This window comes from Hemibagrus wyckioides, linkage group LG17, assembly GCF_019097595.1.
Source record: "Hemibagrus wyckioides isolate EC202008001 linkage group LG17, SWU_Hwy_1.0, whole genome shotgun sequence".
NCBI lineage: Eukaryota > Metazoa > Chordata > Actinopteri > Siluriformes > Bagridae > Hemibagrus > Hemibagrus wyckioides.
This window is the reverse complement of record NC_080726.1, coordinates 10,314,849-10,451,083: the sequence shown is the minus strand read 5'-3', so window position 1 is coordinate 10,451,083 and position 136,235 is coordinate 10,314,849. Positions and strand designations below refer to the sequence as shown.

Below are 136,235 nucleotides of genomic sequence, written 5' to 3'. Positions count from 1 at the left end.
TAATTACATTTACAGTAAGATAAAGGAGACTACAGAGTAATGTTTTGTGAATAAAACAAACTATAATACAGTGTGTTCCATGTAAACAGAAACTATACTATGTGCAAAAAATTTTTCATATAGTGTCTCAAGAGTCCTTGCTCAGTAGTCGGTTTGCCTGGGGGTAGAAACTCCTCCTGAGTCTCTCTGTGTTGGTCCTCAGGATCCGGTAATGCTTCCCTGTTGGGAGCACTGAGAAGAGATTGATGATTCAATATTTGATGATACCACCAGCTGTATGTACTTTTTCTGATAATGATCAGTTCAAAATCAAATATAATCATTGTTTTATCATTGTTGCATCAATTAATTGCAAGCTATCTGATCAATACACCGCTAATATTTATACTCTAGACAGAAAAATATTCTGTATAACTATATTATATAAGTATTCTGTGTAGAACTTCTGCACTGCCTTGCTTATTGAGCTAAAATATCCATACTTATTTTAAAATGATTATACTAACATCAGCCCTTGTACATGGCCCATGTACTTCTTTGTTTGTTTTATCTTTATTTGTTTTAGTAATTGTTTTTTCTCTCTATTAAAACAGGTTTTACTGCTTAATCTTTGAACACGTTTTACAGTTTTGGTCTTAACAAAACAATAGTTTCGCCCACACTTAGCTCCAGACTCCACCTCCACCGTAGAGCCAGGTATTATTCTCACATACTTCTATTAATTCTTCTCCTCATGCTCCACCTACCTGCATGGGTGGCTTTTATTCACGAGCTCAGTCATGCAGTTGTGTCTTCCTGGTTCTTTCTGAGAGCGTGCTGTGTTTTCACTTGCTTATTTGGTGGATAGTTCACGGTGTAAAGAAAACGCTTAATCTGCAACCTTTCTGTCTCATTCATTCCTACAAGGTACTGTAAGTATACTGTAATTTGAGGTACACCTGAATCAAGCGCATACTAATTTCTGGGGCAAAAGGTGTGCGGTTTATAATGTTCAGCTCTCTATTTGTTGTAGGATTAAGGTTAAACTGGATGTATTGGTTGGTTAACCAGTTTTTTGGCTACTTGTATCAACATCAGTAAACTCAGCAGCAGTATGACACATCATATGCTGCGTGACAACCATATACAAAAACAAATATTCACAAAAACAAACATTTGCAACGTATCAAACAGATCAACTAAAACAGTTAAATTTATTCAAAGATTAATATGCTTAGAGAAAAGCAGCCCATCGCTTTTATATCCTTGCTATTATTATTATTATTATTATTATTATTATTATTATTATTATAACTACATCAATCAGATGGTTAATTTATTGTATTCATTGGCTGAATACTAAACAGACAATTAAATGAATGGTCAAATAACAAATGTGTAACATAATTCATATGAAATCATGTAAATTAAAATTTCTCTCATATTCACTATAAATATTGTTGCACAAGCAGATTTTGTACCATATACCGATTTACCCAAATACTCAAACAAGTCCATTTGGTGATGTTTTTAGGTTACTTACAGTAGTAGGTCTTAGCATTTATGGAAATGTCAACAAACATCGCTAACTGGACCATTTGAGGAGAGAACATGTAAATAATGGTGATGTGGAGAGAGGTTTCTGTTGCTCCACCCAGCTTAGACAGAGCAAACAATCAGCTCTATTGATGCAGTGACCATGCCCTTCTCAAAAAAGTTTATTAATGCTCAGGTTAACACACTCAAAACACTGTTCTGAAAGTGCAGGGAGAGGCAGCCTGTCTTCTTGTTACTGATTTTCTAGGTGAGTTGATAGTCCTGAGTCTCGTTCTGTATTTACATAGCATTTTAAATGACGCTAATATTCAGTACTGCATGGCATCTTGTATTACATTTGTTTAAATATGTAATCGGTCTTATTTCAGTTTAGATCATGGGCTGTCTAGTGATAGAACTACAATATGATTTTGATTTATAACAGTTCCAATAAATCTGCTGTGAAACTGTTTGATATTTATAGCTTCTGGTCAAAATGTGATCAACTTTATTGACATTCTGGGTTAGGAATACTGTTAATTCTTGAATGATGATGTAGAGAAAATTATTTACACATCACAAATATGTTTGTTTTCACACAAGTCCTTTTTATTAAATAATGACTGCTTTATGATTGTTGCATTGTTTAATTTTTAAGTTCAAATTGGCACATTGATCTAAATAGTTGTTAGACCCTTAGGGTTGATTGTGATCTGAAATACACTGTGATCATTTTTAGAGGTTTTTCTTTCTTTCTTTCAGCAGTAATACAACTCCAGAAGCCCTCCTCTTCATAAATTAACCATTCTCTGAAAAACAAATAAATAAATAACTGAAGCACAATGGAACGCGAATTTGACTACAGTGCCCTTATGAAAGGGATGTCAGAGCTTGATTTCCAAGGGAATGCAGTGCCAAGTGACCTTGTGCTAATAGGCAGCAATGCCTTTCCTCTATCCATGAATCCAAGAGGTCAGGTCCTAATGGCTGCATCTCGCTATGGCCAAGGACGTATAGTAGTGTTGGGACATGAGGAGTATTTAACACGTTTCCCAGTCCTGGTGGAGAATGCCCTGAATTGGCTTATGCCTCCTGAGTCTAAAAGCACAACTGTAGGCATTCAAAAGAGTCTCGTTTCCCTTGCACAGAATTTATCTTACTGCACTCTGAAAACCGAGCTAGGAGATTTCCAAAATGTCGGGTTAGCAGTCTATGTGGCCGATGCCTACAGTGTTGATTCATGTGCCAAGGAGTTAGTAACCTTCCTGAAATCTGGTGGAGGCTTGCTCATTGCTGGTCAGGCTTGGAGCTGGGCTCAGTCCCATCCAGGAGAAAATACATTACTCTGCTTCCCAGGCAACAAAGTGTGCAGTGTGGCAGGAATCTATTTCTCAGAGCTTCCAGCGGAACTCGGCAAATTTCCTGTGCCCATGCAAATTCCTTCCAGCTGGCTGGCAGTGTCGTAAGTAAAGCAAATGAAAATTTTCCTTTTATTAAAAAAAAGAGTTTCTTGCAGTTTTCTCAAATATCTCACTTGGTTTATGTCTGCTCATTCCTAGGATTGGAAAGGATTTCAAAGATGACCTACAGTTCCTACTAAAAGGTTTTTCGGAATTTGATGTTCGAGGTGGGGCTTTAGCATCCGAAGTGATGGCACATGGACCCTTAGCCTTTCCCATTGCACTTACCCCATGTGGTAGAGCATTCATTGCTGGGGCCTACTATGGACAGGGGAGAATAATTGTAACCACCCATGAAGGCTACCTTGGTCGTGATTCACTGTCTACCTTCTTGATCAACGCTATCAACTGGCTTGATGAAGGGCGCAAAGGAAAAATCGGAATCATGCCCCAACTTAAAGATGCCCATCGTATTCTGAGCAAGTCAGGGCTAAATTGTCAATTCACCAATTTTAGTGAAGATCTAAGTGTCTTTGTCTGTACCTCCTACAATGATTCCCAACGTCACCAGATCCAGGAGTTTGTTGCTGAGGGTGGAGGTCTCTTGATAGGAGGTCATGCTTGGTACTGGGCCCAGACCCACCCTGGGCAAAATGTGATGACAGCTTCCCCCGGAAACCGTATCCTCAATAAAATGGGACTGTGCATCATGGGTAATACCTTGCAAGGTGGCTTGTATAAAGCCCAGCAATTAACGGGAGATGGAGGCAGTGGTACACAGCCATACCATTTCCGTGATTTGCTGCAGCGCTTTGCTAGCCATGTCATTGAGGGCCAGGATCTTACCAAACATGAAGAGAACAGTCTGCAGAAGCTGAGAAATGATTGTACAAGTTATCTGCGCATGCAAGCTCATAAAAGCTCTTCCTATACATCAATGGTTTCACTGCTCACAGATATGGTGAAAGAGGCAAAAATTCCACAGGTGTGTGATAAATGTCCTGTTAAAAATACCAAAGATAAACTGCTGCTTCATGTGGGAAGTGAGGTGTACAGAGTGTGCAAGGATCCTGATGCACTTCTGCCATACATCATCTCCAATATACCCCATCTACCTACAGTGTCCAATGCCAGAGTCCGGATCAGCGCAAACACATCTGGTAGAGATTCTCTTTTCTTTAATAAAATGAATGATTTTTTTTATTGCATTTATTGAGTAAACAATTCCTAAGTTATACAACAGCTAGTTTAAGCAAACTTCTGCCAAACCTTGATAATTACACTATTAAACATCAACAATGTCTAAGGTGAAAAACATTACACAGATAAAATTTAATTGAATTATAAAATATCTGCCAGATAATCAGACTCATAACCATGATTAAAATTTCCACAATGCAGAAATTCATATTTCAGTCAGCTACATCATCTGCTAATTTTAAATCTTTGTTCTCTTTTCCTTTTGTTGTTACAGAAACTACTCTAAATCAAGTATTTTACTGAATGAAAAATCATCTAAATTAGCTAGCCTCTTCATGTCTAAAGTGCATTACTTGATACTTTGCCATCAGTACAAGAGCAAATAATTCACTCATGCTCAGTGTGTAATTAATTACTAATGTTACACAATATAACAAGTTAAAATTAAACTAAGATTAAATGTTTGTATATAGCCAGCTAATGAGGTTGTAGCTCAACCTGATGAGCTAATGTTACTGCAACTAGCAAGCTCATTTAACTCGCAAAGTTACAAGTATTGTAAAGAATAAAGGATATAAATAATATAAATGTAAATAGTGTCCTTTCTACAACAGTTTATAGTCAAGTGGAATCGTGCAAACAAGAGGTCCTGATGTGTATCATAGCCTATAATATATTTCTTTCAACATGAAGAAAGGTAGAGCTAAACATAGTGTATAATATTATTAAGTGTATGGAAAAACCCTTTCAGCTGCTCTGAGGTCAATGCTGATGATTAAATAGTCTTAAAGGTTAGCGTCATTGTGCACTAAACTACCTTATCATGATACCATCATCACTAGAGATTTGCTACATGAGAAGAAGAAAAAACTACCAAGGTCTGGACCTCTGTGTCCTTGTGTCTAGTTTTAAACACGATTGTACTTATACTCTGAATTTATGGTCTTTATTATCCAGATGAGATTGTATAACATTTGGTGATAATTGTTACAGATTGTGAAGAATGGATAAGTACAGGACTGTATCTTTCTCCTGGAATGAGGACTTACATTGCAGTACCTCCAGAAATCAAAGGCAAAGGTTGGAAGGTAAATACACTACTCAGTATGTAAGTATTCCTCACTATTCTTCAAGTAGAAAAAACACCAAAGTAAAGCTCATGTTTACACCGTATGTCCACAGCTGCAGACTGGATGTCAGACCGATTGCTTGAACGAAGCAGATGTTCTGAAACGTGCTCCTGTAGTGCACGAGCGATTTGCTTTAGACTCTGATATGGTGCAGGTCTGGAATTTGTGGGGAGGACTTTTATACCTGATCGCACCACCCAAGAGCAAAGTGGATGGAGCAGAGTTTGTTGTACAAACAGCCATAAAAGCACCATACTATAAGTCTGGTAAATCCCATTGTTACTGACTTCCTTAACACTAGCATGAATAAAACTAAAACAGTAGTTTGTTAATAATACTTTTAATTAGATGCTCTGATTAGTTGATGATGATCTGGAAAAAAAAAATTCTGAGATATCATATTTCTATATGTACACATACAGTATGTCTTCTCAGTTGACCTGTTTTCAGGCGGCACAGGCTTTGGGCAAAAAATGTCCTGCAAAGCTAAAGAAAATAATCAAATTTAATGGAAAGGCTTTTATTTTGGGACTGCTGGTCCACATTTTTTGGCATTTATAAACCTATAATGACCAGTACAATGCAGAATCGGGGGTGTAACAATCAGACAGATCGGATCGATGCATTGATTTAAAAGTCAGTGATTCAAAAAAATCGAGGCAACAATCATAAATTGATTATAATTGACTGTTAGAATTCATTAATATTGATTGCAATTAATTATAAAGTGAATGTTATGGGAATGGATAGGCAACCTGTTTGTAAAAAAATAATAAGTAAATATTTGTAAACTGATTTGTAAATAAGTTAGCAAGGTGATTTGTCACTCTTTTACTACCTAAATTGAATAAAATCTTGTTTTTTCATAGCAGATTTTGGTTCTGGCCAAAAATTATAACATATGATGTGATAACTTAAGGTTTACATCCTAGCATGGATATCCAGAAGAATTAACTCCCCTGTGTGTGTGTCTGTGTGTGTATATATATATATGTGTGTGTGTGTGTGTTACTCAGTGTGTGAAAATGCCACTTCTAGGCCGGTGTTCAAGCATAAAATGCGTACAGTTCAAAATAAGTGAATATAAGCCATTCTAGTGTAACCACATAAGTGAACTTAACATTTCCCCCAACTTCATCAGGACAAACCAGTGTAGCAGACTGGGTGAAGAAGATCCGTAATGCACCAGCTCCTTGGGCAGAGCTGGAGTTTGAGAATGTAATCATCACCTTACACTCTGACTTCATCCGTAAACTGGACCATCCTGACAAGGTGGCGGCTCTGTGGGATTCCATCATGAAGGGTGTGGCCGACTTAGCCTCAAAACCTGCCAAGTTTCCACGCAAGGAACGTTTTGTTGCTGATGTTCAGATCTCTTGTGGTGTGTACTGGAATCTGCCTGAAGCACCAACTTATAAACTCTTAGAAGCTATTGAGAAAGATCTAGAATGCTTGACTAACCAGACTTCTTAATCCACAATCCCTTGTCCTTTTCTAACAGGTTTCATGCATGCTGGCTACCCTGTAATGATTCACTCCACCTCTGCCGCAGAACTCATGAACATAGAGACAGCGCGTAAGAATGGTTTTTGGGGGGCTATTCATGAATTAGGCCATAATCAGCAGTGCTCTGTGTGGGAATTCCCTCCACATACCACTGAGTGCACCTGTAACCTGTGGTCAGTGTATGTGAATGAGGAGGTGCTGGGAGTGAACAGGACGAAAGCTCATCCGAACATGACACCAGAAAACAGAAAGACTCGAGCTAAGAATTATGTTAAGGAAGGCAGGAATCTGGAAAACTGGAGTGTCTGGACAGCCCTGGAGACGTACATGCAGGTAAACAACAGTACATTTTCTGATTGTGTTCATTTAATTGAATACAGTTTGCTAATATTGCTAAAGTATTTGGTGAGATAGTATTATTGTTGTTATGTTTCGATTCCTAATTACTAATTTTAGAAGATATAGTTTACAGTGACTGTTAAAAAAAAGGTTTGGACCCAAACTGCACCTCTAACAACATAATCATAACTTACATACACCGATCAGGCATAACATTATGAGCACTGACAGGTGAAGTGAGTAACACTGATTATCTCCTCATCATGGCACATGTTAGTGGGTGGGATATATTAGGCAGCAGGTGAACATTTTGTCCTCAAAGTTGATGTGTTAGAAGCAGGAAAATTGGGCAAGTGTAAGGATTTGAGCGAGTTTGACAAGGGCCAAATTGTGATGGCTAGATGACTGGATCAGAGAATTTCCAAAACTGCAGCTCTTGTGAGATCTGCAGTGGTCAGTATCTATCAAAAGTATCCTTTAAGTCCTGTAAGTTGCAAAGGGGGGCCTATGGAGACTATACTCCTGCACTTCACAAAGCTTCACAAAGCTTCATCTGACACTTTTTAAGTATGTTACTTTTTTTGCTGTCAGTACTGCTTCTAAATGATTACAGCTACACTACTCAATAGTTTACAGTCCATATTCTGAGTATTTATCGTTCTGCACATTCTGTACTATGTATTTATTGTCTGTTGCAGCTGCAAGAAAAATTTGGCTGGGATGCTTTCAAGAAAGTCTTTGCAGCCTATCACAGCATCAAAAACGCTCCAAATGACCGAGATGGAAAGATGAACTTGTACGCTGAAACCTTCTCAAAGGCAGTGAACATGAATCTGACTGCTTTCTTCAAAGCCTGGGGTTGGCCCATTCAGCACAACACTGAGGAAGCGCTCAGCAGTCTGCCTATGTGGAGTGACCATCCCATGGCCCAGTATGCTTAGCTCCCCAGTCTCAGTATGAGACTCCCAATAATCCCATCATACTTCCCATCATATAGCTAATTTCCTTTCAGACTTAAATACACACTGTATGTAACATGCTATCCTGTAATATCAGCCTTTAGATCTATTCATGCTGTTCGCAAATAAAACCATTTCTGAAATATAATGAATATACTGAGGTGAGTCTATTTGGTGTATATATTAATTATAGGATTATAGGATTATATATTATTATAGTATTGCATTCGATTTAATTACCCAACAATAAGTACATGCAAATGTAAAAATTGAAAATTTAACTGTATAGTTAACTGCGTAAAGAAAACGCTTCATCTGTGACCTTTCTCTCTTATTCATTCCTACAAGGTGAGTATACTGAGGTACACCTGAATCGAGCGCATACTAATTTGTGGTGTAAAAGGTGTGCAGTTTATAATGTTCAGCTCTCCATTTGTTGTAGGATTAAGGTTTATGTATTGATTTGTTAACCAGTTTTTTCACTACTTTTATCAGCATCAGTAAGCTCATCCTCAGTATGACACATCATCATGTCTTTAGTTGTCACACATACATTACTAGCACAGTGAAATTCTTTTCTCGCATATCCTATCCTTGGGGGTTGGGGTCCAAGCGCAGGGTCAGCTATGATGCACACCCCTGGAGCAGGGTGGGTTGGGGTCCTTGCTCAAGGGCCCAACAGTGACAGCTTGGCAGTGCTGGGGCTTGAACCCCTATCTTCCAGTCAACAACTCAACCACTCAACCTCAACCACTTGAGCTACCATATGCTGTGTGACAACCATTTACAAAAACAAACATTTGCAAAGTATCAAACAGATCAACTGAAACAGTTTAATTTATTCAAAGATTAATGTGCTTAGAGAAAAGCAGCCAATCCCTTTTATATCCTTGCTATTCTTCTTCCTCTTCTTCTTCTTCTTCTTCTTATAAAACTACATCATTCTGATGGTTAATTTATCGTATTCATTGACTGAATACTAAACAGACAATTAAATGAATTGTCAAATGGCAAATATATAACATGATTCATATGAAATCATGTGATTTAGAATTTCTCCCATATTCACTATAGATATGGTGTAAATATGGCACAAATAGCCTTTGTACCATATATCACATAACACCAAACAAGTCCATTTGGTGATTTTTAGATTACTTACAATAGAAGTTTTTATTCATGAAAATATCAACAAAAATCTCCAACTGGACCTTTGAAGACAGAAAGATGTTTCCGTTATTCCACCCACCATCTGGCAGAACAAATAGCTCTATTGTTGCAGTGACCATGCCCTTCCAATCATTCCATTGTCTGTACCACTTATCTGATCTATTCTCAGGTCACGGGGAGCCTATGCCTATCTCAGGCATCATCGGGCGTCAAGGCAGGATATACCCTGGACGAAGTGCCAACCCATGCCCTTCCTGAAAAACTTTATAACACTGTTTTGAAAGTGCAGGGAGAGGCAGCCTGTTTTGTTACTGATTTTCTAGGTGAGTTGATAGTCCTGAGTCTCTTTCTGTATTTACATAGCATTTTAAATGACATTACTTTTCAGTACTGCATGGCATCTTGTATTACATTTGTTTAAATATGTAATCGGTCTTATCTCAGTTTAGATCATTACCTGACTAGCGATAGAACTACAATATGATTTGATTTATAACAGTTCCAATAAATCTGCTGTGAAACTGTTTGATATTTGTAGCCTCTGGTCAAAATGTGATCAGCTTTATTGACAGTCTGGGTTAGGAATACTGTTAATTCTTGAATGATTTTTAACTCGCCATTTTAACTCATGGGAACTTTGCTTGTAACTTTGGGTGTAACTTTGGTTCGAGAAGTGGGGGGGACACAAAATGGGGGAAATTTTTTTTGATGTGAATCCCATTTCCTGCATTTACATGCATTTACGGACTATGGTGATACAAAATCCAGGAACTAATTAAGTTGATTATAATGATAAATTCTGTCAAAAAGAATTATAGGCTACTAAACTGTTTATATAGAAAAGATGTCTTACTTTCTTTATTGTTTAATAGTGGCCGATTGCCAAGAGAATAATTTTAGCAAGTCAAAAATGTTCACCATTAATGTTTTGTGTGTGAATACAATATAAATAATGTAATAATTACTCAAATTCCACTGCTAAAGAAACTTTTATTTTAAACTGTAGTACCTGAAAATGTAAAATAAATTATTTGTTGTACAGGATGTTTGTCAGAGACACATACAGCAAACCGCAGGGGTTTAGAATAGAAAAAGCAAAAAGCTTTTATGAACCGTGTGTGTTACAGCACTATTTTCGCTAAATTAATATGTAATATAATTTTATAATTTTTATAACAATTATATGAAAATGTTGAGCATTACTTTAATAATTGTCTCTCATGCATAAACAACCACTCTTAGTTAATGAACAAATTAAAATATTTACATTCCTGGTGCTAATTTTTTGTGCATCACAAATACCTAAAATAGATCATTTTTATGCCTCCAACACTGTATTATAGCAGGGTAGGAAGTAACAATCTGTAATCCTTACTTCTGTAATCCAAAAGGATGGGAAAATTGATAACACAACAGATACACTACTTATTTGGTACACATGATGCGAGATTGGCACACAATCTCACAAACAATAAAAATATATACTGTAAAGAACATTGTCCTCCATCTCTCCATTCAATCACATCTATCCTTCTATCCATCTAACCTCATCTGTCCTCTGATATGAAAACAACTGAGTCAGGGATGTTTCTAGGATTTGGAAACATCAGGGGCTGAGCCCAAAAGATCAGGGGCAAATTAGAGAGAATGGGAAAGCAAGAATAACACATTTTGAAAGAGCATTTTTATGTAATATTGTTTAATAATAAACACAGATAAACAGCAACTTAAAAAAAAAGGAGCTCATTAAATTGATTACATTTTCTCTCACACGGGTATGCAGTATTATATACCTGTTACAGCTTGTGTGTGAAGCAGTGTCTTGTAGATTATTATTATTATTATTATTATTATCATTATTATTATTATTATTATTATTATTATTATTATTATTATTATTATACAATAATCTATATGTGATGGGGAGAGAGTTGGTTGTGTTGCATGGTGTTTTGTTTTGTATATATATATATATATGTATTCTTTTTTGTGCACGAGCTTGTTTTGGGTTGTTTGCTGTTGTGTGGGTTGCTGTGTTTTCTTTTCCTGTTTGTGGGCAGTATTCCAAGCCACATGCTTATTTAGGTTAATTGGACTAGCGATGGGATGTTTGCGGGAGTCTCCTGCGGGTGCTGCGAGATGAGGGCGAACACTGACGGGATTCTTCTGCGCGTGACTACACCAGACTGGATAGCGGGGTTGATATCCGGTCACGCTGTGAGTACGATTGATTTCGATTTAGCGGTGGAACTGTTAACATTCCTGTTAATCACCCTCGGGAAGAGAACGCGTCCACAACCAGATCGGATGCTTTTATTAAATAAGTGGTTTTTTTAAATTATTTTTTTTAGGCTATACTAGTGTAGACTGAAATCCTGTGTGGATGTTAAGTGCTGTGAGACTATTACGTGGATGCTGGCAGTGTTTTCTTATTTTCCAGCATCACCACTCCCATGGCCTTTATTGGAGAATGGAGGGTAAAAGGACGGTGGCTGTGATTTCTGATGCCCAGCTGAGACTGTGTTAACTCCGGACTGTTACTGAGCGTGGACTTTGGACTCTGGTTCTTTGTTTTTATTCTTTCCTGTATCCCTTGATTGTAATAAAGAACTGTATATTTGAGTTGTCGGGTGATTTTTCCACTGTTCCATACCTTGAAAAGCGCACCTGTTTTGGTAGGGAGTTCCTGGGGTCTCCATTTCTACCCTAGGTGGCGTAGTCGGTTGTAATGAAGCTGTTGTCATTATCACCACCCGGCTGACATGTATTATACTTGCACCTCTTTTCATTCCTCATTTATACTGGCACTACTGTATGTATTTTTTTACAGCCTCTCTTTATTCTCTCCTCTTATTCTCTCTCCTGTCTTGCTGCTTGTATCTTGTCTACTTCATGCTCTTGGTGACTTTTCTATCCTATTTCTTTGAGGGTGGAATCATCAGAGAGTATCTCAGACTTGAGCAAAACGGTCAATGACCATACTAGTATTTATAGTGCTGAGAATTCCTTTTTCAACTGACAGAACAGCCGAATGATGGAGTCTGTTCTGGTCCATTGTTCACCTAAGCCATGTAATGTATTTTAACTTAAATACTGCATTAGTTGAATAATAGAAAGTCATGATCAGACTAATGTCTTAGATCTTAACAGTTTATATTTTATTTAGATCTATCTTTAGGCTTATTTAAGGCATATGCACAAACGGGATTTTGAACCCCCCCCCCCCCAACCCAGTGGAAATTACGCCCCAGGTGTTTTGATATCTTTTACTCTCTGCGCCCTGTCTTTTTGTGCCAGTGTGTTGGATCTTTCGTCGTTTTGCTTAGGATGGGTAGATTTTGATTTATTTCATCTTTACGGACATTCTGCACAGGAATATATTCTGTTCACTGCTAGAACTGGAGTTTTGTAAGTGAGTTTCCAACGCTGTGTCGTCTGGCTATTAGTTGTATTATCGGTCTTTCTCTTTCTTTGCGCATTTGTTGGTTATATTGTTTTCTGTAGTTGTGTGTGTTTGCTCGTATAATTATTTTTATTTCCTTTCTGTCTGGTGGTGCTTGCTCCACTGCTTGCTGTGTGGCTGTGTATGATCTCACTGGTGTACTGTGTGTGTAAGTGAGCTGTGTGTGTGTGTATTCGTCGAGGTGCCTTTGAGCAGTGGTGTAATGTAATGAAGTAAAATTACTTCGTTACAGTAGGCTACTTAAGTATTTTTTGAGAGTTTTTGTACTTGAGTTTTTATATTTCTGTCAACTTTTACTTCACTAGTTTTTTTTTAAAACAAATTCTATACTTTTACTCCGATACATTTTTCTGTTCGGCATTTTCGTTACTTGCTACAAAAAAACCTGCATCCAAATTTGTGGTAAAGGAAGTTTGAGGTTAGTGATGACTTTAGGCTATGTCCATACCATGGGCGTCGCTAGGCCATTTTTCTACTCAGCCCCCCTAAAAATTATGCGATTAAAATATATTTATTTACAGTGTTGTATAAAGTACCCAAAAGCCATACCTGAGTAAAAGTACAGGTATTCTGTTAGAAAATGACTCAAGTAAAAGTTAGTCAACCATTATAATTCTACTTGAGTAAAAGTCTTAAAGTATCTGAAATAAACTTAAGTTTCAAAAGTATTTTTTATGAATGTACTCAAGTATGGAAAGTAGAAGTAAATTAATAAAAAAGCAAGACTGTAATAATTTAGAGAATTACGAATTTTTTTCTTTCTTTCTTAAACTTCTCATTAAGAGCACGAACCAAAATATAAGACTTGCATGAAAGAAAGAAGAGGCCTTTAGAACTGTATTGTAATGAAGTGTACAGTATCAGTATTTCCATACATGTGCACTTGTAACTAAGGCCATGTCCACTCGTAGCTGGGGATTTTTAAAAAGGGAGATTTTTTCCTGCGTTTTGACCTTTCGTCCACATGCTAATGCAGTTTGAGGTCATTGAAAACTTTTGGAAAACTCTTTCCAAAGTGAAGATTTTCCAAAACTCCGTTTTCAGTGGTGTTGTGTGGACAAGGGAAACAGAGATTTTGATGAATTGACATCATTGTCTGTGTGCCGGTCTCCGTGATTTGAAGTCAGCTTTGTTTATGAAGATATTTTGTGCAATAGCAGCAGGGGCGATTCTAGAATTTTCATTTAAGGGGGGGCTCAGCCCCCAATGAGGGTATAATAGTAAATAAATAAATAAATAAATAAATAAATAATAAAATAAATATTTGACTAACAAGGTAGGATGGTAAACTTTTTGCAGCATTCAATTGTATTGCATAGATGTGTATTACATTTGAGTACTGAACAAGCCAAATACGAGTCTTCCTGATCTCTCTCTCTCTCTCTCTCTCACACACACACACACACACACACACAGCGGATTGAAGAACGCGCTGAAAGACGGGGAGGAGCCGAAGTCTGCCGCTGTTTTCATATGAAATTTAAAGGGGACTGGGGAGATCCCCAGTTTGTGTACAGTTTATGGAGAATCGCAGAATTTTAGGGGGGCTGAGTAGAAGAACCCGCGCAGTTACTCCCACATTACGTTCATGAACAGAGGGGCCGGAATGTAACACGGAGCTCACTGCTGCTACATACAGAACTCCCACAACACACACAGCTGATGGCGGTTTTGGACGAGACCCGGTCGGACTTCTACATTCTACAGTACAATGTTTCCCGCGATGCGCCATTGTTGTTAAACTACCGGAACCGGTAATAAAGTTTTGTCTAGGCTTCTGATTGGCTAGGCTCCTGACAGCACTTAACAGGGTGTGTTTAACACGTAGGTCATATGGACAGAATAAAAAAAAACGAAGTAGAAAATCTCCGTGTTTAAAAATCCCCAGCTACGTGTGGACAGAGCCTAAAGTCATCACTGACCACAAACTTCATTTACCGCAAATTTGGACGCAGGTTTTTTTTTTTGTAGTAAGTAACGAAAATGTAGTGAGGTAATAGTTGACAGAAATATAAAAACTCAAGTAAAGTACAAAAACTCTCAAAAAATATTTAAGTACTGTAACGAAGTAATTTTACTTCGTTACTTTACGCCACTGTTTATTTATATATAAATATGTGGATAAACTGTACACAAATTGGGGATCTCCTCAGTCTCCTTTAAATTTCATATGTAAAAGGCGTCAGACTTCGGCTCCTCCCCGTCTTTCAGCGCGTTCTTCAATCCGCAGAGCGAGGATCGTTTATTTAAATTAATTAATTATTTTTTTTATTATTATACCCACATTGGGGGCTGAGCCCCCCTTAAATGAAAATCCTAGAATCGTTCCTGGTCCATACGTAGCTGGGTATTTAAAAAAAAAAAGATGAAAATGCAAAGCGCCCTGTTAAGTGCTGTCAGGAGCATGCTTAGCCAATCAGAAGCCTAGACAAAACGTTATTACCGGTTCCGATAGCTTAACAACAATGGCGCGTCACAGGAAAGCAATGCCCTTGACATGCGAAAATTTCATTTTAGAATGTAGAAGTCCGACCGAGTCTCGTCCAAAACCGCCATCGCTGTGTGCTTTGTTGGAGTTTTGTATGCAGTAGCAGTGAGCTTCGTATTGCATTCCGTCCCCTCTGTTCATGAACGTAATGTGGGAGTAACTGCGCGTGTATGTGCACGCATGTAAAAAGTCCAGTAAACAACTTTAACACAGTCAGAAAATATCTTCATAAACAAATCAAGGAGACCGGCACACAGACAATGATGTCAGTTCGTCAAAATCTCCGTTTCCCCTGTCCACACCACAAGTTTTGGAAAATCTTCACTTTGGCAGGAGTTTTCCAAAAGCTCCGTTTTCAACAACCTCAAACTGCATTAGCATGTGGACGAAAGATCAAAACGCGGAGAAAAATGTCCCTTCTTAAAATTACCCGGCTATTTGTGTTAATTGAGTAGACAATTAAGGAGGCTGAAGCTGCCTTGACTCTGGCTTCTGGGGCGCCGTCCCCTTAAAGGTAGCAGGGAAGACTGCTACATTAACACATTAACAATAATTATATATTTTAATAACGAAATAAAATCATTTTGTCGTACTATTCCACTGTTAGTCATTTTATCATTTATTTAAAATAAAAAATCAAAAGTGTGTGTGTGTGAACCCACCCACTTTTGTTGTTAGCGAATCAATATTGTTTTTATATATTTGGCCTCATGTGATTGGGCCATTCTCAACGAGTCTCACTACTGCTCAGCAGATCGTCAGTTAACGGAGAGGTACTGATAAATGTGGACGCAAGAGAAATATCTCGAGAGGAAAGAAAATTCGGAAATATCTTTACAAAAGAATTAAGACTTTTCTGAGAAATAGCATGACCCAGGAGAGGCTGACTGCATTGGCTATGCTGTCAATGGAAAAGAGACTGAGATGACTGACTTTAACCAGAAGCTCATTGAGAAATTTTCAAGCCAGATAGAAAGGAGAGCAAAATTTATTTTCAAATAGTGCCACTGGCCTGTGATTAGGCAATTTTCCTGTGTGTGTGTGTTTCTTTTTAATGATTACCTTCAGTACTTCATTACTGATAATAAACCCACATTGAACTCAGATTCACTGATTCATAATACTTTTATTGCATGCTTTAACAGTAACATCTTCAATATTTTATCCTGTTTACAGTCCTGCATTACTAACAGTGTGATTTTAAGTTTGATTTTAAATTTTCTAGGACCATTCGACACTGGATCTGAAATACACTGTGTGATCATTCTTAAGGTTTGTTTTTCTTTCTTTCAGCAGTATTACACCTCCAGCATCCCTAATCTTCATAGATTTCCTCCGGGCAGTACCAAAGTACCAAAGATTAACCATTCTCCAAAAAACAAATAAATAACTAACTGAAGCACAATGGAACGCGAATTTGACTACAATGCCCTTATGAAAGGGATTCCAGAGTTTGATTTCCAAGGGAATGCAGTGCCAAGTGACCTTGTGCTAATAGGCAGCAATGCCTTTCCCCTCTCTATGAATCCAAGAGGTCAGGTCCTAATGGCTGCATCTCGCTATGGCCAAGGACGTATAGTAGTGTTTGGACATGAGGAGTATTTAACACGTTTCCCAGTCCTGGTGGAGAATGCCCTGAATTGGCTTATGTCATCTGAGTCTAAAAGCACAACTGTAGGCATTCAAAAGAGTCTCGTTTCCCTTGCACAGAATTTATCTTACTGCACTCTGACAACCGAGCTAGGAGATTTCCAAAATGTCGGGTTAGCAGTCTATGTGGCCGATGCCTACAGTGTTGATTCATGTGCCAAGGAGTTAGTAACCTTCCTGAAATCTGGGGGAGGCTTGCTCATTGCTGGTCAGGCTTGGAGCTGGGCGCAAACCCATCCAGGAGAAAATCCATTACTCTGCTTCCCAGGCAACAAAGTGTGCAGTGTGGCAGGAATCTATTTCTCAGAGCTTCCAGCAGAACTCGGCAAATTTCCTGTGCCCATGCAAATTCCTTCCAGCTGGCTGGCAGTGTCGTAAGTAAAGCAAATGAAAATTTTTCTTTTATTAAAAAAAAGTTTCTTGCAGTTTTCTCAAATATCTCACTTGGTTTATGTCTGCTCATTCCTAGGATTGGAAAGGATTTCAAAGATGACCTACAGTTCCTACTAAAAGGTTTTTCGGAATTTGATGTTCGAGGTGGGGCTTTAGCATCCGAAGTGATGGCACATGGACCCTTAGCCTTTCCCACTGCACTTACCCCATGTGGTAGAGCATTCATTGCTGGGGCCTACTATGGACAGGGGAGAATAATTGTGACCACCCAAGAAGCTTACCTTGGTCGTGATTCACTGTCTACCTTCTTGATCAACGCTATCAACTGGCTTGATGATGGGCGCAAAGGAAAAATCGGAATCGTGCCCCAACTTAAAGATGCCCATCATATTCTGAGCAAGTCAGGGCTAAATTGTCAATTCACCAATTTTAGTGAAGATCTAAGTGTCTTTGTCTGTACCTCCTACAATGATTCCCAACGTCACCAGATCCAGGAGTTTGTTGCTGAGGGTGGAGGTCTCTTGATAGGAGGTCATGCTTGGTACTGGGCCCAGACCCACCCTGGGCAAAATGTGATGACAGATTCCCCCGGAAACCGTATCCTCAATAAAATGGGACTGTGCATCATGGGTAATACCTTGCAAGGTGGCTTGTATAAAGTCCAGCAATTAATGGGAGATGGAGGCAGTGGTACACAGCCATACCATTTCCGTGATTTGCTGCAGCGCTTTGCTAGCCATGTCATTGAGGGCCACAGTCTTACCAAACATGATGAGAACCATCTGCAGAAGCTGAGAAATGATTGTACAAGTTATCTGCGCATGCAAGCTCATAACAGCTCTTCCTATACATCAATGGTTTCACTGCTCACAGATATGGTGAAAGAGGCAAAAATTCCACAGGTGTGTGATACATGTCCTGTTAAAAATACCAAAGATAAATTGCTGCATCATGTGGGAAGTGAGGTGTACAGAGTGTGCAAGGATCCTGATGCACTTCTGCCATACATCATCTCCAATATACCCCATCTACCTACAGTGTCCAATGCCAGAGTCCGGATCAGTGCAGACACATCTGGTAGATATTCTCTTTTCTTAATAAAATGATTTGATAAAAAAATCATTTACCATTTATACAACAGCCAGTTTAAGCAAACTTCTGCAAAGCCTTGATAACTACACTATTGAATGTCTAAGGTGAAAAACTTTACACAGATAAAATTCAGATATTCATATTTCAGTCTGAACGTTTGCTACATCAGTTGCTAATTTTAAATCTTTGTACTATTTTCCTTTTGTTGTTATATTTTACTGAGTGAAATATATTCTACATTTCATCTTCATGTCTAAAGTGCATTACTTGATAACAATGGACATTGTCGCAAAGCAGCTTTTTACAGAAATATAGAAACAGAATTAAAATTATAAAGTTTAAAAAATTAAATTAATATTTATCCCTAATAAGCAAGTCTGGTGCAATGGTGGCAATGAAAAACTCCCTAAAATGATATGATGAGGAAACTTTGAGAGGTACCATACTCAACTGGGTGACATTGGACAGTAAATAATATAAATAAGGTCCTTTCTACAACAGTTTATAGTCAAGTGGAATTGTGAAACAAGAGCTCCTGATGTATATCATAGCAAGGAAGGTAGAGCTAAACATAGTGTGTAATATTATTAAGTATGGAAAAACCCTTTCAGTTGCTCTGAGGTCACTGCTGATGCCAAAATAGTCTTAAAGGTTAGCGTCATTGTGCACTGAACTACCTTATCATGATACCATCATCACTAGAGATATGCTACATGAGAAGAAGAAAAAACTACCAAGGTCTGGACCTCTGTGTTCTTGTGTCTAGTTTTAAACACGATTGTACTTATACTCTGAATTTATGGTCTTTATTATCCAGATGAGATTGTATAACATTTGGTGATAATTGTTACAGATTGTGAAGAATGGATAAGTACAGGACTGTATCTTTCTCCTGGAATGAGGACTTACATTGCAGTACCCCAGAAAAAAAGGCAAAGGTTGGCAGGTAAATACACTACTCAGTATGTAAGTATTCCTCACTATTCTTCAAGTAGAAAAAACACCAAAGTAAAGCTCATGTTTACACCGTATGTCCACAGCTGCAGACTGGATGTCAGACCGATTGCTTGGACGAAGCAGATGTTCTGAAACGTGCTCCTGTAGTGCACGAGCGATTTGCTTTAGACTCTGATAGGGTGCAGGTCTGGAGTTTGTGGGGAGGACTTTTATACCTGATCGCACCACCCAAGAGCAAAGTGGATGGAGTGGAGTTTGTTGTACAAACAGCCATAAAAGCACCATACTACAAGTCTGGTAAATCCCATTGTTACTGACCTCCTTAACACTAGCATGAATAAAACTAAAACAGTAGTTTGTTAATAATACTTTTTTTAGATGCTTTGATTAACTGATGATGATCTGGAAAAAAAATACTTGCTGGCATGCTGGCATATTTCTATATACAGACATACAGTATGTCTTCTCAAATGACCACTTTTCAGACTGCCTTTGAACAGAAATATTTTGCAAAATAATCAAATTTAATGGAAAAGCTTTCATTTCTGGACTGCTGGTCAGCATTTTTTGGCATTTAGAAACCTATAATGACCAGTACAATGCAGAATAAGGGGTGTAACAATCAGACGGATCGGATCGATGAACTGATTTAAAAGTCAGTGATTCAAAGAAATCGAAGCAACAATCATAAATTGATTATAACTGACTGTTGCTGAATTGATTGTAATTAATTATAAAGTGAATGGCTTATATATAAGGGAGTTTTATATATATATATATATGTGCACGTTACTCAGTGTGCTACTTCTAGGCCGGTGTTCAAGCATAAAATGCGTACAGTTCAAAATAAGTGAATACAAGCCATTCTAGTGTAACCAAATAAGTGAACTTAACATTTCCCCCCAAATTCATCAGGACAAACCAGTGTAGCAGACTGGGTGAAGGAGATCCGTAATGCACCAGCTCCTTGGGCAGAGCTGGAGTTTGAGAATGTAATCATCACCTTACACTCTGACTTCATCCGTAAACTGGACCATCCTGACAAGTTGGCGGCTTTGTGGGATTCCATCATGAAGGGTGTGGCCGACTTAGCCTCAATACCTGCCAGGTTTCCATGCAAGGAACATTTTGTTGCTGATGTTCAGATCTCTTGTGGTGTGTACTGGAATCTGCCTGAAGCACCAACTTATAAACTCTTATAAGCTATTGAGAAAGATCTAGAATGTTTGACTAACCAGACTTCTTAATCCCCAATCCCTTGTCCTTTTCTAACAGGTTTCATGCATGCTGGCTACCCTGTAATGATTCACTCCACCTCCGCCAAAGAACTCGTGAACCCAGAGCCAGCTTGTACACAGGGGGGGGATATTTGGGGGGCTATTCATGAATTAGGCCATAATCAGAAGTGCTCTGTATGGGAGTTCCCTCCACATACCACTGAGTGCACCTGTAACCTGTGGCCAGTGTATGTGCATGAGGAGGTGCTGGGGGTGAACAGGGCGAAAGCTCATCCGGACATGACACCAGAAAACAGAAAGACTCGAGCTAAGAATTATGTTAAGGAAGGCAGGAATCTGAAAAACTGGCGTCTCTGGACAGCCCTGGAGACGTACATGCAGGTAAACAACAGTACATTTTCTGATTGTATTCATTGAATTGAATACAGTTTGCTAATATTGTAACTGTAACCATAACCTACATAAAATTAAACATGAAAATACTTCCATATATGCAGGCATGAAACCATATCTTGACTAGTAAATGTTTAGTAAATGCACTCCTGCACTTCACAAAGCTTCATCAGACACTTTTTATGCATGTTACTTTTTTTTTTGCTGCCAATGCTGCTTCTAAATGATTACAGCTACACTACTCAATAGTTTACTCCATATTCTGAGTATTTATCGTTCTGCATGTACTGTACTGTGTATTTATTGTCTGTTGCAGCTGCAAGAAAAATTTGGCTGGGATGCTTTCAAGAAAGTCTTTGCAGCCTATCACAGCATCAGTAATGCTCCAAATGACCGAGATGGAAAGATGAACTTGTACGCTGAAACCTTCTCAAAGGCAGTGAACATGAATCTGGCTGCTTTCTTCAATGCCTGGGGTTGGCCCATTCAGCACAACACTGAGGAAGCGCTCAGCAGTCTGCCTATGTGGAGTGACCATCCCATGGCCCAGTATGCTTAGCTCCCCAATCTCATTATCAGTGGTGGCCGGTCAATAGGGGGCACTGGGGCGGCTGCCCCCTTAAAGTTAGCCAGAGAAGACTGCTACACATTAACAATAATTATATATTTTAATAACAAAATATAATCATTTAGTCGTACTATTCCACTGTTAGTCATTTTATCATTTATCGTGTGTTCGTGTGTGTGTGTGTATGTGTGTGGGGCGCCGGACAAATGAGTGTGTATGTTGGTCCGAGAACTTTTAAAAAGTATGTGACTTGAGGGTGAGCTCTGATTGGCTTGTTTCAAATTGTCCTTGAACCCGCACACTTTTGTTGTTAGCGAATCAATATTGTTTTTATATATTTGGCCTCATGTGATTGGGCCATTCTCAACGAGTCTGATTACCGCTCAGCAGATTGTCAGTTAAATATCTGGAGATGAAAGAAAATTCGGTTATATCTTTATAAAAATACCCTTTCACAAGGCGTTCAGATGAAGAAAAGAAAAGAATCAAGGAGCTTGTACCAGATTGACCCAATTTGCAAATTCAGCAGCAGTCAAGTGATCATGATCAAGCTTCCACTCGGTGCTTTTCCAGCACTTCTTATTGAATGCATTGGCCATGCTGTCAGTGGTAAAGAGACTGGTGACCGAGATGACTTACTTTAACCAGAAGCTCATTGAGGAATTGGCAAGCCAGAAAGAAAAGAGGCCTGTGACTTTCCTGTGTGTGTGTGTGTGTGTTTTAATGATAACCCTTTATTACTCAAATTCACTGATTCATGGTACATTTATTGCATGCTTTAACAGTTGACATTAACAGTAACATTTTCAATATTTTATCCTAGCAGTAATGATACATAATCACCTGAAAAATGGCTATTTACAGTCCTGCATTACTAACAGTTTGATTGTAAGTTTGTGTGCACCCCCCAAAAATGCTCAGTGTGCTATAGACTTTAATACACACTGTATGTAACATGCTATCCTGTAATATCAGCCTGTAGATCTATTCATGCTGTTAGCAAATAAAACCATCACTGAAATATAATGAATATACTGAGGTGTGTTTATTTGTGTGTATATTTATTCCAGAATTATTTTATTTTTATATCAGTCATTGACATAATTACCCAACAATAAGTACATGCAAATGTAAAAAAAAAAATATATATATTTTATTGAATTATTTTTAGGTTTATTTTATTTAGTGTGGGATCTGAGAAACAAGGAAACTTGGTAATTTAGAAATTAAATGGTGTTTTGAAGAAAATATGTACACCAATTAACTGTTTATGTTGTAAAAAAATACCCGTTTAAATGAAACCATATCTTGTCCTTCTTTGTTTTGAGCCCAAAATAGCGCTTATGTTGTTGTTTTAGTATATTAATGGTTGCATTTAGTCTGTGTTTAGAGGAGATCTAGATTGTCAATTACTAATAAAATTGTAACGGAAAAGATTAAACAAGGTAAAACTTGTTTAAAGATATAATAGAATTTGTAGCCTATACAATGTAACTGGGATTATTTAGGCACCACTATAAGAATGACAAAATTCTAAATAAAGTTTATGATTAAAAAGGATCTCAGAGTCCCTCCTCAGAGTGGACACATCATCAGGGTTTTCTCCAGTTACCTATTACTTACTATTTACTTTGTGAAACTAAACAACCTGATAAACAGTGAAGATTCTTCAGGCTTGGATGAGAAGGAGCAAAACTTGGTTTTATTGAAGTCAGACAAGTCTACAGAAGATATCTTCAGTTACCCAAAAGCAGTGGCGGACTGTCAGGGCCAGCAAGGTCTTCTCTGCTGGCCTAAACATCAGTGATCTGAATCACTGACTTGCATTTTAATATATTTAATATATTTTTCCATGAATGTGTATTAAATTATTCCCAATAGTCTATTCTCTACATTTCATTGCTTTTCTCTTGGTTGTGCTGCTTCCAGTAGTGTATATTTATGATAGGAGTATTTATCTTTTTATAGGAGTATTTATTTATTACTAAATAATATATATATATTAGGGCTGTCAAAATTAACGCGTTATTAATGCGTTAACGCAAATTCATTCTAATTGCACTAATTTTATTAACGCACGATTAACGCAGCACGCATTTTCTGTTTGACCCTCGGCCTTGCCTGTAGTTTGGGAAATGGGAGATGCAGTAGCAAGCCGAAATTGAGAAAGAAAAACGTCTTCTTTATATAGAAAACGATGTCTGATGGTTCTGTCGACAAGACAAAAGTCTGTATTTATTGTGGATGTGAATTATCACCGCAGCACGTCGAGTTTAAAATATCACTTGATGGCGAAGCATACAGCTGATGCAGAGAGCTCTCCTGCCCCTCTCCTGCCCCTCGCCAAAGGCAGACAACACTAGATTCTGTTCAGCGGAGACGTAATATGAACCTGTGTTATGTTCTTTTCTTCATGTGTTTAATTGTCATGAACAAGTTATTTGAAAAACATGTCTATGTTCTTTATGCGCTATATTTAAGGTGGTTTCAGTAATAAATGTACACTTTGCATGTTTAAAAGAAGTGATCTGAAAATGTTAACAGGCTTGTGTAAGTAAATAGCGCAGTGCAAAGAAAGAAGTAATTGTTTTCTATGTTCTTTTTTTCATAGGTTTAATAGACATGAACAAGAAAAATATCTATGACCTCTGAAACATGTCTAGTCTTCATGCTCTATATTGAATATGGTTTCACTAATAATAAACAACATACATTTCAATATTTGTCCATGCCCATGTTGATTAGAGTATTAAGGTACATTTAGAATGGATACAAATGTGCGATTAAGTTGCGATTAATCGTGAGTTAACTCATGACAATCATGCGATTAATCGCGATTAAATATTTGAATCGATTGAGAGCCCTAATATATATATATATAATATAATAATATAATAATATATATTTATGTGTAGCACCTCTGGTCTAGGAGGAACGTTGTTTCACTTCACTGTGTACTGCATCAGCTATATATGGTTGAAGTGACAATAAAGTTTCTTTGACTTTGACTTTGACTTGACCTCCTCCAACCTTCATGACCTTTCATGGAAATTTCTACTCCTCTGATTTCCCAATATTTTCGGCCTTTTTTTAAAAAATGACGTGCATGTATAAGCACCTTACTTCCTCAGTCTTTGCACATTCAGCTCTGAGCCTGCTTTGCAACAGATTATTCTTGAAGTTTTATTTTTATCTACTCTAACTTTCTACTCTTTAGCTTTAGCTCATGCTCTACTTTGCTGTGCCAGTATATTGCTTATTTTTGCATGGTGCTGTTGTCCTCTGGTGCTGTGGTGCTCTTCGCACCTCCTGCAGTGGTTAGTGCTCTTCTTACTTACACATCTGTTTGTCTAGTCCACATCTTCAATCAGACTGGATTCTAGCTTTTTGCAAAAACAGATGTGGTATTAGATGTGATATCCCTGGGTGTTCTCTCTGTGCAAAGTGCTGAGTCCTTATTGTTTGATAATAACTCATATCTGTTTTAGTTTTCTTAATAAACTACTTATTTTCCTATACTACTCTTCAAGCATGGTTATTTATTTTCATATTACTTTAATGCTTCTTGTAGTTAATATGGTTAAAATTGCCTTAATGCCATAACTTGTAACTGTTTTGCCAAACGTTTTGGGACACTCCCTCCAAATCATTGAATTCAGGTGTTGTTTTTCAGGGGTTGGGCTCGGCCCCTTAGTTCCAGTGAAAGGAACTCTTAATGCTTCAACATACCAAGACATTTTGGACAATTTCATGCTCCTAAGTTTGTGGGAACAGTTTGGGGATGACCCCCTTCCTGTTTCAACACGATGTAGCATCTCCAGCACCACCACACTAAACACTGGAGCTCCTCAGGGCTGTGTGCTCAGTCCACTGCTTTTCACTCTGCTGACTCATGACTGTGCAGCAATGCACAGCTCTAATTATATCATCAAGTTCGCCGATGACACGACCATGGTGGGTCTCATCAGCAAGAACGACGAGTCAGAGCATAGAGAGGAGGTGCAACAAATAGCAGCCTCTGAATGTTGACAAGACTAAAGAGATGGTTGTTGACTTCAGGAGAGCAAAGAATGACCATTCTCCACTGAACATCGATGGGTCCATCGTGGAGATTGTCAAGAGCACCAAATTCCTAGGTGTTCACCTGGCGGAGGACCTCACCTGGTCACTCAACACCAGCTCCATCACCAGATAAGCCCAGCAGTGTCTCTACTTCCTGCGAAGGATGAGGAAGGCTCATCTTCCACCTCACATCCTGACCACCTTCTACAGAGGGACCATTGAGAGCATCCTGAGCAGCTGCATCACTGCCTGGTTTGGGAATTGCACCGTCTCGGACCGCAAGACCCTTCAGCAGATAGTGAGGACAGCTGAGAAGATCATCAGAGTCTCTCTTCAGAGTCGTGTGCATTGTGGATGATCCCACACGAAGCATTTGGTCCCGCACAACCAGACTGTTAAACAGTTTCTTCCCTCAGGCAATCAGGTATCTCAACAGAGAACTGAGCTGAGCTGGACACACGCACACACACACACACACACGTACAACCAAGATCTGATCTCAAAGGAGAACTGAACTGTGCTGGACACGGACACACACACACATACATAACACACACGCACAAAAAGAGAACTGAACTGTGCTGGACATAGTCAGACACACACACACACACACACACACACTAAACAGTCTTGTTTGCACGCACATGTCACTTTACTTTTTTTTATATTAATCCTGTTTACATGTGTCACTTTAATATCTGCAATCACTGTATACACTGTTCTTTCATTGACTAACATTGTCTTGTTCATTGCATAAAGTCGGCCTATATGTCGTTTGTCTGCACTGTCTTGTCTTGTCTTGTCTTCCTGTGCACTTCTGTTGTATGTCTAGTTCTTAAAGACTGCACCTTAAGTATAGTTTAATTTTTTGGTTTAATTTTAATTTTTAAATTATAGTTTAATTTTTTTATCTCTATGTCATAGCTCTATGTTTGTCTGCGTCACTGTACTTTGTCGGTGTTATGTGTAGCACCTCTGGTATAGGAGGAACGTTGTTTCACTTCACTGTGTACTGCATCTGCTATATATGGTTGAAGTGACAATAAAGCTTCTTTGACTTTGACGACTGTACACCAGTGCACAAAGCAAGGTCCATAAAGACATGGATGGAGTCCTGACCTTAACCTGATAGAACACCTTTGGGATGAATTAGAGCAAAGACCGCGAGCCAGGCCTTCTCGTCCAACATCAGTGCCTGACCTCACAAAATGCGCTTTTAGAGAAATTGTCAAAAATTCCCATAAACACACTCCTAACCCTTGTGGAAAGCCTTCCCAGAAGAGCTGAAGCTATTATAGCTGCACAACTCCATATTAAATTCATGTGCATGTAAAGGCAGACGTCCCATAACGTTTGGCAGTACAGTGTATTATAATGTTTGAGCTTAAGTAAAACTTTCAGAAAAAATATCTACATAGCGCGATAGTCGGCGCTGTTCTGTTATATACACCAACATACCAACAAGAAGCTGCTGTTGCCACAAGGCGTCGCTATGCGCTTACATTGTCAAAATATGTTCACGCTGTAAAATACACGAAGAAGAAATCCATTTCCCCACGTGATCTCGGGTGGACTCCTAAACCTCTCGGTCCTGCCTATAGTAGTGCGCTTTACATGGCGTTTAAAATAGAGACTTATGTTCCCTATGAAGTGCACTTAATGTCTGACGACAAGCGTTTTGGGAGGTAGCCTGGAGGTCTTATGGGCTGGTTGGAATCCACATGAATAACCTTTAAGTTAGTAATGAGGTTATTAACGACAGAAGTAAGCGATGTTAGATTAAATGAGTGTTGAATGTTGATATTCAGCCGCTTGCAAAGCGATTAAATTAAGGAAAGGTTGTATAACGTGAAAGTTATACATGTTTCTATCCCACTAGCTATCAGGCTAGCCTCCCATGCATGTTAGTGTATTTTATAATATAAGTGTATAGCCATGTCCGCTTCTAAAGCGCTGTATTTGAGTGTGTTAAAGCACAGAGTTGCTCTAAAGCTATGGAGGAGAAATGTCACCACCTGGTCACCTGTTGGAGCTGCTTTCAACGCCAAAGCTGCCAGGAGACTGGACCTGTTTCAACAAAATGTGGTAATAAAAACGAGCTGCATTCACCAGCTACACAGCGTTCAAGTACATTCACTGACTCTTACACCAGGTCTCTCTTCAGTGGAGATCACTTTGCATGTTGTATGATAAATCACTCTTGACCAGTTTGTCAGCTCCCTCTGTCCTCTATCTCTTAGTGAAATTGGGCTTTTGTAGGAATTTTATTTATAAACACACAGTTGTATGTAACAGAACAAGGTGAGTATTCATTCATTCACTCACTCACACAGACACTCACTCATTCACTTGCTCGCTCACTCACTCAATCACCCACTCACTAATTCACTCACTCATTCACTCATTAATTCACTCATTCACTAATTTATTCACTTACTCATTCACTCATTTATTCACTCAGTCTCTCTCTCATTCACTCTCACTCACTCATTCACTCATTAATTCACTCACTCATTTATTCACTCAATCTCTCTCTCATTCACTCTCACGCACTCATTCACTCATTAATTCACTCACTCATTTATTCACTCAATCTCTCTCTCATTCACTCTCACTCACTCATTCACTCATTAATTCACTCACTCATTTATTCACTCAATCTCTCTCTCATTCACTCTCACGCACTCATTCACTCATTAATTCACTCACTCATTTATTCACTCAATCTCTCTCTCATTCACTCTCACGCACTCATTCACTCATTAATTCACTCACTCATTTATTCACTCAATCTCTCTCTCATTCACTCTCACGCACTCATTTATTCACTCACTCAATCTCTCTCTCTCACTCACTCATTAATTGACTCATTCACTCTCTCACTCACTCACTCACTCAGATTAGTGTGGATTTCACCTCTTAGAAACCATGAAGATGCCTTTGCACTGCAATTGATATGAACAGTTTCGCTACAGGGGCTTAAATCTACAATAGCCATGATAGCTTTCGGCCTGCAACTGTCACAACAGTTGATAAGTTCAACAAAATAGGCTTCATATTAAAATTAGAATGAATTTCCTGATTAAACTATAGCATTTTTTGATCATATAGTACACAGATATGGAAGACGATAATTTATAATCACACTATTTTTCCTTTTAAGCCTGGTTTCCTCAAGATTTCTTCCTAATATCCTTGCCATTGGTGCCTCTGACTTGCTCATTAGGAATAAACTGATAGATTTAAATATAAAAAAAAAGTGTCCTGAATTAATATATTCTGTAAATCTGCTTCATGACAATGTCTGTTGTTAAAAACAATATTTAAATAAAATTTAAATTGAAATATATTTATTCACTTTAATTCCAACTAGTCGTGTTTGGAAACGTGACCAGAAAGATAATGTAATGCCGTGTAAATGTGTGTGTATAGTAAAAGTAATGCAGATGAAGTGTTTGTTTTAAACCATTGAATATTGTTACAATAATTCTTCTCTACAGATTGTATGTGAGCCTGTAACTTTAAGTCCACTCTTAATTCTGCATGGATGTTTCATGCTGGTGTAGGGTCTGTTTGGTGTTCCTGAGCTGAGCTGCACAGAGGGATTTGAGGTGATCCAGGAGAAAGCTCTGCATGAGACCGAGCGCCTGGTGGAGAAAGCCTGCAGCACACCGCCAGGCCGTGTGACCGTGGAGACGTTCGATAAACTCTCAGACAGTTTGTGCAGAGTCGCTGATCTGGTAACACTGGCTCATATGTTCACTCATCCATTCATGTGTTTGTTTATACAGAAATCTCTGAGATCATACACATTAGAAATCTACGTTAAATGAAAGCATACAAAATAGAATACGATTATTATCAGTACTTGTATTTATACAGGACTTGAGTTTACATTTACATTTCTGGCATTTAGCAGACACTTTTATCCAGAGCGGTTTACATTTTATCTAATTTGATACTGAGCAATTGAGGGTTAAGGGCCTTGCTCAGGGGCCCAGCAGTGGCAGTTTGGTGGACCTGGGATTCAAACTCACAACCTTCTGCACCTTATCCACTAAGCTACTAAGCTCTGCATTAATAATTTACAGACAGAACAAGAAATTCATGATAAAGTGTGACCAATTTGTATCACAAATATGTAAAACTATACGAATTACTAATTTCTTTCTTTTCTTTTTTTTTTTTTTAATAGGCAGACTTTATCAAAGTGGCCCATCCTGATCCACAGTACCGAGATGCAGCAGAGAAAACCTGCATAAAGATCGGTACCACAGTGGAGAAGTATGTCTACTTTCAACACACTTCACTTATTCAGAGAAATCTAGGGCATGGTTATTTGTTGTGAATTTTCCACTGGTCTTTTTTTTTCCCCACAGGCTTAACACAAATGTTGAGTTGTGTAAGAGTTTAAAGAACCTGCTGGACAATGAAGAGGTGATGGCTAAACTGGATCCAGAAACAAGGTGCGGCTTTTCACAAAGTGTTTATGAAACTTTTCATCAAACTCTGGAAATATTGTCAGTGTAAAAAACGTGTTCTTGTTTAAATACTGTTGTGGGTTATCAGCCTTGTTTATTAGAATTTTAGAAAAGGGCGATGACATATTTTAACGTAATATTTTAAAATCGAAACAGTTCACACAGTTGTATCAGGTATTTTGTTTATGCATGGGTTGAGAAACAGAATTTTAACACTGTTTGTTCTATATAGGAGAGTAGCTGAGCTGTTCATGTTTGACTTTGATATAAGTGGAATTCACCTGGATGAAAAACAGGTCAGGTTCGTTTAACATGGTTTCATCTGAATCAGGAAATTTGTTTAATTTGCTATTGAATGAATAATCATCTACATCTAGGATTCATTTTCTAGCACTTTATGCCTCACCATTATTAAGATCTGATAACAGGAACTGGTTTCATGGACATTCTATAACATTAAATGTACACTATATTGGGAAATGTTTTGGGACACCCTTCCAAATCATTGAATTCAGGTGTTGATTTTCAGCGCTTGGGCTCAGCCCCTTATTTCTAGTGAAAGGAACTGTTAATGCTTCAGCATACCAAGACATTTTAGACAATTTCATGCTCCCAACTTTGTGGGACCAGTTTGGGGATGACCCCTTCCTGTTCCAACATGACTGCACACCAGTGCACAAAGCAAGGTCCATAAAGACATGGATAAGTGAGTTTGTTGTGTAGGAAAATGACTGGCCTGCACAGAGTCCTGACCTCAACCCGATAGAACACCTTTGGGATGAATTAGGGTGGAGATGGCCAAGCCCAACCCCTGAAAGAAAGAAAAAAAAAAAAAAAAAAAAAAAAAACACCACCACCTGAATTCAATGATTTGGAGGGGTGTCCCAAAACTTTTGACAATATAGTGTAGCTATGAACAAAATGGGGTGGTAACTGTAACACTGCTTTGTACTGGGCTCATTGCACCTCTAGTCACCGATTACTGTTTTATGACAGCATGACCTCTTGTGTTTTATTCTTTTCTCTCATGCACTAAATATGTTAGTAGCCTCTTTTCTTTTCATTTTGTTTTATTTCCCTCCTCCTTCTCTTCTGTTTGACAGAGGAAAGAAGCAGTCAAGTTAAATGTTCAGCTGTTGGATCTCAATAATCAGTTTCTTATGGGCTGCCACATGCCAAACCGAATAGACATGAGAGCTCTCCCTAAACACATCATCCAGCAGTTTACCAATGAAGGGAAATACGTCCAGATTGGGGGACTGCACGCTGATGCACCTGATGATCTGGTACAGTTTTACAATCAGTGGGTCTGTGGTTATCATAGTATCATAGATCCTATTTATAAGTCATATGGAAAAATTAAATAAATGGGGACACATTTTACAAGGTTAGGTTTTAGTAGTTCAGGCAAGAATGAAACTGAATTTAAAATATACCACCATGTGGGGTGATTTAAGAATGATTGAAGTGGCTGACCCTCATTAACATTTTCCCCAAAATGGATGTTATAAAGATTTTATTTAAATATTGCTTTTAATACTTGTGAAATAATATGTCCATTGCACATCATTTCTACAACTCACAGATGTCTCTTATAATCTGAAGGCAGAGCAATATGCTCTATAATCTGTACTGTTTATATATATTTTTATCAGTTCTATTGTAACACCAGTATAGATTTCTAGGTAGGTCTGGGTTTGAAACAAAAACATCTGGCATATAATATCTTGCAGTTATACACGACTATATCTTGTGTGTTTGTGATTTCAGGTTCGGGAAGTTGCCTACAGGATTTTCTTGTACCCAAATGAAGAAATGATGCACACCCTTGAGGAACTGCTGTCTTGTAGATATAAATTGGCTAAGCTGGTCGGCTATGAATCCTATGCACACAGGGCTTTAAAAGGGGCCATGGCTAAAAGCCCAGGTAGTTAAATTCTTTCTAAAGAGAATGTGCTTTTCCTACTTGTGAATGAATGTTTCATTGTGTTAATTATTTATATACTCTAAACGAACATTACTCCGAACAAGCTCAGTTTATTGTGCTTTGAAAGACTACTTTTTTCTGCATTTTAAAGTCTTTTATTCCCTCCCCATAGATACTGTGATGAACTTCCTGCAGCTTTTGACAGACAAACTCAAAGACAGGTAGAGTTTTCCACCTAAAATAGATGGTTAACATAATACTGCATAAGGCATACATTTCTAATGTCATTCAACTTCAGTTGATTTTATTTTATTAATAAAATGCAACCCAAAGCAGTTGTTTTATGCTGAACTGATTATACCTTGGGCTTAGTTAATGTAAAACCAAGGCAGTGTTTTCACACACAGCCTGGGAGTTAATTAGCAAATAATGTTTCAGCTTCGTCATTCTAACTTGTTAAACTATGTTTTATTGCTTTATTGGGTTGCTCACCTTCACAATTGCAATGAAAGTCTGGTTCCCAGGGTGTGATGTTTGAGTTTTTGTTATCTGCTTTCACCTCTGCAAATCTCTTTGGGAAATTGTGCAGGTGATTGTGCTCATTCAGAAATATGCCTGAAGTTTTTCCTCCCATTTTCCCTTAGCTGTGCTAATGTTTTAATTCCACTGCCTGAAAAATTCTCGGCATGTCATGGGATAAATATTCATCTAAACATCATTGTACTAAATAAGGCTTCTGCTCACACACAGGGCTTCTTGATAATTTCCCAGGAAATGTACCTGATCTCATTTTAATATACAGTAGTGAAAGTATTCCCAGAAATCTTTTATATCTTAAAAAAGCTCATTCATTAAAAATATTGCCAAAAGGTGCAAACATAAACATGACCTGTGGGAATGGTAACAACAGTTCCTATAAAATCTCAGCACACAAACACGTCTTTCTGTATTTTCCTCCATCGTGAACTGTGGAAATAGTCCACAAATTGATCAGTGTGCATTTAAAACGCATTTCTTGTGAGTCTGCTCTATCTCTATCTCTATCTAACTATCTCTTCAGTGCCAGTTTTCTCCACAAGGTGACAGTATGCACTAAATGTTAAATCAGCACTGCATATTTTCACAATTGAGTGTGACCGATACATTCTGGTGTATGTTTATTTAATAGGACTGACAAAGACTTTCAAATGATGAGAGACATGAAGTCCAGATTCAACCCCAGAAATCCAGTAAGCATCAACACTTGCACTTTATTTGATTATATATTTGATGATTTTGGGTAGCTGTATCACATTATATTTGCACGACATTCACTGCATCGTGTCTCTGCACTGTAGGACCTTATGCCATGGGATCACCCCTATCTTAGTGGTGTTGTACGGGCTGAGAGGTGAGTTTGGGTTAATACTGTAGTCTTTTTAAAATAGTACAATAAAGAATATATCTTTTTTTTACTGTGGTACAATGTGCTGATTGTTCAAAAATAAATACTAAACCTAAAAGCTATTAATCTATATGTGAGTTCAGCCCTTAAAATCCATCCTCTTTAAACAGAGTTGGCAGTGGCTGAAGCCCTTTGTTTGAAATTTGGCTCTAAGATTTAGGGCTGCATAGCCATGCTCGTCTCCAGTTTATTAATGAACTCAGCTGTAGCTGCACTCTTCAGTCCTTCACTAGAGCCTCTGCTACACTGGCAGACATGTTAACAGGCTTTTATTGCAAGCATTCTTGCTTTTAGGACCTCTGAGCTGTTTCCAACATGGGGCTTTTGGCAGCAGTTTTGTCTGAATGAGGGAGGAAAGGAAGTGTTCTTTAGTCGTTAAGACTCTTTCATTCTTTTCTTTTTTTTCCACTACATGAGACTGAAATATTTCCGAAACATTTAAGACCTGTTCTTAATTTAGGGCCAGTGTAATATTTTGGACTCTAGTGAATTCATTTCACACTATAGTTATTCTACTTGGATATCTAAAACTATACATTAATACAAGGTGTACATAATACAGTGAAGGAAGCGGTCCGTATCAACTGAACTAGAACTAAAAGTTTCATCTACAAACTTTTATTTGGTATAACTTTCCAAATAGCTTCTAATATGGAAAGAAAATAGTCTATTCCTTTATGTAGCAAAATTAAATTCACCTTTCAGTAATCCTAATCACCTGCACTGAGGGTGTATTTGAACTGACAGTTAACAAACCCAGATATTTTAACTGACCCGTGTTCAGTGATACTTCATTTGAGTAATTTGGTGCATTTTTACACATGAGGCACCAAGTCAAAGGCACACAGTTTTTAAAAAACTAAGACAAACACTTAGACTCTCTGCTTCTATTTTATTGTTTTTTTGGTTGCCTCTTTTCTGGCTCACCTATTTTTAGAAGTAATAAGTTAATTTGGCCTTTAAATTATGACTTAATCTGGGATCTGAATAGAGTTCACATAAGTAGCTGCAGGTGAGGTTAGAAAACTGGTCAGTTTTTTTTTTAATCTAATTCCAATCTTAAACAGCTTTAATAATAATAGTAAAAATAATAAAAATACAAATAATATCTTTTTGCTGCATTTTAAAGAAAAGCGTCTCTAACATGGATTCACTTAATTTTTCATTTTATTTTTCGCCCGTCTTTATTTACACTTTCTTCTTCTCATCTTAAGATTTTATATAGCCTGCTGAATGCTTTTCTGTATTGGGTCACTGCACAGCACCTGCATTAATTAGAGCGTGTAAATTGATATGTATATAAGAGTACATATGGGCATGGCATATACGTAATGAAATATCTGTATGGAAAAAAGACTAGTGTGCTAGTTTCACACTGAAGCTGATTTATTAATAATACTTTAAATCACCACTTGTTTTGATGTCATATAATGATTCATGAATCAAACACACGTTTCAGACATTATTCCATATGCTCAAATCTGCACTTATTTCTACACAAGTGTGTATTGCAAGGTGTCCAGTGTCTTGAGGACCTACTTTTATGCTTACTATAGATGGACTGTACATGTGCCATAAATTACTAATTGACTAAATAGTATATTATGCTCTTATATTCTCTGTTTGTTCTGTTACTGATAAAAACTGTTTTAGGGTAAATGCTGTGTCTTTTTTGACGTTTCAGAGTATCAACTTTTCTGGTTTGGCAATTGAATGTGTATTTTATTCCATCCTGTTAAATAGGGTTTGTTTTTTTGTTGCAGGTTTAACATTGAGCCAAGCCTATACAGCCCTTACTTCTCACTCGGAGCCTGTATGGAAGGTCTGAACAGTCTTTTTACACAGCTCTTTGGTGTGTCGCTTTTGGCTGAACAGCCTAGTGCAGGAGAAGTGTGGAACGAGGATGTACGCAAACTGGTAAGCAGCTTAGACACCGCACCTGCAGGCTAGATTATGTGACTGGGAAAAAGCTTCATACAAAAGACAGCAAAGTGTGACTTTCCTTATTGCTTATTATGCTGAGCAGCGATCTGTCGTTTTAAATTGTACCCTCAGGCAGTGGTACATGAATCTGAAGGATTGCTGGGATACATTTACTGTGACTTCTTCTATAGACCAGACAAACCTCATCAGGTGAAGTATAACTTACATGCCCTCTACTTCTCATGTGTCATATATGCTTCCAAGCTATAACAAACCGAGCCATATAAAGTTCACTTCACTGACAGATATATGACATATCAATAAGAGATATACTGACATTAATATTGTGTGTTGTACAAATGTCAAGCCCCACACTTGAGACTAAAAATCTTCTTAACCTATTAGAGTTACAACTAAATGATTACTTTACAGGTTAAACATATGCCATGTTCATGTTTCTAGCTTGTGTTCTAATATTAGCATAAAGAATCTGACCTTATCACCTGATTCCCAGGACTGCCATTTCACGATCCGTGGAGGGCGGCGAATGGACGATGGGCAGTACCAGTTGCCAGTGGTGGTGCTGATGCTGAACCTCCCTCATCCTACCAAGAGCACACCTACTCTTCTCACACCAGCCATGATGGAGAACCTCTTCCATGAAATGGGTCACGCTATGCACTCGATGCTCGCCCGCACACACTACCAGCATGTGACTGGTAAGATGCATACAGTAATCCATGCTTGTAAACATTTAAACTTTGGTTCATTTAACTAATTTTTGGTTCTCTCTACAAAAATACTTCACTAATAATTCACTAATAATAATTATGGGCAGGGAAAGGCAGCTACTGGAACAAAAACAGGTTTTAACATCTAATAAGTTTGGGTCCCAGTGATTTCTGTTTTGTTTTGTTTATTTTCTATGTGTGGCCTTTAAGCTTTGCTTATAAAGTGCGTAATCACATTTGTAACAGAAATTCTGAATCAACAATTCGTTTCTTTCTGACTTCACAGGAACGAGGTGTACCACTGATTTCGCTGAGGTGCCCTCTATACTAATGGAGTACTTTGCCACTGATTACCGTGTGATCAACCAGTTTGCTCGCCACTATCAGACAGGACAGGTATTGAGTCTACTTACTGCACATGCCACATTTATCCTAACAGATGTTTATATTTATGCATAACTGATTTTTTTTTTCCTGGGATATATCCTCCTAGCCTTTACCCGAGAGCATGGTGTCACGACTTTGTGAATCCAAGAAAGTCTGTGGTGCTGCCGACACACAACTACAGGTACTTCTGAAACATCGTGTGAAAAACATGACACCATTATACATGGTGCATCTAAGAATTATACCATTTAAAACACTGTTGCATTAAATCCATGTTACAGGTTTTCTATGCAGCCTTGGACCAGGTTTATCATGGGAAACCCCAAAAACGGTCAACAACCGATATCCTGATCGACTTACAACAGAAATATTATGGCCTACCTTATGTTCCCAACACAGTAAGTACTCAAGAGCTAAATGAGAGTTCATGAGGTGGACTGACTGTTGTAATCCATCAGTAAACAGATTTTGAATTATTTAGCAGATGCTACAAACTTTATTAGACAGAAAACAATGAAAATGGTACCTAAAATGAATAATGTTTAGAAGAGCCTAAGGTTGTTCATAAAATTATACTCACAATTGTATAAAATTATGTAATTGTTATTATGAAAAGAATAATGATCTATATTCCATTATCAGAAAAGCACACTAATAACATATAGTATTTTAGATTTTTATGTGTTTTGAGTTTTAAAAAATATATATTCGCATATGTCACATAAATAGATGTGATTTTATTTTGCTGGTATGGTTTGAGTCCACTTGGAGTGAAGAATTACTGCAAGTCAAGGCAAAGGTTTTCTGACTGATCACCTTTATCCTATAATGGAACAATTTTAACCTAATAGGAGTGGTTGGTCTCTTCCTGGAAGGCTCCACCCCATTCACAAGCTGTCAGGGCTCATGAATTGATTTCCTGAAAATAATGTTAATCGAATACTGTGACCTTCACGCTTACCAAATCTCAACCCTCTGGAATGACTGATGGAAGATTTTAGAAGTGCGTTCTACCACCATCATCAAATCACCAGTTGAAAGAATAACCTTTGCCTCTAATACAGTTCCAGAGACATGGAATCTGTGTCAAGGCTCAATGAAGCTGTTCGGTGGGCTTTTGGTGACCCATCACCATACTAAGATAATTTATTGTTGTCTTTTTCCATTAATTTGACAAAACCTGGTGATTTGCATGCCCTTTGTGACAGTTGAAACAGAAGGACTACAAGTGTGTTGACTATATGGCTAGTTAATGACGCAGCAAGGCAGTGACAGAACATTTAACATTATCCACACTACAGGTGGTCTAAAATCTTATGATCCATTACAGCTATTTAACTTAATGAATGTTTCGAATTCCTTCCCTGACTAATCTTTAATAACATCTTAGAGTCTTGCACATGTGCTCAGTTTAACAGTTCAAAAAGCACATCATAGGTGAGAATTTGGACTGCCACACAGTGGCTTTATGTCTAATACCCCAGCATTTATAGGATTAAAATGTTTCTCCTCCTTCTCCTCTTTCTCCCCTTTTTACTTTTGTTCTTTTTTTTTTAAGTTTGTCTGTAAAAGAAGTACTGGTAGACTTTGATTGTTACACTATGAATGAACACTCCCTAAGGGAAGAATTTGAAACGCTTGTTTTGGGAGCTAGAAATGTTTCTTGCAGATCCTTAGAAGCAAGGAGTTAAACAAAGAGATGGCCAATAGGGAGCCAAGGCAATATGGAGTATGCTTTTGAGTTTGGATTGGCACTTAACATGTCTCCTAGTCTGTAATTATATGAAACCATGGAGAATCAGACCCCGCTCACACAAAATATTTCCCTTTAATAGCTCCAGTGTGTTTAACATCCCTTAAATCACCAGTCTTTTCTTTGTATCTATTTAAACTCCTTCACTGGGGAATGCGCATAATAGTTTGTTCCCATTTTCTCTCACAAGCATATTTTACCAACAATAAAAGAGATCGTCAGCGCTTACTTTAAAGCTACGATGGATAAAATCCATGCATGCGTCTTCCATTCATTATGCACTTCATTGCTGCTTACTTTTATAAATTACTACAAAACCAGTTTGTTTAAATTACAGCATAAGCAATGTATGACTTTAAAGATATTTTCTCGGAAAGGATGAGTGTTCAAACAGCTGTGTCAATATGCTATAAAAGTAGGGAAATGCATCATGGGATATTTCCTCTATTTAATTGTTGAATCTAAAATGAAAAGGGTTTTAATACTGAAATTTATTATTGTTCTCAAAAATGTGCTACTCAGTTCATTTGGTAATTATATCAGATTTTTTTTACAAACTTTTTATTAAACAATACATGCTATATTGGATATGCTATTTAGACTCAGAAAATGGACTAAGTGTGAAAAGCACCTAAGTGTGAATGTGTGTTCATGGTGTCCTGTGATGTGGTTCTGGCTCCTGAACCAGGATAGGCTCTGGATCCATTTTGACTCTGAGCAGGATCTACACCTTGTTTGAACAATATGCAGACTCAAGATACACAGCACACACATTTTGCAATAGTAGTTTAATCTTCTAAAGAAATAGTAAATGTCCAAAACCCAGCTGATCTAAGAGTGCTTCAGCATCATACTATAGTTTAACTGTTTGAACCTGGTCATCATTAGAGTTCAGTTTTTACACGTTAAGGTCCCTTGCTTGAGTGCTGTTTACACTTCTGAAAGTCATTATGTGCCAGATGGGAGTCGTCACGCTGACACTCTGCAGCTTGAGTACATTTCATGTGACTACAGCACTCTCTCCCACTCAATGTTTGAATAAGCCCATCCTTTTCAAACAGCCTGTTAGCATGTTAACCCTAGAGGATCTTGGCTGAACTTTAGTGTTCCTGCTTGTCTGCTCAAGATCAGTTTTCAATTGTATCAAGAATAAAATGGTCTTGTTTACAGTATGCATCACTACTGTCTAATAAGCATTTATTTTTTAGGCCGATAGTGCTCTTTCCCATAGCACACAGATCTCATGTTTAGTAATCTTATAGCCTGCCATTAAGCATGTATCCCTCATTTTCTCAAATAGGATTAAATGTCCTGTTCTGCAGTGTAATGGATGTTTCTGCTTGTGTCTGTCTCTCAGCGAAGCCTTTGAACTACTAAGCTCTTAAAAATATAACTGGGATATCACAGGGCCTGAAACTTTAACTTCACAATAAATAAGTCAGTCCTGCTTTAGAAAATGTCTACTACTACTATTTTTCTTTTCTCAGAATTTGTTCACTTTTCTTGCTAATATTAGTTAAATGCTTAAAATGAACTGCAACATAAAAATGGACAGTGTATAATGTAATGCTTTAGTGCAAAGAATAAGGAAATGTTTAAAGACAACAGTTTAAATATGTTCTGAATTTCCATGAGTTTTCCTGCATCTGGAAATGAATGCTTTAAATTAGATACTTTTCCGGACTTTCCAAAACCTTCTACGTTCTGGGAAATTTGTGTAAACACTTGGGTATCTCAAAAGTGGTCATTGCCCAGAACACAAAATATGTTGCAAAAGGGTTGATGGTTTTGCAGTTTTTCTGTTTTTGCAATTAAACCTACATATGTTAAAGGCAGAAGAACAAAAATGAGCACCATTTGAGCCAGATTTCTATTTGAGAAGATTGGTAATGTAATGATTTCATAAAGAGCAGTGCAGAGCTTTCTGTAACAGAACCTCTAGCTCTAGTCTGAATACAACAGGATCTTTTACAGGCTGGATTAAAATGGCAGCTTTTTCCAATCAAAACAGTTCAACCCCATCTAATGTTGGGACATATTGTTTATTACTACACTGTTTTGTGCAAATGTTTCCCCTTCTCAATAATCCTAAATCCCAAGCCCTCTTAGCCTTGTTTAAAACAACACACCACAATGTTTCTTTGAGCCATTCAAACCATTGAATGGTAATGGGGCTTTACTTTCACATTGCTACTTGGCCTAGCCTGAATGCAATCAGGCAATTTGGAACAGTACAGAAACATGCTCCAGGACAACATGTCTTGAAGTCATAAAAACAAAACATAAACAATATCCAAGCTATGAAAAGCAATACCCAGATCATATCTGTAATCCAGCTGCAATAAGGATGATAATTAAAACTGAGCATTTGACAGGAACTTTTGTCATGATGATTTCTCAATCCGTTCTCTTTGTTTTGCAAATACAGGCATGGCAGCTGAGATTCAGTCACCTCATTGGCTATGGGGCCAAGTACTACTCTTACCTGATGTCTCGAGCCGTAGCCTCCATGGTGTGGAGGCAGTGTTTCCATAAGGACCCCTTGAACAGGTGTGCCCATGTGCATTTGTTTATACGAGAGACAAAGAGAGTCATTTGCCTTGTGGTCCACTTAATGTCTTTAAAGGAAGTCACCACATCCAAGACAAAAAATAAGGTTGTTTATTTGAAGTCTGTTTGTACAATTTGCATGAAAATCAACCCCCATAGCAGAAATGTCATCATTAATCAGTTCCAGAAAACACCATCATGGCTTTGTTTGGGCTTTACCCCTATTCCTGGTGAATAAGTCTATTAGTTTTTTTCTGCTTTCTTGTCAGTTAATACCTGGTTTTGTTAAGACTGTGTATATCACTGAACTATCCTGAAGAGTCTATTCTCAAGGCTATGGCCTGCTGGCAATGCTGGTCATGCTGGCTCTGTTATCTGAATGTGTCTGTGTTGGTTTTGTGTCAGGGAAACTGGAGAGCGCTACCGACGAGAGATGCTGGCTCATGGGGGAGGGAAGGAGCCCATGCTGATGGTGGAAGGTGAGATGTTTTTTTTTTTTTTGTCTTCTTCTTCTTCTTCTTCATGCCTTTGCCTAAATGATGGAGGCATAACATTTGTGGTTGTCTGTCCATGTGTCCAAGGTTGTCACCAGTGCTGTGTCTCAAAAATGAGTGGTTGAATGTGTGTAGGATTTATATGGAATGTTCATTGAACCAGCAGATGAACTGATTAGATTTTAGAACTGATTGACACAGGGACAAGGCCAGAGAAAGCTGAATTTTTAGAAATTATTTTCAACATACAATGGATATATGGAATACAAATTAGCAACAATAAGGACTAGACTTGTTAATGGTGGATACGTCCCTGTAAATCAAGTTTCCCTAAAAGAACAGTTGTTTATCATTAAAAACAATTCCTATGTGCATATCCTTGCAGTTGTTGCACAATAAAAACTCATGCAAGGCAACTCATGGAATTCTTATAAGAAGTTACCGAAAAAAAAGAGTGATATAAGCAAAGCCCAGTTTACTAAAAGCAGTAAATAGACCATGAAATGTTGAATACATTGCCATGTTACACATCCTGGACTTGTAGTATTCAAGATCCTAGTCTTAATTCACACTTCTGGTCTAAGGTTGGCTAATTTGCTAGCAAACCCAGCTATTGGGTTAATTACAAACAATAGTGATAGCAAGCCTTTATCACTGCTTTTAATTTCATAGTATAATTTGGTAATTTACAGTTAAATAGCAAATAATTTGGTAGCTATCCAACATGAAGGTATATTGGTAAAGATAATTTTATACTTAGCCCCTAGCTGGCAAGTTTAGCGTGCTGTTGGATTTAAGTAGTTGGCCAGTTTAATGTTGCTAAATAAGCACAAATCAGAGTTGCCCATTTCCATTTTACCAGTGCTTATAATGAAAAAGGAATACTGGTGGAATAGATTTTCTAAAATTCATGTAGCCTCATTCAAGAAAATCAAGTTGTCAGGTTCACCTTAATAAACTGTTTGCTCTAACATTCATTGGCTGATTGTCAAAGTTCATAAAATTTCACCAGGTGGTTTAGTGTCAGGAAAACAGCAGTGTAGTGCAGCCTTTTTTTTTTTTTTAAACCACACCACAGGCTATACTGGTTCTAAAGCCTCTGAAGTAGTATGACTTCGTTGTTGCTCCCTTTTAGGAAGTACATCGGTCATAAAACAGTAACTGTATTTTTGAATTTTATGTTTGTGATTTGAGTCATGACTGTTTTCCTACTTGTGGTCATAGATTAAGCAGGACTTGTTGCAGCAAGTCTTAATTCCCTTTGCCGCCATAATGGATCATAACAGGGATTTAATGTGGAAAATGCTGAGGTTTCTCAGAGAGCTGTTGGCTCACAGCATGTGTTTGCTGTATGATATTTTCACTCAGACATTTGATCCTCATCCAACATTGCACATCATAGACAGACAGGTAGATAGATGGGTAGGTATGTAGGTAGACAGATAGATGTAAAATACAGTCCTAAAATTTTGAACCTCCTCAGCCTCACCATACGTCTGTGTCAGAATTACTGCTGTCCATGTATAGCCGAGTGGAGAGACCGCTTCAGTTTCACCCTGCTTCATTGGGCCTGGCTTCCATAGCAGCTCGAGAGGAATCGGTTATCCTAGAACCCTACAGAAACTCGCCGCTGGCTATGCACCAACTCCTGACCGGCTTTCAGGCTCCTGGTGCTGAAAAGTCCCGGACAGATTAGATGGCAGCTCAGGGAGCAGAAAACGATCAACTGACTGCCATGATGACTGAAGCCCTGTGTTCCCTAGCCAGCAGCACAGAGAGCTGTATGTGCAGAGCTGTGTGCTAGAAGTCTGGCTTCTTTTTTTAAATCAAGAACAGTATCTGTGTCTAGCTTCTCCTTGTGTGGAGTTTTATCATAACCCATATTTCACTTTTCCTCTTTGACAATTACAATTTGCATTTGTCACTTATAAAGTGGATATGCAACGTGCAGCACAAGTTATAATAAGTTAATTACAACTCCTAAGTCTATTCCAAAACCCAGCTCGATTCTCCTGAACATAATTATGAATTATAGCACACCCATTCCTTCAACTCCTTTGAAGCTGGTTTACCTCTGAACCATAATTATAGAAGCTGTGATGAAGTAGTTTGCCTTTAGGAGGAATATGATGTTATGGAGTACAACTCATGACATGTTTTAAATGTGGGCAAAATTAACTGTGGTGGAGAAAGGAGAAAAATCAGCGGACATGAGAAACGCATTAATTCCCCATTATTCTCAGTATTCTCATGACCCATTCTTATGAGTCAAAGTTGATTTTAAGAACAGATAGCATGATGAAGAATTTGATTTAGCTCCATTCCTGGGCAAGTAAAAATATAATAAGAACATTTTTTTAATGAATATTTTACAAAATTATGAACAAATTTTTAAACACTCTGTAGTGCAAAGACATTTTGTTCCCCGGTCATACTAGACTAGAGTAAACAATAGAGTAAACAACATTCAGACAGTTACCAAACATGTTTCACGTTACTCACTATTGTTAGTTGCTTCTCATGTTCAGTCTAAGGATTTGATCAGGTAACACCTCCTTCAGCCGTGTCTTTCAGCTTTATAGCGTATTGAATGACCAGGTCGCCACTTTGTAGTGGTTAGATCACAAAGTGTGCTTTTACTGAAACCTTGCTTTTATTCACTTCACAAAGTCAAAGCAGGACAACCCTAGTCATGTTATACCATGCCTGATTATGCCCAGCTAAGCCTCAGCACAGTGTAGACGTCGAAAACCTCAAGGTGTGGCAGATCCTGCAGGAGTGATACCGTGCTATTACATGGAGCTTAATTGAGTAGAAATGTCTCGCTCACACTTTGATGTCGGGTTTTTGTGTGTTTTTTTTTATTGTGAGTTTACTCCCCAAGAGTCATCATTAAACCAAGCTGTCGAGCCTTGGACCAATCACGGAGATAACCATCTTCCTGCTCTGCCAGTAAATAAATAAATATTCAGCGAAATGTAGGAAATGTGCTTGGTAAATTGCGTTGGAAGTTGAATCCAGCCAATTTTGTGTAAAAAAAAAAAAAAAAAAAAAACTAGGATCCTCCTGAAATGAAGTGAATTTGTAACAGTACAATTCTAAAATAAAATCATTATAAAAATATTCTGATGGGTGTGGTTGGCTTTTGACTTCCTATTGCTGTAAATTATCATTGCTCTCCTAGCACTTAAAGAAGTTATTGTACAATACCAAAAGAAAAACGTTAAAAAAAATATTCAGCATATGATAGTTTTTTGTAATCCTTAATTTGATGACTTTTGTCTACCATGAGAAAAGAAATTCTTCAATCTTGTTTGCTAGTCCCATCTGTAGCAAAGTCAGGAAATTGCACTTATTATAGAAAGTGATGGTGATGTAAGAGACAGCAAGCATCTAAATAGAGGGCAGTTTATCCAGATTCACCCTCCAATTAAAGCGTGAGAGTTCAACATTAATATTTCAGCTGGTCATTCTTACCCCAGACACATTTATGAGGTGAAGGTTATTTATTCCTATTACGATTAGGAAAACTTCCTAACTGGTTAGTGTATCAGTACAGTTTCCAGGGCTAATGTTAATTGATGTTAGCTAGTGCACTGGGAATTATAGTTTTGTGTGTGTGTGTGCGCGTGCGCATGCATACGTGTGTGTCAGTCATCTGCCCCAGGGTAAGGTGTGACTGAAGTTGAGTCTATTGAACTGATACACCAGTCCATCTAGTGCCCTCTGCATATTAATCTTATTAAAACCCACTCAGGAGTCTATTGTTTAGAATCATTGCTATGAATTTCTTTACTGTATGTGTATATGGTTCTCTAGGTAAGGAGCTTCACAAGATAACTTTGAACTAGAGCTTAAAGTTGTTCTTGGATTTGGATTTAAGTTCAACAAGAACTGTGTCTGAAGGAGAACCAACTTTTGGTTCTTTATAAGATAGTGGTTCTTGATATTTTGTCTTTGGTGTCTTTAACAGTGTGTGCATGTACGTTCAGATCTCTGTGTGTGTTGGAGGTGACCCATGCAGGAAAGAGGGGGTGGGGAGGAGGGCCTATTTACATTGGCAACCCTTCAAGGGGAAATGAGCAGACTTCAAAGCGTGAGAGCCATGGAATTGTAAAATGAGTGCACACACAGTTCAGGAGGCAGAAGGCTGACTGCTGAAACACACATACAGTCATAGTAGTGCTGTGAGGGAGCTGCTTGGCAGGTGTGTGTGTGTGAGAAAGAGGAAATTCTGTACTCAAATCAATAGTTGAATGCATATTGTACATTGTGAATTGTTTCCTTTCCATGTATTGTTATCCATTTAACCTACACTGCTGTGCCCTTGATGTTCTTATGATGTATTCATAAAGTAATGTACAATCTGATTTTTTCTTCTGATATGATTTGTTCTAAGTATTCTTTTTTTTACTTTTCTCATGCAGGCATGTTGCAGAAAAGACCGTCCACCGAGGATTTTGTTGATGCCCTCGTGTCTGACCTGGACCCAGATTTTGAGACATTCTTCATGGACTCAGAGGGATAAATCACTACCTCTCAAAGCCTCCTCTTAGTAAAGGGAAGGTCCTATTCCTCACCTCAGGCTGTCTAGGGAAGGAGTGAAACGCTAGGGTCATAGCTTTACTCTGTAATACAGCGAGGCTACAGTCCATTCTGAAGTGATTGAGGTTACACCTTCCACACTGAGATCTCTGAATCTGGTTCTTCTCTGTAGGTGTTGATTTTATAAAGGCCACTAAGGCCACAATTTAATTTTGCAAGTTCAATCCAAAGAGTTTTACACTGACAAGCAGACATTTCATTTACCTTTTCACATTTAGCAATACAGATCTTAGTGTTGGCTGAGGCAGCAATAAAAACACAAAGCATAGCGCTAACATGCTACTGTCTAACAAATGGCTTTTTTTTAGAGCTTTTTAGTACCAGTGCAAGAATATCTGAAACAGAGCTTTCATGAGTTTTTTTCCAACGTATACTATATGGATAAAACTGTGTGACCCCTGACCATCACACTCATCTGTGCTTTGTGAACATAACACTGCAGATATAGTTCCCTGCTCCACACTTTCCATTTCCATTTTGAAGCATGGTTGTAGGGATTTGTGTTCATTCAGCCACAAGAGCATTATTGAGGGTGCAGTCAGGGTTACAGTTGATACCAGTGGGGTTGAGGTCACTGCTTTGGGCTGGACACTAAAGTTTCTTCCACGTCAATCTTGGTACACCATGTCTTTGTGGAGCTCGCTTTGAGCACAAGGCCATTATCATGCTGGAACACGTTTGGGCACCTCAGTTCCAGTGAATTAATTCTACAGCAGACATAGGCATTCTATACAATTTTGTGCGTCCACCTTTGATCTGTCAGTTTGGTTAAGACCCACATATGGGTCTGATGGTCTGGTATCCAAAAAATGTTTTGCTGTATAATTTTCTGCACTGAAATATTAGCAACTGTCTCAAGCACAAATAAAGAAATAGCATTTTAAAATCTAGTTAGCTCCAAAAAAGAAAAGTGAGATATTTTCAAGTGTAAATTTAAAGACTTAATTCCAATTGTGCCACAGGAGTCATTTTACCACAGTGTTTATTAAGCAGTGTTAAAAAGAATAAACAAACTGTAGTTTTGGTATAAAAAAAAAAAAATAGAATTCATCCATAGCAATATCTGACAGGTTTCCCAGACTGCTACCGCACACACTGTATATATTAAAATAAAGGCAGATGTGCATTATAGACTTGATCACTTCAGAATGAGCTGCACCACATCTTCAGCCTGTAAAAGCCTTGTTATTGGATGAATCAAATGAGGTGTTATAAAGAATTTGGTAGAGAAGAAATGTAATTAGGATTTAATGAATCCCTGTGTCGCGTGTAATATGCACTAATTATGCCTCATTATATATTAGGCACATCGATCTACATCTAAATCCCTAAGAGAACTAATTTCCAATGGAAATCCTGCATGAGTTCATTTTCATTTTCGATGAGATGTGTAATTGAACCGAGATTTCATTTTGACTTCAGAACTTTTGTACACTGTGTTAATGTTTGTGCTTGCTGTTATACTGGTTCCCTAAAGGTTCGTCTAAGGGGCTTGAAACCCTTTCCACTGTGGGTTCCACAGTAGACAGACAGCCCCTAAGGAACAAACCAAATACTTTTAAATAGATTTAATAGTTTACTTGTGTTTAGTCACTCAGGTACTCCCCTGTCTGTTCCCCCTGCCTCCTCCCAATAAAACTATTTCATTCCTAGTGGAATTTTTAAGGGATGTTCCACAATTAACAACCGGTCAATTTTGTGGGTGTTGGTCGTTTTTTGTTTGTTTGTTTTTTAAACTAATCTCTATCCTTTCATCATTTTGATCATGGTAACTGCCTTAACTCAAAGCCCCAGATCACAAATTCCCTACTAGATTTTTCCCCCTTTCACAAAGCACCTGTGGAATGTTGGCTAAATACCTCAGAAGCATCTTGATGGCTAAGGAGAACCCATTAACCCTTTCATGCACAAATTGTTTAAAGTAGTAATATTCTGGACATAAAAATGCCTACAGTCTTACATGATGCAGCTGATTTCTGAGGGACTCTTCAGTTAAACAAAAAAAAATTTAATAAATAAAATTTAGTTAAATTATCTAAGGTGTTCATTTATGTCCAGGTACACTATTTATTTATTTATTTTTTACGTGATTTAAGTACATCATATCTTCCTACAAACAGCCTTAAATTGACCGTTCCTAAGTATTGACACTGCATGAAAGGGTTAAATAAAAAATTGTTTTTGATTTTTTTTTTCTTTTTTTTAATGGAATGTTCTGGGGATTTCCAGAAAATCCTTTAGACTGACTAAGAAAAGACGCCTGCTGTAGATACAGACTGTAACCATCAATGGTACATTACAGGAAAACTACAGAGCTTCACATTTTAATATTGAATTACGTTTGGAAGAGTGTCTTGTAATTAAAATAGATTTTCATGTATGTATCACTCTTGTTTATTTCGGTGATCTTTATTTATTTACAAATATGAAAAGCAATAAAGTTTCACTTTCAGCAACGAATGCAAGTGCTCATTAACTGTAATTATGAAAAAGTGACTGACCTTGGGTTATCTACATTAGAAAAATATTATCCTTCTATATTCTATAATACAATATCTACAAAGGGGAAAAAAAACAAGGATATGGGACAGTAATGTCTTTTTCAGTCATGTTCAGATTTTCCAAATTGTAACAGTCATCCACATTCATGAGTCTTCAAAATATTTTCATTCAGAAAGTTCTCTAGACTGTGGTTTCTTTCAGAAACGTGTTTGCAATTTTTTTTTTTTAAAAAATCTGATTCAGCTTCATCACTGTAGGGAAGATTTTTCTGTTGTTTGTTTGGGTTCCTCAGTCTGTTTTTTTTTTTTTTTTTATGGGTCATGGTAATGTTTATGTATAGCATCTGGTCTGATTTGGGTTGGATAACCATGGGCCACAAGCTCCTGGAGAGATAGAGCACATCACCTGGCTTTCAGGATGTGTATGTGTGTGTGGCCTTGTATAATCTGAGCTGGCATCTTCCTCAGTGCCTCCTTTTCACATCCAGAGCAGTTCAGGGATAAAGGTGAGCTAGATAAAGCCAGGTCAATCTATAGAGGAAGAACAGACATCCATGAAAAAAATTCACATGAAGTTTTTAATTTACAAAAATGTCTTATATACTGCACATCTAACACTACCCTTATTGGAGAGAGTTAATTAGCGATGCTTTCTATGGTTAATAGTTCTAGCTTACTTTAAGGAGTTCTACATGGAACCTTTTCCAAAAGCGTTTGTTCCCTCAATAAATATAAAAAAAAAAAATCTGAAAGCATGTGTAATGAAAATATGCACAAACCAAGATGTTTAACAACATCAAATTAACATTTATTTCCAAGGGGAAATTTAATAATTTGCTACTTGGATGTTTGATGTTTTCGCCAAAGGCCTTTTGTCAAAGCAGCTAGACAGAGTGGGTGTTCAAATACATGCTCCTCTTAACTTCCAAAACATCTATTTGTCTGCTGTTCTGCTTTTCTTTTGCTCTCACACCGCCATTTTGCTGTTTTACCACAAAAAGAATTTTCACATTAAAAGTGCACTTTCATCAAACTGTGCTGAAGTAACAACGGATGAAAGTTTATTGCTCTGGTTAGTATCATGGCAGAGGTAACATGAAGCTATAGAGTAATTTCAAACTAACTGGCAACACAATTTTCTGGTCTAGTGGTAGAGTTTCTTGTTGATTAGCTAGCTGGGTCATTAAGCTGATCAGGTGTGATAGTGTTAGGTGTTAGTTATATTCTGTTAAGACGATAAATAATAAAATGGTCAAAATATCTAACTGTTTAGTGGAAACATGACAGATGGCTTCAGGTATTGGCCAAATATCTAGCATCAACTATATCAACTGATATTAAATAACAAATACCAAACAACCTTAAGCTATTTAGGTTAATGTTATATGAAAGACTATTTAGCTAGAAATTTTGTTTCTTACCAAGAGAGGTTTACAAATAGAAAGCAAAATCTCAAGGCATGTGCATTTTAAATAAAATATTACACTGCTTTTTCCTCAATTTGAAAAAGAAGTTTGGCTGTAGCTTGGCTACTGTAAATCATGACTAGCTTGCAAAGTAGCTCCCCCATCACTGTCTGTTAGCAAATGGCCATGTGACTGAAATATGTGCATTCGTGGACCACTTACCTTCCACTGTAGACAGATGTTGCTCTACCAAACAGCTGCCATCCTGTAAAAGCTCTGAACAGAGCTTAGTGGAGACAAACGATGGCCCATGATGCTCTTTCTCTCTTAGATTTTCCTCCTCATCTTCCTCAGAGGAAGAGTTGCTGCTATTTGTGGGCTGTGGCCTGAGGTGAGTCCTGTCTACAGCCTTCTCCATGAGGGGTAATTCCTCTGAGAACTCCACAGGAAGAGGTTCGGCAGCTTGTTCCAAATCACACTGGCTGTTCCACGCTGACTGCCGTACAAGTCTGGGTTAGAAAAAAATGAAGGAAGTGTAAGAGCATGTGATACTTGAAGGGAAAATGAATTTGCATAGATAGGTAGTCTTCTAACACCTGCTAAAGCAGCGATATTAACTGGATGTCTGGAGCAGCAGAAAACCAGATTTATGAGAAGAATCTTGACTAAAATTTTTGAGTGGATCCACCACAACTATGGTGTCATTTAGTCCTTATAAGTTGTAAAAATTGTAATATTTAAAGAATGAATTTATCCATTAAATATTTATTAACCCAAATGTATTAACAACATCTAATTTTTTTGTTTTGTTTTGCTGTAAATGGCTGCGTTTTGAGCTTAAATGAATTAGAGGGCTGAATGCAACCAGGTTAGTTGTTTAGTAGACAAAAGTTTGTTAACTAGCATCCATGCAGACATTAAGAACATTCTAATTAAATCTCTTTTTTTAATTAATAATTTACTTCTTTAATTTTAGGCTTGTTACCCCAATATTGTTATAGCAATATCACCCCAACAATGGAATCAGCCATAAAACCATTGAAATGATGCCACAGTGAAACTAATCAGGTTAAAATAAACAAGCATTCTGTATTACACATAGCTGGCTCTTATAATACCTCTCATTCAGACTGCTTTGTGACCGAAAGGGACTGTTGTCTCGGCCAAGTCGCATGTCTTCACAGCACAAGGAGGGAAGCAGATGCACAGGACCTGCTAATTTACACAAATATCATATTATAAAATTATATTGCAATATAACAGCCATTCAAAATTCCATATGAAGGACCAAGCCTTATATAAGCATCAGCCATATTCCTGACACAGTATTTTATGTGTACATCACAGCAACTCACCACATGTTTGCTCAGGGATGTGCTGACAGTAGCAACAGGGCCGCTGGGAAAAGTCCAGCACTTGTTGCCGATCCAAATAGGACAGTTCAGCGCCAATCAAGGAACCATCCTGAGATCTGAGTGATGCTGTAGCATTTAATTAAAGAGTTTATTCCAATACTGTGTTTCAAAAAAATTATGCACCACTATATTTAGTTATGGTAATTATACATAGAAACGTACTTATGTGGTTGTAAAGGGAAAAGGAAATATTTGCAAAATGAATTAGTCTCAATATTAGTTTGCTTTTGAGGTGACGTTCATATTACAGGGCTAAAGTGACACAAATCTGATTTTTGGGCTGATGGGACAGAAATTCCTTTTTTTTCCACAGCCGTGTGATTGCAAAATTGAGATTTAATCAGAGTAGAATTCATTTTATTTCTACAGATCAAAGTATATGTGCATGTCACTGCTGTCCTCATCCATATCTCTCAACACAGAAGTGCCAGTAACAGCTGCAACAACAGCATTATTGCCCTGATCATGAACAGCTCACAACAACTGTAATTATAGTTTTGCAAATACGTTTTTTACGACATGTGAGTCATGCATTTGACGTTATAGATTTTGAAAATATGTGTACATGGGTCCCTTCAGGACAGAAAATCCAAGCAGAAATAAACAACAGAGAATTAGAAACTATTTACTGAATAATAAATCTCACTTCTTTCTTCAGAAATGTCTATTTTTTAGAAATGTATTCAGGAGAAGTGTCTTGTCAGGTCATTATAATTACCAGGCTTTTTTTCCAGGAGCTGTCTCTTGCAATAGATGATGCAAAGGATGAAGAGAGCCAGGAGGACGGTGGCCAGAGCGCTGCAGATGACCGCAGCCAGTGCCATGTCTCTGGGGCTTGTCACTGTGGAAGGGATGGGCACCAGATTCACACGCCCAATGCCTGAGAAGCAGGAAACATAGAAAACAGAGTAAATTCAGGACCAAAGTTGTAGACTGGAAAACTGTCAGAGGTGAGAGAAATAACATTTTAACTAAGCTTAAAATCAGACAACGAAATACCTTATTTAAATAATTATGTAATTATTTAATAATTTCTGTTTTAAGCTATTATATCTATTATACCCGAGTTGAAATGCATGCTCCTATAATGCCACTGCTCATGACTCATTCTTCTCAAGATTCAGACTATGAATCTTCTAGTTCAAAGTAAAGACACCTTTGAGCTCTAGGGGAGTTGGGGGAGTACATTCTTAGTCTGAGCTGAGTGTTCACCCCTAACCCCAGGGCAGTCGGGCCTTTACTTGCCAGTCTGACGACTCCGTTATTAAGCCTCTGCACAGACAGAGCGAGGGAATGTACGCAGAACATAAGAAAACATCTGCCACTTGTTATTCACTCTCTCCATGTCCTCATGCTCTAGAACGTTCCCTTCCCCTAACCATACACCTCATTACTCTGAGCAAAACAGGGGGAAAACCATCTAAATTACATGAATACCTTTGTGTCAAAGCTAGAATTCAGTTAAGCAAGACCAATTAAAGGAAGGTCACAGTGTTTGACTGACAGCCTAATTTTCCTGTCACAGACTCTTTAAAACTGCAGAGCTTTCTTTGAAGACATTCTGGACAGCAAAGTAACACCTTGTAGTAATATTTACAACGTCAGAAGACCTGGTACATCAGTTTGTGAGCAAAAAATATGCTCGATCTCAAAAGCGATATTTCAGGAGATAACGAATTAATATGAAAAGCAAATGTATCCCACTCAGTGAACTCTGCCCTTCTTATCAAGGCCACTTTTTCTTCTCTGAATAGGGCATTACAATTCTGCGCACAGTCTATCCTAACACAATAAACTGCTTCTTGTTTCTGTGGCTGTCGCACACCTGCTGCATAAGCAATTCTCATCTTCGCATTTTTTCCCCCCACACGAGCTTTGAAAATCTTGTTTATATTAGAGAATGATAAGTTTTCATTCCCTTCATAATGTAGCCTCCTTTCATGTGGCGTTTCCATCATTTTGTCCGCCTTCAGTGTTTCAAAGCATTAACCATGCATTTGATAGATAGATAAAGAAAGATAAGGTGCTTTGAAGCTGCTTTGTGTAAAAGTATTGTCGGTATCTAATGAGGTTAAATATTAGCCGATTATTTATTTAAGGGATTTTCAATGGATGCACACAACCATTCTTTATTTGTTCTTGAACACATTAATCACAGAGTAAATTTGGGCTTGGCCTTTCGCAAATTCAAACTCTTTCAGCATAGCACTGTAAACAATATACAATCTGTTCAAAAGTAATACAGGGAGCTCCATAAAACAAAAAAGTATAAAGCCAAGTTCACGTCATATTCACACACTGCTTTCTTCAAATCAGGTCTGGAGACTGAGATAGTCATGAAAAAGACATTTTGTTACAGGATGCTCCCTCATTTCATTTTTAGCTGGTAGATAAATATTTAAATACATTATAAACCAATACATTATTAAAAAGATTTTTTTTTTGCGCTACATTAGAAACGTTCTACAATAATAATTCTTACCCTTGTGTTTCTTTTAGTCTACATTAATCAATTCAAGCTAACTTCCTTAAAATCGGTACATAACATTTTTTATTTATGTCTTTATGTCTAATATCTAATATCTCTCCTTTAAATGAATGGGGAACCATTAGCTCTACAGCACTGAACCATCTTGACAGTATTCATAAAAGGTAAGAATGGGAAAATGATAAGTAAGATAATTCTCCTGAAAAAGAGGGGAAAAAAGATGCACAAGGACACAACCAGGAACAGAAGTAGAGAATACTGAAAAGTTTTGTTCTCTCTCTGCCATTGGAATTCTTTGCCTATTACGTAAATGTTTGCTTATTGAACAGGCATGACAATGACAGGGACAGTCCTCCAAACTGCTGTGCCTCAGTGCCAGCAAATCTGCCCCAGCTGTGCTCCCCTCAGACCACTCTCTCTCTCTCTCTCTCTCTCCAAAACCTCTCCCAGTGTTATCAGCTCCCACACAGCTGCAGCAAACAGACAAAGGCTGGCCCATTGAAGAGATCTCACCTGCTGATCTTATCAGCTGGCCTCAATGCCAATAGACTACTCCTTTTGATATGTGCGCTGCGGTTGTTGACTTTGGAGAATGCCAAACTCATACACATGCACTTGAGGTTGACAACATGGCCACATGCAGGCCTGGCAATGGAGGATGACTATGACACTCTGGTTTAAATATTAATAGGTAAACCATCTCTATTCTTTTACTTGTAAAATATACATTATTTTATCTCATTTTTTAGCCATCGACACCTGTGAGCAATTCTATACTGTGAATTGAGGTTACAGACTTCAGTGATCATGAGATCTTACATGAAGGAGCATAAAGGTCTCTGTTGGAGAAAACTGAAATGCGCCAAGAACAATATATAAACAACGGGAAAACAAGAAATGTAATGTTTTCCAGTCCAAAAGATCATCTCTGCTGTGCACTGTAATGGTTTCCATGTTCCCAGATATCAAGGCCTTTGTGGACTCAGTCAGGTGTGTTCAAGCATAAAAACCAAAACTACACACAAATCACTTCTCTTAACCTTATTTCAGCAGGTTTAAATCATGTCTTTTCTTTTGAAAAATCTTTCGAACATGATAATCTCCAAGACAGTCAATGTCTATTTTCATTACTTTTACTTGTTATCACCTTATCCATAAGTCTCATGTGACCACTTCAACTGGCTTAACATTGGTTCATATGGCTAGACGGGACAACTGGAGAGGAGCCTTGCCAAATATTTAGAGTTCTCTTGTGACAAGAAGAGACAACAGCAGATGCAATACATTAAAGCAGCCAGAAGAATCCATAAAATGCCTCTCTGTTTTCCTCCCCCTGTTCCTGAGATGGAGAGACTGGAGTGGGTTCAGATTTATGGACTGCTCTGAAAACAGGCCTATGTGTGCAGCTGTGTGCTAGCCTCAGGCCTGCACGCCGTGATTAAAGTAATCTGGCCTTTACGTTTTCCCCACTTTGCGTCAGATAGCAGTGCTGAAGAGTAAAGAAGGTGGGCTGTTCAACTTCTGTGAACAGGTTCTGTGGGGACAGCAGAGATTTTGTTTTGGCTGAGATTGAATTGTGAGTCCCTGGAATCATGCAAGTGTGAAGACAAACTCTCACAAATGTGCATCTGGTTCCTTGACTACATTTTTCTCTATCAACCTCTGTCAACACAACATGAAGTTATAAGGTGTTGTAAGAGACAGCTTACATAAAGTTTAGAACCAAAAGTGCTGCGGTTTAGCCTATGTATCTAACAAAGGCATGCTAAACCTGGCTCAAATTCTCTCTCACACTGCCAAAATCTTCACAAGAAGCAGCTGCTCACTGCGGAGCCTTCAGGAAGTCACACTTGATTATGAGGAGTTTATACATAGCTCAAAACTCCTGTAGCAATGAAAGACACCTAATTCCACATTGTATCTCAGTTATAAGTACAGTGAGACTAATTAGCGCCACTACATGATACTGTAAAGAATGAATAAATACTGTTCGTGTGTAATAGGTTATGGTGGTTTTATATGACTGACTGATTTCCACTGTGAATGTGTGGCTGGCTGAATAATAACCTAGCTAGCACACATACAGCCACGCAATATCGTAATGTTTATCATAATGTTTAGTGCATTTGTTAATTGAGAACACACCGGCACACCATAGCCTTGGATCACTGTTAATGTATTAACAAGTTACAATATTTCTTCAGCTTATTATTTTACAACTTATTGTAGTCAGCCATCTGTTTTCTACAACACAGCAACACAGCAAGAATGTCAGTTATGTCAAAATTAATCGCAGGAGCAAACTTCAGCTGAATTTACTAAATCACATAAATACTCGAGTTTTATATTTACTTATGTATAAATCACACATTATACACACTGATGGCTAAAAGGAGCAGATGATAAAAATGACAGAAAATACAGTCACTGCCTTGCTGTTGAGATGTAAAATCAGATTTCAAGAAATTCAAAATAAAGATTTGTAGGCATTTCTTTGATCATTCTGATAGTTTATGTTTGGGGATGATGGAGCAATAATTTGTGCAGATGGGTAATATTATGAAAACATCATCCTCAGAGATCAACTGGGAGATTTATAAATCAAGTTCTATGAGAGTACTTACAATGTGGCTCATAAGGCGGTGGTGGATCTCCACATGGGATACACTCCATGTCTTGAAATCCACTTAGCTTTGTTTTCCTGTAAAACCTGAAATGCGTAGTGACATGAACAGAAGTTGAATAAGCATTACCAAAAAGTGTCAAAATGTAGTTCCTCAAAGTTGTGACTAACTGGATGTGAAAAGGACTTAATTAGGGGGTAATCAAGAGTGAACTGGCACTCTAGGGGGACGAGAAACATTTGCACCATTATGAGCTACTTCGTAAAAAGCCTAACATGTTTTAGCATTGTGTGCATGTCTGGGCTTTTCCTTTAATCTAGTATCTCGGGTCTGACCTTAAATTTAACCTAAGAAGACTTTTATATGCCTTACTAAAGCTTGAGGGGGAGTTCTTGACCTTAAAGAGCTTTTCAGAAAAAGATTTCAAGCAGAATTTGTAATCACTCATACCATTTTGCAGAGCATCACAGAACATGGAGGGAACACTACATTTACATGATTCCTACACTTTATTATATAAGGCAGGGAGAATTCCCAGTGAGCACAAAGACGTGAAAAAGACGTCTTTGCCTATGGGTTAATGGAACGTTTAGATCCAGATTGAAACATTTTAGTATTTCTTTATGAAGATGTAAGATAAAAAAATTAGGGCAGACTACCAATTCAAGAAGACTCACCCAGGCAGGCATTCACCACACACAGCGTTGCTGGTGCTGGAGCAGTTGGCTTTCTGGAAGCGGTTGAGGTTGGCACAATCAAGGCAGGGTTTACACTTCTGCGAACTTTGGTCCTCTTTGAAGCGGCTAGCCTTGCAGGGCACACAATGGGCATCCTCTCCATAGCCGAAGCCACATTCCTGCAGGGATTAACGGAAGATATCCCACCGGTGAGAGAGGCCAGGGGAGGGAGGAAGGGGGGTTAGAGACTACAAAAAAGCGTCAATGTGGACTAACAAGAGTCGGCAATGAAATAATGATCCCGGTGTGTGTGAGATCTCCAAGCGAACAAAAGCCGTCCTTCTTTTCATACTCCATCGTACACTGGCAATAATCTCCCTGACTCTCTCAGGATCCATGGGCAGCCTTCTGCTCTGGGGCCAGTGAAAGACTAGACATTATAATGAGAAAGGCCCATGGGGATGTCTATTGTTGGTTTAGTGTGAGGTTATTGTGTAAGGAGTTTTTTTTTCTGTGTGACCTCCCTTCATCTAAAGCAAAGTCTTTTTGAGAGGGAAGTTTTAGACATTGAAGAGCAAAGGGAATGGTTATTTATACATCAAAGGTGACATTAGCATTTTAAGAAAATCTCTGAGACAGGTCTGATGATTTACTTTTAATGGCAGATTGCCTACAGCTGAAGAACCTCATGGATATAAGAACTGTATTTATCAAGGGTCACAAAGTGCAGTACTTTGGTTATATAGTCTCTCCATAGAATCATAGTTATAGATAAATATGTTTCCCATGTCTGGAAATGTTTTTAAATCATGTTATCTTGAGAAGCAGTTTTCAAGAAACAGGTAAATGTCAAAACAAGCAAAAGTAAAGAAGTCACATCACCAACAATGTTCTTGCCATTATTTTGGCTCAACCACATTGCAATACTTTTAACTTGTTCAACCTGGTTTTGATATCTTTGACTCTGATGCTTCTCTAATTTGGTCATGACTTTTTGTGATAAAACAATTTAACTAAATTATGCTAACTGTAAGATTTACACAGAGATGTCTTGATAGTCATAGTCAATCCAAACAGTTCTCTGTATCTCATCTTCTTCACAAAAAACCTAACAGGCTTTTCCAAAAGCAAACTGACCAACAGTGTAGCACTCGGTCTAAATATTTCAATAATCATTTACCATATTCATGAGCAAATTGTACTTTCCAATATTTTTCACTTCAAAACTATAGAGTTTTGGAAAGGCTGAAGGACAATAGGAATCGTCATTTAGGGATGATATCAAGAGGGATTACAAAAAAGCATTTATCTGGATTTAAAATAATTGTGAGAAAACAGGTAAGACTGAATAAGCAGAACATTTCCTCCATTCCATATAATATGTAACATATTTCTAGTTTTTGATTTGGTATAATAGAACAATAATTTGAACAGATAGATCATGCCATGGCATCGTAAGTGTCACTTTGTAAAAAAAACTGTTCGTATTTTGTCTACTTCATGAAAACACAGGCTTTTCCAAATGCTAAATGACCAGATTTGCTATAGGAATTAGTGTGTAGATTTTGCCATCTATGCATTCACACATTTCTGCATTAAAACCTATTGCTGCAATGTGAGGACAGGAGGAATGTTGATATGGCAAGAAAAAAAAGACATTTAACAAAACGTACAACATTAATCACCACATTGTTATAGAATTACTAATTCCAGAAATATTGCTTAAAATAATCAGCAACATGGTGGGGTATTTTTTTCTGACCTGTAATTTTCTGCATGTCCTGTAATGTGTTTTTCTTCTTATAACTGTTTTAATTTAGTAAGGAGTGCCACAACAGACTTTTTTTACCTTGTAAAGTTTACAGCTTTTGGGATAAATATTTTATAGTTTATAGAAAATAGTAGTTTTGTACCATGCATCAAAACTACTATACCACATATAGTAGATAATACTTGTCAATATATTTATAATACTAATAAAATAAACACTTATTACATTTATTTATATTTATTTCCTCTTTATCTAGTGTAATTATTTTCTGTGCAAAAAAAATATAGTTCATCAGAAGACTGACATATTGTGAGTGATTATTACATGCTTATGGGATAATTGCTGATATAGATATACAGAGTAGGTATTAAAAATATTATTAAATTCGATTCCCAACTTTGTTCTTCATACCTTAAAAAGTACATTGTACAGTTCACTGAAATCATATCACAAAAAAGGCAGCGGTTTTCACGTTCCAGTGGATGTGAATAGCTGAGAAAAAAGTAAAAGGATCTCTATGGCATGACATCAGTCAGTAGCGTCGTCTCATCCAGCTGCCCTTTCTCCAGTGAGAGTACATTTTCAGCCTAACCACCACACAGAGCACATTACACACACAGGATCATATATCATTAACTTGAAGGTCAGTGTCAAACTGTGGCCTTCTCTCTCCACCCAGATACTGTTTCCCATCCTGGACACACACACACAGGGCTCTGAATGTGGGCACAGATTCCTGGCCTGTCAGATAGAGTAAACGATGGGAGATGTGCCCTGATCCCACGCCAGAACACCAGGAATCAGACATTTTTCAGCCTCTGCAGCCAAGAATCCCAATTTGGCCTTCTTGGCATTGACCGTCCCAACAAAACACACAGGCGGAGGTGTTAGAGTACAATGGCAGCTGTTGCTGCCTGCCTGTCCCATATAAGGCCCTTCTCTTCAATGGGGCATTACAGCTAACTGTGGAACAGGGAGGGAGGGCTGGACAACAAAGACAGAGAGGAAAGAAAACAAGTATAGCCTGGCTCTGTTCGTGGGCACTGTGCCATGTCTGGGGAGATAACCAGCAGCAAGTCTGGAACCACTCTGACTTGTCTTTTTAGAAGCTTTTTGCTGCATTGAGAAGGGGTTTAGACAGTTAATTGGACTCCAAATCAAATGTGAATAAATCTAGATGTGGAACTTTTGTGCATATAAAACCTGCTCTATGTCAAGATGTGACAAAATGTTTTTCAGCCAAAAGTCTGTTTCACATATAACACCAATCAGCTCTGAACAATCTTGGCACTCTCTAAATCAGCACCCACAAGATACCATTCTGCTCCTATCTCAACATCTGATTTTACTGAAGATGTCAAGCGAAAAACAGGGAAGTAGGGCAATTGAAGAAAAAACTGGGTGAAGCATGAGCATGTTCAGACACACCGGTGTGTAAAGGGCTTTTATTCAGGCCCTGCAGAATTCTCCAACTCCCTCAATTACTGAAAAACCTGTCAATTTACACGCCTTCTCAAAGAGCTTGAGGGTGAACTTTGATCAAGTTGCGAGGGTTTTTTTATGGCTTTAATTTTGATCTTAATCTGCCATAATGAGACACAATGACGTGTGAATTAAAGTAGAGCTGTGTTTTTAAAGTATCCTCAGTGGTGAATCTTTTTTAAGAGGATTATGAGTACAGTGTTTTTCGAGAGGGATTCAGACAGATGCAGGAATGAAGTATGTTTATGAAAGATGTTACATCATAACAGTTCTAATCAGAACATCTGCAGGACTTTGATGAAACACAGGAGGAATGTGAGTTCTTCCAAAGTTTATTCCGATTTAAAAAGGGTTCTTTGTATACTTAAGGATTAGAGACACACACTATTGTACAGTTCTACATAGAACCTTTAAGTCTTCCCCCAGAGGGTCAAATGAATAATCCTAAAAAGTTTATAATCTTATAAATAATATATCTTCTTAGTATATGATGTCAATTATTATCTTATACACAAAACTAATTAAACAAAGGGCATACTACTATCCACGATGGGGAAGTTATATTCCTATAAAATCATGCCTCAGTGTTTATTCTTTGTATGATACAGAAATTTGCCAATACTATGATTTATTTATTAAGGAATGAAATGTATATATCCTATATTCATTGCTGTAGAAAACAGTTTTTTGTAATACATGACAGTGGCTAAAAACAGTCTTTCCCTCACCAGCTTCTCTTTTTCCCCTCTTCTGGAGTTAATAAGATGGAAAAAAATGCAGCTTGTCATGTTACCAATAAACCACAAAGCCTCTGTCCTGAAGACTTTGCAGTGTCTGAAAACTTAAAGGCAGAGCTTTACCTCTGACTGTTACAAAGAGCTGACACTGGAGATTCTGTCTAATACCACATTGTTTAAATCTGTTTATGTGGAAAGTCTGCAGTCTGCATTACATGTCCCTGTGTACGGTTTTACTGTAGAAACAATGACATATTAGAACGAACACATTATGAGCTACTGTATGAGCTGCTGGTATAGAAAATTCAAAATCTAACAGCAGTGTAGTATAAAACATTTCAAGTCATTACATACCTACCTAGTACAAAAGATTACAATGAAAAAAAATTATTAATTCATTTTTTTATTTTCAATAATCCTGTTCAAGGTCATTGTGGATCCATAGCCTGTCCCAGGAACAGTGGGCAAGAGCTGGAAGCAGACACATGGCCATCACATGGCACCATTCACACACTCAATCACGCCTAGAGGCAACTTGGCATAGCTTTAAAGATGTGGGAGGAAACTGGTGAACCCAAAGGAAACCCACATGGGCACATGAATGCCCAGAAACTTCATAAAGACAATAACCTGTGCTCAGGATAAAAATGAGGAGCTTATCATATATTATAAACAAAATCATATATGTTTTTTTGAAAGCTGCAAAGCCAATTTTCAGGAAACTTCATAATAATAATTTTTTTTATATATATATTAAGATGCTTCCTTCAGATAAAACTTAACTCATTTGCAAACTCAAAAGCTGGATTTCCCATGGAAAAATAAAGCTACTTTATGATCTTAGCCCTATTATTTATAGCTACAAATGGACAACAGTTTAAAGTGCACTTTTGTGAATACGAAGACGTACCAAAAAGTTTTAAGTATGTCATTCTCATGTCCCTTATTTTAGCTTATAATTAACATGTGTATGAATGAACACCTGAGGAACAGCAGCTTCTCATTACAAAAAACATGGCCTTTCAAAATGTAGACAAAAACAACAGAATCAGATGAGACCCAGGAGTATGGGTGTAACTGTTTAAAGCGTGGCCAACACTCTACAAAGGACAACAGTGTATTATCTTCTCTCTCTTCAAGGAGGAAGCAGTAAATATTTGAGTAGGACACACTATTCAAAGCATCAACATCCCCTCTCTAAAGCTGTATATTTTTTTCTATAGGCCTGATCATAAGGAGGCTTGTTCATAAAGCTTCTGATGTCATAAACTTCAAGACATTAATCTAGTGAATTTGTCTCTTTTATTATGATCATTTTGCCGCAGATACTCATGTTAAACATGCTAAACAATTATTTTAAACTAAGAGCAATATTTTTTTCTCAATTATTCAAAGGTAGTACAATGTGATTTGACACTTGCCTGGAGCAAATGTGTTGTTATATCTCATGGTACACTGTATTTCTGTACATTTTGAACTTTCTTTAACATGCAAAATACTCAAGTCTAAATCAACAGGCTATACCTGTCTAATCTAAAAGTAATTTAAAGTACCTCCAATGAACAAATAAGTTATTTTGAAAAATATTGCTATGTAATCTCAAAGAAAAAACAGAGCAAAACACGCCAAACCTTTGATAGTTCTTGTCCGGCATCACACTGCCTGCAGGCAACGCAGTTCCCAAACTGATCCTTGTATTCCTGCTCCCTGCATGCTCTTCTTTCCTCTGCCATTACGGCAACCTGAGATGGATATAAAACACGATCTCCCATGGTTAAGAATTCCAACATTTCAACACAGCATATCAAAGCCATTATAAGGATCATTTACATGCTGTGCTAAATCCTAGAGGAATACTGTCATGACACTAACTCCTGCATCCCGAGTCAGGATCAAATACTTTCCGTTAACAGGAACCAAAAACGAATCCATATTTTATACAAATCTCCAACCCATCAACTTTTTTGGACTATTTTTTTTATTGACATTTATTTCACATATGCATTACAGGTTTTCTTTCACTGGCTAGCTCAGATGTAAATCAGAGTTTCTAAGATGTGTGTGAAACCTACTAGTAATAAGTGCAGGAAAAGTGTCTTCAGAAGAAGAGAGCAGTTGAGTCCTGATGCCAGAGCCATGCTGAAAGTCTCCTCATGTACACTGTGAAATAAAAATGATTAGAATTATTTTACAGAATACAAATATACGTAAGACACATGAAAGAAAAAAACATACATAACCTAAATATATTTTTTAATACACAAAATATATGTGCAATGTATGTTGACATATAAAACATGCAGAGTACTTTTAATATTTACATATATAAAGGTCAAATTATATGGAAATGTGTTATTCTTTTTGTAATCACATATTTGAAAATGTATTTCATATTTTGCATCAGAAGAAACCACTAAAATCTTAAAAAAAATACATACAATAATAAAAGTGTCTACATTTTTTGTCATTATTTACATTTTCAACTGGATCCAGAGCCACACAGGGTTAAGGGTCTTGCTTAAGAGCCCAACCAAATCCTAAGACGATGTTAAAATGATTTCATTTCCCAAAATAAATGACAGGAACACATGTTGACCATTTATGTGACCTCAAATATTTTAAAGTATCCAAAAGTGGTCATTTTACAGCTTCCTTTGTAAAGGCTCAACAAAAAGCAAAGTTTAAGAACAGTGTCTTCGAGTTTTGTAGAGAATTTGTTGTCTTACCCCAAAGTGATAGAGTCCCTGAATTCGGGTCTTTTTCTCAGTAGTGTAGTCAGGGAGGATCTTTCAGTATCTTCACTCACTCATTTCACAGCGGCTTGTTTCTTCCTCTGCAATATGTGTGTTAGAGAGAGAGAGAGAGAGAGAGAGAGAGAGAGCGCACCGGATCCAACAACACGAGCTCCGGGTTCAGATCAAAGACAGCGTGCCTGCGATCAGACAGACCCTTATAATCTGATCTCCGATCATCGCCTGCATCAAAGCTTCAGCCAGACAAAAAGGCCCTTCACACTGAACTCAGTGATGCACCTTTTCCCAAAATTTCATCCTGAAAAGATGGAGTAGATGATTCATGCGTGTGATTCGTGTAAGATCCTAGCTCGATCCTAGCTCTCTGTGTTCATGTGATCCTTGTGGAGTGTGTGTGTGTGTGTGTGTGTGTGCTGTTTGCGCGGTTGGCTGTGTGATGTTGCGGCTCTGAAATCCTCGCTCATCTGCGCGCTCTACAGGCTGCTTGACGTCACCCCGAGCGCTCCGATTGGCTGATCTCTCTCTCTCTCTCTCTCTCTCTCTCTGCGCGTGCACGCGAGGCAGAAACTTTGTTTCACAGGAAAACTTTGATGTGCAACCAACCCATAACTACACTATCTACACTACTATTCTACTGGATCGACTCTTCTGCCGATCCCAATATGCAAATACAATAATTACAACACTGAAGGGTTGCAACATGTAATAGATATGATTCGGCAAGTTGCAGAAATTGCACTGTGTGCAATGAGGTTAGAGAAAGGGTGGAATTTGGGGAGACAAGGATTATAGCCACCTCCCTGGTGCAAGTAGCACATTCCTTTTTCTTCAGGCTGGTCAAAGCAGGACAAAAAATAAATCAATAAGTAAAAACAAATTCAAATAAAGAAATCTGAACATCAGTTTGCAAATTTAAATGTATTCATTTAATACTAATAACACACGTTTAATCATAGAAAATTAAAGCCAAATAAAATCACTTTATGATAATCATATTGAAATTATTTGCACTGTTACCAGTTTTTAATAGGAGAATTAATAATCAGTAAACGTTAAATAATAATAATAATAATAATAATAATAATTATTATTATTATTGTTGTTGTTGTTGTTATTATTATTATTATTATTATTATGATTGGTAGTAGTAGTAGTAGTAGTAGTAGTAGTAGCAGTGGTACAAAGTAGCTAATCTAATTTGCAGGACTCATTAATAAAAGAATTATTATACTTTCATTTCTATTATAGTGACATGCATATACAGTGATATACTGCCCTCTACTGGTCAACTCGGGATATGCACAAATTATCATCAAAACCACACCAGACACAGCTATATACTCATATATAACTTTTGGAGCTTTATATTATTAAACCTTCCAACAACACAGTGCCATAAATTTATACAAATGTCTATCCATTATTTTAGAATAAGTCAAATGACTAATAGCTGGTTTTTAATAGACTAGGAACTCTCTAAATTATCTCAGGCAAGACAAGACTGGAAATAAAAAGTAAATAGCCTATATAATAAAATTTAATTACTATATGTTTGACAGGCTGGTGTAGTATACATAGACCTCGGATTTTTTTTTATTGGTTTGTTTTTAGAAATTGTCTCAAGCAATATTTATGTGCTCGTTTGAGTGTTCTTGTGAACTCCCGTCGCTCTGAAGGACCACCGCTGCAGGAGATGCAGGAGAATGAGTCTCTTACCCTAGAGATTCAGCATGTCCCGAATCACATCCTACACTGGCAACCTATAAATTCATTAGGTTAGCCGACCTCCACAGACTGACCGTCTGTGCTTGGCCTCAAATTACCCGTGACATGCGCATTAGATGGCAGGGTAAACTTGGGGGTGAAAGCTGCAGAGCTGTAGGAGAATGATGATGGTGCTGAAGCTGCGTGGAGCAGGATGAGGTGAGTGTGCGAACACTTACTGCGGCAATATCACACGGGACAGTGCGATGATCTATAATCACATATTTCAGATTAGTGAGATGACAGTAAAGATTGCGATTCGGGATTTTGTTTTGGATAAACAAAGTTATCAGTAGATGTTATGCTAAGCGTCCTTGTGCTAAGGTTAGATGATGTCATCGAATAGGAGAGCATCATACTGCGCCACAGATTCTCGCGCACACAAAATAGATAAAACGAATAAACGAATAAGCCAGGCTACATAATTACTTATTTGATATATTTTTATTTATAGGCTACATTATGTTTATTTGTGTAAGCCAGCTAGAGAATAAAGGCAGATCTGACAGAAGGCTATAAAGAGTTTAAACTATGTTATACACGTATTATACATGCATAATAATCACTAAAGGAAGGTGATGCCACTAATAGGCCTTTATTGAGAATAGATGCATGGATACACATGGATCATTTGAATTTCTGTGTCGTTTGTGCTATTTCTGACACCTCTCTGGATGTGGTGCAAATTACGCATCCACGATAACTTTCCTAAGGCGCTCAACCTTAATTCAACTACAAGTCCCAGCATGCTTAGCGGGAGAAAACCGCATTCACTAGCCCCACGTGTTCGCTTGTTATTTTGGGCTATGTTCCAAACAGCACACTACCATACTTAGAAGCATGTAGTGCTCAGTGATGTACTCACTCTTTTGTAGGGTAGTAGGGATAGGACGGTTTCGGGAGTAGCCTTCCATTAATAGAAACGGCGTGTTTGAGCAACCATGGAGGAAGTATGTGTTTATCTCACAGATGCTGTATTTTTCCCTCCTACAGGACCGTGAAAAACATGATGGTGGACCGGTGCTGAACTTGAACGTTGACAACTAATCAGGACGATAGTTACCTCTAGGGAGGCGGGTCCAAGAGGAAAACACAGCTAAATACAGCCTGGGACAGCAAAATCATGGGCTGACACCAACCGGGTTGGTTTTTTTTTCCACCAGAAGACCTGGAGCGAATGAATGAATCAGAATGAATAGAGGGTTTTGTGGTTGAGAAGATAACGGAGTTTCACACACAGAAAACTGAAATCCGATGAAACGGAAACTGGCTGAACAGCGATGGCAACCTGTCATGACTCTTGGTAACTATTATAAAATAAAACAATGCTTAATGATGTTATTCTGCACTTGAATCTATCTGTGATCACTTTTATGTCAAGTCCATTAACGCTTGATGTCTAATTGCAGCATTAATGATCAACCATGAGTGAGAATATTTTTCACCTTTTATTAAATAATGTTTAGAAATAGCAGTGTGAAATGGCAGCAGTGTATTAATCCCGATAGGCCTATAATAAGAAAACTAACATGCATCTGAAAGCCGCGCCCTCTCTGAAACCCTTTTTATCATTGTGTTCATGTGATTAAAAAACTTCATGTGCTTGGATGTGCTTTACTCTAACACCGAGGCACCATTTTGTATATACTGGGTACTTCCTACACTGAAAAAAAGGCTGTAAATGTGAGAGTAATTTAGTGGCAGCAGGGACGCCAGTAAACTACTGTGAAATGTATGATAAACATTAGTTAACATGAGTTAATTCAGTGCTAAACATGAGTGATGGTGGCTCAGTGGCTGAGGTTGCTTTGTGTTTCAGCCCAGAAGATTATGTGTTCAAATCCCAGCTGCTTTGGTTGGGTTAGAAAGAAAGCTTTATAAAGCATCATCTGAATGAACAACTGTACTGGAATTTGCATTATTGTGCATTTGAGTGTTTTTTGTGCCTGATTAGTAGACTAACATTTAAATTTTCATCAAATCAAGACAGGCCAATGTATAGCTATTTTCATGGAGCACACTTTAATATCAAAACAACAATATATCAAGATTAAACCGTAATGCAGCAATTTGTCTATTCTTCACAGCCATACCATGCAGCCAAACTGCTGCACATGCAACTCTAAGGACCTTTTCCTTAATGGCCTCCAGGATAATTAAATTTGTGTGAGAGCTAATGTCATAGTGGAAGTCATTAATTTCTATCAAGTGGTATGCTTAACGATGTACTGTCAAGGTCTACAAAATGCAGTGGTGTCTAATCAGTAAAGCAAGTAAGGAAATTATATGGACCTATCCAAAATATTCAGTTTGAAAGGCATTACTTTTGTATAAACACAGACACATAATACATTTATTGAGAAATTGTAGTGATTAAGCATGTTCTATTAGAATTCAGATGTATTAGAATGTAATATGTAAGTGTCTACAGCTTCATGCAATGTTGTGACTTATTGACACATTTCAGGTTGCTGTTGGTGACAGTCAGACATGAGTACCTAGGCCAAAGGGTCTTCCAAGTCCCTTGGTCAACAGCAGTCCAGCAAATCAAGCAGCTTATCTACCAAGAAACCAACTTCCCTGTATGTGAGCAGCAGCTGATACACAATGGAAAAGTGGTGAGTAATAATCAATGAGCACACTCTAAAGCACAAGTGCTTGCTGAAGTGCTTTATATGGAAAAGCTTTTACTTGAATAATAAGAATAGTTTTAGATACAGGGTATACCATTACAGTTTGTATTTCTTATTTGTGTTTTTGTATTTGTGTAAAAATTAGGGTTTTAATTTTGTAGTCTCACTGTAATATCTCAGGGTTTTTATAAGACTTATATAGTATTTGTTTTGCCTTACACTATTGCATGATAAATATGATATCAAAACACTGATCTAAGCTGACCCGGTCAGCAGCCGGATGATTAGGTTTATAATCTTCTATAACAGATTAATTGAGAGGTGGAGCAGCTCCAGGATAGAATGTGGCTTATAATGTGGCCTGTATTTTTTTTTTTTTATCTGCATTCGGCCCAGACTAAGAACAGACACTCAGATTTACAATCTTCTGTTCTCTGACACGCAGTAGTTAACATCTCATTACAATTTGTGTGTGAATAAGGAATGTTGCTAATGAAAATAGACGGAGAACTCTCAACCTTGACTTATATATAAAAAGTTATTTGAATATAAATGCTATAAGAGGCATAAATCATTACAATAATGTGTGAGGCTCATTTCTTGAGACACTGTTAAAGCTTGTTTCTTAAATCATTATTGGAATAAAAACAATTATATGACTTGTTCATATTAAACACTGGTTTAGGTTGGTTTTAATATTTGCAATTATATAATGTATAGCTTACATTATTGACATGAGTGGCTAGATTGTTCAGCAGCATGTTTTTGGAACATATGTACTCAGGGCATTTCTTTCATTTAATGAAACACAAGTGATGAATTAAACCAGTGCAATTACTCTTGCATAAATATGAGACTAGATAATATATGTCAAAATAAATATGTTGATTATCTTATGGAATAAAGACTCAGACCTCTATGAAGCAGACCTCTGACCTGAGGCAGTTTTCACTGCTTGCCTTGACTACCTAAACATACGACCTTAAAACAGGGAAGCCTTCATGATTGAAAAGAACAGGTGGGTGAGCTCTCCTCAAGCTTACTTATGTCACAATCAAAAATAATCACAGGCCAAGCAGTCTGTAGATCTGGATACAGCCAACCAGATCATCTGGGAGCAGTCTGAGATTCCATTCACAGTTACAGTACAGTTCAAATGCTGCCAGAGCAAGTCTTGACTTCATATTTCTTGGTTCATTTTTCATATATGCCTGTATTTTAGTAGATAATAAACAGTTCCCTTCTGATGCTGGCGTTAGTCCAGCGTCTGTAATAAGATTGGGAATTTTTGCTTGTGGTGATTCTAGCTGGAGATGTTGTGACAAGTTCCCAACTTGCTAAGCATTGACAGAGGGAAAATAAAATGGAAAGAACAACCTCAGCAAAAATGATGTAAATGCTGTGTGAAATGTTCTGAGATTGAACATGCAGAAATGACTTGATTTATGTAGTGCAACGTTTTCTGGCCACAACTTGATCAGCCTAGACATTTTAAGCTGCCCCATGTTACATAATGTAATGTCACCTTATAATGATTTTATTCATTCAAGTATTAGACTAAATATTCAGGGAGATGTCTGGAATTAGCAATGGATTTACATTGGTATTGGTATATTATTCTTTTCAGTATTACATTTTATGAGATTGAATTTATTTATACAAAGTGGAATAGAAGTGGGACACAGTCCATGCAAGGAGATGACAATTTGTGGTTTCAGGACTTAAAGTCTCAACGGTGGCATGGGGTTTGAACTTCATGGCATCGGGCCATTGAACTATAGCCACTGAGCTAATACTTTCTCTCTTGCATATTCAAAATCAAATTCAAAATCAGATCAAGCTGCATGATGATAATTGTCGTTAAATAAAGCAACACTGCAAAATTATTACTTATCAGTAACAAGCACAATTTATCATTTATATAGATTTTTTTTCCTTCTCTGTTTCTCTACTTCTGTAAAGCTGCTTTGAGACAATGTCCCCTGTAAAAAGTGCTATACAAATAAATTGAATTAAATTGAATTGAATCACTGAGGTGACATGGTGGATAGTTTCTAATAAGGTGAGACCATAATATATTGCCCAATTTCTCAAGTTATATTCTTATGACAATACTTATATAAAATATTTATATGGCCAAATGTCTGTGGACCATCACACCTATATGTGACTCTTCCACAAATTGTTTACATAAAGTTGGAAGCAAACAATTGACTAGAATGTCTCTGTAAAGAAATCAACACAAATCCCTACAGCCACAATCCAAAAACTAGTGAAAAGAATAGTGGAGGTTATTATACCATCGAACTTTAACAAAATCTATAATGTGATCTTTAACAAGCACATATGGGTATAATTGGAAAGGTGTCCACATATTTTTGCCTATATAAAGTGTATCTTGTGGCATTTATTGGTTTTAAAATGTGTGAGAATTCAAATGAATTATATCTTTGTTAGTGCACGAACCTAAGCACAAGCATGCAACATGGATAAAAGTGATTAAGTGAATTCCCAAAGTGAATAGACTTCGTTGCCCAATCATGCTAAATAACTGGAGGCCATGTATAAAGTATGATTAATGAATTTGGTATTTCATGGTCACAACATAATAATTAATGTCCATTACTCAAAATATTAACTTGTGGCCCTTTTTTATCTATTTATATTCATTTGTCGCCAGCGCATCTAAAAAATCAAGTAGCATGTCCCCTCAGTGGCTCTTCAGAAAAGTAATGACTGTAATAAGTAAATGATAGCTTGGGATTCAGACTGATGATTTGCTGATCAGTTTCTCAGGCTGCAACTGTGTGTGTCAGAACATGTTGAGCTTAGTGGCTAAGGTAGCAGAAACGTTTGCTTTGAAAGCATTCTGTAGCCCTTTTGACTTGTCTGAGCAGAGTAAAATATGATATTAGAGACTTCCTAAACTCTTTTGCTGATTTTATACCTTGAGGCTTCACATAGCTACATGCCCACCTGCTGCAGAGTGGGAGGACCCAAGATGATCAGATGCTCAAAATGACCTAGAGGAGCTTTACAACTCATTTAAATCAAACTGAGATTAAACATGACCCTCTACTAGGACATCCAGTGTCTCAAAGAGAGTCAGTCTTTCCAACATATTGATATTCAGTCCAAATATGTATTAGTTTCCTGTAAATATACATTGCCGTTTTGATTACATGATATTAAGAGAATCTGTATTTTTCTACATAGATCAAGGACAGAGTTGTAGTTGGATCCTTGGTACTACACGGAAGTCCAGAAATAACCATGACACTGCATGGAAGAGGACTACGAGGGGGTGGTAAATATGCCCATGATTTAGGATGGCTTTTGGATGGCATGTGATTTTTATTTAGTAATAAATTAGTACTTATATATAGACTTATAGTTGAAGGTTTCAAAAGTGGAATAAATGTGCACATGTATATCACAATCAGAAATATTGTTTTGATTGTTTTATAGTAATATCTTAATATATATTTTGGTAATATGCAATACAGAATATGGTATTTCATAGATATTTGTGTTTTACCTGTCAAATGCTCTCTTACAGGGAGGTTTGGGCAAACCACTCCACCTTTGGTAGAGTTTCTGAAAGACATTTTACGGCGATATCCAGAAGGTGGACAAATATTGAAAGTAGGTTTTGTGATCAATATCAAATCTAGACATGTTTATATACAGACTAATGCCAAATTAAATATTAGCAACATAATTTAATGGGCTGAGAGCAAGGAAAACAGCTTTAACTCTATAACTGTCCAGAAGGGATGAACACCATACTTCTAAATGAATCTCAGTTCGTGTTTTTGGTGATGGTGGTGGTGAATGCTGTCTGACATGTTTCTCCAAAATCTTTCATTATTATTCAGTGTGTTGAGATCAGGTGACTGTGAAGGCCACAGGACATGATTTACGTTATTTTTATACTCATCAAGTGATTCAGTAAAGAGGTCATCCTGGAACAGACCACTCCCATCGGAAAAAACCCAAAAGTTTTTTCATAGTGTTAAGGAGATCAATGAAAAACTACCTAGCTTCCGACTTGAAATATAATTTATAAAATTCTGTAAATCTGTTGTGTTATATTCACTCTGGTCATGTTCTCTCTGCTGAGTCCTAAATTGCGAGTAAGAGGTCAGTTACTTAAAATAAATGGGCTTGCCTAATTGATTTAACTAAGAAAAAAATATCATTAAAGCAAACACATTGTGCACACTCTTATTCTTATCTTAGTAAACCAGCTGTAATGATCATTTCTTGGCTCTTGATCTCTGTCTCTTTTAGGAGCTAATTCAGAATGCAGAGGATGCAGGAGCAACGGAGGTTAAATTTATGTATGATGAAAATGAGTATGGGGTCGAGTCACTATGGTCACCTAATATGGCCCAATATCAAGGTACATACTAAATATTTAAAACAAATATGTCATTATTAACTTTTTTTTTTTTTATTTTAATGTGCTATGCGGTGTACAGATTCTGTGTTCATTGTACAAACTTCATTATAGTATTGTAATGCCATTGTATCTGCCAGGAACGGCATTGTATGTGTACAACGATGCAGTTTTTACAACTGAGGACTGGAATGGGATTCAGGAAATTGCGAGGAGTAGGAAAAGAGAGGACCCATTAAAAGTTGGCCGATTTGGGATTGGATTCAACTCTGTTTACCACATAACAGGTAAGTGTTGTGCATAAAAATATATTTGTAGGTACTATACACTTTCCACATTTAACAAGAATTTTCTGACCATTTCAGATGTTCCAAGTATATTTAGTGGGGATCAAATTGGGATGCTGGACCCTCATCAGATGCTGTTTGGAGTCCATGAGTCTGGACAGTGCTGGAACTTGAAGACAGACATAAAAGAAATAACGGAGCTGAATGACCAGTTTGCCCCGTACTTTGGCATTTTTGGCAGCTCTGAGAAGACCATCAGAGATGGCAACTTTCCAGGAACACTTTTTCGCTTCCCTCTCCGTATGAAGCCTTCTCAGCTGAGCAGCAATGTGTATAATAAAGAGAAAGTTCTAGAGCTGTTTGAGTCTTTCAAAGCTGATGCGGACACGGTGCTGCTTTTCCTGAAGAGCGTACAGAAGGTCTCTCTGCATGTCCGTGAGTCAGATGGTACTGAACGGATGCTTTTCCAAGTCTCAGCAAGTGAGAATGCTGAACACAAACTTGAGCAGCCAAACTCTCTGAAAACTCTACGGCAGGCCATTGACAGCTACAGTAATGGTGTTCCAGTTAATTCTGTCACTTGCAGTACATACCAGCTCAGTATTGAGGTGCAGGATAAAACTTCAAAAGAAAATCAGAGGACCACTTGGTTGGTTTGTAATGCTGTGGGTGGACGAGGCATGTGTAGTGAACTGGACAGTCTTGCGGATGATCTAAAGTTTATCCCAATTATCGGCATAGCTTTACCACTGATGCTCCTTGATGATGAGGACAAGGGAGCAACCTCCAGCTTCTCAGGGCGGGCATTCTGTTTTCTTCCACTGCCCCTAGGAGAAGAGAGTGTGACAGGGTTACCAGTGCATGTCAGTGGTTTTTTTGGCTTGACTGATAACCGTAGGAGTATCAAATGGCGAGAGGTGGACCAGTGGAGGGACCCGGCCGCCCTTTGGAATGAACTTCTTGTTGCAACAGTCATTCCAAAGGCATACTACACGCTCATTATGGAGACTATTAGGAGAATTCAGACAATGAAAGACCAAGATTTTCCCCTTTCTCCTAGTAACATTTATGAAACCTGGCCTGATCCCAACAGGATACGGTCACACTGGAGACCCATTCTCGAGCCCCTGTTTTATGACTTGCTCCAGGAGCCAGTCATCTACTCTATCAGCAACACTTGGGTTAAAGTGGATGATGCAGTGTTTTTAGAGCTAGACTGTACAAAGGACAGCACAAAATCAGTAATCACATACCTCCAGAACTCAGGGATGATGCTGGCCCAAGTGCCAGCTAATACTTCTGCTGTCCTGACCACATTTTTGACCAAACCTGACAGCCTAAAAAGAGTGACGCCTTCTTTTGTACGGCAGATGCTAAGGAAAACTGGGCATAAAGGGTCATCAAGTGAGAAACTGCTTCTGCTTGAATTTATTCTCAGTGATGCCTGTTACAGTGACCTTATTGGACTGGAGCTGCTTCCTTTGCAAAATGATGCATTTGTTGCATTTTCTTCCTCTGTGAGTGACAAAGATGCTGTGTATATTGCATCAGAAGAGTACCCAAGGTATGTTGTTAAACAGTTTTTTTTAATGATTTGTAGTGTCATTTTACATGAATATCAAGCAGAGAAACTGGAAATGTGTAACTTGTAAAACTTGAAAAAAATATGTGTTTTATTCAATTTCTATTGAACAATGTTCTTAATTACCTCAATAGGACCCTTTACCCAGGTTTGGAAGGAAGATTCATACTAGAAAGTATTGCCCCAGGAGTCATGAATAGCCTGAAAGAAGCAGCCAAAAGTAGAGGTAAATATATAACTGAGCACAATCACAAACACCATTTTATTATGGCAGGGGTGTCCAAACTTTTTTGAGCCAGATTAGACCTCATTAAAAAAAAATCAAAGGCCAGGTAGAAGTGAAAAATGTAAAGTTGCCGGAAGTTGACATTAAAAAAATATGAGCTTTACTTTGAAAGTACGTCCAAGTTGTAGTAAACAGTGTAGGAATTACTGAACTTTTTATTTTATATGTGGTCCCCTCTGTTTCTGACAGCAAAGGTAACTGGAAAAACTAACATGACCATAATTTAAATGATCATTGTTAATAAAATCCACTTGCAAATTCACTTAGGTCAAAGACTCAATAATTCATTTCTGTACTTAGTTGCTTCCAGGTCTTTTGAAATCCCCCCAACACACACTGTTAACTTTGTGCTTTTTTGTCTGTGGCTATAATTAATTATCATTTTGTAAAATAATTTGCAGGTGTAGTCAGAAAAAATGGTTCTTGCATTTTATCTAAATGCAAGGTTACAATTAACACTGTGTATTAACACAGTCTGCTGCAACCATCAGGTGAAAGGAAAAATTGCAACATGCTGGCTGTCACCTATCATACATTCTATCTGCAGGCCACATTTGGCCCAGGACCGAAATTTAGAAACCCCTGCCTTAAGAGAGTGACCCACATACATACTTGTCTGTGTCATGTCTACTCTTTCATCCAAGTGAATGTTAAACCTGCAAATGCACAATGTTGACATTACCGTGTTACAGACCACCAGACCTAAAACTAAGTATGTGGCCTGTCAGTGAAATTTACTGAATCAACAATACCTGCTTGTGACTATTATTCTTTTTCCACAATTCAGAATATAGTAATACATGCTGTTACCTTCTTTATTGCTAATCACATATTAGCTATTTTAAGTCTTGTTGAAAGAAACGTGATAACCTTTTAAAAGGTGCCAGCCAACATTTTTTTCCAGGAATTACAGCTGACTTAACTTTAGATGATAATGTGTTGGCAGAGAACAGCATTCTTCTCTTCTGACTGCATTGTCATTAAATGACATTGCAGGACCATGATCAAACTGCAGTCACAATACTGCAGTCACAGTATTTATACAGCATTTAATTTGTAAAATGTAAATAATTCATTTGTATTTACCTTTCAGAAAATGAATGAAATTCACTTTTTAATTCACATTTTTTTCTTTTGTGAGATTAACTGTATATTTCAATTTTGATCTTGATGTTGAATATGAATTTCAGTTCAGCAGTATCTTTGGGGTTGTTCAGGTGAGTAAATGTTGTGTGGAGGTGGACAGTCCATTCTCCTAATTAATGGTTTAGTTTTTTTTAGTCATTAGATTTGGAGTGATGAATAACACAACCTAATATAGTCTACTTACCTTTTTGCAGCACTGTAATGCCAAAGCACTAACTGATTAAAACCATGAATAAATGTTAGGCATTTTCTTACTAATTTCCCTGTGCTAACATATTTTACATTACTGTGATAAATTTTTAGATTAATTAAAGGTGCTGGCCAAAATGATAAAACTAATAATTAAAACAGTATAGTGTTAATATTTGTATGATTAAAGCATGTGGTGCATGTTACTAGCTTGTGGAACTTGTGTACGTGTAGGTGTACTTGTATACATGAGCTTTCATCATGGAAGCTACATAAGTATCTTAATTTTTTGGTATTGTGCCTTTACCTGTGATTGTAATTTTCAAAAATTACAAACTATCGTGTGTACTTATTGAAATGTGTATTGTATCAAATAAAAAAAATAAAGGAAGCATTTTTCAGTACTAATACTACTATATTGAATAATTATACATATGACCCCCCCTCTTTTCAACATCCAACATTTATTTTAACATTTTTTATCAAAAGTTAACTTTATTAGGAACACCTATGCAGATGCACATTCATGCAATTCAGCTTATTGTGTGGCAGCAAAATCATGCAGATTCAGGTCAAGAGCTTCAGTTAATGTTTACATCAAGCATCAGAATGGGGTAAAAATGTGATCCTTATCTGACTGTCTTATGTTGACCTTATTATGATTGTTGGTGCCAGACAGGATGGATTGAGCATTTCGGAAACAAATCAGGTTTCAAATCACCTCAACCATTGTTGGATGCTTCCATTATTTTTAAACATCCTTGTGTTTATTGCAGTGGTATGCTTTTTTGAAACCAGCAGTTGTATTCACAATTAGCTGGTCACAGGACATAAGGACCAATGTAAGCATCATTTTCTAAATGGTTTTAACTAGTAAGCATCAATAAAAATTATTTGGATTTTTTTTGTCTCTTGGATTTTTCTAGGGAGGCCCTGTACTCAGGTTCAAGTTCTAACCCCAGAAAAATCAGCACGTCTCATAAAAGAAGTCCTTACCACAACATGGCCTTCCAGAGACTTTTCTGTGCAGTGGTACCCTGGTGATAAAGAGAAGAAGCATCCCTTGGCATCTTGGCTGCAAATGGTTTGGAAACATCTGTATATTAATTTTGCTGATGACCTTAGTATGTTTGAAGACATGCCTTTGATTCCAAAAGTGCCAGTAAATGACAATATGGAATCCTTGGAGCTCTTGCGTCTCAAGACTCCATCTCCTATAATTGTTGTGAATGAAGAAGAGAGCGCACTTTCTGAGGACCTCATGGAAGCCATAAATAAAGTTGGAGGGGTTGTCTTACAAAACTTGGATTCTTGTCTGCAACACCCACTCCTGAAAAATTACATCCATCCGTTATCTCCAAGCTCTGTGCTACAAATTATGGACAGGACATCATCCCAGAGACTGGTTAGCCAAATCTCATCCTTCACTGTCAATCAAAAGGTTGCCCTCAAAGGCTTTCTAGCTGGTCTTACCGATGTCACTGAAAAGGAGAAACGTATAATTCAAGAGCTTCCCATCTTTTTGAAAGTAGGCAAGTTTTCAGACAAAGGCACTCCATCTTTTACTTTCCTTAAAGGAGCTAGAGCACTGCATCATACTGCCAAACACCCTCCAGATGTTAAACTATCCATTAATGTGGTTGACAGCAGTGATGAGGCTACGATTCGTCTCATTCGACTGTTAAATATGGAACAGGTTAAAAGCACTGACTTGATGAAGGTCATTGTTCAGGACATTGAGAAAGGTTTCTACACCAAAGAAGAAATGGAAAGCATCATGATCTGGACCCTAACTCATTTATCGTTTCTCAAAAATGAAAACAAAGCAGTGATCTCATGGCTTTCCTCTCTTAAGTTCATGTATTCCTTCACCGGAAAACCTCTTTCAGCAACAGACGTTTTTGATCCTGAGCTGGAGATACTGCAGGACCTGTTCTACATGGAGGAACAAACAAGATTTCCTCCAAACACCTACACATCATCTGCTGATGTTCTTCATTCACTAAGACAGATAGGGCTCAAGAATGAGGTGCAACTTACAGAAAAGGATGTACTTTATGTTGCCCAGAAAATTGAAGAGTTACAGGGAAGCCCTAATCCAGAATGGGAATCTATTTTGAAGAAGGCAAAAACACTACTTACTATCCTAAACAAACAAACAAAATTAGTGAAGTCATCAGAAATTCAGGCATCCCTCCAAAAATTGAAATGGGTACCAGTCTGCAAGGACAGGCCTTTAAATTATCCTAAGTCTTTGATCTGGAAGGGTGACTCTTGTAATATTTCCCCTCTCTGTGACATGTGCAATATATCTCATGCAGTGCTTGTTGGTTCTTCTGTAACACTGGTAGAACGAATATCTGGTGGCATGAAAAAATCCTTTAAGTTATCCATGGAGCCTCAAGTTGACCAAGTGCTCGAACATTTAAAAGCAGTAAATGACTGGCACAAATCCCAAGTATTTACCACAGAGGACTGGTATCAGTTCCAGCAGATCCTTTTTGAAATTTATGGTTTCATGCAAGTTCACCTAGAGGATGCAAGAGAAGCAGTGAAGTCTCTGTCCTTTGATTGGGTTTGGACTGGCAAAACATTTGCCCCCCCTGGAATCACAGTCCTAAATCCTGTCCAAGATTTGGATCTACAACCATACTTGTACTCACTTCCAAAAACCATTGCAAAGTTCCACAAACTTTTCAAATTCTGTGGCTCTATTGATGAAATTGACCCTTACCATGTGCTTAATGTGGTAAAAACAATCAAGAACAGAAGTGAACAAGAAATGACAAAGGAAGAAAGCAAACATAATATCCTACTCTTGATAAATATCTTACGATGGTTGTACAACAATCAAATATCAGTGGATGTAGACATGCCAGTGCCGATTCTTTGCTACAAAGATCCAAGCAAATTAATCATGAAACCAATTCATGAATGTGCATACTGTGATATCAAAGTCGATGATTTGAATGACTTACTTGATGATACTTCAGAGCCAATTATCCTTGTACATGACGATATCCCCATGAAAACTGCAGAGTGGTTAAGAGTTCCATGTTTGAGCACAAGACTAATAAACCCAGAGAACCTTGGCTTTGAACAATCAGGCCAGAGGGAACCCCTAACAGTAAGAATAAAAAACATTCTAGAGGAATATCCATCTGTTGCAGATATCTTTAAAGAGCTCCTGCAAAATGCAGATGATGCAAATGCTACTGAATGCAGTTTTCTGATTGACATGAGAAAAAATCTTGATATACGAGAGAACCTACTGGACCCTGGAATGATTGTCTCTCATGGTCCTTCTTTGTGGTCATATAACAATGCTGTTTTCTCAGACACAGACTTCCTCAATATAACGAGGCTGGGTGGATCCATGAAAAGGTGTGAAGCAGACAAAGTAGGCAAATTTGGATTAGGGTTCAACTCTGTATATCATGTGACAGACATTCCTATTATCATGAGCAGAGAATTTATGATTATCTTTGACCCCAACATCAATCACATTAGCAAACACATCAGGGACAAATCAAACCCAGGCATCAAAATCAACTGGAGTAAGCAGCAGAAAAGACTGAGGAAGTTTCCTAACCAGTTCAAGCCTTTTCTTAGTGTCTTCAACTGCCAGCTTCCTCTGTCCCAAGAGTCCCCCTACAAGTATGATGGAACTCTCTTCAGACTTCCATTCAGAACAGAGCATGAAGCAGCAGTAAGTGAAATTAGCAGTATATACTACAACACCACTGACATATATTCACTTGTTGATGAGTTCAGCATCTGTGGGCATCGGCTGATTCTTTTCACTCAGCATGTTGGGACAATGGTCCTGAAGTATTTGAAATCTGAGGAGTCAAATCCTGCTGCTGCACAGGATGTAGTAACAATAAACAAGAGTGTGTGGTCTTCCAAAGCGACATATGGCCCTCTTAGTATTCTGAAGTCTGCAGCTAAGGTCATGAAAAAAGTTTCAAACACCAACAAAGTACCTGCTGATATCCCTAAATCTGGCTGCATCATCAGAATTGTGGTAGAGGAGTACCACAATGTGTTCAGACGTATTCTTGATCTACAGTCGCCCCTCTTCAGAGGTTCAGAAGAGGATCCATCTGCATACTTTGAAATGGCAGCTAAAGGCTCTCAAACCAAGAGACTTACTGATGAAATTCCTCAGAAGGGTGTTGAAACCACAACCTGGCTCATCTCTTCATGTATGGATGTGACTGAAGCTCTGAAGTTTTCTCTGAGTGAAAGTGGAAAACGACTAGGACTGGTGCCATGTGGGGGTATAGCAGTTCTACTCTCTGAAGAAGAAAATCGAAAATGGACATTGAGGACAAATACAAGTCCAATCGGAGAGGTGTTCTGTTATTTACCTCTCAGAATAAAAACTGGACTACCAGTACACATAAATGGATGTTTTGCAGTTACATCAAATCGAAAGGAAATATGGAAGACAGACACAAAAGGACAATGGAACTCCATTTTCATGAGACATGTGATCGTGCAGGCATACATGGCTGCACTTAATATGCTGCGTACTATGTCCGAAAATGGGGAGCTCCTCGAATATCACTACTATGCAGCTTGGCCTGACCCTGGAGTTGTGCATGATGACTTTAACTTGATTTGCCAAGGAGTATATCAAGAAATTGCCAAAGGTCAAGACCAAGACAATGCAAAAGTCTTCTCAGATGGCAAAACCTGGGTGTCAATCAAGTATGTTAGGTTCTTGGATGACACATTACTCTGCAAACCTGATGTTGGACCTGCTGCTTTCAAAATATTCATGAAATATCTGAAAAAGTGTGGCTCCCAAAATCTCTGTGCTGTAGAACTGCCAGACTGGGTCAAAGAAGGCTTTGATGATGCTGGCTGTAAAGGAAAGCTGATGGAGAACACTCTCACAGAGAAACAGTTCTTCACAGATGTATTTTTCCCCAATATACAAGATATAGACAAAGACCTTCGTGACCCCTTGATGCATTATGTTCTCAATGAAAAATTGGAGGATTTTGCAACTATCATAAGAGAAACCCCATGCATTCCTTGCTCAGGACCATCACACAGCCTTGTTCTGCCATCTCGGCTGATACATCCAGAAGGAAGAGTTGCGAAACTGTACAACAGTGATGATGGGCGTTTCCCTGAAGGAACTGTTAAAGACTATATGAATCCAGTATGTTTGGTGAAGTTAGTACAGTTGGGCATGGTCAAAGATGATCTTTCCTGGGAAGACCTGACGGAACGTGCTGAATCTGTTATAGCTCTTAATGAAGTTGATCATACTGCTGCATGCCAAAGGAGCAGTATACTGCTTAGTTTGATTGATGAAAAACTTAAAATGAGAGACCCATGGGCAAATGAATATGTTGCAAAATTACAAGCCATCAGCTTCCTTCCATTCTTGACAAAGCCTGCTGGCTTTTCTCTCCCCTGGTATGGAAATAATTTCCCCCAGTCCACAATGTTTTCTGCAACAGAACTTTTCACAACAGACCATCAGGACACTGTATGTTTGATGAAGCCAATCCTGAATGAGAACTCTCCATCATTTAAAGGCTGTGGCCCCATGTCTCTGGCAGTGAAAGACTATCTTGGACTGATAAAAAAGCCATCTGTTGGGTTAGTCATCAGTCAACTCAAAGAACTATCAAAATCATTTGATGGTGTCACACTGTATCAAGAAAACATAACAAATGCTTGCTACAAATATCTATATGAAGAGATGTTGCAGTCCAGAGATGCTAAGGAAGAAATTATGGAGGAGCTGCAAACATTTTGCTCTATTCTAGTGGAAAACACATATGTAAATCCATCAAAAGTAGCATTTCATTTGAATTTTGATGCTGCTCCACATCTGTACCAACTTCCTAACAAGTATAGAAACAGCTGCCGTGAGCTTTTTGAAACTGTGGGGGTTCTTCCAAACTTCACTGTTGAAAATTTCTCAGCTGTTCTAGAACTTATCAAGAAGGAATGTGGGAGAAGATGTCTCTCAGAGGATAACTTTCAGCTATGTCGTAGAATCATCAGTGAGGGAATATGGAGTTTAATAAGAGACAAAAATCAAGAGTTCTGCCAAAGCAACTATGGACAGATACTTTTACCAGATGGCAATCTCACTTTGCAACCTTCCAGATCATTGTGCTACAACGACTGTCCTTGGATAAAGGTCAGAGACACAACTGTAAAGTATTGTCATGGAGATATCCCAAGAGAGGTAGCAGTAAAATTAGGTGCCATTCCAAAACGGCACAAAGCCTTGGAAAGGTATGCTTCTAATGTCTGCTTCACCACACTTGGAAGTGAGTTTGGGCAAAAGGAGAAACTCACCAGCCGAATCAAGAGCATCCTCAATGCATACCCCTCAGAGAAGGAGATGCTAAAAGAGCTTCTTCAAAATGCAGATGATGCCAAAGCAACAGAGATATACTTTGTGTTCGATCCCAGGACCCATCCAACTGACAGAATATTTGATGATAAATGGGTGCCTATGCAAGGTCCATCTCTCTGTGTGTACAACAATCAACCATTCACAGAGGATGATGTCAGAGGAATACAAAATCTTGGTAGAGGTACAAAAGAGGCAAACCCTGGCAAAACTGGACAGTATGGTATTGGATTCAATTCAGTATATCACATCACTGACTGTCCATCTTTCATTTCAAATAATGACATCCTTTGTATCTTTGACCCACATGCACGTTATGCACCTGGAGCAACAACTGTTAGCCCAGGAAGAATGTTCAGAGATCTGGATTCTGACTTTAGGTCCCAATTTTCTGATGTCCTGAACCTTTTTTTGGGGAATCATTTCAAGCTGGAACGCAGCACAATGTTTCGATTCCCAATCCGCAGTGTAGAAATGGCAAAAATTTCAGAGATTAGCTCAGTACCTGCTTCAGACAGAATGGTACAGAATCTTCTGGACAAACTCCGGGCTGATGGTGCAGAACTACTTATGTTTTTGAACCACATGGAAAAAATTTCAATATGTGAAATAGAATATCGAACGGGAGAATTGAAAACGCTGTATTCCGTCACTGCAAAAATCACAGATGGTGATCGTTTGAAACGGAAACAGTTTCATGCCAGTGTGGTGGACAGTGTGACAAAGAAAAAACAGCTGAGCCAAATCCCAGTGCAACAAATAACATACACAATGGTTATTGAAGACTCAGATGGGAACTCAACAAACTGGCTGGTATGCAACAGAACAGGATTTTCTGATATGGAAAAAGTTTCAAAAAGTGTAGTGTCGGCCCACAAAAATGAGGACATAACACTCTTTCCTCGGGGTGGGGTGGCAGCATGTACTAGTCACAATTATAAAAAGGCTCATAGAGCCTTCTGTTTTCTTCCTCTGTCACTTGAGACAGGCTTGCCATTTCATGTGAATGGGCATTTTGCCTTGGATTCTGCCCGTAGAAACCTGTGGAGGGATGATAATGGAGTTGGTGTAAGGAGTGACTGGAACAGTAATCTAATGATGTTATTAATAGCCCCTGCTTACGTTGAGCTGCTAATTCAACTGAAACGTCGACTGTTCCCAGGACATGATCCCACAGTGACAGTTCTACAAGGAATCCCAATTCACCAAGTCAAAGATATGTTGCGGAAGTTCTTGTCTTTCTTTCCAGTAAACAGACTGGACATTCAACCAGACTGGTACTGTTTGGTAAAGGCAATCTATCAGTGTATTCATATAGACCTGAAAAGACTTCTGCCAGTTGTTAGGGCACCACATTTGGATAACACTGATCTTATGCACTCAGCAATATACATTTCCTGGGTGAACACATCCACTTCAACTAAAGGTAGAGCATTCTTTGACAACTTGCTACAAGATGAGTTGCAGCACCTGAAAAATACAGAGTACAATATTAGCACACGCAAGTCAGTGGCAGAAAATGTCTACAGGCTAAAGGCCATGCTTCTGGATATTGGCTTCAATTTAATCCACAGTTGTGATGAGACAGCTAGCCTCTACTTCTGCTTAGAAGATGCAGGTATTCCAGTCAGCTATGTGACACCGGAGGATGTCCGATGCTTTTTGTTGACCTTTTCATCTCCAGACACATCTTGTCAAGTTGGAAAACTCCCTTGTCGACTGCAACAGTCTAATTATAAGCTTTTCCACAGTCTGAAGCTGCTGGTGGATTATTGCTTCAAAGACATAGAGGAGGATGACATCAGAATAGAGGGGCTACCACTGCTTTTGACAATGGACAACATCCTTCAAGTGTTTGACTCAAAACGTCCCAAATTCCTAACAAGCCATCATGAGCTTGTTTCCTCCAGGACAGAATTGTTCATGCAAACACTGTACATGAGATATACCAACATTCTCTTTAAAGCAGGAGTTGCAAAGGTTTTTGACATAAGCAGTTTTGGTGATTTATTGGGATCTGTCCTACCTCGAGAGTACAGGACCAGGTTTCCTGTGAAGTGGAGGGAAAACTATGCAAGTGAATCATGGCTGAAAAGTGCGTGGCATTTCATCAGTGAAAATATTGGCATCAAAGATGACCCATCAGAGGTTAAGCCAAAATTTGAGACAGCTATGGAAATCCTTAAAGATTGGGCTTTACTACCAGGGATCAAGTTTATGGTCTCAAGCAACAAGTTAACTGTGCCAGAGCATGATGCATTGTTACCCTTCAGCCTTATGTATGCTGCCATTTTCCCCAATGGACAAAATGAAAAGGTTTTCCACACCCTGATGAAAGCAGGATGCCTACAAGTAGCAGTAAACAAAATGTGTGCAAAAGAGAGTCCTATCTTGTCTTTACTGGCTCAGTACACAGCAAATATAGACAATCCTTCAAGCATTCTAAGATCCCTTGAGTACATGATTCAGACATCCGCTTTCCGAGCTGGGAGCTTGACTGACAAAGACTGTGAAGCACTCTTGTTGTACTTTAACTGTAATTTGGCCAGTTTATGTCAAGATGATGTGCAAAGTCTGAAACTGCTTCCGTGTTATAGAGCTGTCAGTGGACATCATATTAGCATTGCAAACTTTGGAGCTTGTTATGTTCTGACCAAAAGCATTCCTTCAATTGACATGGAAAAATGGGCACACACTACATCCTCAGCTTTTCTAATTGATAATCCACAGCTGAAAGAACTGTATACCTTTCTTGAGTGCAAGCCAATTGATGACCTGGAAGTCTACCTGAAGCACCTTCTTCCAAAGTTTGACATGTTGTCACATGATGCCAAAATCCAACACCTCATTTATCTAAAGGAGGGGCTATTGACAATGGAGGAGTCATGTTGCATAAAAGATCAACTCTATGAAAAACTGGAAAATCTCTCATTTATTTTTGACTCAACAAACAGATTAAAACCTGCCAAAGCCTTTTATGACCAAACTGTGAAAGTGTTTGAAGTGATGCTTCCACCAAAATCTTTCATCCCCACAGATTTCTTCAAGAAAATTGAGCAAGTGTTGAAACCAAAAAATGGAACTTCACTCCTGCCTTCATGGATTACATTCCTGCGCAAGATAGGTTTAAAATATATTGTGTCTCAACAACAAGTTCTCCAGTTTGCAAAAGAGATTAGCATCAAGGCACAGACAGAGAACTGGTCTAAAGAAAAGGTTCAGACCATAGTTGATGTTCTCTTGAATCACATTTTTAATGAGAGGACAGATCTGTTTGAGGGAGTATTTCTCAAAGAACTCTCAATGATCTCATTTTTATGTCCAGAGCGTGCACCAACAGAACTTGTCAGACTGCATCCTCAACACCAAGAAATCAATGGCACTCTTCCTCTAATTCGTTTTAATGCGTCTCAAGTTAATCCAAAATTTAAACAAACCGATGTCATGCAATTACTTTGGACATCGTGTCCTATTCTACCAGAAAAAGCTACTCCAGCAAGTATAAAAGAGCAAGAGGGAACCACCCTTTCAGGCCAAGAGCAGCTTGAACAAGTCTTGACTATGTTAAATGTAAATTCAGATCCACCGCTGGAAAAGGTCATTAGCAACTGTAAAAACATATGCAGCATCACAAATGTGGATGATGACACGGTCAAAACAAGAAATAAAGTCTTGAGGAGAACCTATGAATTCCTTAATGCAGATAAAAGGGAATTCCGTTATCAGTTGCGAGGGGTTGCATTTGTTATGGTTGAAGATGGCTGGAAACTTCTAAAACCAGAGGAGGTCGTGATAAATCTGGACAATGAATCAGACTTCAAACCTTATTTGTACAAGCTTCCACTTGAACTTGGTACCTTTCACCAGTTGTTTAAATTGTTAGGCACTGAGGACATTGTATCAACAAAACAATATGTTGAAGTTTTGTGTCGCATATACAGAAGTTCAGAAGGTAAGCAGCTTGACCCAAATGAAATGAGAACAGTAAAAAGAGCAGTTTCCGGACTCTTCAAAAGTCTCCAGAATGACCCAGTACAGATTCGCAAAGATCTAGAGAATCTCAAAGATCTTACATTTTATCTACCAAGTCATGATGGTCGACTTGCCAAGTCTAACAGTTTAGTCTTTGATGATGCACCACATTATAAGAGCAGAATACAGGGTAATGTTGGCGTGCAAATGCTTGTTGACATGAGCCAGTGCTACCTAGGCAAAGATCATGCTTTCCACACTAAGCTAATTATGTTACTTCCACAGAAATTGAGGCCAAGACTTTTAAGTAGTATCTTGGAGGAACAACTCGATGAATCATCTCAGAAAATGTGCCAGTTTGGAGCACTTTGCTCACTTCAGGGTCGGCTTCAGCTGCTACTTTCCTCTGAGCAGTTCATCACAGGACTAATCAGAATAATGAAGCATGAGAATGACAATGCGTATATGGTAAATGAGGAAAAAGCCATCCGGCTCTGCAAAGCACTTTGCGAGGGCTTGAAGGTATCTTGTTTTGAAAAGCTACAGACAACATTGCGAGTTAAAGGCTGCAGTCCTATTCCACACAGCCGAAGTGAAACTCTGGCCTTTTTGAAGCGATATGGTACATCTGTTATCCACCTCTACATTCAGCATTCAGATAGCAAAGATATAAATTTTCTTCTTGCTCTTGCAATGACCATCAAGTCTGCTACGGACAATCTGATTTCTGACACTTCCTATCTTATCGCTATGCTTGGCTGCAATGACATATACAGAATAACAGAAAAGCTGGACAATCTTGGTGTAAAATATGACTCAACTGAGCCCTCAAAGCTTGAGCTTCCCCTTCCTGGTACACCAATACCTGCAGAGATACATCATTTACTGCTAATGGACCCAATGAACGTTTTCTATCCTGGAGAGTATGTGGGCTACTTAGTTGATTCTGAAGGAGGAGATATTTTAGGGTCCTATCAGCCAACCTACACATATGCCATTATTGTCCAAGAAGTAGAAAGAGAAGAGGATGACAACCCAGGTTTTCTTGGTAAATGCTTTCAAATTGACATTGGATACAGTGAATACAAAATTGTAAGCTCCCTTGATCTATACAAATTCTCCAGACAAGATGACAACACCAACATTCGAGATGGTACACCAGCAGCACCAACAAGCCCATCAGAGAGTTCCTCCACAGGCCCCAGAATGGCACCACCTATTTTTCCTGGCAAAGAAAATCACAGACCTCCACCAAAAAAAATGTCTCCCAAAAAGATTAAGATTAATGCATTACCTGAAATTCTGAAAGAAGTTACTTCAGTTGTAGAACAGGCTTGGAAACTTCCTGAAACTGAAAGAAAGAAGATTATCAGAAGACTGTATCTCAAGTGGCATCCAGACAAAAACGCAGAAAACCTTGATGTTGCTACAGAGGTCTTCAAACACTTACAAAATGAGATCAGCAGGATGGAGAAGCAAGCACATGCAGAGCAGACCACAGACAGAACATCAAGAAGAACTTACTCTGCATCCTCCACTCGTTTCCAGTCAGAGAAATTCTCTTTTCAAAGATTTTACACGTCATGGAATCAAGAAGCAACAAGCCATAAATTTGAAAGGCACCAATTTAGAGATCAGTTTGCAAGTTATTCAGGATCATCACATTCTAGTCGTTTCTTTGTGCCACCATCATTTAAGTCAGTTGGAAACCCTGTGGAGGCAAGACGATGGCTAAGGCAAGCAAGAGCAAACTTTTCAGCTGCAAGAAATGACCTTCATAAAAATGCAAATGAGTGGGTGTGCTTCAAGTGCTATCTGGCAACCAAGCTAGCATTAATTGCTGCAGACTATGCAGTCAGAGGAAAATCAGACAAAGATGTAAAACCCACAGCACTGGCACAGAAGGTGGAAGAGTATAATTCTCATCTAAATGGACTGGCTAAGGATGTCAACATCTTAGAAGGTTATGGTGTTGACAGCCTCAGAACCCGCTATCCTGACCTCTTACCCTTTCCTCAGATTCCTAACGATAGGTACACTTCAGAAGTTGCAATGAGAGTAATGGAATGTACAGCTCGAATAATTGTCAAGCTAGAAAGCTTTGTACAGCAAAAAATATGACGCATCAGAAAAATTAACTGGTTTTTACATCAAGAAACACAACATAAATGGTGGCCTTGTGCAATAAGTATGAATGGATTTGCTTTTGCTTATTTCAAGCAAAAGTCATCTAACAGTTATGCACAGTACCATTAATGGTGCTAAATCCTCATGCTTATTGCATATGTTTGCTTGTAAATGTCCAGACAGATGCCTGAGCCTGAAAATCTTTCTGTTTTTCTGACTTACTTTGTAGTGTGAAAATTTTTGACATGCAAGTGTACATAACGCTAAATGGCATAGCAATATTTTTCTTTTTACTATAACGTTTGTGTTTATCTTATGTACAGAATGAACAAGAAAATGCTGCTTTTTTACTTCATGTTTTATATAAAAGTATTTTTCTTGCCACAGTCATCCATTTGACTGTAATGTCCTGTAATTTGCATGCATTTGCACAGCACTTTTGAGTAAGGAACGCTTGTGAGATTGCTGAAATTTGGGCAAATATAATAAATAAATAAATAGTTGAGCGGAGACTTAGACATGGAGTGTTGTGAATTTAACAGTGTTACATTAAAAATGCAAAAACTGGCCTAATTGTCCTGTGAACTCTGGGGGATGTATACCTATATCTTGTAGCATTTTGAATTCAATATAGAAATGACCATATTGTGCATAAAAATGATTATATACGAATTTCTGAATAGACAGTTAATCTAGTTAATCTAGTTTGGTGTAATCTAAAATTACACCAAACATTGTGTTTTAACCAGACTCAGTCCCCTTCTTGTAGGGCCACATTTCCTTTTATAATCCAGAGTTGCGTCATGCTATTCTCAAAAGATTACTGCATTCCAATACTTTCTCATTTTTCAACATGTCTTTCTCAAACTTCATTAGTGATCTCATGTGTTTTTTGTTTTGTTTTGTTTTGTTTTGTTTAACAGTGAAAAATTATTTGGCCAAAGCGGTTCATAAATACACAAAGGAAGAATTATTACTCTTTACTGTAAAAACAAGATTTACTTTAGTACATACTTGGGTTTAGTGCAGCCTACTACTCCAGCTATTATTGACTGTTACTTTACTTTGCTAGCTAGTACATAGTAAGAGTATATGATTGCATGGTGTAAAACTGCTTAAAGTAAATTGTATTTGCTACCAAGGACAAGTCTGTTATGATTGAAAGATCTGCTTTCCATTAAACCCCCCTGTGCTTGTTACAAATGGCAACACGTATGAGGTTAGTAATATGCACTTTAAAATCAGAGATGGAGGTTGGTACAGGATTGTAGAATTACTGCTTTCTTTTCGATACTCTGTTGACTATATTCTTGGTCTTTTTTTTTTCTCCCATTCACTGTGAAACAACCAATTGCAAATTTGTGTAATCTGTGTGTTTCATGAAAGACCACAGCAGCTAAAACACTGGATAAGGATTCACATGCATTTTGTTGATGTCCTGTCTGTATTTCTTACTTTCATACCTATTTCATGCCTTACTGTAGCTTTGTATGTTTGTAATCAATCACAGAGACCACTGATTTTAGCTCTCTCAATGTATATTCTGAAATACAGTGTCTTGTTAACAGTGTCATCTTGTTAACAGTGCCATACAGCTAATAAATTTCCAGACCACCCCACGTGTGTCTGCTGTCATGCAGTAGGCCTGGTAACTTTGTTTTTTATATCTCTGAAACAAGCCATTTGACAAGTATATTAGGCTTAAAGTTTTCATTCTGTCAGCTTTACTAGCCAAATGGTTCTCCCAGTCAAGTTTTTCTCAATGCCATTCAACAGATATAATAAGAAACTGTGATGTAGAATGTAAACCTACATTATTATGCACTTTTTTCAATGTAATATGAAGGGATTATATCTCCATATAAAGAGGTAGGAAGCATGTTAGTTTAACTAAAAATGACTTCAAATAATGTATATAGTAAAATTATTTCAAATAATGCATACAGTCAATTACCTGTGTAGAAAATAATGCCATTTGTCCCAAATCTGTGCATTTTACAAGTAATAATAATTGACAATGTATAGCCACTGGCAGTCTGAATCATCCAGGATAAAGATCACTTTATTAACACAAAAAGAAACCCATCACACATTGTTTTTTGTACTAAAATGACAACCAAAAAACCCCTCCCAAGAACATATCCAAGACTAGTCGATCAATTAACCAAAATATTGTGGCTGGATTTACTTGGACCATCTTCATTTTTGCAAAAACAATTGTATTGATATTACTTTATTTAAATCTTAATACTACTCAAATAATTTCATTGTAAAATCATCATTGGGAATTAGACTTATGTGATATATTGCATTAGTCCCATATTATGAAACCTAATTGTATACCGCACCTTCAAAAAAGCAAGCTGGAGAGATTCACTGTTTGTGGACATACAAAACATTAATCTTGCTGTTGTACTTCCTTTAAGAGTAATCGTATTTTCTGCACAAGTTTTGCGTATTGCACTATAAAATCATATTGCATAGGATGTACGCTGGTGACCAGCCCCTTTTTGCCCAGCCTCGTTTGGTAAAAGAGAAAAAAAAAAAGCAATAAAAGTAAAAGAGAATTACTGCTCATAACCGGTGGTATTTATACAAATATTGGTGACCCTGAAATAGATGTATTCCAGGTACATAAAGTACTCAGGCTGAAACTCTCACCACCTGAGAACGATGTGCTTCCTCTCGTTTTTTGTGAAGTCACCGTAGTAGCAAAATTGTGCTTTTGCACTCCATCTGAGAATTCTGCAACAAGAGATCTCTGCAGGAGATTCAGCAGGAGCACTTCAACGAATCATTATTATGTGAATATCAGTCTACAGATGCTGTGGACTTCAGCATTCTTGGCTGTCACTGCAGGTAGAGGAGACAGCGGCTCTGGAGAGGAACAGCTTGCCACTGGGACACACACACACTTCAAACATCCCATGAGAGTCACCTGGAGGTCCTGCTTCACCCACGGGTAACTTTGGAAGACGAATGGTCTCAGCATCTAAAACCAGCTAAGGAAAATATGAATGTATGATGATTTGAATTTTTTCCATATCTACAAAAATCTCGGATAAACAGCATGGTCAAACAGTCTGAAACTAGGCTGAATGTTTCTTTTTAATTTTATGTTAGAAATAAAGAGGTTTTACAATATGGAAATATTTAAAACAGAAAGTAAATCATTCAAGATTTGAATTTTTAATATTCAATATACTGCATTATTTTTAGGTCTCTATTTCAATGTAAATAAATTTGTTGTGTTGACTATGTAAACTGCTTTGTTACAAAAAAAATTTCCTTATGCATAGTCTCTTCTACTAAAGCATGCGTTCAGACCACACTGATGGATTTGATCTAAAATGGATCATAAGATTTTGTGGAGTCCATGCCAGATGGAGTGTACACTGTCATTAAAGTAAAAAGAAAAAAATGGACAAACCAAATACTCAGAATCTCATTTATAAATGCATATAAATATTTCAAAGATTCTACTTTTCAATCAGGTTGTTGTACATAATATAATCTGTAACAAAAATTAATGTATTAAATATTTAAAATAGAAGCATTTTCACTAGTTTTCTCAGTCTTTTGGACCCCGATTAGGTCAACTTATAATTTGATGCTACTATTGATAGTCCTTTTTTATTGCCACATATAAAAGTACAATTAAAAAGAAATGATTGAGACAAGACCCCTGAAGCTGAGAGTGTTACACAATCAGACTGTGCTCATTAAATCAATGACAAATTATTTCAGTTATTTAATGTTAGATTAACTGATATGTTTCAAAACTGCATGAGTGTTGTGGCTGTGCACTTACAAGACCCTCAGTTGAGTGCAAAATAACATCCAGACTTGATTCAGCATCTATATTCCCAGCCAAAGCTTTGATGTGGACTCCTTTGGGAGCTTCCATGCTCAAAAACCGGGTTGGAGACTCCAACCTTAGAAAAACAGCAGACATTAGAGGAAATATTAATGCAAGTTCCAAACACAAGGTGGCATCAAATCAAAGAATACACAGCAAGAACATGCCTTACATCAGCAAGCTATTCATGGCAGCTAGAGAGCTATAACGTAAATATATAAATATTGCATTTCAAGAATCTAAAAGTACAAACATGATAAAACTGATGACTAGACTGCCATATTAAAATCATTCATAACAATCCTCATTAGCTAGCCTTTATTAATGCACTTAGCTTTATGGAAAAAGAAAATGTTTCCTTCAGTTTAGATCACTTCCAGATGACTCATGAAAGCTCTTAGTCATCATCTACCACAAATAACTATAACCCTCCTCGAAACCCCAAATAAAGTAAACCCGTTCTGAAGCCCGGCTACTTTTACTTGCAAAACTAGCAAACATTCATTTTACATTTCTCCTACTTTCAAGAGATATTCTTAAACTTAATATTTGCTTTTTCAGTCAGTTGTCACACACTCACCTAAGGTCTCTCAGAGGCTCTGCTTTGACCAATGGCGTCTGAACGGAGTGCTCAAAAAGTGCACCTTGAGGGCCTAAATAACAAAAACAGTGTATTTAGAACATATAACTGAATAATAAGTTGGGACTGAACACAGAAGTTCATATATGATTCCGTAAATTTTCATAGATTTGTAGTGACTTTATTGGTCAAAAATATTTACATTTTTAAACAATTTTGAAACTCTGTACAGACAGTACCCTTATCTTAGGATCTAAGAGCCCTGGAGATGGGCGGTGGTATATGTTTGAAGGTGGAGTGGACTCGAAATAGCCCTGAGGTGTGAATGAGTGTGTCAGAGTTTGTGCACATGGTGTCCAGGGTGTATTCTTGCATCATATCCAGTTTTCCCAGGGCTCTGACATCACCATGACCCTGACCAGGATATAGCTCTTTACTGAAGATGAATGAATGTAAAACATGTTGAATAAAAGTTATTTATATAATAAAGATTATTATTACTATTAGGTCTGTGTGAGTGTTTAGGATCACAATCTTTCCTCACTGACAGTTTAATGGGTTTTTTTTTTTAAGAGCTTGGCACTTAAGCACCAAACCACTGTGTCCTCTAGTATCACTTATGGGGTAAATTGCATTGGTATCTAATAACATGTGATTGATGAAACCTGGGTGGTGCCTGCCTGCTTAGAATCATGAGCATGCTTAGGGCTTTCTTCTGCTATTTAAGTAACGTAGTAAGAATAAAAGGCTAACTAGCTCAGGGCTGTTTGGATGGTAATACGATATTGATATACAATCTGGTGTAACAGTGTGTCATGAAATATAAGATGGATAGTGTTAAAGCCTGAAGCCTTAGGACTGGCTTATTTAGTATTTGAACTTGACTGATGGAAGCCAGGAAAGAAAAACAAAACAGCTCAGTGGAACTACTTTTCTTTATATGTGCTGAACAGTCTGCCTTAACATGACCACTTTGGATTAGCACATGAGGACAGTACATGATTGTGAGTATAATACATTATGGCTATCGGTGGTTATCTAGCTATATATCAGCTGGGTGCCATCTTTCTTTCAGCAACTTATCATGTCAGTCAAGAGCTAGAACTGTAAAGTGTGACCTCATAATTATAAGGCTGTCTGAGCCACCTTCCACTAATTATGTTGCACAGTAAGGGTTCCTGAGAGGAGGCTGTCAAGGAGAACAGAAGAACTGAACGTGTGCATTACAATAAGACTATCAAAATAAATGCAATTAATGAAACAACAGTTATAATTAAACGCAAAGATATGTAGTATATAAAAGGGAGTCACCACAATAAAAGCTAAAACTGAAACTTTTTGATTGTCACTGGATTAGAATTTAAGATACCTATTATAAATATTTTCATTTTATTCATATGATTTACAGACTATTTTTCTTTCACCAGAACTCTCCAGAATAAAATGCACTACAAAATCCCTTGTGTTACACCAAATTACAACTGAAACCGAAGTATGTGAGAGGGTAGTGAAGAGGGCATTTGGTAAATGTAAAAATCTATGAATAAATGTGACATGTTTTAAGAGGCAAATAAATGATGTAGTGCTGCATATAGTGTAGTGCTGCATATACAGTTTTCCCAAGAACAGAAGCTAGAAATGTTATCTAGGGACTGTGTCAAAGCCATAAAAACAACAAGATCATTGCCAGAAATTAGCAATTTATATTTGTATTCATGTGATATAACATCATAACATTTTCAGATAAGTACCAAAGGATTTCGGGATATACTGGCAGCACAACAGCAGTTCATGCCTTGGCTAATATGTGATTTAATGTATAATGTTGTCACTAGTTAATATAATGGATGATTTGGGCCTTTTTGTGTTAGCAGTGCTGACTCTGATATGTAAACCTGATGATGATGATGATGATGGATGGTGGGTACAAGTTACCACATATAGATAGATTCATGTCTAACAGTGCATGCCTTCAAATTTCTGCCTGGTTAAAATGAATAAAAGTACCTGTAACTCTGAGTTTCCCTGTTCCCACAACCGCTTCCTTTTCATCAGCATAAAACAGAGTCTTGTCATTTGAGCTGATTGTAAAATGTTGCCCAAAGGCCTTGGCTTGTCCTGGACCTGAGAGGAAAACCACACCCATTATTTGTACATGCAAGAGTGAAAATTACACTGTATTGGTGCATGGATTTGTCTTTTTATCAGTAGTATAAGAAAAGCATAAATCTTGAGCTTCATAAACTTAAGAAATAATACATTTTCAATTTATTAACACTGTCTACTACAAATCACAATTCATTATTATAATTTAATAATATAATTATTTAAATTTGTGCCTCATTGTATTAATGTATTGTTATTCAGCACTCAGCTAACAGTCTGAAAAATTGACCAAATATACAGTAGGTGACAAAAAGTATATAAAGAACACGAAACACAAAAAAACAGTAGGCCAATAAATTTAAGAGACTTTCATACCTACAGACACACTTCCAGTTACATCTCCATTTTCATTGCGTGCATTGAGAGTCACATTATCACCAGAGTGCACCAGTAGAGCTGAATCCTGAAGGAAAATTAAAGTAAAATAGCATCAGTTATAATTATAGTAACTGACATAAATTTGATGAGGTGAATTAAGTTCCTGCACTGCTAAGAGGAATTTCATTACAGCAACGCAGTTAAACAAAGTGAATTATTTGCATTCATGAATTAACAAACGCATTCATATAATTCGAGTAATTGGAACAGTTTTAATTTCATTGATAGTTGTGAGGCTGTTTGGTTTCCCAAAGGGCAAACTCTCCAATTTTAATTAAGTGTGTGCTCAAAGATAAACAGAACATGCTGAAACCGTAGCCTTTTAGCCACAGGAACAAACAATAAATGCTCCCAGCTGCTACAAGCCATAAACCCTTTTCTAAAAGCAGTGATATGAGCAGAGAGAGAAAGAGGTGAGATTAAATTATGTACATAATCCCCTTTCTGTTTAAAGAATTGCCCCCATATGCCATATATACCACTTTCTGTTCATGAAAAGTCTCTGGAGAGTTCCACCTTGACACTTTTGGGACCTTCACCCAAAATCACATTCTTTAAGAGAACCTATCAGCTGTAAATGTCCGGACCCATTAAACACAACCGTAATCTCTTGAAAACACCTCTTGGACTAACGAACTATGAATATTTAACATGGCTATTTCCTGTTACAGCCATAAATTTAAAGACCTGTCTTACATAAGTTTCTAATTAGGTTATAAAGTCGTCAAGCACATTTTTAAAAACACATGCAGGGAGAAGTCTAATGATACCTCTCTGGAGTCAATCTCTTGAGCATAAAGTGGAAAAAGAAACTCAGACTCTCCCTCCAATCTCACCCCATCTTCTTTCACCTGGAGGTATCCCATGCCTTCCTGAAAATCATAAAATTACATCTCATACTGTTTCTAGATGAGGTTTTCTTTGCTTATAGTGTGATATGAAAGGCATATTATATATAAGGAAAGAGAAAAACATCTTACTGTATTGAACCACATCACCCTCAGGATCCATATTGTGAGGCCAAAATTCACCACCAAGATGATGATGAGAAGCAGGACAAACAGATAAAGGCAACGCTTCCTCCATCCATAAATGCCAATCTTATAAATGGAGTCAGTAACTGGCCTTGGCACACCAGATTCATCTGTAGTGCTGACGTATTGTTCACGGACCATCTGCAGAGGATCATTAATGTAAGAAAAATTAGTGTATTTGTGTATAGTGCAAGTATCTGTAGCTGGTAGCTGGTAGAGCTCGAAATATCCATGTCTGTAACTCTATATGTGTTTATATTTGAATTCTGGTCCTGACAGTTCCTCAGCCTCAGCTGCATCACTCGAATTCCTAGCTTCCAGTCAGAGTCAAAGCCATTCCTTTAATTATTCCAACATGATAAAGTCTTCAGGACAGAAAGCTTTTAGTTGTCTCTCTACAGATGAAATATACAACATGGTATTGATGGCATATTACTGTATTGTAAGAGGAATTAAAACCTCATGATGTGCTATAAAGAAATCCATGTCTCCTTGGGTCATCTCATAACATTTTCCAAAAACAGCATGCCCCCAGATATTTTTTTATTCTTTACATTCTGTTATAGAGTTCAGATATATAAGTTCAGAAGAATGGCCCTAAAGAATTATAATTATTCTCCAGACATACTTCCACTCTTACTCTAATACAACTTGTTCTACTAATTAGATGTCTCCAAGGGCTACTTAGGATGATATATTTTAAAATTTGAAATAAATCTCTAAAGAAAGGTAGGTTGCCAGGAGCATGGCAGCACTTGTACAAGAAGCTATTTGGAAGAATTTTATTTAGCTGTCATACCTGAAGAAGCCATTTTATCCATCAAATACTGGGGGCATATAGTTTATAATGGTTCGACAGCTCGTAGAACTTTTTAGAGTTCCCCCAGAGGGATATCCCAGATAACCCTTAAGGTTTCTGGATTTACTCTATTTTTCAAAATATGTGTCTGTGTTTTTGCTTCTATAAATTAATCATTTTGACCTTGCACAGTGAGGGTGGTGTTATAACTTGGGCTTGCATGGCTGCTCACTTATCTTTATTGATGATGTAACTTATTTATTAATGATATAACTCACTGAATTTACAAGTCTACAGAAAGGTTCTCTATGCCAATTTAGAGAGATATGCATCTAATCTAATTAGGAGAAACTTTATCATGCAGCAAGACAGTATCATAGAACAACTTCAACAGGTGGAAAAGGTGAAAGGTTTTAGACTGGTTGACAATCACCAGACCTTAGGCCAACCGAGCAGCATTTCACCTCCTGAAGAGGAACCTTAAGGGAAAAACCACCCAAAACAACTTAAAGAAGCTGTGCTACAAGGCTGGAAAAGCATCAAAAAGAAGAACGCACAGTTATTAATATCAGTGAGTTGCCAGCTTGATGCAGCATTGGCTGGATATTAACTTTGGCAAGCAAATATGAAGTGTTATTCCATTTAATTTCTTTAAGATTATCGGTTCATATATTTTTGCTCACTTTAAAATGGGGTGGTTTGTCACCAAAGGTGCCAAATCACATACATCTTTTTTATGTCAAATAAATCTTGACACATCTAGATGTAAATATCAGCAAATGAAAGCTGAAATTGTGATCAATTGTATATCTTTTTTTAAAATATACATTCTGTGATCTCAAATGTTTTCAATGGTTAACAAAAACAAAAGAACTGGCCTTGCCATTCCAATACTTTTGGAGGATATGTTTTCCTATACACATACTACCAGTCAACAAAAATTGGGCACACTTGCTCATACACTAAATATCACATATGGAAATGTTAAATCAATTCTGTTTCATATTTTTAATTCTTAACAATACTCCTGGTGAAGCTTTGTGTACACTTTGCTTAGGCTTTCTCTTTTCTTCTTTTGTCTTAAACTTCCCCAGATAGGCTGAGCTATAAATTCCCCTAAGTTATATTATGAAAATTACTTGTTTGAATAAGTAATTGCACTGGATATAAACTGTGTGTATTAACAAAATATCATCAGTGTAGTGTGTTTAAACTTTTGACTGGTCATGCATGTATATGTTTATTATATGTGTTCATGTTATATGCAACATTTCTACCATATGTTCTCCAGTGTTTATATGCGTTTTCCAGATTCTCTTGTTCTCCAAAAGTCCGATATTCCTACTTTCTTTTTTAGCTTCTTCTAGTTTCTGATTCTGTTGTGTCCAGACATTTGTGCCCATGTTTTTGGATTATAAAATTGTATTCTCTGTTTATGATGTCTGCCTGTGTTATGACTCAGGGAATGGATCACAACATGAGTTTTAATAAAGAAACTCATCCTACTGACCCTGGCTCCAATTTCTTACAATAAAAAAGTAGGGATAAAGGAGAAACATGCTGTATATCTGACAGGTCAGTAATGCCTTCACAATATGATATATCATCCAATCCCTTATTTTCAGATATCGACTAAATTGTGTCTTGCAGCATGTGGTGCATACTGCCAAATTTTTTAATGCATGCCAATGTGATTTAATGACTGCACCTTTATTCTTAGTTATTCTTAGTTTTTAGAGATCCAGATCAATGGTATCTTCCTGATACATATCCAAAAATATCCTTTTTTTTATTACAAATAATGTTACATTATAATCTGTTTACCTATCTAGTAAATAAAACATGGAGGTCCAGCGTAGATGAAATTTGCAGAGTTAATGTTTTCTTTATTACATATTTGATATAGCAGTGATTACAGTAACATTATTCAGCAATTTAACAAGTGAGTAGTGAAACATGTGCACCATTTCAAACAATGAAATTGTGTCTGATATTACACATTCATATGTTGTGAATCTATTTGCATGCCATTAAAAGAAAAGGATCTATTCAGAAATGCTCTATTCTTCTGTTTAGCCATTGGAGTAAATAAAAGTGGTCCATATGTTGTTGACCAACTGCACATAAGAAAATGCCTTTTTTAAGCACTGTGAGTTGAAGTTTTATAATTAACGACCCTCTGTTTAGTCCAAAATCCAACAAAAGTGTGGCAACTTTTAGTTGTCCATATATTTTTCAAAAAGTTTTGTAGAAACCTTATGAGTTTTTGGAAAGTTGCCTTCCCTCTGCAAATCTCAATAAACACATTTTTCACCATCAGCATTTAAACTGTGAACCCATAATTCTCTCGTGACAGGAACAGATGCTTTATCAGTCTTCCTCCATAACAGAAATTGGTTCTCCACAGCCTAAATGTTTGCAGCCTATGTCTTCCCGGGTTTAACTGCTAGTAGAGATGTTTTAGAGGGGACAATACATGTTATCAAGTAAATGAGCACAAAAACTGCATATCTGGCTTTTCTGGACAACACAGGAAACAAATTCCACTGGCCCACCATATATGAAATATCTTTCCTAACCAGAATCCAGGCTCTCCTCAGGATCTGTCACACATGCTTTACATACCCAGCAATGATAAATATGTTCTTTTTCACAATACACACACAAAAAAAGGAATCCTTCAGGGAGAGGACCATCTGCAATAAACAAACCACTCAACCTATTGCCAAGAAGTTGCCTTTCTCTGTACCATATCACAATTGTAAAAGTTTTGTAATAGGCATGAAGCAATGCACTAAGGTCTGAAATGAAAGCACTATGGTGTGGAAAAAAAATTGAAGCAGGACTGGAACCTACAAATTTAAAACCAACCTTTCCATGGCAACACATCCAAACATTGCTTTGTTTTGGACTTCAGGTTCTCACTTTTTCCTTAGAGCTTAATAGATGGATATTCCCTTGTATATGCAAATAGATCAACTCCACATTATCCAACTATCTATTGAGAATCTGAGTAGCTCACTATTTTCCCTAAAGCAGTTCAAAGACAAAGCCAACAACATACTGTTTCTACCCCTCAATCATTTATTTTCCATTAACATTTCCTACTTATATGCTTTCTCCTTCTCCTTCACTCCATCACAGCTGCCAAGACAGGAACATTGTAACACCCACTACACAATGTCTTTTTGAAACACTGAGTACTAACATTAATTGAGATTCCAGATTTTTTGCGGTGTAAAAGCCTGACCTGATGAAATACCATGAAGGCTTGTGGAGATTTAAATTGCTCTCGTCCGTGTGGAGCTGTTGGGGGATACTAGTAATGAGAAGAGAAAACTGCACTCAATAGAGAGTGAGATAAGTGCTAATGGAAAGAAGCAGAGGGTAAACAGCAAGCTCCATGAAGTTTCTACCCCCCTTGGTTTAATCATGTCTGCATAACTCCACTACACTGTAATGCCACAAGCCGCTAAAAATAGTCAGTTAGACTGGTCTCCTAATGTTAAGGGAAACTAAACTACACAAAGTGATTTACAGAAAGTCTTTACAGTAATGTCTGGTGAATTAGGCACTCAAGCAAACAGCAGTCACTAAGAAAACAGTCCACAATTCTTCAATAAAAAAAGCACTATTATCCATTTATGGTAACAAAGCTTACCAGAGGAAAAAGGAAAAAAGCTAATTAATATTTAAACACTTCTTATATTTAAACACATGCATTAATAAATGTACTCAGAAAAGAAATCCAAGACAGGTATAATTTTCAGCTAAGTGCTGTCGCATAAGCCAAACCAGGCAATGTAACATGTATTTTATAGCCACACTAAGTATAAGAAGAAGAGAGAAATGGAAACATTGCTTACCCTTGCTACTGTGCTGTGCACTGACACACAGCCTGGTCGTCCTCTGTGCAGCGGCAGCAGCAACACAGGAATCCCTGCACTCGTCTGTCCGTCAAGCCCTCAGCAGCTGCCTCTCATAAATCTGATTCTGGATCAGCTCCAGCCAAACATGAAGAGAAGCAACTCACCCCCACTTCCGCCTCTCAACATTCTCCTCTCCGATTTCGAATCAACTTCTTATAGCTATACAACAGCTCAACAGAGGACCATTTCAGTATTGTGTGCTGTCAGTATTGAGACTGTTAGTGAGTGGCTCCACAGGAGAGAGGAAAAGAGGGAAAAGAACAGTCAGATACATGCCCCTGTTCTGGCTCAGACACATCTGTGAGTCACTCTCTAAGCATGAGTTCTGGTTCAGCAAGTGAAGTTTGTGCATCACTAATAAGGGTCTGGTCTTCCAAATAGCTTTAGTGTCTGAGAGAAGAGCCAGCCCACTGGGAGAGCTGGTGAATGACGAGACAGGTCATTCTAAAACTAGAGGGTATATTAATAGAAATGTGTGCAATGGGGATAGTATTGGCGGCTTCAGGCGGGTTGTTATGCAGAGGGTGTCTTTGTGTTGTCTTTCATGCAGGAGTCTGAATTTCCTTTCCCACACACTGTCAAAATTGTTGCAGCACTTTGAAAGAAAAGTTTGAAACAATCATACTAGATCATACTAGATGAAGGCTTCACCGTGCATAAACTAAGGTGTATTAATTAATACGCTGATTCTGAACTGAATTAAAGTAATGCTGAGCGAGATCATGGTTATCGTCAGTAAATTCTTTTTTTTGTGGGTGGCACGTTAGTACTGAAGTCATCCTAAAGCTCCAAGGTGTCGATCCTGAGCTCAGGTTACTCTCTGTGAAGAGTTTCACATGACATTCACTGTGTCCATGTAGGTTTCCGCCTCGTCCTCCAGTCTCTCGCCTCCATAAAACATAACTTATATTGCTTAAATGTGAACAGTGCCCTGTGAACTGGTGTCCCACCGAGGGTGTATTAAAACCTCACTTTCAGTTTTTCCGGGATAGAATCCACCACAGCCCTGAAAATTATAAAGCAGATACTGAAAATGAATAAATGAATGATTTATAAAGCTATCACCAAGAAAATTATTTATTTTAAGTAACTAAGAATTGTATATTTCCTTAGTTCCTTGCGGGGAAAAATAAAATTGTGGTTTTATTATGAGCCTTTCAAGATGATTGAGTTTAACAATTTTAACAAGCTATCATAGCTTCAAAGATGTGTGACAAAATGATATATCATTAAAAGGTTAAAAGTGTAAGGGTACTGTGAAAAGCAAAGTTAAGCCACTTAAGCAATGTGAATAAACACCAGTAAGTTGAATTTTATGAATTTTCAGAAAATGTCAATAGCAAGATGCAGGTGCAGGCAAAAATAAAGGAATAACTAGAGCAGGAATGGACCAGGTGTGAGCTGTGGATGTGCATTCTACAAGACCAGACACTTCATATTCCACCTTGGAGTAAAGAAAAATGTTATAACTATAGCACCAAAATAGATTTCCACTAACTGTACAAAAAACGTAGCACTTAGAAAAGTGTTCATTGAAAATCTGAAGCTCTTAAACATTCTGAGAGCTTGTGGTATGAATGCTGATCATGTGAAATTGTTAAGCAGGAGGGGATATTTATTAGTCAAAGGCAGCAGTCATAGTGTGCATCCTGGGAAAGCTTTTCCAGTAAGGCTGGAGGTACTGCTGTGCAATGACAAGTGGAAGAGTTTAAGACATCAATCAGTAGTTGACTCTACACTATATCCACTCAAACTCACTCACTAGCACACAGACCCCCAAGCCTGGGGCAGTGGGGACAATTGAAGGCCTTGGCTCCAAGCTTTATTTTTTGGTATTGTCTGTAAGTCATAAAGACATTGTTTACGGGACTCTGACATTCAACAGTCAACCGCTGCCTGCAGCTAAAGACAACAAATACACTCTGAAATCTTAATAAGGACCTTTTAGACCAAACATCCTCTAGATTTCAACACTCACTTCAACTCTCACAAGTCAAAAACCTATTTGCATTGCTGTATTAAGATATTACTGATGCACACATTAATATTCCAGTATGGTTAATTAATGATGATTTCAACTTAAAATGTCAACTTTAACTTTTTATTTTAGGCCATTCGTTACAAATAATAGGATTTAGTTGCTATAAAATTATGTGATTATTCATATATTTGAAATGATGAATTAACAAATGAATGTCATTATAGTAGACATTTAGTAGTCGACAAAATTATAATTATAATATAATGTTGGGTGCAATAGTAACTGAATACAATTATTCAAATGACCTAGACCTATGACACTTACATTTACAGCATTTGGCAGACGCTCTTATCCAGAGCGACTTACAATTTATCTCATTTTATACAACTGAGGCTTAAGCGCCTTCCTCAAGGCCCAGCAGTGGCCGCTGGGTGGATCTGGGATTTGAACTCACATGGCAGCTTGGGGGAACTGGGATTTGAACTGACAACCTTCTGATCAGCACCTTAACCACTAAACCACCACATCCCCCACTTACATAATGCCATTAATGCTGATAAACCTATATAAAACTATACCATTTACAGTAATGGCATGGTGGTAATGACATTGACAAGAATATCCATAAGTAAAATGAGTTTAATTTCACTGCTTTTGTTAAAACCACTAGCAAAACTATGGCATTATAATGGTGCTTCCCTTCTGTTTGTTCATACCCCAGTCACAGTTTGTTTGTCACCATCATATGACTGCAACATAGCAGAAATACACTGAGATGCAAAGTCAGCTGTCATTTTCTAATTAGGTCATAAGAGCCTTATATTACAAACAAAATCTGCTACTGACTCAGAGTATCAGGTAGTATTTGACTGCTAGAATAAGCCTATAAATACTTCAGTAGGTTTCTGTCAGTTGTCACGAAAGGTTATGCTTATCCTTATGCGTGTACTTGTCATGTAGGCTAAAAAATGCTTCATTTATTTTAAGTGTAAATGCTATATACAGTGATAATATTCCAGTAGAAATTTAAGCATCACCCCAGTCAAGCAATCTTTATCTATCTGACTAAAACCAGTCAGAAAAACTTGATGTCCATGCTTTATTTAATGCACAAATATTAATACTAAGAAAAAATAATATGCGCAATGATGCTTAATATGGATTATAGAAAAGATAAGCTAGTGGGCTGGGGCTTCTCATTACTGGCAAAAACTTGAGTGGGGTAGAATTTCTATGTTCTTGAGCCAATTTTCTGCGGTTTTCCAAAACATTTCCATACGGCTGCATAAATAAAAATATCATGTGACTTTTTATTTTAAGTAACAGCTGTTCTTCTTGTCCTCCTAAATCAATTCTGTAAAAAAAATAAATAAATAAAATAATAATAATAATAATAATAATAATAATAATAATAATAATAATAATAATAATACAGTAATAATAATAATAATAATAATAATAATAATAATAATGTGAGAGACCTATTTAATTAATAAACTCAAACATTTGTCATAAGTCACTTTGTATCAGTTTGGCCAGATATCACTTATCATTTCTAATAGATTTAAAGAATTTGTTGTTACATCCTTTATTACTGAAATGGATTTTATTTTTTTAAACCAGAACTATACCAATAATCTAATCAGAAATCTACTGGGCTCTAATTAGATGTAATGTAATCTGATCCAGAGAAGGAAACAGGAGAATTCCCAGATGGTACACCAGTCTGTCGCAAGCCATCACGCACACACATTCACACCTAGTGGCAATTATTCTTTGCAATTAATCAGTATGTGTTTGGACAGGGAGAGGAAAATTGAGAACTTAGAGGAAACCCACTTGGACATGGGGAGAACATGTGAGACAGGACACACATAATAACCTGAGCTCAGAGTTTAACCAAGGATAGATAGATAGATAGATAGATAGATAGATAGATAGATAGATAGATAGATAGATAGATAGATAGATAGATAGATAGATAGATAGATAGATAGATAGATAGATAGATAGATAGATAGATAGATACTTTATTCATCCCAAAGGGAAATTTAAAGCATGTTGTTATCTTCTCTCTCTCTCTCTCCCATACATATATTTCATTTCATTTCATTGTCTGTACCACTTATCCGATCTATCTTCAGGTCACGGGGAGCCTGTGCCTTAGGCCTCATCGTGCATCAAGGCAGGATACGCTCTGGACGGAGTGCCAACCCATCGCAGGGCACACACACACTCATTCACTCACACAATCACACACTATATATATATATATATATATATATATATATATATAGATAGATAGATAGATAGATATATAGATAGATAGATAGATAGATAGATAGATAGATAGATAGATAGATAGATAGATAGATAGATAGATAGATAGACATTGAAGGATTAGGACACACCATAGAAATTGGTTAAGGAACAGTAGAGCTAAGATCCTGAGGGAGTTCCAGACTGAGAAACAGCTGCTGCCTAACCAACCAGACACAGTGGCGGTGGACGAGAAGCAGAAGATAGCAGTTGTGATATATATGGCAATCCCAGCCAACAGTAACACCAGGAAGAGGGAGCATGAGAAAACCGAGAAGGCACAAAGGGTAGAAGGTGGTCCAAAGTGGTTGCAGTGGTAATAGGAGCATTAGGGGCTGTAACTCCCAAACTGGGAAAGTGGCTTCAGCTTCCAGTTACAATAGCCAAGGTCTCAAAAGAATGGAGTACACTATATTGCCAAAAGTTTTGGGACACCCCTCTAACCTCTCCCTATATATATATATATATATATATATATATATATATATATATATATATATATATATATATAAATAATATATATATAGTAAAGCATCATAAATTTCATAACGCCTCCATGTAATCTTATTTTGACACAGTAGTTGCAGTGAGGTCACGTGGTGCATGTGACGTGATATGTTTCCGCATCAGCTGTTCACTCTGAATCGCAAGATGGCGATATTCAGTGTTTATGTTGTCAACAAGGCCGGTGGACTAATTTACCAATATGACAATTATGTTCCTCGAACAGAAGTCGAGAAAACGTTTAGCTTTCCACTCGATATAGTACTCAAGATTCATGATGAGAAGGTGGTGGTTTCATTCGGTCAGCGGGACGGAATCCGAGGTGGGCTGTGATTACTTGCTAGCTGGCTAACTAGCTGAGCCGTATATCCATGCCGTATATCCAAGTCCTTATTACCGACTTATAAATGATCACCTACTTGTACGTTTCGGTCATATAGTATGTAAGTGCAGGTATAAATTACTGTTACTTTTTGTCCTCTTATTTCTCCTGTAGTTGGTCACGCTGTGCTTTCTATTAACGGGGTGGACGTGAATGGCAAATACACAGCAGAAGGAAAGGAAATACTGGAATACCTGAAGGATCGATCAAACTATCCTGTTTCTATCCGGTTTGGCCGAGCACGACTGACCTCCAATGAGAAACTCATGCTGGCTTCAATGTTCCACTCGTACGTGCATTTAATTAATATACAAGATGTTATGTTTTCCAGTCAAGACATGGCAAACTTTGAAACTGTTGTTGCATGTTGCACTTTTTGATAGATAGATAGATAGATAGATAGATAGATAGATAGATAGATAGATAGATAGATAGTCCTGACCTCAACCCAATAGAACACCTTTGGGATGAATTAGAGCGGAGAATGTGGGCCAGACTTTCTCATCCAACATCAGTGCCTAACCTCACAAAATACGTTTCTACAGGAATGGTCACGCCTAAACTTTGTGGAAAGCCTTGTGGAAAGCCCAACAGAGTTGAAGCTATTATAGCTGCAAAGGGTGGGCCAACTTCATATTACATTCATGTGCATGTAAAGGCAGACGTCCCAGTTTTGGCCTGACTTGCGGTCTCCGCTCTAATTCACCCCGAAGGTGTTCTATCGGGTTGAGGTCAGGACTCTGTGCAGGACAGTCAAGTTCCTCCACACCAAACTCACTCATCCATGTCTTTATGGACCTTGCTTTGTGCACTGGTGCTCAGTCATGTTGGAACAGGAAGGGGTCATCCCCAAAATGTTCCCACAATGTTAGGAGCATGAAATTGCCCCAGCCCAAACCCTGAAAAACAACACCTGAATTTAGTGATTTGGAGGGGTGTCCCAAAACTTTTGGCAATATAGCTTATATACACAAAAATATAAGACTAAGAAGAAAACCTTAAATATAAAAAAAAAAAAAACAAGTTAAGTTGTAGTAGTGCAGATATGAAATAGAGTTGTGGATTTAACCATATTTACATCAGTATTTACATCATAGATTTATTATTACACTGAACCTGTTGCTCGTTTGTAGGTTATTTGCCATCGGGTCACAGCTGTCTCCTGAGGTCGGCAGCTCAGGTATCGAAATGCTGGAGACAGATGTGTTTAAACTGCACTGCTTCCAGACACTCACAGGTAAGCATAATGCACTCGATATATATATATATATATATATATATATATATATATATATATATTTAAAAAAAAAAGGTTTGGTGCAAGAGGCAGTGAAGTGTTTAAAGGCATTTTTAAGTTTAAACTCTGTAAAACCAAACCCTCATCCTTGAAGTGCTTATTAATACTCATTTTAGTTATTTTAGAAAATATAGTTGAGGGTTAAGGGCCTCGCTCAAGGGCCCAGCAATGGCAGCAGGACCACCAAGACAACACTGCTGGGCACTTGAGCTAGGCCCTTAACCTTCAGCTGCTCTGTTGTATAAATGAAATAAATAGGGCTGTCAGTCGATTAAAATCTTTAATCGCAATTAATCACATGATTGTCATGAGTTAACGCGAGTTAACGCATGCGCTCTCTCTCTCTCTCTCTCTCCCTCCCTCCCTCTCCCTCCCTCTCCCTCCCTCCCTCTCCCTCCCTCTCCCTCCCTCCCTCTCCCTCCCTCCCTCTCCCTCTCCCTCTCCCTCCCTCTCCCTCTCCCTCTCCCTCTCTCTCCCTGCCTCCCTCTCTCTCCCTCCCTCCCTCCCTCCCTCCCTCTCCCTCTCCCTCTCCCTCTCCCTCTCCCTCTCCCTCCCTCCCTCCCTCCCTCCCTCCCTCTCCCTCTCCCTCTCCCTCTCCCTCTCCCTCTCTCTCCCTCCCTCCCTCCCTCTCCCTCTCCCTCTCCCGACACGTCATGATGTTTATCCCAAGCCAATACGAAACGAGATCCCACCCCTCCCGTCACCCATGGTTTGTCTGTATGTGTATTCGGAGCCAGTGAGCAGCAGACTTTTTAAATTATTTACAAAATTTTAAAAACTGTGTTAACGCGCAATAAAATAATTGTCGGCGTTAATGAATTAATGAGTTAACGCGATAGTAACGCGTTATCTTCCCCAGCCCTAGAAATAAATTTAAGTTGGTCTGGATATGAGTGTCTGTAAAATGCCATTAAATGTAACTGTAAATATAAAATAAGTAAGGAATAAAACACATGGGAGTGTGGTGTCATAGGAAAATGGTCAGTACAGTACAGTCATGTATAAATCATCCTCCAGCCCTTTTTAGTGTCAATTTGGAACAACAGAAAGAGGATGACGGATGTGTAATATTCGTTTACTGGACTGTTTCTCAACACATCTATGTCATACATCTAGCACGTCTGTGTCACTGCTCTGTTGAGAACTATCTACCACACTAATGAAATCTCAGTGGTGTTTCCTTTTCTCAGACGGATGGGGTAGAGGAGTTCTGACAAATTGTTAATAATAATTAATATAAATAATAGATTCAGTCTCACTTTCACAGGGATCAAGTTCATCGTGCTAGCGGATCCTCGCCAGTCTGGTGTTGACGCGCTCCTGAGAAAGATCTATGAAATCTATTCAGACTTTGCCTTAAAGAATCCTTTCTACTCTCTGGAGATGCCCATCAGGTTGGTGTTCTAGGGTTATATATGTAGTTTATTCTTTAGCATTACCATCATAAATTCACCCAAAAGCAGTATTTATGAATATTGTTCCATTTTATTTCAGATGTGAACTTTTTGATCAAAATCTGAAGAGCGCTCTGGAAGTAGCAGAGAAGGCTGGTACATTTGGGACAGGTTCCTGAGCAGAAGTGCCACATGTTTGATGTAGCACTGTCTAGGTTCAACAACCAACTGTATATAATATGGATTATTGGATATTCCTGATGTGTGGAATACCTAAAAACATCTTTGAAAAATTTGGATTAAATCAGAAGGAAACCAAAAGGATGAATAAACCAGATCTGTGTTAATGATTTAAGTCAGTGGGAGCAGTGACAGCAAATGGACTTCATCCAGTTTTTTTTTGGAATGGCAGAAACAAAGTTCTTATTTATTGGTAAACACTGTCTTGTGTTTCTAGCACCATACTGTACAATATGACTGCATCAATAAGGATTCCACTGTAAGATTAGAAATCAAACTTCAAAATCTGATGTTTGTTAACATCTTTATTTAATATAAATGTTTTCATTATATTATTGAACAACTTTTATTTCCATAACACCACATACAATGTTAGAGTAACAATAAAGAGGTAGAACCATGTTGAGTTGCCTCAATTTCAGGTGGAGTTGTAAATCCTCTATCTCGCTTATCTAAATGACATGTTAGTCATGACATGCTGGAAGTGGTTGTGACTCGCCGCTTGGAATGATTAAATATCGAATTGTTACTACTTTAAAATACTATGGTGTTTGTTCATTATCAAAATACTGATTTTATAATTACATCTGCAATACTATCCACTATGGGTTCAAAGTAGAAAAGTGATTTGGAGGATTAAATACAAATTATACCTCACACCAATTACGCATCCATAAAATCTGTTCAAAGGAATGTTTTTTGTTTTGTAAACCCACAATTTGTAACTATTAAAGCTAACTGTGTGTAGATAAACTTTGACATGGTGTTTAAATTTATTTATTCCTAAACATTTGTTCCTTTCAGATGCCTCAAATGAGAACAAGTTATCCCAAAGCAAAAGCACCCTAAACATAATCTTCATAGTGTTTCAAGGCTACTCCATAACCAATTTAGGAATATTCAGAGTAACTTCACTTCCTCAGATGACACACTTTTTCATTTTACAATACTAACCTAAACCAATGATTACACTTTAACAAAACATCACATCAAATTCCTTCACATGTACAATAAAATCCTGCCTTTTCATTTTACACTGAACATACTGGCAACGATCAGGTTTAAAGAAATCGTAAGTGTTGGAAACACCATTTTGTTACCAGTTTTAGAACCAAAAGAAGCTCCAGTATCATCGAAGATCAATCAAGCTTCTTTATAGCACGTCCCATCTTGGTCTGGATGTTACGGAGAAGGAAGAAGCTAACTGTAGTGACAGCGCAGATTACCTCTGCGACCCAGAATGCTGTGTCCCAGCCATAGTGTTTTGCGATAGTGCTGAATGGCAACCCAGAGAGAAAACCTCCAACTGGCAAGAAAAGAAAAACATCAACAGTCATCTTTAAAATGTTTCTGTCAAATTATGTACCAGCTATTAGTTAATTATTAGATACACTATATTGCCAAAGTTTTTGGGACACCCCTAATCAAATCATCGAAATCAGGGGTTGGGCTTGGACCCTTAGTTCCAGTCAAAGGAACTCTTATTGCTTCAGCATACCAAGACATTTTGGACAATTTCGTGCTCCCAACATTGTGGGAACAGTTTGGGGATGACCCCTTCCTGTTCCAACATGACTGCACACCAGTGCACTGCACTCGCTTATCCATTTGTGTACTGGTGTGCAGTCATGTTGGAACAGGAAGGATATGTCAAATGTATGTTTTATGAAACAAAATAATCAGAGTTAAAGAACTTGAGCATCATTTATATTTTATAGTTTCATCGCAAGACCTTACCATTTGCCATCAAGGCTACAATAGCATGTGATGTTCCACAGTAGTTGGAAGGGGCGCTCTCATTAGCAATGACTCCAAACAGAGCGATTGGTCCATAAGAAGAGAAGCCAAAAACAGCACCCAGAGAGAGAATCCAAACCTGTGTGATAGTTTAAATAATCAGATGTTAATGAAATCTTCCATGCTGGCTGAATTAATTAAAGATCTCCCTATTTCAAAGTACATAAGGTATGAGGCAAGTAAGTTTGAATCCTCCGTGTTTTTTTCTCCACTTCGCATGGCAGACATGCTGAGGTTTGCAAAACCACAAATAAAGCATTACAGATTTACTGATAATGCATTTTCATAACATGATGGCCTTTGAAACAAAAAAAATCTCTGTTTTAAATGACCTAAAATGTCCTAAACTTACATTTGAGCTTTCCGGAGTGACAGTGGTTCGGAACAGATACATGGAGACGTATATTCCTGCCATCATGGACAGCAGGAGACCATGCCGTGGGTTACCGTATGCACGCAGTCCTTGCTAGAGATCACAAAAAATAATTTAGAACACTGTTATTGAAGACTATTTCCCATGATAATGTCTCAGAGGCTAAAAAATATGAACTCACCCGTGCTACAGCCCTGTCTGACAGATATCCAGCAGCTAAACTGCCCACCAGCCCTCCAATCTCCAAGGCACTCATGTAAGAACTGCCTGTGAAAAAGTCAGACTCTGAGTCAGAGTCACACTTCAAGCTATGACACCTTAATATCAGGGTTGTTCTCTCATGTTACAATATAATATATCAAATATTTTCTTCTACATGCAAATACAGAAGTTGAAATGCTTCTGTAAAAGGCTTTTGCTCATTCTGAATATTTCAGTAATAAACCAATCCACATTACCCATCAATGCTGACTGGCCCTTTTCCTGGATGAGGAAGAGCTGCCCCCAGTCTGTGCAAGCAGTCTTCACTCCAAACACTACCAAGTAGCTGAATGACAATAACCACAGATATGGTGATAGAAGGAACTCCTTCAAGGTGCTCTTATCCCTACTAGAGGCTGGAAAAAGACAAAAATAGAATTTACAAAAAAATGTTATTGACAGTTTAAAATAGAATGAATTCTGCTTACAAAAGGACATTTTTTCAATCTCCATCCAAGTGTATTGTGTGAGGTTTGAGTACTGTTCAAAAACTATTTCATCACAATTCTCAGTACTGAGGAACTGAAAGACTCTTTACTTTTCTTTGTTTATAATGAGAGCCTAAGGGCATTTGAAGAATTGTAGTGTTAATAACATTTAAAATAAAATTAGATTACAAAATGATACATAGATTAGAAACTAAAACTACTGTATTTTGTCTTATGACAAAGACATGAGATAATAGCATAGAAAAACATTGGATCAACACACAGTAAGGTAATTCTAATTATTATAATTATTCCAGAGGTTTTGTAACATCAGAATTAGTAGTCCGATTTATGAAAAGATAATAAGAATAATACAGATTTGGAGTTAGATTTACAAAAAGGAAGAGGACTGAAGAGAGATAAGTTTTCTTAGACGTTTACTATGAATGATTTTCAAGTAAATGCACGTGGCATATATTTCTCTCTCGGTACAAAGAAACACATCAGAATTTTGCTTGTAGTAAATATGCTACAGATGTGTTATTCCAGTGGATGTATTCGGTCTAAGCTAAGAAGTGATTTTTAACCAAAGTCTGCATGTGACTGAACTGATTCTCAGAAACAGTTTTTGCTTTAACAGTAAGCTGATAACATCGAGGAGTAACCAAGCGAGCTTTAAATTAAAATTCCTAAATGCTGACCAAAACAAAGATCTGCTTTAATAGAGCTTCTGTGAGTGAGCATATTTTACTGTGACCTTCAATAACCTAACTCTGATCCGTTCTGTCCATGTTTACCTCACATGAGGGACACACTGGTACAGAGTCCATTACTCGACTGTGCAAGAGCAGGCATTTTTCTCATGGAAAACAAATAAGAAGAAAATAGACTGCCTATAAAATCTTTCAGTCATTTCTACCTGAAGCAGACCTTCATATTATTTCTTAGTCTTAATTCACATTGTAAATATATCCAGTATCAGGATATGGTCATGTTCTGGTGGCACACTGCTCTTATCAACTGATTTCTGCTTAAAGCTTATAAAGATAAGAAAAGCCCTACACAAGCTAAACTGGAACACTGCTTAATGCAACAACAGCATGGTAACACAGATTGTTCATGTATGTTATATGAACCAACAAACATGCTCAAACCTGCTTTGCCTTTCTTTGCGTTAGCCTCTATACTGGGCAGTCCAACATCTTTAGGCTCATTCTGGATCACCAGCAGACAGACCACTGACATGACCATACAATTCAGGCCTGAGATGGATAGAGTAGACCTCCAGCTGTAGCTTTCAGCCAGAAGTGTGGCAATGATTGGTCCCAGTCCACCAGCTAGGTTCATGCTGGAAGACAGCACTGCCCACCACGTCCCAAACTGAGATGGCTCAAACCACTGAAAAGATGAATACAGAGTCAAACTGGTAAATTTCAGTAATTCATACTCATGAATGGTTGTCAGCAGCCCCATAGCTTTTGGTACAGTGAACAAGTAACTCATTCAGAATACCACATATTTGCTAAAGCTCCAGATTTTTATGTAAACCTTACACTTACTTTATACTCACTGGAAATTAGATCAGTTTTTATCTACCATGCATTTTGTATGTACAGTATACTGTTACTAACGGTTAACCATTTGTTGCTATAGACAACACGTGTCCCTGCTGTGCTAAAAACGGTCACCACATAAATTATATCTGAGCAGTGGTAGACATGTTCCATTTATGGATAGAGTAGATTGAGGACTAACAAGCAGTGTATAGTAACGGTGTAATGCAGTGCCTCTATCTACATCTGTACAATGCTCCAAACCTCTGTGTCTGGATTGAAACCTGTACGTTTAATGATGCTGCTAGTAAAAAAAATATGATACTTTAAACCTCATTTTTTTAATAATGTTATTGTTGTCCTTTGCCTGCTCCCTGTTCAGGCTTGGAAAAAGCAGACCATCTAAACCGCATATATGATTTGCCACAGGTTTCATACAGGATGGTCTTCCTGACACAATCCTCGGATTTTATTGGGGCTTGGGTGATATAATGCCTGTATGTTTAAGATTTTCTTTTAATAATGATTCCATAACAATAAAAAAGGCACAAGGCACAAACAGCCACTCTCTAGATAAAAGCATTCCAGGCCAGAATATTCATCACTAAGGAAGTGTTTAGGTCCAGCTACTGGATCCAACTAATTATGATGATAGACAATAAAAATAGTGCACTGTCTATTCATATCTCTATTTGTATGCGTTTAGAACACATTGTCTATTCTCTCAGAATAATATATTTGTATGTGTTACGTACCTGTATATAACAACAGATGGACTATATTTAGTTTGTATAACTATATGCATGATCTCATGAATGTGTATGTGTAGGGGTGGATAGCCCAAAGAGTCAAGAGTAGACAGGGTTCCAATGGAAATCTATGGGATGAAAATTCTCATCAAGAGCAAAAAGTTGTCTAAGGCACAAAGCCGAATGCTTTGACCTGTGAGGGGGCCCAAAATTCCTACTGCTGTTCCTCCTTATGGTAGGTTTAAATGATAAAGTGAATAAGTTGCATCTAATACATGGTCAGCTAAGTACCTATATAAAATTTTCATACTTTCTAAGATCCTGAAGCAGCCACAACACTGTTTTGGCAGTTTATAAGTGATTCGACTTTATTCAATAAATCCATGGCTTCATAAAATCCATACCTTGCGAAGCACTTTTCCACATGCCGGCCATCCAAATCCCTGGCCAAGTCCATTCAGGAACCAGAGCCCAGAGAACATGGCCACAGTGGAGGACTGTGAGAACAGAACATTGATGCCACCCACCATGAAAAGGCCAATGGAGAAAAGCCATCGTGCACTTATCTGATCGGAGAGCACCCCACTAATGAACTTGCTGATAGCATAGGCCAGAGACTGGCTGCTGGTGATAAGACCTGCGACATGGAAAGATAAAACAAGAATTCTTTATGATGGTGTGGAGAGTCATTATATTTCAGAATGAGTGTCTGAAATGTGTGAGACAGGATATGAGAAAACGATCTCATCTCTCATTTCACGTTGGCTTAACTGATGTCAGCTTTTGTTTTAAGACAATTAGAAGTGCCGGACACGCAACATGCACAACTACAACAAAGCCAAAGGTCTGAGATTGATTGTGTTAGTGCTCTTAACTTACTACAGGCTTATTAGGTAAAGGTTAATAGTAACTGTGGATATACAAATCTGAGAACTTTAAGATGCATACAAGATTAGTATAAGAATAAATAGTTCAATAAAATTATGTGCTCCTACCCAAGTCATCTTTTTCCAACTTGATCTCTTGCATTACAGAAGGCATTACAAAGGAGAAGGTCTTCCTGTTGAAGCAATACAGTGTATAGCCCACAAACATGGCAAGGAAAATAGTAGTCCGGTAGTAGCCATATCCAGACTTTGCCATAGTGTTTTTAAATCCAGCAATAATGAGTCTTCAGGACTGTTTCTAGCAAAATACAGATGTTAAGAGTTCAACTCGTTCAGCACACGGAGATGAACTTTGCATCAGGATCCACCGAGCACTGCAGAACTGGAATGATGAAGAGAACAGGTTGTAATCAATAAAGAGGTTAATGGTCAACCTGGAGGTGTCCTGTCTCACTCAGGGGACAGTCGTATGCTGGAATAAAGCCTTATTCACATCAGATGTAAAATGAATGTATCATGAATGTGCTGTCTCCTACACACTCTCGCCTCTTCCTAGCTCTACACCTCGTGCACTGAAATGCTGTCCGATTTCGGTGCGGGCCTAAAGTTCAACATGGAATGTTATTAACGATAAGCTACAACTCAGGAGCTTAATGATTTACTTTGGGGTCCAGCTTTGTTATGGGATAGGCCTGATCTCTGGGGCATGAATAGACCACCAATTCAGGTAATTGGTCGGCTTTAAAGGTCACAGTTTGTCCTACAGTAATCGAATGTTTTAAGGCTGTAGCTAATCTTGTCAGCTTGCTGTTTTACTGATGATATCTGTTTTACTGATGATATCATGTACACACTCACTCACGATCAAATGCAAAATGCACTCGCACTATATGATGCAACTGAGACATGCCATAAAAGGCTGGGAAATTATAAGAAATTTAGTAGGTTTTGAATTCTTCAGCAGGGTAATTACATTAAATTACATTAATATGCAAGTTGTTCAGAGTGGATTTTACCTTTAAATGGTAGTAGAAGGGAAACGTGATAAATGTATTAGGGAGACTGTGATTGTGCATAAAATAAGACAATGTCTAAAGATTATCTATTTGAAGACTTCCTATCATGAATGTTCTTACTTTCTTAATTAAATCAACCACTAATCTGAAATGCATGAGGTTTGAGAAGAATCAAAAGCCACAGAGATCTCCATTTTATTATAGAAAAAAAACAACAATGGTGTTCTGTACAGGTAGAACAGGAAAACAAAACTGCAGCATACGTGGCAACACAAAAATAAATCACAACTCCAATTATGCAAAAGCCTGTAAGCAACAACCGATGATTGCACCTGATTAATTATGACATTTAAATTACATTATGAATGTATTATGTAAAACAAAACAAAACAAAAAAAAAACGCTGACAACAAGATGTGACTCCTAATAGTTTAGTAGTCGAGTACTTCCGGGAAGAAAAAATTACCTCAAACTTTTGAACCCTAAAACTCCTCGGCGATTTGACACGTTCAATTAATAAATAAATGTTTTGTGTTATTAAAACCTAAGATCCGATCCTAAAAGCCAAATGACAGAACAGAAGTTCCTCGAGCTGATACAATGTTGTCGCACTCTCGTTTCATGAAGAGCTGATGCATCATGGGTAATGTAGTTCGGGGACGTCATGTGCTAACGAATTGCAACAACACATTCCATAAATGAAGAAATACCCAATCTCCAGATTTGAACCCTTACTGAAAACCTCTGGAATGTCATCAAGAGGAAGATGGATGGTCACATACCATCAAGTAAAGCTGAGCTGTTTGCTTTTTTGCAAAAAGAGTGGTATAAAGTTTCCCAACAGCAATGTGAAAAACTGGTGGAGAGCATGGAGCCAAAACGCATGCAAATCAGGGTTATTCCACCAAATACTGATTTCTTAATGTTATTTAGCCAAGGCATTAACACAATTTGTTTACAAATTATTTGCATTTTGTTTTATTTGAGTTATTAAAGCTCTGCAAATACTGCATGATCTTGGGTTATTTTGATGTGTTGTCATTTCCTTTAAATATACACTCTAAATAACAATAGTTATATTTGGAATTTAGGAGAAATATTATCAGCAGTTCACAAAAAATTAAACAAAACTGTTCATTGCACCAATACATGTACCTGTAAGAAAAAAACATAAGAAACTGATTATTTTGCAGTGGTCTCTTATTTTTTTTTCCAGAGTTGTATACACATGCGTCATTTGTAATATGTTGGATATATATATATATATATATATATATATATATATATATATACACACACACACACACACTGATCAGGCATAACATTATGACCACTGACAGGTGAACTGAAGAACACTGATTTTCTTTTACATCACAAGGATGGCTGGGTGCGTTTGTGTCGCTTACCTGGGAAACGCATGGCACCAAGATGCACTATGGAAAGATGCAAGCCAGAAGACGCAGTGTCATGCTTTGCGCAATGTTCTGCTGGGAAACCTTGGCTCCTGCCGTCCATGAGGATGTTACCTGGACACGTACCACCTACCTAAGCATTGTTACAGACCATGTACATCCTTTCATGGAAACAGTATTTCCTGATGGCTGTGACCTCTTTCAACAGGATAATGCTCCGTGCCACAAAGCAAAAATGGTTCAGGAATGGTTTGATGAGCACAACAACGATATTGAGGTGTTGACTTAGCCTCCAAATTCCCCAGATCTCAATCCAATCAAACATCCATGGGATGTGCTGGACAAACAAGTCCAATCCATGGAGGCCCCACCTCGCAACTTACAGGACGTACAGGATCTGCTGCTAACATCTTGGTGCAAGAAACCACAGTACACCTTCAGGGATCTAGTGGAGTCCATGCCTTGACGGGTCAGTGCTGTTTTAGCAGCAAAAGGGAGACCAACAAAATATTAGGCAGGTGGTCTACACAAGATTAGGCAGGTATTATTCTGTGAATAATATACATTGATACCTCTATTTTTACTACATATCTAGTAAGGAGAGAGTTACACTGTGGTAAATGCAGTCAGTCTGTTGAAAGATGTCAACCCTAACCCAGGCCTAACCAATTTGTGGCAATGCTTGCGACAATACATTTGTTCATTGTAAGCAAGTATTTGTGAATGGTTGTGATGTTTTTGTGATCTCTAAGATGATCTCTAACTCAAAAATAGTTAATGTTGGGCAGAGAAACACCTTCACAAAACTCATGTACTAGCCTTGGTTGAGCAGACCTCAGCATAATATTGTAACCTGCAATATAACTGTAAAATAAACCTCATAAACCATGGATAGCTGAGGTTAATTATGGGGTGGTAAGACTAATAAACGTCATTTATGTACATAAGCACTGTAGCAAGTGTTGCACAGCTGCATCTGAGTAGTAGCTTTGTGACTTTCTGTTATTCACACTATATTTCTAACAAGTAATGACAAATACAGAGCCATGATTTGACTTTAGAACTGAGGGAGGTCCAGGAAATGAAATATCATTTCCACAGCTTTTGATCTTTCATCTTGTAATCAGTAATTGAGCTATAATTGTGCAATGATTGTGCACACACCAAAGTTCAGCAGGGACAGCAGCCCCTGTTGTTGTGGGTGGCCTTGGGTTAATATAGACATTGCTTGTATAGTGTTACTGGGATCAGTCCTAGTCCTGTACATGTTCTTTGGGGCTGCTGTCTTCTCGGCCTTGGAGAGACCATCGGAGATTGTAGCACACAAGATATGGGAAAAGAAAATAGATGACTTTGCGCAGGAGCACAGCGTGAGTCTGCAGGACCTACGTGTGCTGCTGAAGGACTATGAGGAGGCTAATAATGCTGGGGTTTGGGTGCAAGGTGAGAGAACTTTCTGGAACTTTCCTGGAGCCTTGTGCTTTGTGGCAACTGTTATATCCACCATCGGTAAGTAATAGTACATTGTACATATTCATTCATATAATTTATTGGAGCCTATGAAAACAAAGCAACGTCCTATGAAATTATCTCTTTTTTTAATAGTCCCTACAAATGTCTTAGTCCCAACAAATGTCATTACTATAATTACACTTTTAAAATTATATAAAAATATTATTACAAAATGTTTACTGAGCAAAACATTTGTGTGAATAAATTATGTATAAGTATTATGATTATACATATTTAAACTAAACTGACTGTTTTGAGATGTCTTTAATAGTGTTTAATTCATTTAATCACCCTCCTGTACTATAATAGAGTTTGCCAAATATATAATAGTTCCTCAAGTCAAGATTTATGACATGATAGGCTATTAAAGCAGTGCTTTTTGGTTACACTGCTTCATATTGATTTCTTTCATATAATTCCAGTTTTATTTGCCCTTCATCTTGTTGCTAAGGCTGTGAACCAGGGCTATAAGATTCCTTGTTTAAAGACAGTTTATGTGCTGTAGGTAAATAATCTTTCTACTACGGATTAAGAAAGGTTATGTGTTGTTTACAGTGAACTTCACAGCTGATCCTTTCTGTAAGGGAAACAATTTGTTATACAGTTGCATACAATCTCTAAACCTTTACCCAAAGGGACAAAATGAACTTTTTAAAAAATTTTGTGTGGGTGTGGTTGATCAGGTCACTGTCTGTATAGAAATTCACAAGTTTTCTTTGTTTAATCGTAAAACATGCATGTAGGTGGATTGGCTAGGTGAGATTGCCCCTAGATGTGAATGTGTGTGCAAGAATGGACCTAGTGTAAATGCTCTGCTTCAACACTTAATCATTATTTATAGGAATATGTTAGTACTGTAATGCTTCTTATGCTTGATATTTTGTGGGAAAATCCCTTCTGCACCACCAGAAAGTAACATATAAATCAAAAGATTCATTTGTTCAGATTTCTGATTATTGATTATCGATTACTTGATTATGTTTTTAGGATATGGAATGGCTGCACCTTCCACCACTTTTGGGAAGATCTTCCTCATTTTATATGGGCTGATAGGATGTGCAGCAGCCATCCTCTTGTTCAACCTCTTTCTGGAACGTGTCGTCACTCTTATAGCATATGTGCTGAGTAGATGCCATGAGCGCAAATTGTGGCACAGTAGGCAGAGAGCTGGATCTTCTCATCACACCACGCAACCTAGTGGCACAGCAAGTGGGCAGGGGGGTTGGAAGCCTTCTGTTTACATTGTAGCACTAATTTTGGTGGCAGTTTGGTTTCTGGTAGCATTTGCTGCATCAGGATTCTACTCTGCTGTAGAAGGTTGGAGCTACCTGGAATCGATGTATTTCTGCTTTGTGACCTTCACCACTACGGGCTTCGGGGATATGGTGAGCGGACAACGAGAGCACTATGAAGCAAACTGTTTTTACCAGATTGCCAACATCTTAGTAATCTTTCTTGGTGTCTGCTGTACCTATTCTCTCTTTAACCTCATTGCTATCATGATCAAAGCAATGTTGAACTGGATCTTGGGCAAGGTGCTGTGTTTGAATTGCTGTTCAGGGACTAGTTCTAAGAAACACCAGCCTGTTCAGCTCTGCTGCACTTGCTTCATGTGTCCTAAAGTTGAAGAATCTTATCCTCGACAGCTTCCAATCGCTGCCGGCTGTTTCAGCCAACACTGGAGCTGCCATGTGGTAAAGCGCAGCACAGAGAAATGCAGATGTGCTGGTTCTGCATTACAGACTGTGTGCCAAAGTGAGGTGCAAGTCACAGAAAAAAATGTTATCTGGCAGCACAAGGTGTCAATGGATCATGTTACAGAAAATTCACATCATGTGACCAGTGGCTGTCAACGCTGTCAACATAAAAGTCTACCTGAGGTGATGGGAGGGATAGCCATGTTAAATAACTACCTGCAAGAGACAAGCCGTAGTAGCTAATCAGCTACTTCTCCAATTAGAGGACATTCAACTATGACAAAATGCCATGAAGCATATGGCAAAATCATCAGGGCTCATAGTTCTGATTGAAGAGGACTGTTATAGTTTTTGTTTCATCTTTTCCAGTGTCTTGTAGATAGTATATTGGACAGATAATTTGGCTCAGCGGTCTGTTTTGCATTTCTGCATGAACCGCTTTCTAACCAGCAGTGACATGGCCATAACATAAAGTTCAAACAGTTTAATCTTGTTCATTCAGTCCTAATTATATCTATGCTGAATGTGGAGAAGTGTTGACACAAGAACCTAAAAGAGAGACGATAAAATATATATTATTTAAAGTATATAATATCTAATATTAGTTATAGTGGAACTCCACAGCTGATTTAATGATATGAATTATAAATAGTGCACGTAAATGGTACTTATCTTAGTAAATGGACCTTGATGTCAATGCTTTTATAGATGACTGTACTAAAGTTGTAGCATAATTGTGTGTGTGGGAGAGAGAGAGAGAGAGAGAGACAGAGAGAGAGAGAGAGAGAGAGAGAGAGAATCCTCTGTGCTTGACCGCTGAACTAAGTAAATGAACTAGGACTGAGCTAGGCTAGGATAAAGTTATTAATGAATGAATGAATAAATGAATGAATGAATGCTGCTTAGTCCTCTTTTCTGATAAATGTAGGAGTAAAGACATAAACATGGAGGAGTGTCTAAATTAGAGAAGATAAACTATATATTATTTAAAATACATTATATAATGTCTAATATTAATTATAGTGGAACTCCACAGCTAAGTATAGTTTAGTTTTTATTGCACCTTAAGTATAGTTTAGTTTTTTATCTCTGTGTTTAGCTCTATGTTTGTCTGTGTCACTGTACTTTGTCGGTGTTATGTGTAGCACCTCTGGTCTAGGAGGAACGTTGTTTCACTTCACTGTGTACTGCATCAGCTATATATGGTTGAAGTGACAATAAAGCTTCTATGACTTTTGACTCTTTTTTTACTTTGATTTAATGATTTGAATTAGAAATGGTACATGTAAATGTAGTTTGGTGTGTGTGTGTGTGTGTGACAGAGAGAGAGAGAGAGAGAATCCTCTGCACATGACTGCTGTCTTATGTAAATGAACTAGGACTGTGAACCTAGTTCACTCCAGATTCACTGACCAGGATAAACAAAGGTATTAATGAATGAATGAATGAATGAATGAATGAATGAATTCTGCTTCGTTCTCTTTTCTGATAAATGTAGAAGGTGTAGACACAAAAAGGAGGAGTGTCTAAAACAGGAAAGATAAACTATATATCATTTAAAGTATATTATCTAATATCTAATATTAATTATAGTGGAATTGCACAGCTGATTTAATTATTTGAGTTAGAAATGGTACATGTAAATGTAGTTTGGTGTGTGTGTGTGTGACAGAGAGAGAGAGAGAGAGAGAGAGAGAGAGAGAGAGAAAGAGAGAGAGAATCCTCTGCACATGACTGCTGTCTTATGTAAATGAACTAGGACTGTGAACTAGGCTTCACTGACCAGGATAAAGTTATTAACGAATGAATGGATGAATGAATGAATGGATGAATGCTACATAGTCCTCTTTTCTGATATTATGCAAAGATGTTAAAAATACAAAGCATGCAACAAAACTGCTACTACAACGAATACTTATTATTATTATTATTATTATTATTATTATCTTGAAGGTTGTCTCGTGCTAATGAATTACGTCATTCAGCGGAGGGATACGGTGTGAAAGAGGGCGGATCACCCCCTCCTCCCGGTTTGCGGTTCGACGGCGGAGTAGTAGGTTTTCACCTCAGTTTCCGGTCCAATATTTCAAGACGTTAAGGTTACCAAGCGCTCTGGTTAATAAAGCTGACCGGATAGAGCTTCCTATTTCAGTCTGAGAAAACCCGGCTCTCAGTTTTACTGCGGATTTCCTGCAAATCACCCGTCAAAATGGTGAGTAAGAGTAAAATGCGGCTCTTCTGCAAACTGTCTGACTAAAATGAAGGAAGGTCTTGCAACAATCCGGGCTGAACGCGAAGAGCAGCACAGTGACCGAGCTACAGCTGTGTGTCAAAACGCGCTAATTGTTACTGAGTGTTATATTTCTGTAGCGCGTCCATGATGAGCTGCTTAAGCTACGCACACAGAATTTGAATATGGCTGCTGTGGACACCCGCTTCAGACGACATCTTAGTGAGGAAGACGATAGTTAACCTAGACGTCTTTATCATTATTATTACTGCTAGTGTCTCTGGCGAACGCTTAGATTAGCTTTTTTTTTGACGTGCTGTGAGCGCTCGTTGCCTTTAGGAGAAGAGGAGTGGGCGGATTAATAACAGGTGGTACAAAAATAACTTCCTCAGTTTAGGTAGCAAAAGCCTGGCTGTAACATACAGCAACAAAAATGTGCGCGAGGCAAATTGGCTTTCTATTCGTCTTTCTAGAAAATTCCACCGGTCTGCCTTTGGCTAGGCTAGGCTAGGCTAGGCTATACTGCGCTGGCTAATTTCACCACGCGCAGTTCTGACTGAATAAATCTTGCTGTTCTGTAAAGGTAACTGCCAGGTTAAAGTTAGTTAACAGCTAGTCTAAAGTGCAGCACAGCACTCGTAATAGCTTTAGAAACTGCAGACACACAAGTGTGCATTAAGCTAGCTGCCAGCTCGCGACACTCCTCCTCCTCCTCCTCCTCCTCCTTCTTCTTCTTCTTCCTCCCTCCCCCTCCCTTCCCTCTGCATTGAACCAAATCATCTGCAGCACTCTGACACTGGATCTGCAGTGTAGAGGAATAAAAAAAAAAACTCAGCAGATATGCCTTTTAAGGACTGAAGTGATTAGGCATTGCATGAGTTAAACTCATTATAAATGGACTTTATTTGCAGTATTGCCCCTAAACAAGATGTTCACAATGTAATGGACACTCAGGTCTGTCCCATCAAACCTAGCCATTATAGTCTACACACTTGCTTACATCATAGGTCTTTCCATCTTTTAGAGAATCTGTCGTGTAGTGTCATGGAAGGCAGTTCATCAGTATATCAGTCATTTTTTAGCTCGTCACTTCCACTTTTCTTTTTTTTTTGGCTGAGTCATCCTGTACAGTCTTGTGTCTGTTTCATTTAATGCTTTCAGGAATTGTTTGTCCAGCTTTTTAGCAGCAAATATGGTTTGTTGGTCTGTTTTTGGCTTTAATTTGGTGCACTGTATCCTTTTACAGCCCTCCCTTGTTTTAGATAAAACCAATTGGAGTTTATTTGTTTTGAACAGAGTGGAATTTTTAAGTAAAAGTTTGCCCTTTTTGGGGGATGCTCAATGTCAGACTGATCAAAAGCACTATTCTGGGTTTATATGCCATTAAGGCATCTCCATCATTAAGAGCATGTGATATCATTTCATGTACTATTTCGGATTCCTCCCCGGCGGTGACCCCTGAGGCTGTCTGTTACTGACGGCCGATCTCGGCTGAATGTGTATGGTATAACTCCAAACACACGTGGCGTCTGACTGCCTAGGATACACTATATTGCCAAAAGTTTTGGGACACCCCTCTAAATCAGTGAATTCAGGGGTTGGGTTTGGCTCCTCAGTTCAACTGAAAGAAACTCTTAATGCTTCAGCATACCAAGACATTTTGGACAATTTCATGCCGTATTCCATTTCGTATCTAGAGGAATGGTCAAAAATTCCCATAAACGCACTCCTAAACCTTTTGGAAAGCTGTCCCAGAAGAAATGAAGCTGTTATAGCGGCAAAGGGCAGGCTAACTCCATATTAAATTTGTGTGCATGTAAAGTTAGGCGTCCCAAAACGTTTGGCAATATGGTGTATCATCCTTTTTGTATAGTTATGGGTGAAGGTGGTGGTGAGAGAACATCTATCTATCTATCTATCTATCTATCTATCTATCTATCTATCTATCTATCTATCTATCTATCTATCTATCTATCTATCTATCTATCTATCTATCTATCTATCTATCTATCTATCTATCTATGCATGCCAAATAATACTTAGCTGTTCTCTGTATTTAGCTAGTTCATTAAGTTACAGGTTAGTATGTTTTCTTTTAGTGTATCTCAAAAACTGTTGGCTGTTCTGGGAATTAGTCAAGCACTTAAACATGCTGTCACTCTTAACATCCTGTTTGAAAAAAGGAAATACACTTTATAGCATAAAGTATGGGGACACCTGACTATCACACCCCCTGGACCTTCTACAAACTGTTGCCACAGTGCAGAACAACACAATCCTCTGCAATGTATTTGCATGCTGAACAATTAACATTTCCTGCACAAAGTGAGCTCCATGAAGACATGGTTTGTCAAGGTTGGAGTGGAAGAACTCAAGTGTCCTGCACAGAGCTCTTACCTTTACCCCACTGACCACCACTGTGGTGATCTGAAACATATTCGGTACACCAGGCCTCCTTGTCTGACATCAGTTCCTGGCTTCACTACTGCTCTTGTGGGTGAATGAGCACAAATCTGCTCACACAGGTGTGTTGGTCTTGTGTCCACATACATTTGGCTATGTATATTACATACAGGATCAAATCACAGCTTTCAGATTTTGTCCTTCACAAGACACAACATACAATAGCTGATGAGAATTTGTATCAAACTGCCTCTCTATCTTAAAATGGTGGTTTGGGTGTTGCTTCAGTTGAAGATGGATGAATGAAGATGAATGTCAGTTCTTGGCATTGGGATTGGTTGAAATGATCATGTTGCTTCTTATTTTTTAAGTTTCACAATGGCAGCAAAAGGAATTTTATGGCCAGCAGATGAGTCATAATATCAAATTTAATATGAATTTGTCTGTGTATACAGAGAAGGTGTGAAAGCACCCTTCTGGATGTGCTAGACGTTTACAATAGACACTTTATAGCTATGTATATTTGAAGACTATTGTTCCATTTTGTGGATCTTCATAGTGTAGATGCTACAAATGTTTGGTCAGTTCATTGCATGCAGATTAAATGCCGTGTGTGGAAGAGCACCATCATCTGATACGACACTGTTTGTGGCATGTGAGACAGGTGTGCCGTTTTACTTGGTGGCTTTTCAGCTGCCGTTGATTTTAAACTGGCTAGCCATGATGCAAAAAAAAAAAAAAAAAAGTGCAAAATGACCAGAGCTAATTATGATAATTCCATGCTGCCGGGTACATTTGAGTTCACGGTCTACATCTGCAATACAGGCACATTATGCTGGAATGCAAGTCTGAGACCTGCAGGATTCGGTCGTTAAGATGCTGTTTATAGTCTTTGATCAACATCTGGCTTGTTTAAGGCAACAGATAAACAGTTGCAAAGATGTTATTTCCTGTTTACCCACTAACCTTTGCTGTGCACATGCACAGTAAACATCCATATTCCTTTTCTAAGCTATATTACTTAAATCTTCATAGCTTTGTAAAAAGATAATAGAATGTAAATTTGGATCTGTCATGTGTTCAGTCATATCTGATTGTGTTTTTTTTTTTTTTTGCATGATTTTGTTTCTCTAGAAGATGATGTCAGTTATTTCTACCATAGATACCCTTTATTTGCCCTTCTGTAGAGCACACTAGCAAAAACAAAAGTCACTTCTTTTGGAATAGCACAAAGAAGCAGTCAGTAGTGTCTAGATGATGAATAAGAATATGATGTTGCTTTGGGCTGAAACATAGAAGTGTGTAACTAAGTAAAGCACCGAGTGAAGCCACCCAATTTTAGCAGCTGATTAATGAACTGTCATAGAGAAGTGCTATAATTTTATGTGTGCTACATTGGTGACCCTTTTAGTGGCACTCGCTAATTATACTCAGAGTGGCTATTTCTAGCTGGAGAGAATTTATACGTGTCCTTCATTACACTCTAAGTTGTATATGTGTGGGAGTTCGGCACAACTGGAGTCTTGGTAATGACAGTGCATTTATCATTTTCTCATTGCTACAGGCAGATCAGCTGACTGAGGAACAGATTGCAGGTGAGTAGATGGTTTTTATGTCCTCACATGACTAATATTGTTGCTTTGCTCAAAAAAAACCCCTGTTCTCCCTGAACACACACAAACATCAAGTACACTGCCCTGCATTGGAATTATTGATGTCTTTCATAACAATAATTGCATAAAACAAATATTAAAACACAATAATTAAAATTTTAGTCTAACATAAATGTGTTAAAGAAATGTTATTACTTTTTATTTGTTTCTTGAAACCCTGTTGCTTTTATTGCTGTGTTTGTGTAAATATGAGGCTGTACACAATTTGTTTGGTACTGGGACTAAACACTTGATCTAATCCACCAGAGTTCAAAGAGGCCTTTTCCCTCTTCGACAAAGATGGTGATGGCACCATCACCACCAAAGAATTGGGAACTGTGATGCGCTCACTTGGTCAGAACCCCACAGAGGCCGAGCTGCAGGACATGATCAATGAGGTCGATGCTGATGGTGAGACTGCAGTACAACAGTTTCTATAGTACAGCTGCTTACATGCTGACTTTCGTAAGCTAGCAATCTCTAGTGTCTGCCAGTTTTATACAGAAAATATTTATAACTTCTTGAGATTTGCTTTAGTGATGACGACCAAGTATGGTTTTTCCTTAGGCAATGGAACAATAGACTTTCCAGAATTTCTGACCATGATGGCCAGGAAAATGAAGGATACGGACAGTGAAGAGGAGATTCGAGAAGCCTTCAGAGTCTTTGACAAAGTGTGTACATGCCATGAGCTAAAAGCCTGATTTAACTCACCAAACTAGTAAATGCCTTATTGTACTTTACTATAGTCTTATCTCTTGGCATTACATTAGTTCGTGGCAATATTTGAGAGGAATATCACTAAACAAATTAAAGCGTCACCTTTTTATATTTTTATTTATTTACTTGGAACAAACAATTGAAGCGAGATTTCTTTGACCTTGGATGTAATTGTGATTGGATTTGCTTAATCTTCTACAATCCCATGTCTCCTAGGATGGAAATGGCTACATTAGTGCAGCTGAACTGCGTCATGTCATGACTAACCTTGGCGAGAAGCTGACAGACGAGGAAGTGGATGAGATGATTCGAGAGGCTGACATTGATGGTGATGGGCAGGTGAATTATGAAGGTAAGCTGGCTGTCTCTGGTACACAGAGATTCAGTGTCTCATGCAGGACTGCAGTAATCTTTTTTTGTTGTTTACAGTGAGCATCAGTGTATATTTATGAGAGAGTGAGAGAGATGACACAGACCTGTGTGCATCAAATCAGAATTTAACTTTACCAACAGTTGTGCAGTTGTTTAACAGCAGACTTGCTTCTCATCATAAGGTTGCCTAGATAGCTTCTTATGTACATGTGAACACATGCTGAGGCAGGCATGCAGTGGCAGATGATACAGTATTTGCAATAAATACCACTGTTGTACAGCCATCTTTTATAATTCTTCTATCATGGTGAACTTAAACAAGCTCCCTACTACTGAATCTTGATTTGAGCAGTTGGCAGACATTATGCTTGGCGATCAGATTAATCAAAGCCACAGAGTTTATGCTAAAATTGATGTTGGCAGCTACAGCAATAACTCACTTAAGCTTACTGGAATCACAAGCTTCTCAACAGTCAGGAAACAGCCTACAGCATGACTGCAAACACCACAGAGAGAAACGTGTCTCAGTGACAGAAACACCGACTCCATCTGCTGGGCACAAAACTTTTCTAAAGAAAAAAGAAAAGTGGGGCCATATCAGAGAGTGTGTGTGAGGGAGATTATCGTTGATGCTTCCATTACTAGCTTGGAAACAGTGTGGTTTCACTGGGGCACAGAGGGCTATTGAGGGGAGTGATGTATGTACCTAGTAGCGATAGCTCTGGTTTGAGAACAGGTTGGTTCTGATTGTGGTTCTCCATGATGTCCTCATTCACCTCATTTACCCTCTATATGTGTTTTCATACTGCACTGCTGATTCTTCCCACATTGCCCAATATTTAGCCACTAAGCCACAGAGTATATCTCATGGTCAAAAGATGACCGCCAAGATTTTGATTACTACTAATGCTTTTACCTACGCTTGGAACACTGTGGTGTCTTCCTCTCAGAGAAGATCTCCCAGCTCAAAAGGGCAAACCCTCGGCCAGGTCAGCTGTGCCTGTAGGCTTGGCCCTCCAGAACAAATGGTGAACTGAGGACTGTGACTTATCAGTTCAAGGCATACTGTTTGACCACAAGAGCCCTTAGCAAACAAATCTTGCATGACCTTCTTAGCTTCCATCTGCTCCACAACCCAGTCAGATTCCTTGACTTGTATTTGTTTAATACAGATTGAATTCATTTTCATTAAAGTTATGTGCAAGATGTGTATCTTCATTGTTGATCTGTATGATAATAGAACAAAATCTGATTATCTGGCTACTTGTACTAGTAAAATAATTTATCATCACAGATGTATGAACCCTTCTGATTATATAACATTTGTGGAGACATCTATGTGAAAATTCTTAACTGATCACACAACTAATCTGTTCCATTTTTCTGTATTTTTTTTTTTTTTTGCAGAGTTTGTGCAAATGATGACTGCAAAGTGAAAGATGTTTTCCATTCTGTCTCTCTTTTACATTGCTTGTCCTACTAAGATCACTTCGTCTTTAGAAAATAAACGATCAGAAGTTTACTTCAGTGAAAAGTCAAAATTTACAGACACCAACAGAAATAAATAAAACTAGTGTAATTTTGTTGAGGAAAAATTGCAGCGTAGTCCCAACAGATGTGAATGGACCAAGCTTAACTGCATGAGCCATTTTGGAGCAGATGTCTTTATATCTGCCACAATTTGAAGACCGTGGGGCTCAAAAATGAAATGACATACATGTGTAGGCTGTGGTGAACGTTTCTCTTCACAAAAAACAAAAAAAAATGTTTAACTGAATTAAATGTGGTAAAAGAAATGCTGCATTCAATTAGAGAACAATTGCATGCGCCCTTTGTGGTGAAGTCATGCTTCGACTCTATCTCTGCTGCTCTGTTCCAGTCTCAAAATTGAAAGGTAGCACAACTGGATGTTTATACACAGATACTGTATTATACATCATAATGTGTACAAAAACATCTTCAAATTATGTATCGCTGAAGTTTGATGGCTACTGAGCTGAATTTTCATGTTGGCCAGCAGCTAGATTTGACAGGTTTCGTCTCTTTTTGTAACGGGCTGTTGTGTGTGCGGGCTAAAAACTTTACACAGGCACTGATGTATAAAGTACATGGACTAAAAGAACTGAAAATGGGTTGACTAACGTAAATGGTGTGACTGAAAATGTGGAGATTAGTCATCAATGCTATTTATCAGTGTTGAGCTTTTTAAGCGTATCGTTTCCCACCGTGCTCGTCTGGTGAACTTTGCATCGCCTGTTGTTGTAATAGCATGATCTGTGTGTTTGTTTTAATCACAGTTTTGAGATGTGCCATATACTCTTAAACCACAGTCTTCTCTCAAAACAACTTAGTCACTTAGGACATATATAAAACTGCTAAATATGTACACACCCACTTATATTTGCATTTTGGTGTTGAAACAAAAAGTATGTTCATTTACAGCCGGAGATGCCACTCCTTTAACTAGTCGTTTGTCTCTTGCTTTTGTGGGTTCGTCAGAGCTTCTCGTTCAGTCTCTAAATCTCATCTGCGCTTTGCTTGCAGTATGACTGAAGAAAAAAAAAAAACAGGGTCCATTAGAGCTGGACAAAAGGTGGTTTAGTTTCACTTATACTAAGTAATGTTGGCTTTTGGAGGTCTTTATTATTCCAGTGATCTTGCTGTGGGCGATGCAGAACTGTACCGTTCTACTCCGATCGGTCTCTTTTAATGGTTTTTGTCCAGATGTACAAATGATAGAGGATCAAGGATTCAACATGTGAAAAGTGTATGAATAATATGCACAATATATATAAATGTTTTCCAATAAAAATAAATGTATACTTTATGCTTGCATTCATGTTTTCACTGTCTCTTTTCTCCTTCTTGGTTCAAGCATGCAAGTTACTTTCTTTGTCTGGATTGTCTCCATTTCTAAACTGTACTATTCACTACAGAGCAGTGATAAATGAAAAGCTCAGACTATTGACAAGACACTTGTGTATGTGAAGCCAAATGTGACAAAAGATGGCTTCCTCTTTACAGTTCAGTGTAACTGTCTGCAGAGGGGAATTAAGCTTAGATTTTCTTTTTTTGTCATTTAACCAAATGGCATAAATTAAAAAAAAAAAAAAAAAGATATACACACACACACTACTCACAAAAAGTTAAGATTTCAGGATGCACCTAAAATGCACTATAACCTTTACAGGTGAATTTAATTTGACCTTTTCTACACTTTTGAATGTACATGTCCAACTATTCAGTGTTTCAGTACTTTTTGCATAACTTGCTGTTCTCTAACTGTTTTGCCTAATCGACCAATAAATTTTCTGGTTCAATTAAAATTGGTATTTAAACAGTCCTCTTCATCATGCTGTTCACATTTTGACATCATGAGACCAAGACGACACCTAACTATTGATCAACAGTACCTCACCATTGTGAGGCTTCAAACAGGATGTTCTCAGAGGGAAGTGACCACTGAGCATAGTGTGTCACAGAATGTCATCAGCAGGTTGTGACCGATACAGAGAGACTGGAAGAGTCACAGAAAGGCAGAGAAATGGACGTCCTTTGGCCACATCCCACATTGATGACCACTACATTGTGAACAGTGCCCTGCGGAACCGGATGATGAATGCCACTCAACTCCAGGCACATTTAAGGGAGGTGAGAGGCACCCAAGTGTCACATCAGACCATTCGAACCTGTTTACATCAGCGTGGTCTGGTGTACAGTCTGGGCAGGTGTGTCTACTCAATACAGAACTGCCCTACATCTTGTGAATGGTACAGTGACAAGCCAATACTACCTGAATAACATCTTTAATCCAGTCATTGTGTCCCTGCATGAACAACACAGGCCTAATTTCATCTTCATGGACGACAAAGCTCCAGCTCATCGAGGTCGCATCATTAGGGAACGGCTGCTGGAGGCTGTGGTACCTCAAATGGAGTGGCCTGCACTTTCTCCAGACCTGAATCCCATAGAAAACCTATGGGATCAGCTGAGTCGCTGTGTAGAGGCTCGTAACCCTGCACCCCAGAACCTCAATGACCTGAGGGCCGCCCTTCAAGAAGAGTGGAATGCCATGCCTCAGCAGACAAGAAGTCGACTCGTGAACAGCATGAGACGTCGTTGTCAAGCTGTAATTGATGGTCAAGGGCACATGACAAATTATTGAGACATTGACATTTTTTGTTGCGGTATACCCACCACTGTTGGCTTTTGTTTCAATAAATTGTTTGAGATGAGGAAATCACCATTGCATGCTTCTACTTAAATGCCCTACTTTCATGATATATCACTGTAGCATTTTTATATTTTCCATAAATTTCACCCAAAAGCCAAATATCCTTAACTTTTTGTGAGTAGTCTATATATGACCCGTCAGTAAGGATAGTATCCTATGGTTTTTATCTAGTATAGTTAAAATATAACTTTGTAACTTTATGTAATAGTAACTTTGTTTTTTAAGAAGAAAAATAGTGGTGTTTTTTGTTGTCTATTGTAGAACTTTCTGACCCTGTAACATCTAGTCAGATATAAAAGCATGACCTTATCTGATTCCATCACATATCATTGTGATATTTGTGCAATAATAATAATAGTGCAGGCCAAGTTCATTACTCACTAGCGTACACAACTGTTGTGCACTCTGTTTTAGTTTGACGTTTCTTCTTTTCTTCACATTTGGCTTTGCAGAATTGTACATGACAGAGATATTATCTGGGCTTGACAGAGTCACATGTTTTCATATCCCAACTTCTTCACTTTTGAATGGTGGATAAAATAGTATAGCTTGGCTTTTTCTAACACAATGTTAGAATGCAATGAATTATTATGGTCTCAAAAAATTGTGATTTGTATGAAAAATGAGTTAATTGAGCCTGTTGGATTTAAGAAAGGTTTGAAGAACATTTTATATAATAGACATCAGCTAATAGCTGTAAGTTCATGCAAAGAAATAGTAAGTAATAGAAAGTCTGTTAGTTAGTGACTGAAAGATGTTCAGTATAAATTGCAGCACTGCTTTCTGCATTCTGTAGCAAGCAAGACCTTCAACTTATTGGACTATAAGCTCTTTGTCGTAAAATTGCTTTGGATAAAAGCTGGGATAATTGTTCAAACTTAATGAGTCTGAATATGTTACTGTGGTTTAGATTTAGATGCTTAAAAACCCATGATTTAATTACTCCAGCACTGCTATGGCCTCAGTGGGCAATACTATTTGTACTCATTGCACTAGAGGGAGCTGTTTCATTAGATTTATGTACAGAATTGTATCGCCTCTTCTCAGTGAAAAGCTAAATGTTGTACAGTTATTGATCTAGATGGTGATGATTATCAGAATCAGTGTAATCTGTATAAAGAAAGGGGTGTACTGAGAATTTATACTTAAGCTAAAAACTGTCAGAAGTTGATTTTCATTTTTAAGCAAATTTGCTGCTCACATGCACATCACTGAGACTACTGATAATGAATTCATCAGAAATCTGATATAAATAACCATAGTGAAACATCACCAGCTAAATTAGTGAAACTTTCCATGACATGCTTTTTCAAAGTAGATGCAGTTAATCCCTTCTAGGAAGGCAAATGAGACACCTCAGGCTTCGCCTACTCCAGCAAATTGAAACATTTCACTGAGGTAGGGCCAGGAGTGTTCATGCTCACTGCAATTATGTGGCTTACAGATACACATCACTTCAGCGTTAGCTATATTGTGTAGCAAAATAGGTCAGCCTTTTTATTTTCTTTTTTTTTTGAGTCTATTCAATTTATCTGCAGGATACAGTCTTGGGCTGTGTAAGAGACGAAGAAACCTCGGATATATTTAACGAGTTCTGACTAAAGGATGAAAGTCAGAAATAAATAATTCTTACTTATTTAATTACAGTAATTCCATTCACACTGACGTAACATACAAGCATACCAAAATGATTCTTAAGTATAATAACCAAATACGATTACTCAAGTTTTTTACCTTCTCTGGTATGCTTTGCTGCCTAACAGCTTTACACTTCTCCTGAGCTCAGGTTACTCTCTGTATGGAGTTTCTCATGTTCTTCCTGTGTTCTCAGGGGTTTCCTTCAGGTTCTCCAGCTTTCTCCAACCTTGCAAAACATTCCAGTAGATGGACTGGCTACTCTAAAGTGGTGTGGTTCAAATGAACTGGCATCCCATCTGCTTCAGATGCCACAGGCTCTGGATTTAGCACATCCCTGACCAGGAAGACATGGTCAATGAATAAATAATAAATAAATGCTGCTTAGTCATTTTGTTATTTCCTACCAGTAAACTTTTAAACAAGTAAACCATGTGGGGTTTTTTTGTAATCAGCTTTAATTTGTGAGGACATCAGTAAATCTAACCCCTAATTTCATCTATCCTGTGCAGATGGAGTTTGAGAGATATCACGTGCACATGGATTCACTCACGTATTTCTAGCTTGTAAAGTACGCGTTTGGACACGTAACGATTAATATATGTGTAAGGCAAAACCCCAACAAGAAACATCACAGAGAAACGAGAAGGAAGCACAACAGATTACGGGAAAACTGATACAAAGTCACTTAGCATGTGTAAATCCAAGCACAACTGGAAATAATGAATATGGTTGAAATTAGCACATAATTTGGCCACCCACAATCACAGTGGAAAAAAAAAGTGAATGTGTCTCTCTGATGTCGAAGCGTAAGGCCGCTGTTGTGACTGTGGGAAAAGTCTATGTAGCTTGTGCAGCGTTCACATAGCTGCTGTCAAGATTGATTGACTTTGTTGCAAATGGTGGAGAAAACAAGTTGCCCCACACACACACACACACACACTTTCAATATGAAAACATCACTTGCATTCAGGGAAACCACGGCTTACTGCTTAGTTCTCTGTAACTAGAAGGGCTAAGAGTCTACTTTTTATGTGGTTGAAGATTTCTCGGTACTCATCTTTGTGGGAAACATCAAGCTGTTTTTCATGTAAAGAAAGCATGTGTGAGAGTTGAAAGGATACTCATGAAACTGCTGAGTCAGCAGTAAGATTCACTGCTTATTTTATTAATGCAGTCAACTTATAAAAGAACCTAATCTACCTAAGAACTTCAACGGTTCTTATTTGCATTGCATGATGACCGCTCTGATTTTTTTCTTCTTCCATTTCCTGGCCTTTTGCAAAACCATCTGCGTGAGTCATGGCATTTTTAAATTTCAAGATCTGACATTCTGATACTGAGATAAAGGAAGATGTACCACATGAAGCAAAATAAATAAATGCTAAAGAATGGAAAAACCTGTTGAATGTCATGGTGACAACTCTTGAAATTATATATTTAAAATATTTTTAGTAACATTCTGATCTTTCTGTGAAGAGCATGTTGGGTAATACCAACCAAGAACCAACATGATGGTAAACACAGTCAGTGTGCCTAAAGATAAAAAGTGCAGGTGAAGGCTACCCTACAGTATGCATTCTCAGAAACATGTGAAGCTTGCCTCTGCATCTGTGCCATCTGATTCTCACATGGCATCATAGGGGCAGCACTCACATTCACAGGAAAGCAGTATCTGCCCCCTTACTCATATATAAACTCGCAGATGCCCACGATTGACACGATAGCCAGAGTACGTCATCCCTCCCACCCAGATATGTGGCAAACTTTGTTCTATTTTTTAACATTAAAATCATACAACACCAACTGGAACAACCTACAAATGTCATTTTTAATCCAGATGAATCTGATGACTGTTAAAAAGGTTGAATACACAGATTCATAGAAGGTCAAGCACTGATTCATTTCTCAGGTTAGACAAAATAGATTGTCGTGATCTCAGTTCTGTTCTGTCTGTATGGAAATGTAGTGATTATTTCCAGTCATATTGG

The 136,235-nt window shown here is 37.9% G+C and overlaps 9 protein-coding genes and 1 pseudogene across 18 annotated transcripts; 7 read left to right on the top strand and 3 right to left on the bottom strand.

Moving 5' to 3' along the window:
- Positions 1-749: 749 nt before the first annotated feature.
- LOC131368117 (TRPM8 channel-associated factor homolog) lies at positions 750-11,841 on the top strand. Of its 7 annotated transcripts, XM_058414014.1 has the most exons (10): positions 750-906; positions 2,281-2,977; positions 3,075-4,075; positions 5,109-5,203; positions 5,298-5,511; positions 6,387-6,626; positions 6,747-7,084; positions 7,789-8,210; positions 9,389-9,542; positions 11,305-11,841. In XM_058414014.1, the coding sequence occupies exons 2-8, from the start codon at positions 2,358-2,360 to the stop codon at positions 8,029-8,031; spliced, it is 2,751 nt and encodes a 916-aa protein (XP_058269997.1). In that variant the 5' UTR covers positions 750-906; positions 2,281-2,357; the 3' UTR covers positions 8,032-8,210; positions 9,389-9,542; positions 11,305-11,841. The 7 variants fall into 7 exon arrangements, with proteins under 7 accessions (XP_058269997.1, XP_058269992.1, XP_058269994.1 ...); XM_058414009.1 differs by having other exon boundaries at positions 9,389-11,841; XM_058414011.1 differs by having other exon boundaries at positions 753-906; positions 2,278-2,977; positions 9,389-11,841.
- A 3,451-nt stretch (positions 11,842-15,292) lies between these two features.
- LOC131367587 (TRPM8 channel-associated factor homolog) lies at positions 15,293-22,431 on the top strand (annotated as a pseudogene).
- A 4,765-nt stretch (positions 22,432-27,196) lies between these two features.
- On the top strand, positions 27,197-46,864 carry mipepa (mitochondrial intermediate peptidase a). Its single transcript, XM_058413510.1, has 19 exons — positions 27,197-27,608; positions 29,090-29,263; positions 29,719-29,807; positions 29,903-29,989; positions 30,237-30,300; positions 31,108-31,290; positions 31,775-31,931; positions 32,104-32,152; positions 33,100-33,160; positions 33,269-33,321; positions 35,139-35,292; positions 35,431-35,508; positions 35,813-36,017; positions 36,316-36,425; positions 36,523-36,597; positions 36,698-36,814; positions 40,598-40,719; positions 41,125-41,198; positions 45,641-46,864. Exons 1-19 carry the CDS (start codon positions 27,459-27,461, stop codon positions 45,739-45,741), a joined length of 2,103 nt encoding a protein of 700 aa, XP_058269493.1. The 5' UTR covers positions 27,197-27,458; the 3' UTR covers positions 45,742-46,864.
- Positions 46,865-48,188: 1,324 nt separating this feature from the next.
- Positions 48,189-64,257, bottom strand: tnfrsf19 (tumor necrosis factor receptor superfamily, member 19). Of its 2 annotated transcripts, none has more exons than XM_058413512.1 (10): positions 63,646-64,257; positions 62,992-63,079; positions 62,551-62,661; positions 56,930-57,108; positions 56,253-56,338; positions 51,859-52,020; positions 51,081-51,206; positions 50,844-50,937; positions 49,948-50,234; positions 48,189-48,850 (listed from the first exon to the last, which is right to left on the bottom strand). In XM_058413512.1, the coding sequence occupies exons 2-10, from the start codon at positions 63,055-63,057 to the stop codon at positions 48,846-48,848; spliced, it is 1,116 nt and encodes a 371-aa protein (XP_058269495.1). In that variant the 5' UTR covers positions 63,058-63,079; positions 63,646-64,257; the 3' UTR covers positions 48,189-48,845. The 2 variants fall into 2 exon arrangements, with proteins under 2 accessions (XP_058269495.1, XP_058269494.1); XM_058413511.1 differs by having other exon boundaries at positions 50,844-50,940; positions 63,646-64,253.
- Positions 64,258-65,366: 1,109 nt separating this feature from the next.
- On the top strand, positions 65,367-90,355 carry sacs (sacsin molecular chaperone). 3 transcript variants are annotated; one of them, XM_058413508.1, is made up of 11 exons: positions 65,367-65,595; positions 66,430-66,739; positions 67,904-68,054; positions 71,286-71,376; positions 71,629-71,714; positions 72,363-72,474; positions 72,612-72,758; positions 72,837-74,322; positions 74,475-74,566; positions 75,817-75,843; positions 76,888-90,355. In XM_058413508.1, the coding sequence occupies exons 2-11, from the start codon at positions 66,717-66,719 to the stop codon at positions 88,443-88,445; spliced, it is 13,773 nt and encodes a 4,590-aa protein (XP_058269491.1). In that variant the 5' UTR covers positions 65,367-65,595; positions 66,430-66,716; the 3' UTR covers positions 88,446-90,355. The 3 variants fall into 3 exon arrangements, with proteins under 3 accessions (XP_058269491.1, XP_058269489.1, XP_058269492.1); XM_058413506.1 differs by lacking the exon at positions 65,367-65,595 and having other exon boundaries at positions 66,247-66,739; XM_058413509.1 differs by lacking the exons at positions 65,367-65,595; positions 75,817-75,843 and having other exon boundaries at positions 66,247-66,739.
- A 140-nt stretch (positions 90,356-90,495) lies between these two features.
- sgcg (sarcoglycan, gamma) lies at positions 90,496-101,535 on the bottom strand. Its single transcript, XM_058413513.1, has 8 exons — positions 101,134-101,535; positions 96,415-96,609; positions 96,205-96,306; positions 95,372-95,459; positions 94,898-95,014; positions 92,891-92,963; positions 92,263-92,386; positions 90,496-91,453 (listed from the first exon to the last, which is right to left on the bottom strand). Exons 2-8 carry the CDS (start codon positions 96,607-96,609, stop codon positions 91,286-91,288), a joined length of 867 nt encoding a protein of 288 aa, XP_058269496.1. The 5' UTR covers positions 101,134-101,535; the 3' UTR covers positions 90,496-91,285.
- Positions 101,536-106,119: 4,584 nt separating this feature from the next.
- On the top strand, positions 106,120-110,072 carry trappc4 (trafficking protein particle complex subunit 4). The gene is made up of 5 exons (XM_058414290.1): positions 106,120-106,322; positions 106,497-106,671; positions 107,516-107,619; positions 108,947-109,073; positions 109,174-110,072. The coding sequence occupies exons 1-5, from the start codon at positions 106,148-106,150 to the stop codon at positions 109,250-109,252; spliced, it is 660 nt and encodes a 219-aa protein (XP_058270273.1). The 5' UTR covers positions 106,120-106,147; the 3' UTR covers positions 109,253-110,072.
- Positions 109,601-116,999, bottom strand: slc37a4a (solute carrier family 37 member 4a). The gene is made up of 9 exons (XM_058414286.1): positions 116,844-116,999; positions 115,470-115,743; positions 114,879-115,111; positions 113,327-113,570; positions 111,942-112,100; positions 111,665-111,750; positions 111,463-111,576; positions 111,051-111,189; positions 109,601-110,619 (listed from the first exon to the last, which is right to left on the bottom strand). The coding sequence occupies exons 2-9, from the start codon at positions 115,615-115,617 to the stop codon at positions 110,453-110,455; spliced, it is 1,290 nt and encodes a 429-aa protein (XP_058270269.1). The 5' UTR covers positions 115,618-115,743; positions 116,844-116,999; the 3' UTR covers positions 109,601-110,452.
- A 1,938-nt stretch (positions 117,000-118,937) lies between these two features.
- si:ch211-261a10.5 (potassium channel subfamily K member 13) lies at positions 118,938-121,241 on the top strand. Its single transcript, XM_058414324.1, has 2 exons — positions 118,938-119,298; positions 120,289-121,241. Exons 1-2 carry the CDS (start codon positions 118,938-118,940, stop codon positions 121,239-121,241), a joined length of 1,314 nt encoding a protein of 437 aa, XP_058270307.1.
- Positions 121,242-123,019: 1,778 nt separating this feature from the next.
- On the top strand, positions 123,020-131,202 carry calm3a (calmodulin 3a (phosphorylase kinase, delta)). Its single transcript, XM_058414291.1, has 6 exons — positions 123,020-123,210; positions 127,196-127,226; positions 127,551-127,694; positions 127,851-127,957; positions 128,220-128,355; positions 129,783-131,202. Exons 1-6 carry the CDS (start codon positions 123,208-123,210, stop codon positions 129,809-129,811), a joined length of 450 nt encoding a protein of 149 aa, XP_058270274.1. The 5' UTR covers positions 123,020-123,207; the 3' UTR covers positions 129,812-131,202.
- Positions 131,203-136,235: the final 5,033 nt, after the last annotated feature.

Bases quoted from the DNA above. Each gene is read 5' to 3' on its own strand.
- LOC131368117 (XM_058414014.1), top strand. From the start codon at position 2,358: ATGGAACGCGAATTTGACTACAGTGCCCTTATGAAAGGGATGTCAGAG. The intron at 2,978-3,074 runs GTAAGTAAAGCA...GCTCATTCCTAG, and splicing joins TCCAGCTGGCTGGCAGTGTC to GATTGGAAAGGATTTCAAAG. The intron at 5,512-6,386 runs GTAAATCCCATT...CAACTTCATCAG, and splicing joins AGCACCATACTATAAGTCTG to GACAAACCAGTGTAGCAGAC.
- mipepa (XM_058413510.1), top strand. From the start codon at position 27,459: ATGTCCGCTTCTAAAGCGCTGTATTTGAGTGTGTTAAAGCACAGAGTT. The intron at 29,264-29,718 runs GTAACACTGGCT...TTTTTTTAATAG, and splicing joins TGTGCAGAGTCGCTGATCTG to GCAGACTTTATCAAAGTGGC. The intron at 33,322-35,138 runs GTGAGTTTGGGT...TTTTTGTTGCAG, and splicing joins GGTGTTGTACGGGCTGAGAG to GTTTAACATTGAGCCAAGCC.
- tnfrsf19 (XM_058413511.1), bottom strand. From the start codon at position 63,057: ATGGCTCTGGCATCAGGACTCAACTGCTCTCTTCTTCTGAAGACACTT. The intron at 50,941-51,080 runs GTGAGTTGCTGT...TGTGTAAATTAG, and splicing joins CATCCCTGAGCAAACATGTG to CAGGTCCTGTGCATCTGCTT. The intron at 50,235-50,843 runs GTATTATAAGAG...TTTCTAACCCAG, and splicing joins CAAAGCAGTCTGAATGAGAG to ACTTGTACGGCAGTCAGCGT.
- sacs (XM_058413508.1), top strand. From the start codon at position 66,717: ATGGCAACCTGTCATGACTCTTG. The intron at 71,377-71,628 runs GTAAATATGCCC...GCTCTCTTACAG, and splicing joins AAGAGGACTACGAGGGGGTG to GGAGGTTTGGGCAAACCACT. The intron at 72,475-72,611 runs GTACATACTAAA...TGTATCTGCCAG, and splicing joins TAATATGGCCCAATATCAAG to GAACGGCATTGTATGTGTAC.
- sgcg (XM_058413513.1), bottom strand. From the start codon at position 96,609: ATGGTCCGTGAACAATACGTCAGCACTACAGATGAATCTGGTGTGCCA. The intron at 95,460-96,204 runs GTATCATTAGAC...ATTTTCCTTCAG, and splicing joins AAGAGATTGACTCCAGAGAG to GATTCAGCTCTACTGGTGCA. The intron at 92,387-92,890 runs GTGAGTGTGTGA...TGTTTTTCTAAG, and splicing joins GAGCCTCTGAGAGACCTTAG to GTTGGAGTCTCCAACCCGGT.
- trappc4 (XM_058414290.1), top strand. From the start codon at position 106,148: ATGGCGATATTCAGTGTTTATGTTGTCAACAAGGCCGGTGGACTAATT. The intron at 106,672-107,515 runs GTACGTGCATTT...GCTCGTTTGTAG, and splicing joins CTGGCTTCAATGTTCCACTC to GTTATTTGCCATCGGGTCAC. The intron at 109,074-109,173 runs GTTGGTGTTCTA...ATTTTATTTCAG, and splicing joins TCTCTGGAGATGCCCATCAG to ATGTGAACTTTTTGATCAAA.
- slc37a4a (XM_058414286.1), bottom strand. From the start codon at position 115,617: ATGGCAAAGTCTGGATATGGCTACTACCGGACTACTATTTTCCTTGCC. The intron at 112,101-113,326 runs GTTTGAGCATGT...GTCTTTTTCCAG, and splicing joins CGCAAAGAAAGGCAAAGCAG to CCTCTAGTAGGGATAAGAGC. The intron at 111,751-111,941 runs GTAATGTGGATT...ACTTTTTCACAG, and splicing joins GGGCCAGTCAGCATTGATGG to GCAGTTCTTACATGAGTGCC.
- si:ch211-261a10.5 (XM_058414324.1), top strand. From the start codon at position 118,938: ATGATTGTGCACACACCAAAGTTCAGCAGGGACAGCAGCCCCTGTTGT. The intron at 119,299-120,288 runs GTAAGTAATAGT...TTATGTTTTTAG, and splicing joins AACTGTTATATCCACCATCG to GATATGGAATGGCTGCACCT.
- calm3a (XM_058414291.1), top strand. The intron at 127,695-127,850 runs GTGAGACTGCAG...GTTTTTCCTTAG, and splicing joins CAATGAGGTCGATGCTGATG to GCAATGGAACAATAGACTTT. The intron at 127,958-128,219 runs GTGTGTACATGC...CATGTCTCCTAG, and splicing joins CCTTCAGAGTCTTTGACAAA to GATGGAAATGGCTACATTAG.